This window comes from Geotrypetes seraphini, chromosome 9, assembly GCF_902459505.1.
Source record: "Geotrypetes seraphini chromosome 9, aGeoSer1.1, whole genome shotgun sequence".
Classification (NCBI taxonomy): domain Eukaryota; kingdom Metazoa; phylum Chordata; class Amphibia; order Gymnophiona; family Dermophiidae; genus Geotrypetes; species Geotrypetes seraphini.
Genome location: NC_047092.1, coordinates 65,544,294 through 65,688,472, shown reverse-complemented (window position 1 = coordinate 65,688,472; position 144,179 = coordinate 65,544,294). Strand labels below are relative to the sequence as shown.

The following is a 144,179-nucleotide window of genomic DNA, read 5'->3' as shown; positions in this document are numbered from 1 at the left end:
GTCAGAAAGAACAATTACAGACATATTCAAAACATTGTTAAACATAAGAAATCCAAAAACCTTGATTACATTAACTTTCATACACCTACTCCTGTGTCTTTATGATAGGAAATGACTTCTGTTCTACAATGATGAAGGAATATTCAAACATACTGAAATTCTCTTACACAGGTACACCCTTTCCTTAATCTATCTTTTAACAATATTTTACTTGACTCTTTAAAACAGAAGACCAGAACTCAGCATGAATAAGGCAGAATCCAGAACGAACAAAATATAACATGAGCAGAGCAAAAAATGGTGTGAATAGAGCATGGCTCAGTTTGAAGTGAGTAAGGTGTGACACCAGCAGACTCTCTTAATTGCTGAACGAAGGGGGTTTAACACTGTGTATCACAAGAAAGGCCTGGTTCAATGCTAGACATAACAAAGAAAAATGGGGAGACCCAATGATCCACAGTGAAAACAATCCACCGATGAAAACAAAAACAAAAACTGTGGATACAGATGTTCTGGAGATAATTTATCAAACACTGACATATAAAACCTTGAAATTCAATTAAAAAAGTACAATGATAAAAAATACTGTAATAAAAATTCAACCGGACCCTACACGGTCTGTGTTTCGGCGAACATGCCTTCCTCAGGGGTCCAATGGTTTGCAACCTCACAAATAAAGAATTGGACTGAAAGCAGTCTACACTTCTCCCTCCGGATTCACGGGGGATAGGGGCAGAGCCGGACCGCAAATGGCAAAAACCCACGAATATCCGGCTCTGACCCACCCCGCCTCCCTCCCGCCTTCCCGGCCTTACCTGGTGGTCTAGCGGGCTTTCGGGGCAGGAGCGATCTTCCTACACTCCTGCCCCGTGCAGATCACCATTAGGAAATGGCTGCTGTAAGTTCCTGTAGTCTCTTGAGACTACGACGGGAACTCCCTACAGCTATTTCCTAATGGCGATCTGCACGGGGCAGGAGCGTAGGAAGATTGCTCCTGCCCTGAAAGCCCGCTAGCCACCAGGTAAGGCCGGGATGCCGGGAGGGAAGACTAAACAATGGTTTGTTTTTCTTTTTTCCCCCTCCCCAAAAAATCACGAATATGTGAAATCGCGATTACCGAAACCGCGAATGGGGAGGGGGACGTGTATTGTCTTTAATCATGTGAGCAAAGAACACCGCAGACAAGCTGAAGTAGCAAAAAAAAAAAAAAAAATGCTTGTCTGCGGTGTTCTTTGCTCACATGTTTAAAGACAATAGACTGTTTTCAGTCCAATTCTTTACATGTGAGGTTGCAAACCATTGGACCCCTGAGGAAGGCGTGTTCGCCAAAACACGGACCGTGTAGGGTCCGGTTGGATTTTTATCACAGTATTTTTTATCATTGTACTTTTTTAATTGAATTTTCATGGTTTTATATGTCAGTGTTTAATAAATTATCTCCAGAACATCTGTATCCACAGTTTTTGTCAATGCTAGACACAGCATAAATTAACAAATAGCCAATTTTTTTGTGTTATGGTAAATTTTTCAAACATACCCCCCTTTTTACAAAGCTATGTTTGTTAAATCACTGTCCGCGGTGGTATTAACTTTGATGTTTATAGGAATTCTATGAGCTTTGGAGCTAATACCACCACAGCCGGCAATAAAAATGTCTAAGGTGAATTCAGTAAAAGGCGATTGTGTTTAAAGTTCAATAATTACATTTTTAAACATTGTGTCAATTTTATAGTTGATTTCTTTTTTATTGAAGACGCAAGTTGGCAAAAGGGCAACAATACACTTCAAAGATAACAAAATTAGCTACAAAAACAACAATTTTAAAGCAAATACCCTACCCCCTCACCACAATGCTAGTGGTGATCACATCCCTTCAATTTATCTGAACTGTAGGTCTGTAGGTCTAAATTCCTTTATAATAGACTCTAATCAGGCACATATTTCTAGAACTACTCCCATAATGACAAAGTAATGAGATCACACCAAATGGACACAATCTGAATGCCACACAATTTTTACTATGTAATAATCTGGTTAAAATTTGTGATGAGAAGTAGTAAATACATCAAACCCAAGAATTCACTGTAACTGAGCCAGTTAACAATATATAGCCAAGTAAAATTAGATTTAGTATGAAAGTTCTATTACCTAAATCCGTCCTCTTCTCTCTGAAAACATGACCAAAAACCTTGTCATGCTCTTATCACCTCATGCATAAACTACTGCAACATACTTCTCTCAGGCCTCCTGCGCACCCATCTCTCACTTCTTCAATCCTTCAAAATTCTGCTGCCACTATTCTCACGTTACCCCTCTCCTCAAGTCACTTCATTGGCTCCCCATCCATTTCCAAATACAGTTTAAACTCCTCTTGCTGACTTACAAGTACATTCACTCTGAAGCCCCCCCCATATCTCTCTTCACTTATCTCCTCCCTATGCTCATCCCTGTGATCTCCATTCATCGGGCAAGCCCCTCTTATCTGCACCTTTCTCTTCCACTCCAACTCCAGACTCTATCCCTTCTTTCTTGCAGCACTGTATGCCTGAAGCAGGCTGCCTGAATCAATGCATCATGCTCCATCCCTAGCGGTATTCAGAATCCAAGCTAAAAGTCCATTTTTTAAAAACTGTTTGTTTTCAACTCTTAACTCCCACTTACTACTGTCAGATACCTATATCCACTGTATCATTTCCTCTACCATAATCTCCCCAATCCTGAAATGTCCTGTCCAAAATAGATTGTAAGCTTTTCTGAGCAGGGACTGTTTATTGCATGTTAAAATGTGCAGCGCTGCATATGCCTTTCTGCGCTATAGAAATAATAAATAGTAGTAGTATTGACTTCCTCATGGTATATGGGTACACAAATGGGGAAATTTAGCCTGTCTGTTTTTCCTTTGATTTTTTTTTCCTGTAGCGGTCTGGATTGGTGACAGCAGTGGATAACTGTTCAGAAAGCCTGCTTATGCCAACCTGAGCCCTTTCTCTGATGTTTCCTGCCTATGCGGAAGTGGAAATTTACCTCAGAGAGAAGACTCAGGGTTTGGTGCTAGCAGGCTGTCTAAATTGCTGCCTGCTACCGCCGATGGCTACAGAAGAAATTTTATAATGCTGGATTGCTGGCTCTGGACAGGAAAAGTATGACATAAAACTCCTGTGGCACATCAATGTACGGCATCTCAACAGTTGAAAACACTGCATTAATCCATCACAAGTCTTCTTATCGTCCATCTCTTTTGCTCAGACTGTTCAACTTAAGAGCCATCTGACAGTGTAAAAATGTTCATCATACTTGACCTTTCCTTTCAGTCATATTAAACCTAACTCAGATATTAATCCTGAAATTATTTTGGCAGTTCTATATTTGGCATGTTTAGACCATTGCTTCAGATTCACTTCATACAATAGAAATAACTTAACATAGAAACAAGATGGCAGATAAAGGCCAAATGGTCCATCCAGTCTGCCCATCTGCAGCATCCACTATTCCCTCCTCTCCTTAAGAGATCCCATTTGTCTGTCCCACGCTTTCTTGAATTCAGACACAAGATAATTGATTCTTCATCCAGAAGTATCAGATCAGCTCAGTTACTGTAATTGGACATAGGTGAACCATAAAATTTATGGACCATGTTAAAGAAATTTTTGGACATAGAGCTAATTTGCATTTGACAAAGGTTGTGAAGACTATTTCTATAAATATTCTTTCCTGTGAAAGAGTAAGTTGTACAGATCAGTAAAGCAAATTGCTGCTTTAATACATTTTAAACTCTGAGGACTTTCTTAGAGATCAGACTCCAAGAGTGAACTTTGAGGTTAATTCCCTCCCACCCACCCCAAAAATGAACTTCCTTGACTTTTCAGCTAACCAGAAACAGGCCATTGCTTTGGTAGGATTTTTCTGTTCTTTCTTTTTCGTGTCATCAAAGTTGCTGCTCAGGTTACAGCTTCTGCCTCTGTGTAGACAGAAAATGTTACCCAGGCAGAGGGAGACTTCAGCATGAATCTCTCATGAAGGAAGTAAAGGAACTGAGAGAGGAGATGTCAAAACTGAGAAATATCTGTGAGAATGAAAGGTACATCGATGAAATGTTTCATGAGGTGTCAAAGATTTCTAGCAGTGGGGAAGAAGAGGCTGTATTGAGGGAAGACAACTAGACTCAGATTACAGAATCTTGCAAGATTGGTACTGTGACTTCTCCTGCCCTTGAACTGAAGAACCGGTATGCTGCCCTGGAAGTGGATCCATGACCACTAGTAGGCATAAGGTAGTGATAGTTAGCGAGTCCCTTCCGAGGGGTACAGAAGCGTCCATCTGCAGACTAGACATGATGTCCTGGGAGGTATGCTGTCTGCCTGGTGCCTAAATCCATGATGTTACAGTGAGCTTGCCGAGACTCATCAAGCCTGATGACTGTTATCTAATGCTGCTCATCCACATTGGCACTAATGATACTGCCAGACACCCCTGCAAATGTATCAAAAGTGACTTTTTGGCTCTGGGAGAGAAGGTGAAGCAGTCAGATGTGTAGATGGTAGTCTCATCCATCCTCCCTTTCAAGGGTAAGACCAGGTCAGAGAAGCACACATCCTAGAGATGAATGTGGCTATGTGGATGATGTCATCAAGAGCATTTTGGCTTCCTGGACCATGGGATGATTTTCCAAGGGCTGCTGAGCAGGGATGGTATACATCTATCAAAGAAGGCAAGAAGTGTCTTCAGCAGCAGGCTAGCTAATCTCCTGAAAAGGACTTTAAACTAGAAGTGATGGGGCAGGATGATCAAAGCCCCCCAGGTGAGTATAAGCCCTCAGGTAAGCAAATCACTGATGGAAAAAGGGGGCGATGCTTGGAAAGCAGAATATACTAATACTCAAAGTATGGAAAACAAGATTCTGGATCTAGAAGCTGTGATGGAAGAAGATGAGTTGGATATATTGGTGATCACAGAAATGTGGTTCATGGAGAACCTTGACTGGGATGTAGTTATACTGGGCTATAATCTGTTCAGGAAAGACAGGATAGGAAGAAAAGGAAGGGTAGTAGCGTTATATGTTAAAGATCATATTAAAGCCGCGACACTGCAGGATCTGCAGGGCAAGGAAGAGGCACTGTGGATCAATTTGGAAAGAGAGATTGATAAATATATTTACATTGGTATGATATACAGGCCTCCTTCACAGATGGAAGAAGTGGACATTCACAGACGGACGAAGTGGACATTCAGAATATATCTAAAAGAGAGGAAGTTTTACTAATAGGTGATTTTAACATGCCGGATGTTGATTGGGGAATCCCTATTGTGGGGTCTTCTAGAAGTAGGGAAATCTTGGATTCTCTAGAAGGAGAACTGTTCCAGCAGTTGGTAATGGAACCCATGTGGGATAGGGTCATGCTGGATTTAGTGTTTACAAACAGGGGAAAGTGTTTCTGATGTTACAGTGGGTGATAATCCAGTGATCACTGCATGGAACGTTTTAATATTAAGATGGGTATAGAGAGGGCTCATTCAAAAGTAAAAGTTCTAGACTTTAAAAAACTAACCTTGAACTAATGGGAGATTATGTAAAGGAATTGTCTGTTTTGGAACATCTGGAAGGAGTAGAAATACAGTGGGCAAAACTGAAAGGAGTTATTGTAAGGGTGACAACCTTTTTGTGAGGCAAGTAAGTAAAAGTAAGAGAAAAAGAAGGCTGCTTTGGTTCTCAAAAGTAGTAGCTGAGAAGGGAAGGAATAAGTTAATTTTCATAAACTACAAAAGATCACAGAAAGAGGAAGACAGGCAAAAATACCTGGAAAGAGAGGCTAGTCATGTAGTCAGAAAAGTAAAGATGCAAATGGAAGAAAAAATAGCTGACAGGGTAAAACAGGGAACAAGACATTTTTTAGACATATTAGTGATAGGAAGAAGTACAAAAGTGGCATTGTGAGACTCAAAAGTGAAGGGGAGGAATATATAGAAGCTGATAAAGAAAAGGCTGAATTGCTTAACAAATATTTATGTTCTGTGTTCACAGCTGAAGATCCAGGAGCGGGACCACAGAAGGCAAATGCAAATAGGGATGGTGGATCCTGATCAATTTTCAGAGGGTTGTGTTCGTGAGGAGCTAGCTAAATTAAAGATAGACAAAGTGATGGGTCTGGATGATGTACATCCAAGGGTGCTGAAGGAACTTAGGGAAGTTCTGGTGGCTCCATTGACTGAACTTTTCAAAGTTTCTCTAGAGTCGGGAGAGGTACAGGAGGACTGGAGAAGGGCAGATGTGGTCCCTCTATACGAAAGTGGAAGTAAGGAAGAAGTAGGGAATTACAGGCAAGTAAGTCTGACTTCATTGGTAAGCAAATTAATGGAAACACTTTTAAAACAGAAAATGGTGAAGTTTTTGAAATCTGGTGGATTACAGAATTAGAGGCAACATGAATTCACTAAAGGTAGGTCTTGTCAGACAAATCTGATCAGTTTCTTTGGATCAGAGAATTGGATAGAGAGAGTGTGCTAGATGTGGTGTATTTAGATTTTAGCAAAGCCTTTGACAATGTTCCACATAGACGTCTAATAAATAAATTGACTGTCCTCAGGATGGGCCCCAAAGTGACGGTCTGGGTCAAGAACTGGTTGAGTGGAAGATGACAGAGGATAGTAGTTAATGGAGATCTCTCTGAGGAAAGAAATGTTACCAGTGGTGTGCCTCAAGGTTCTGTTCTAGGGCCTGTTCTTTTTAACATTTTTATAAGCGATATTGCTGAAGGGCTGTCAGGTAAGATTTGCCTCTTTGTGGATGATACCAAAATCTGCAATAGTGTAGACACCCTGGATGGTGTGAATAACATGAAGAAAGACCTAGTGAAGCTTGAAGAATAGTCTGAAAACTGGTAGCTAAAATTTAATGCTAAGAAATGCAAGGTCATGCATTTGGGCTGCAAAAACTCAAAAAATGGTGCAATTTAGAGAGTGAAGAACTTATGTGCATGTGATTGTATGTGATGATCTTAAAGGGACGGTGAAAGTTAGAAGGATGCTAGGGTGCATAGGAAGAGGTATGGCCAGTAGGAAAAAGGAGGCATTGATGCTCCTGTATGAGACTCTGGTGAGACCTCATTTGGAATAATGTGTATAATTCTGGAGACTGCATCTTCAAAAAGATATGAAAAGGATGGAGTTGATCCAGAGGAAGGCTACTAAAATTGTTTATAGTTTTCATCATATGCCATATATGACAGACATAAAGATCTCAAAATGTATACTTTAGAGAAAAGACGGGAGAGGAGAGATTTGCTAGAGACAATTAAATACGTATGTGATGTAAATGCGCATGATTAAAGTCTCTCGTTTGAAGCGAAGCCTGGGAATGAGAGGGCATAGATGAAATTAAGAGGTGATAGGCTCAGGAGTAATCTAAGGAAATACTTTTTTACAGAAAGGGTGGTAGATGTGTGGAACAGTCTCCTGGAGGAGACAAAGACTATGTCTGAATTCAAGAAGGCATGGGATAGGCACTTGGGATCACTTGGAGAGAGGAAGAAATAATGGTTACTGCAGATGGGCAGACTAGATGGGCCATTTGGTCTTTATCTGCCATCATGTTTCTATATTTTGTATATAAAAGAAAAGCACTGCATATTTTTCAATTTTTGCTGACACATCTTAGCAGAAATAATACACTGACAAATGTTGAGCTTAACAGCAAGAGCAACAAGATGGGAAGATTTTTTTTATTTTCAAATAATTACATACAGAAATGTACAAGAAATATTGAATACATCTTTTTCAATTCATCATTAAACAAATGAATATGAAACAAAAAGAAAAAGAAGAAAATCTCTTAAATATAGTCCACCTATTGAGGAGAAAAAAGCTTTAAGAAACCTCGTGGGAATCAAGGATCAAAAACTAAATATATAATAAAAGGAAAATATAAGCTCAAACATACATCATTCTTATCATTTTATGACCACATTATACAGTTTCAGTCTGGGCCACGGTAGAAAGCCCTTTACCTTCCAGGAAAAGATGGGAAGATTTTTAAAAATTATTTTAGAAATCCCCTGGGAACAAAAGAAAGACTAAACCCAAATCTACTAATATGGCATTATCTGATTTATGAGGGTCAGTGCATTTCTATATTGTTTGCCAAATTGTTCTCATTAAACTTTTTCAGATCTACAGGATCAGTAAAAGTGTTTAGTACTTTATTCTGGGCAATCTGCATTTAAGTGGAGTAAAAGGCCAAATTTAGGTCCTAGGGATTCAGCTGAAGGCACATTTCTAGGAAATACTTGTTATGTGCCACTCTGATCTTTGCAAGGTCAGGGAGGATTATAAACTGACTAGTATTTTAGCCCGTTACATTAACGGATGCTAGAATATATGTCGGTCTGTCTTTCTTTCTGGGTCTCTCTCCCTCCCGCTGTCTTTCTTTCTGTCTGTCTCTCTCCCTGGCCCCCTTTGTCTGTCTGTCTTTCTGTGTCTCTCTCTGCCCCTGTGCCTTTATTCTTTTCTTTCTGTCTCCTTTCCTCTCGCTGTCTGGCTTTCTTTCTATCTATCTGTCTCTCCCCCCCCCACTTCCCTGTGCAGCAGCCACAGCAGCATTCCCTCCCCCTCCATGTCCCTGTGCAGCAGCATTCCCTCCCCCTCCACTACTTCACTGTACAGCAGCATTTAGATCCCCCCTTCCCTGTGCAGCAGCCACAGCAGTAGCAGCATTCCCTCCCACCCCACCCCACTTCCCTGTGCAGCAGCAGCGTTTCCCTTACCCCCCCCTTTCCCTTCCCTCGGTCTTGCCTGCTCCCTTAGTCCCTTGCCGCCCTCACCCTTCCCTTCCCGCGGTCTGACAAACCCGCTGATTCCAGCAGCTTGTGCAGCACTCTACACACGCTGCTTCGGGGCCTTTTACTGCCCTAATTTACTCTGGCACATCCCTGATGACATCATCAGAGATGCGGCAGAGCAAATCAGGGCAGTAAAAGGCCCCGAAGCAACGTGTGTAGAGTGCTGCACACGCTGCTGGAATCAGCTGGTTTGGAGTCGGCACCGTGGCATCCCTTTGCGGCTGGAGTGTTTTGGGCTTCCCTTCCCACCCCGTGAGGTGTCGCCGCGGCTCCTCTTGATCCCGCCAGCGTCGGAAGCCTTCTCCGACACTGGTGTGGCTGGTGAGAGGAGCCAACACGGAGAACAGGGAGTCCAGCACTGGTGTCCAGTCCTGCCGGCGAGTGGTAGGTGCTGGGAAGTAAGGCTGGGGACTCGCACATGCACACTCCTGCGGCCACAGACCTACGGATCATGGAAGCACGCTGATAGGAGTGCGCATGCGCGAGGTAGGCTTTTATTATATAGGATTACCTTTCCAAGTAATAGGTGGATTTAGCCTATGGCAGGTTTTCCAAAACCTGAGGGTAGTGGGTTCAATTTGCTTCCCACAGGATGGGAGAGGATGCATTTACTCTTGAAATATTTTGGAAGATGAAAGGAGAGAAGACGAGGAAGCTGATTTTCAAGAAAGGTAATTGATCAGAGTCTTCAGAACCCTAAGGCAAGCCCAGTATATGAATGTTATCTTTACTGGTGCAGGTGTCAAAAGTCTTTATAAGGTCAAAGATGATATTTGGTGTCTTTCCATTTGTGGTCTAGTTACCAGGGCCAGTGCTAGACATGATGGGAACCAAGGCAGAAGCTAGGATGGGAGCCCCAAAGCTTTCTTGCAGGCTGCTCCTCTTTCAATTTTAGGTAGGTTTGGGGCCCCTGTGACAGGGCTACTGGATCCGAAGCAACATGGCTTTACAAAAGGTAAATCATGCCAAATGAACCTGATTGAATTTTTTTGATTAGATGACTGGAGATCTGGATTGAGGACATATGCTAGATGTAATTTACTTAGATTTCAGCAAAGCTTTTGATACGGTTCCTCATAGGAGGCTGTTGAACAAACTTGAAGGGCTGAAGTTAGAACCCAAAGTGGTGAACTAGGTTAGAAACTGGATGTTGGACAGACGCCAGAGGGTGGTGGTTAATGGAAGTCGCTCGGAGGAAGGAATGGTGAGTAGTGGAGTCCCTCAGGGTTCTGTGCTGGGGCCAATCCTGTTCAATATGTTTGTGAGTGACATTGCTGAAGGGTTAGAAGGAAAAGTGTGCCTTTTTGCAGATGATACCAAGATTTGTAACAGAGTAGACACCGAAGAGGGAGTGGAAAATATGAAAAAGGATCTGCAAAACTTAGAGGAATGGTCTAATGCCTGGCAACTAAAATTCAATGCAAAAAAATGCAGAGTAATGCATTTGGGGATTAATAATCGGAAGGAACCGTATATGCTGGGAGGTGAGAAGCTGATACGCACAGACGGGAAGAAGGACCTTGGGGTGATAGTGTCTGAAGATCTAAAGGTGAAAAAAACAGTGTGACAAGGCGGTGGCTGCTGCCAGAAGGATGCTGGGCTGTATAAAGAGAGGAGTAGCCAGTAGAAGGAAGAAGGTGTTGATGCCCCTGTACAGGTCATTGATGAGGCCCCACTTGGAGTATTGTGTTCAGTTTTGGAGACCATATCTGGTGAAGGACGTAAGAAGACTTGAAGCGGTCCAGAGGAGGGCAACGAAAATGATAGGAGGCTTGCGCCAGAAGATGTATGAAGAGAAACTGGAAGCCCTGAATATGTATACCCTAGAGGAAAGGAGAGACAGGGGAGATATGATTCAGACATTCAAATATTTGAAGGGTATTAACGTAGAACTAAATCTGTTCCAAAGAAAGGAAAATGGTAAAACCAGAGGACATAATTTGAGGTTGAGGAGTGGTAGATTCAAGAGTAATGTTAGGAAATTCTACTTTACGGAGAGGGTGGTGGATGCCAGGAATACGCTCCCGAAAGAGGTGGTGGAGAGGAAAACGGTGACTGAGTTCAAAGAAGTGTGGGATGAACACAGAGGATCATATTGAACTAAGGCCAGTACTGGGCACAATTGCACGGTATGTGTCTGTATATGGCCATTTGGGAAAGGATGAGCTGGAGAGGCTTCAATGGCTGGGAGGGTGTAGATGGGCTGGAGTAGGTTTTGACAGAGATTTTGACAGTTGGAACCCAAGCACAGCACTGGGTAGAGCTTTGGATTCTTGCCCAGAAATAGCTAAGAAGAAAAAACTTAAAAAATTTAAATGGAATCAGGTTGGGCAGACTGGATGAACCATCTACTGCAGGGGTGTCCAACCTGCGGCCCAAGGGCCACATGCAGCCCCGTGAAGAATTTTGTGCGGCCCCGGTTGAGGGCGATGCAGTGGTTTCCTCTGCTGCCTCCGGGTGTTTACCGTTTTGCTGGCTCCCTCCTCTGTCTTGCTGCAGCGTTTGCGCATTTGTGCGGCCCCAGAAACATTTTTTTCAGACAATGCGGTCCAGGGAACCCAAAAGGTTGGACACTCCTGATCTATTATGTTACTCTGTTACTATGTATGCTTAGTTATACAATAAAATTATCTCTATATTATATTATCTTAAAATAAAATTATCTGATATTATCTTATTTCTATATTATATATTATACAGTGTTGAAGGCCCAATTAAAAGCCCACTTCTTTGAGAGTGCTTTCAACTCCTAACTCCTTTCACCTTGGGTTCTGCATCCCCAACCCTTTATGTCATGTCTATCTATCCAAGTTAGACAGTGCTGTGTATGCATTTCAATGCTATATAAGTGATAGGTAGCTGTAGTAGTAGTAGTATATTATCTATATTCTACCTCTGATTTGTTAATAATATCATTTCATGAAAGAATATTACCATCAATTTGACATAAGAACATAAGAATTGCCGCTGCTGGGTCAGACCAGCGGTCTATCCTGCCTAGCAGTCCACTCACGTGGCGGCCCTCAGGTCAAAGATCAGTGCTCTAAATTAGTCCAGCCTCACCTGCGTACATTCCAGTTTAGCAGGAACTTGTCCAACTATGTCTTGAAACCCTGGAGGGCGTTTTCCCCTATAACAGACTCCGGAAGAGCATTCCAGTTTTCCACCACTCTCTGAGTGAAGAAAAATTTCCTTATGTTTTTACAGAATCTATCCCCTTTCCACTTTAGAGAGTGCCCTCTTGTTCTCCCTACCTTGGAGAGGGTGAACAGTCTGTCTTTATCTACTAAGTATTTTGAACGTTTCGATCAAGTCCCCTCTCAGTCTCCTCTTTTCAATGGAGAAGAGGCCCAGTTTCTCCAATCTCGCACTGTAAGTCAACTCCTCCAGCCCCTTAACCATTTTAGTTGCTCTTCTCTGGACCCTTTCGAGTAGTACCGTGTCCTTCTTCATGTACGGCGACTAGTGCTGGACGCAGTACTTCAGGTGAGGGTGCACCATAGCCCGGTACAACGGCATGATAACCTTCTCCGATCTGTTCGTGATCCCCCCTTCTTAATCATTCCTAGCATTCTGTTTGCCCTTTTTGCTGCTGCAGTGCATTGTGCAGACGGCTTCATCGACTTGTCGATCAGAAGTCCCATCTCTTTCCTGGGAGGTCTATCCAAGTACATGTGCATGAGATTTTTGTTACTGCCATGCATCACTTTACACTTATCCATGTTGAACCTCATTTGCCATGTCGATGCCCATATCTCAAGCTTGACCTTTTTGTGTTCATGTTTATTTCCCCGAGAATATAAATAGGCTTTCTAAGTTGTAATATTTTTAAAAGCCTATGAAAAGATGTGTTGATAAGCTTTCAAAATCACAAAGAAGCATATTCGAAAAATATTCCTTTAAAAGATACACGAGAAAAGCCTTTTCTAGGGATGTGACCAGAAAAAAAGTTTTCAACTAATTTTTGATTTGTTTGGAGGTTTTGCCCCTGTTATCGACCATTTTTTTTTCCCCAGTTCATTTCATAGGTATATCCCTAGTTGTTATAAGGGCTAAAGATATATAATTCTGAGACAGCATTCTTGGTGTATTGCCTATGTCAGTTTATTTTTCGGATTTTATCCCATTGTCTGGATCTTTACAATGTTGTTGTAACATGACAGTCATAGATGTACTTCTTTCCTGTAAAACCTGTCCATTTGTAACAGCAACAAATTGATATGTTTCCACAAAAATGTTGCTTTTATAAGTGATGGGAAACTTCAAATTTGATTACAAGCCACCTTTGGCTTCTTATCTGTTTAACAATAGGCCATGTTGTTAAGGGCAATTTCCATGCACAGCATGTGGGTCCCACTTTTTCATCCTTAGACATGGTTGTTTACTGTTCAGTCCTGTTGATGCATTTTAATCAGTCTGATTCAGCAGTGCTTAATAAATCACTACTAAAGGAATGTTTCAAAATGAGAGTGATCGCAAAAGGCTTTTTTTGCCTTCAACTTTAAAGGTTTATAATCAGAAAAAAATAAATGATTAGAAAACATATTTTTAAACATTTTGCTAAATAAGTGTTCTTGGAATCAGACTCTAAATTCAGTCCAAGTCAAAAGAGTGTAACAGTTGGAACCTGCCTCCAACTTTTGTAGCTCTGAAAACCCTTTTCATGGGATGAAGCTGATTGCCCAGTTCCTGCCTAGTATACTCTTCAGCGGCATGATCCCAAACTAGCTGAAATCATTATTCACATTCCTAGGTATTCTGGTCTCCGGTGACACAAGAGAAGAATTATGTGGGTAGGACTTTCATTAGCAGGACTTGAATAAGGGACTGGGTTTATCTTATTCATATTAATAGCATCCCTTGCAACATCTTTCATGTTTTAGTGTGGCACATATACAGTATATGAGAAATAAGCTTTAACAATGACAATGGATCTCTGTGGCAACTAAATTTTAATTAAATACAAAAATGGCCCCAAAACATGTATTGCTCTTTAATTTTATATTAACTAAAATTTTTCTCATAGTAAATCTGTCATTAATATCTAAATTTTTGCTAAGTAAAAAAAAAAAAATCAAAGGCACGATTTTAGTACTATTTTATTAAACGTATAAATCCCATTGTAATATACTAAAGTCAAAAAGCCAAGAAAACCAACATTTGTCTAGTTTCCCCCATAGAAAGAATGTAAAGTAAATACACAGTTTTAAAATACAATGATTGCTGTGTCCAAGAATAAGGATATTTCTTCATTACCTTCCCCCTCCTTTTACAAAACCGTAGTGCGGTTTTTAGCATTGGCCTCGGTGGTAACAATTCCGATGCTCATAGAAATTCTATGAGCATTGGAGCTGTTTTCGCTCTGGCTGGTGCTAAAAACTGCGCTTTTTTTTTTTAAGGGGGGGGAGTAATTTGTACCCTAGTCATGCTTACTCTCTCTCTTTCCCTAATGGCATTCTTTCTGCTTACCCCAGCCTCCATTGGCTCTTGATTAGAGCTTCCCAAAATTGTCCCGGGAACTGCATATAGTCAAGTTTTTAGGCTCTTCGAAATGAATATACAGTACATGAAAGAAAATGTGAAAGTAATAGGTCTCCAGCACATATCTATTGTGTATAACCAGAAGACCTAAAAGGCTATGGGGTCATCATGTGGGAAGCCTTGCTCTGGATAACTCTTATCAAGCTGCGCTTGAGGTTTTTAGTGTGAGCCAGCATGGTAAATGCTCTGACACTTATAGAATTCCTTTGAGCGTCGAAGCACTTACCTTGCTGGCCTGTGCTAAAAATCTCTAGCACAGCTTGATAAAAGGGGGAGGGGGAGGAGGTAAATTTACAGAAAAAATTTTAGTCTGTATTTTTTTTGCTTATCCATGAGCACAGCTGATTAAAATAGCAACAATCAACATAGTATAAAATTAAAGTATTAATATAATTGCAGCTGTTATGGAAGCTCACTTCTTCCTCACTACCATCCATCTCTTTCCTGTACTGCAGAAGCCAGGGTTTCAGTAACTTACAGGACGGCATATAGTCAACCATACTTCTAAGCTCAAGTAGCATACTATTCCTCCAACTAGGGGCCTTTTTCTGAGGAAGACCTCTCTTGGGCCCTTTATTGTACGTAAAATAGTTTAGGACTGATACTTGAATTAATTGTAGATCTCAAATGCCACTGAATCATATATTAAAAAAAAATTAATTATGTAAACACACTGGACATAATTTGACGCCCAGGCCACAATTCTTTAAAAATAAATTTGAAATTGTAATGAGGACCCATAAAAAAGGAGAATGCTCTATCTCAAAGACATCCATGAGTTGCTACATTGGCAATTGCATTTTCCAAACACTACAATCTATCTACATGGGGGTGTTGAAAAGTTCTCAACCCAACCACGAAGAGAATGACATGGATATGGTTCAATGATCTGAAACAATATCAAAACATAGAATTTTATTTCTGCAAATTGGCACTTCATGAAATAAGATAACACTCTCTCCCGCTACAGTGGCAAAATAATGCTCAGAATTTAGGAAGTTGTTTGGTTGGGCTGAGAACTTTTCAGCATCTCCTCGTAATACATTTTTGGGGCAAACCTAAATAGATACAGTTGCAATCATTCTTAAGGCTTAAAATCACTATTACTTCCTTTAAAAAGATGGAATATACTCCTCCCTCAATATTCGTGGGGGTTTGGGACAGAGCCGGCCTGCGAATATTGAAAATTTGTGAATAACTTTTGGGCCAGCTCTGACCCACCCCGCCTCCCTCCCGCCTTCCCCCCGGCATCCCGGACCTTACCTCGTGGTCTAGCAGTCTTTCGGGGCAGGAGCGATCATCCTACGCTCCTGCCCCATGCAGATCACTCCTTCAAAATGACTGCCATGAGTTAAGCTAAACTAAACTACTTATCCACTCCCATCTGAAATTATTTTGCTGCAGTTTTAATTACGTTGATCCTATTTTATAAAGCTGCAGTACAGGCTTCTACCATGGGCTGGCGAGGTAAATGCACCAATGCTCTTAGGATTTCTGTGTTTTAATGTTGGTCTCTATGTATGTTAAGCGTCAGTGCATTTACCTTACCAGACCATGGTAGTTACCTCTACTGTGGCTTTGTAATGTTTCCTTACATTAGTTACCCTTATTTCTATGAAACCTCTGTTGCTTTATTTTACGTCTATATCTTCCACCTCCGTTTACATCCTGTACTATCCATTAAGATGTCTTTTTTTTATTTAGTAATTTTAATTATACATATCAAAAATAGATATACAAGAAAAGAATAACATTGGTGAAACAAATTTTACAAGAAATATTACAAATAGAAAAAAACCCTAGTTCTAAAGTCTACTTCAAGGAGATATTTGCGAGGATAAACTAAAAGTAAATAGTTCCTGATGGAAATCTAGTTAGCAACCTAAGTATAAACACTGAGGGCTCCTTTTACGAAGCTGCGTTAGCTGCTTTATCGCACGTGACTTTTTATCACGCGCTAACTCGCGCCCTAGCTGAAAAACTACTGCCTGCCCAAGAGGAGGCGGTAATGGCTAGTGCGGCCGGCAGTTTAGTATGCGCTATTACACGCGTTAAACCGCTAACGCGGCTTCGTAAAAGGAGCCCTGAGATCCATTTTCTGTTTTAATTACCCTTTTTTTTTCATGTTCCAATAAAAATATCTCCTAATGAGAATGATCCAAAAATATAAATTGTTTACCCCGATAATAATGTAAAATACATCTACAGGGAAAATGCAGGAAAAAAACGTTGCTCCAATAGCCAAAACCCTGGATTTCAGAGGCAAGAACTGTTTCCTATGTTCCTCAGTGACTCTCATTACATCTGGAAAAATCTGAATTGGCTGCCCACAAAAAAACAACTTTTTAATATTTAAAGTAATTCTGTACAGCTAGCAATTTATCTTTTTCTGACAAGAGAGTTACCAACAAAGTTGAACGAGTAGAAATTATATCTTGAGTGTCCTCTAAGAAGGCAGTGAGTTCCCCAGCTGCTAATGCTGGGGCTACATCCACCACTCCTCTAGTGGACATTTCTAGTGATGATGGCAGGCACATAACCTTCTGAAATACAATTGACTCAGATATTTACAGTTTTAAAATATCCTTAGACTATTTTCTAAGCAATATTTCAGCTGAAAGTAAAGGTGAACAACGGAAATTTTAAAACCGTAGATTATTAAAATGCAAACGATTTCCTAATTGTTCTAATTTACGATGCAAAATCAGACTACCTTTCACAGCTGAGGTGCTAACTGATTGAAGTACTTTCACTTGATTTTGTATGTCCTCATTAGCAGATTTAATTTTTGTAGCATCATTTTGTAATACAGAGATGGAAGACACAACTTGACTAGAAAAAGTACATAATTGTGCTACTTTCCCTTTAAGCAAATTCTCAGTCCGGGTGACAACTCGCCAAATATCTTTTAAGGAAATATTACTCTCAGGAACATCTTGAGTGGAAAACATCTCAACCATATCAAAACTGACCGGTTGCAATTTAGCTAAGTTATCAGTCCCATGAGATGCTAGAATGGGATTTTGCACTATTTCAGGTTTGTCCTGCAATCCATTAGGGATGGACTCCATCTAAATTTTTACATCTGCAGGCAGGGGTGGAGGGAATCTAGTGTTGGGACTCAGAGGTAACCCATTCAAAGTGAGAGAAAATGAAAAAGTACTTTCTGTTTGAGTAATTCCAATCAAATGTTTGTCCATTGGACCTTTAATCGCTAGTATAGATGCAGCAAGTTTTTCCTCACATATCCCCTTCATTTTCCCATAACTCACTCACTGTATAGCACAGCCGGCTAATATACCTCACTCTATAACAGAGCTGGGTGATATATGGGATGAGGGAAGTCAAATCTGTAAACACTGCAGACATAGGTGGAAGGCTCTCTTCTCAATTCCAACACTTTCCAGAACCTCCTGTCCTCAAACTCTCTCCAATTAAGATGTTGTAATGTATATTGTGATGACATTGTATGTGGTATTCTATGGTACTATGTGACTGTTATTTTAAATGTTTACAGCTGTAATTGTCTATTGCTTATGTTAAGCTTATTCTTGCTCTTCACTGCCTTCCATGGGTAAATTTCTTCAAAAAGGCAGAAAATATCCTATCAAGTAAGTAAATAAACAGGAAACTGAAGGAAGGGAGGGAAGCTGAAAAGGAATACATGAAAATACTTTTTCACTAAGCGGTTGATGGACACTTGGATCAAACTTGTTTCAGAGAAATGGCTTGTGAACCAGAGAAATGAAAGTTTAAATCCCACTACTGCCCCTTGTGATCTTGGGCAAATCACTGAACCCTCCATTGCTTTAGGGACAAACTTAGGGGGCAGTTTTATAACGTGGAGGGGCATAATCAAAAGAAACGTCTAAGGCCGTTTTGGCCTAACTCATAAGTCGTCCAAAGTCAGATACGGGAAAAGGTCCATTTTCAAAAAATACATCCAGCATTTTTTTTTTAATTTGAAAATCGTCCAACTGTATGTCCAGCCGTTGGATCTTCCAGACCGCTAAGTCATCCATCCTTATACCCCATTTTTGACCAAAAATTCATCCAATTAAAAAACGCTTAGAAAAAGACCTTTTGGGCATGGGAGGGGCCAGAAAAGTAAAAGACTGGACACCTAGACATGGCAACCGAGTAGTGGGGCACTTTACAGGGCACTGCTGTGAACTTCACAAAAAGGGTACCACATAAACATCTCACAACAGCTCCTTTATGGTGAGCCCCTCCAAAACACCCACAGAATCTACTAGACCCACATATCTACCACCCCAATGGCTCTTATGGCTGCAGATGATACAAAGTTATTCAGAGTAGTGAAGACACAGGGAGATTGCGAAGATCTGCAACGTGACATAACCACGCTCGAGAAATGGCAGCGACATGGCAAATGAGTTTCAACATGGATAAGGCTGATGCATGTCGGTAACAAAAATCTCATACATGAATACAGGATGTCTGGGGCGGTACTTGGAGAGACCCCCCAGGAAAGAGACTTGGGAGTACTAGTCGACAAGTCGATGAAGCCGTCCGCGCAATGTGTCGCGGCAGTGGCGAAAAGGGCGAACAGAATGCTAGGAATGATTAAGAAGGGGATCACGAACAGATCAGAGAAGGTTATCATACCGCTGTACCGGGCCATGGTGCGCCCTCACCTGGAGTACTGTGTCCAGAACTGGTCACCGTACATGAAGAAGGACATAGTACTACTCGAAAGGGTCCAGAGAAGAGTGACTAAAATGGTTAAGGGGCTGGAGGAGTTGCCGTACAGTGAGAGATTAGAGAAACTGGGTCTCTTCTTCCTTGAAAAGAGGAGACAGAGAGGGGACATGATTGAAACATTCAAGATACTGAAAGGAATAGACTTAGTAGATAAAGACAGGTTGTTCACCCTCTTTAAGGTAGGGAGAACGAGAGGGCACTCTCTAAAGTTAAAAGGGGATAGATTCCATACAAACGTAAGGAAGTTCTTCTTCACCCAGAGAGTGGTGGAAAACTGGAACGCTTTTCTGGAGTCTGTTGTGGGGGAAAACACCCTCCAGGGATTCAAGACAAAGTTAGACAAGTTCCTGCTGAATCGGAACATACGCAGGTGAGGCTGGACTCATTTAGAGCCCTGGTCTTTGACCTAGGGCCCATTGGTCTGACCCAGCAACGGTAATTCTTATGTTCTCATGTTCTTATATGGCAGTACAAAAGGATTTTGGAGTTTTTGGGGGGGTGCACATGTTTCTCCGTGAATGCAGTGATTAGAGTGGCTTTTGGCTCTTGGTTCTCCTCTCCATGGTTCACTAACCCACCCCCAAGACCACTTAAGCCTCCTCTGTGCAGCTCTATTAGGCTGTCCTATGCCAGGCTACCAGGTGCTGATATTCTGGAGGCAGATATGTAAAGTTGTTATTACGTTTTTTATGGGGATGGGGGTGGGGGTGGGGGGTCAGTGATCACTGGGCTGTGGTTGGGGGTCTGTACTTTGTTTCTGCAGTACTTATCAAGTCACTTTGAATACCTTTTGTGGACTTAGACTTGGTTTTAGATGGCCTAAGTCACAAAGTCCAAGTTCCGTCTAGGCAGTGTTGTAAAACCTTCATTATACATGCAGTACGACTAAGTCCCGCCCAAATCCCGGCCTCACCACTCCTCCTAAAACACCCCTTTTAGCTCTGATTGTTCAGCAGCACTGTGAAGGCCTAAGTCATTTTTAAATACATCTAAAACCCTGTTCAATTATTGGCAATTGGACGACTTTTGTTACTGATCGTCAAAGTGCCGATTTAGGCTAGTTTTTAGACGTTTTTCTGTTTCGATTATGAGCCCCATAGTGCCTCTGTTTATGTATCTATTGCTTTTATCTATGTGGTTTACACAATGCAATGAAGTAGTAAGTGATTTGCCCCAAATCACAAGGAGCTGCAATGGGAATTGAACTCGCAACCTCAGGGTGCTGAGGCAGCTGCTCTAATCACTAGGCCATTCTTCTGCTCCAGTTCTGACTGCGCACAAAGATTTGTTATAGAATGGTGGCGTACAGTTGAATTGGTGTGCATAAATTTAGGCATGACTATTTATGCAAGTCAATGGCACGTGCAAGTAGACATTACTAAGTGCAACATGTAAAGCATATAACTTATAGTATTCTATAAGTTAGCACATAAGTTGTAGACATGCCCATAACTTTACTTTGAACGCCGTGTATACAGTATTTGTCTCTTGCAATTTTATCAGAAGATTCGGTACAATTTCAGTGATTTGAAAAACTATTAGCATTTGTGGATAAATAGATTTACATTTTCTCTAAGACTCTTAAGACTCCTATCTTGGCCAAAACATGTACATGTTGAGTCATTGAGTGTTTGAATAAATAAAAAGAGACTTGTGAAATAAACTGAGTCCTCCAGTCTTGATCTGGACATCTCCACTCCTTGCTTTGTGATGTTGAACTTGTGGAGGTGTTTCTCTTGTTGTATACCTTTATGCCCATAGGTTGCCCATGCTCCGCCTACTTATACAACCCCTCAGACTTCCATATTACAGCACTTAGGTATGACTTATCAAATAGTACCCAGTGTAACCTATGCATATGCAACCGACAATTTTGCTGCCTCTGATATATATAAATAGTATGTATCTGTATGTGTCATTATGCTGAGCCTTCATGACTATAAGCCCTCCAGTCACAGTGAAATATTTACTGCATTTGAATGTAATTCAGCTTGAGCAGTTAATGAAAACTATGACCTAAGCCCAAATTCTCTTCCTCTAGAAAACAGAGACAGAATTCAAGCATAAGCCTGCCAGAGATAGACACAAAGGGACATTAATGACAGAGGGAGTGACTAGACCACAGATTACTGTAAGATCTATGACAACACAGCAAGCAGAATGGACACAATGTTCCCTTTCTATTCTGCATACTAGGGATGGGCAGCCATTCAGAAGAGCCTCAGAAGAGCCTAGGAAATGTCAGTGACTTCTCCTATGCCATTTTATAAATGATTTTAACCCCCCCCACAACAACCTTTTATGTTTTGTCATTTCTGTAATTTTATACATACTGGGGACAATTCTCTCTTCTTTCCATATCGGTGCAATTTATATCAATTACAAGGTGCTAATTGTTAATTATTAACACCGATAAAGTTAGTCACCTAGATTGGCTAGCTATGCCGATCTAGGTGTCTAACTTTAGGTATCATTTGCAGAATCAGGGCCATTAGGCCTTCCCTGTGCATCCCAGGGGAGGGTCCTTAGGCCTTGAGCCAATCAGGGCCTTAAGCCCCTCCCAGTGCATCCTAAGGTACTGGGAAGGGGAAGGCCCAACATTTTGAAGAGGTGGGTCTGCTGGCAGGAGGGAGTGGGCATCCCTCATGTCAATTTTAATCTAAAAAGTATGGTGGATATAGGGGAGGAGGGTGAGGGTCCTTGAGTGTGTGTGTGTGTGTGTATATGTGTGTGTGTGTGGGAGGGGGGGTGTCTGACCCTACCTACCCAGCTCATTAGACCACCAGGGCTTTGTCTTAGGGGCTTGGGGATGTTGGGGGTTGTTGAGGTAAGGAATCAAGGATCATTAGGGGAGAGGGAATCTGACCTGACCCACCCAGCCAGACCACCAGACAACCAGTATTTTGTTTTAGGGTTTCCCTGCCAGCCTAACTGATCAACTGGCAGGGAGAGAAGCAAAAAATTTGACAGGAGGGCTGTGGTCTTTTTTTTTTTTTTTTTTAAGTTGTTGTGCCTGTGTTATGTGCATGCACAACACATGCACAACAGTTACCAGCAGCTCCAGAACTTCCGGAAAATAACAATTACAAAAGGGAAGGTGTTCCCTTTTGTGCCTCGCAAGGAATGCTCATTAGAATACTAAAAGCTCCTTGCAATTCATTTGAATAGGGTTCTTGGTAGTTGCTATGAGAATCAGTTACAGCCATGGAGAACCCTTTTGAACATTGGTGAGAAGGGTTTCCATGCCAGTTAGATTGCTTTAACGAATCTTATTGGCACGGAAAACTTTTATGCATTAGAGTCATATCCCTCCTCTCTCCCCTTTTCTCCAAAATATACGTACATACAGAGAATCCAAGATGGCCACGAGTAGCTGAACATCGGAAAGCTTCTCTTGAGTGCTCAGCAGAATTTGGATATTTTACCTTTTTTAAAAATTATTTTATTTTCATTTCATTTGAAAATAATATCAAGCAGTTTATACTTGTTTAGGAAACACGAAGAAAATTATACAGTAATAATATCATTTCATAAAGAAGTGTTAAATAAAGAGACATCTTCTTCTTAGACCCCAAAATCAAATAAGCAGTGAGTGGTGGTCTAAAAATATAGGATTTCTATAATTAACTCATAAATCAAAATAACAAGAAATGGCTTTACGGAATAACTCCTCCCATACTACAATACCCACTATTCCCTGACGATCTTCTTCAAGTCTAGAAAGTTCCTGAGGTGTTCTGGAACAAAAAAGGTATATTTTGTCCCTAAATATTTTATGAGAATTTACAGGGATAAGCCAGTTGGAAAATGGCTCTGAGATCTTTCGCTTCTTGTCTTATTAAAAGAAACAGCTTTCTCCTTTCTTGTATCTCTTTATTAACATCAGGATAAATCCAAATACGCTGTCCCAAGAATGGAGCCTGGGTTTTCCAAAATAGAGCTTCAATACTGCATTGAGGTCTTGTTGGAATACAAATGAAATGAGTAAGGTAGCTCTTTCCTCAATTTTTGTTATAGAAGTTTCCAGAATTTCTGATATATTCCCCACATCAGGTAATTGGGGTAAAACTCCATGATTTGCTCCTTGTGTTTCACTCCCTGACTTCTTTATAGCTGCAGGCATATAGTAAATTTTGTTCAAAGGAGGAATGAGATCGGGGGTGAATCCCAGGATTTGTACCAAATAGGTCTTAAATAATTCAACAGATGAAATTTCTGGTGTTTTTGGAAAGTTCAATAATCTCAGGTTTAAGCATCTATTGTAGTTCTCCAATTGTTCTATCTTCCTATGCACCAATAATTTATCTTTTATTAACCCAGCATTTATAAGTTTTAAAGCAGTAATTTCTTCATTTACAAGTCAGATTTTAGATTCATTTTCATTTTTTAAGTCTTCTAATGTTTTAGTCAAAGAGTCTACCTTTTTCACCAAAGAAGCCATTTCGTCCGCTGTTCTCCGCACAGTTCCATCCATTCTCTGGATCGCTTTCCAGACGTCAAGCAGAGTCACCTCCGGAGGAGTCGAGAGAGCCAAAAGGCTAACTTCTTCCCTTGCTTGTTTTATATTCCCCACTGCTACTTCTCCTTCCGTCCTGCTCCCTTCAGAAGAGGTCATTTCCGCAGCCATTTCAGCATTGGAAGCTCCCTCTAGCATGAGCAGTTTAGCTGCCAGGCATGGAGGCACTACCAGGTCAGGAGGTGAGAGAGAGACTTCCGGCTCAGGAGAAGCACCCAAGTCCCGGGATGCCAACACCAGCGAGCCTCGCACTCCAACCTGAAGAGGAGTCCTTGGGGTGAAATCCAGCAAGGTCTGTCTTAGTGGTGTTGAGGTTCCAGCCGGTGGGGGAACGGACTGGACCTGTTCTTTTCTTTTAGTATGTGGCATTTTAGAAGAAAAAGAAAGAGACTCACCAGCAACACACCAGTTCATCTTGGACCCTGGATATTTTACCTTTTTGTGTCTCTCAGCTTGACTGAGACTTTCTTCATACCAAAAAGGAGAGGAGAAGTGCTGCAGGAGCCTCGTGGCACCCTGAAAATCTCCTTGCAATCACTATCAAGCAGCTCTTGAATTGCCTTCAAAGGGAGTCAACGACATCATGGAATCACCCACTGGACCCGTTGATGCAGAGTGACGCCACAAAAGGAATCCTAGGGCTAGAGGTCACACTGAGCCCTGAAGCATGAGACACTCCCCCCCAACTGCAGCGTACCAGCTCACCGCGGGAACCAGGCATGTCCAATGAGATAGTGTCTGCAGCCTGGGAGTCTTGTTCATCTGGGAGCCTGGAGACGGATATCCCAAAAGACTTTTTGAGTCTTGAGAGTGATACTGCGGCTGGAACATCAAAGGAGGAACAACAGAACCAACAAACTAAAAATTTGGGAGGTGAGACTAGTTCTTTCGTGGTTGAAAAACCCGCTGAAATTACAATGGAGTCTCTCTGGGACTTATTAATTTGTGAAACTCTTTGAATCCACAAATTAAAGAGGTGGAAAAGAAAATATACAAACAAGAACAAGATTTGAATGTAATACAATCGGAAATGACCTCGATTAAAACTAAGTTGGAAAAAAATGAAGTTGAAATAAAAGGGGTCAAACAGGTACAAGAAGTTGTGATTAAAGACTGTGTTAATATTAGTTGGAAACTGGAAATGATTGAAAATGGCCACCGAGCCAATAATTTGAGGTTCTTAAATTTCCCTAGGGTTTTTTCTATGTACCCTAGGGTAATGTTAAAGAAATATTTCCTAGAAATTTTGTCAGTATCCGAGGAGCTAAATCCACCATTTACACAAGCATATTATTTGCCAATTATAAATTTGGAGCAGCAATTGGTTAATCAGGACAACAGGGACCACAATTAGATGTTACCACTTTATTGGAAACCTCAATAAAAGATTTGGTTATACCAGCAACATTGTTGGTGACTGTTGCTTTGGCACCAGATAGGAACTGGATAATGAAGATGTTCTTTAAAAATAGAACTACAGAGTTTCTGGGTCAGAAAGTACAGATTTTTCCAGATGTCACCAAAGACAATTTTTATTAAAACCTTGTGTAATTTCAGTGGGTGGAAAGTTTTTTCTTAGGTTCCCTTGTAAGTGTATTGTTCATTATAGTTCAGATAAAATATGTTTTCTTTGACTCCGACACACCTAACAAATTTTGTAGCTTTGAAACGTCTTGAGAAAGGTGGAATAACTGAAATAATTGAGACTCATGACTAGAATACTTCCTGTGACTTCAGTCACTTTGATTTTCTCTTTAATCGATTTTCTTTAATTATTAATATCACTCTTTGAAAGTCTTGGATTATAGATATAATTGTGGACTAGTGATTGCTTAATATTGTTAGGGAATATGTTTATATTTCTCCTTCTTTATATATTTTTTTCTTTCCTCTTTTTTATTCCTAATTACAATCTTACTGTACAAGATGTTATGTTTGTTAATATTGTTTAAAATTGATAAATAAAAAAACCTCAAAACAAAGTATACGTACTTACTGAGATCTTAAGTCTGTCCCCATACACCTTATTAATAGACCACTAACCATTTTAGTTGCCTTCCTCTGGACCGATTCCATCCTATTTTATATTGTTTTGAAACTGTGGTCTCCAGACCTGTATACAATATTCAAAATGAGCTCTCATTAATACCTCCTTTTTCCTACTGGCCATTCCTAGTCATCCATGCATCTTCTAGTTTTCACCATCACCTTTTAAACCTGTTTGGCCACCTTAAGATTATCACATACTATCACAGCCATGCCCTGTTCCTCTTTCATGAACAAAAGTTCTTAGCATTAAATCTTATCTGCCAAATTTCAGAACATTCTTCAAGCTTCACTAGGTCCTTCCTCATGTTTTCCACACCATCAGAGATATCTACTCTATTGCACTCTGTTGTATTTCACTTGCAAAAACATGTAAAATCATGTATAACCCATAAGTCAAATACACAAAAAAACCATTAGTTAAGCAGGAGAAATCTTCAAAAAAGTATTTGAGGCCCTTTTATCAAACTACAGTAAAAGGTGGCATTAGCGTGTGCTTATGCAGGTCATTCCTTTGTGCTAAAGCCATTTTTCTGCATTGGTAAACTGGCCAATTTTTCCTATTTTTAATTAACGGTCATGAGCTAATTTTGCCATTAGCTCATGAGCCTCTACTGTCACCTATGTTGTAGGCAATAAGGTTCCATGTGCTAATCACAGGTTAATCAGTATGTGGCAATGCGGCTATGCTGATTAACACAGAACACACGTACTCTCTACCCCTGACCTCCCCCCAGTGTAAAAAAAAGAAATCTATTTTTTAGTGTGTTTGGAAGCATGCACTGATGCCAAAATTACCCTATGGTAAGGCATTTTAAACTGCAGTAAATAAGCAGCTTAGTAAAAGAACCCTGTGGTAAAAGTAACTGAGGGTGTGGCTTAGATCTGTCAGAAAACACAGCCATACAGGCAAGATTTTTCAAAGGAAAATATTTCTTGCTCTGAGTTAACATGAACCACCACTCTTAACACTCTTTTCCCAGGGCTAGCTCCCAGCCTAGCCCAATACAGTGACTAGTCTCACCTTCTTGAGTACCCTCTGGACATACAGTACACAAGTTTCTGCCTAGACCTTTTTCCCACATAAATATGCTGGAGCCACATTGCTTCCCTGATCACCTCTTCAGGAGCTACGACTCAGCTTCACCTGGAAACCTCTTGCCTTGGGACCTCTCTGAACTATTCAACTCCAGGATATTTAAACTCCTACCTGCCTGAGCCCTGCCCCTCTGATTCAGGATCTGTTCTGGCAGTTTAGTACAACCTGCTGTCAAGTCCGAAACAGCAGACTCAGTGAGGAAGTGGTAATAGTGGTTCCCTACTCAGAATCTCAGATACTTTTGAGGGGCTGGAGATCCAACATTGATTAAGTGCATTCCAGCTCCAATGCTCTTCAAGGCCTCACAAGCATCTAAGATAGGATGTAGCTCTAATGGAGCTGGCCCCGACACCTTCAATACCTTCAATTTGCTGAGCAAATAGGCTCCCCATTTCTTCCTGGAGCATGGCCCTGAGGTGCTCCTTGATAATTGTCATCAATGAAGGACTCATAACTATTCCACCCACTTCCTCACAGACCCCTTTGTTTATAGAAATTAAGGAGCCTTTTTAAAAGAGTGTTAAGTCCTAATGTGGACTTGGTGCAGGACACATAGGCTATTGCAAAACACGTTAAAATGTTTTGCAATATTTTGCCTATTTGTATGCACTAACCGGTGTGTTAGCTATTTAAAAAAAATATTTTTGGGTGGAGTGTGTGTGCCACAGGTGGTGGATAGGCACGGAAGCATTAACTAACTCATAGCTAATGCATTTGCATTAGTTTCTGTTAACTAGTTAACACGGAGTTGATGTGGGAGCAATTACTGCCTCCTAAAAAGGAGGTGGTAAGGGCTTCCCAATTCACTTTTCACAAGTACACACACCATTTGAAATTCAAAAATTGGAAAATGCCCAAAAAATTTGGTCTGGGCTTAGAACATGGGAAAGTACCACTTTATAACACATTAACAACCTAATTTTATAAAAGGTATTACAAATGGCATGCATAGTTTGGGCTGCATATCCAAATTGTGTGTGCAATTTAATCTTTTCCTTGTATGTTATTAGCAGGTGGCAGAGACAGTGAACTTGTTGTGATGGTCTCTATTATAACTGACTCCGTGATTTTTCACTAGAGTTTGGTTATGGGTCTGAGCGTTCACTTAGAAATCTAGAGTCACTGTGTGACCATAAAAGTATTTGGTTGTTTATTTATGTGGAAACAAGGTGATTTTAGCATTGCATTGCATTGATCTAAATGACTAGCCTGTATTTTGGCACTCATTACTACTTCCTGGGAAACCTCATGGCTGAAATATTGTGTGTTGGCTTAGCTGCATACGTCAGGGCTCAAGGAGCATACCAGCTTTCGCTCCTTGGCATATCATCTTTATGAACTTCTAACATCAGATCCTATTGTCTGACTGGAATTTACTTTATTTCATTTCATTTCATTTCATTTTTTTTTTTTATTTATTGTTTTCTCAGGTACTTTAGCTAGATTGTGAGCCTTCGGGACTGCTAGGGAAATCCAAAGTACCATTTTTATTTATTTTATTTTAATGTATCTTTAATCTATCTTCATTGTAAACCGCTTTGAACCTCATGGTATAGCGGTATATAAGAAATAAAATAAAATAAATAAATAAAATTATCTTTTGAATTGTTATATGGTTATCACCTTTGAAGAAACAAGGTCCCTTATAATTTATGTGCAATTTAATTGAATAACATGCTAATTACTGCCAATAATTGGCATTTTAACAAAAAACTATTGATGCTAATTAGAATCTATTACAAGTTACACATGTAAATTTAGGCACTCCTAAATTTTATGTGTGAGTCAAAAAAGGGGGTACTTTAAGGACTCCTTTTACTAAACTGCGGTAGCGTTTTTAGCGCATGTAGAATAGTAGCGCACTAACCCTGTACTATGTGGCTAGAACGAACGCCAGCTCAATGGTGGCATTATCATCTAGTGCGCAAGGCAATGTAGCACGCGCTAGAACTGCTAGCGCAGCTTAGTAAAAGGAGCCCTAAGTTAAGCGCAGTTTTTATTGCTGGCTGTGGCGGTAACAGCTCCAACGCTCATAGGAATTCTGTGGGTGGGTGGAGGTAGAGCATTGAGGGGGTTGGTTGGGTTTTTAGGTCAGAGGGGTTGCATTTTTATGTCAGAGGTCTGCTCTGGCACTGGGCTGTCAGAGCTGCCATGGGCGGTTCAGGATTGTTAGGGTGTTTACTGGGGAGAGGAGTTAAGGTTATATGCGAGGGGTCAGGTTGCATTGGGGGCAGGATCTGTTTTGGGGATAGGATAATGTTGGTTGAATCAGGGTGTTGATTGGAGGGAATAGAGATTATCATCAGAAGATGACAGAGTTTTACTCAGGAGGGTCGTAGTGACCTTCAAGAAGATGTGTGTGTAATCATTGAGTGGGGGTAGGGGGCTTGGGACTCTAACTGGGGGGGGGGGGGAAAGAATCATGGCCTGATCAAGAGGGGTCAGGATCTTGTTGAGGGGAAGTAATGGGTAGCTGTCATGCTGCATGTTACAGAGCAGTGGCAATGCATTAACTCTGTGCCCTGTGTGCTAAATTTATGGCAGATGGATGGACACACCCTCCATTCACTGCAAAGAGAGATTCTGATACAGATATGTACAATATTCATCAAAGCTTCAGTTGCTTTTCTCAGTCTTTGACTTTTTATGTGCTCTCAATTTGAGCCCTATCTAAGGGCTTGGAAATTGTAGAGCCAGTGTCAAAGTATGAATGCTATTTTAAATAAAGTTGTGTTTTGCTATTGAGAGGTGCTACTCTGATTTTGAGGCAGATTCAAGTATTTTTTTCTTTCTTCAATGTATTTAGTATGGCTCCTAAGGCCCCTATTATAATAATACTACTTTTGAGTTTTTCTTCCATAGTTTTTCAGTTTTTATTTGTAGATGCCCTGTCTATCTATTTATCTATCTATATCTATCAATATTACTAATTCTATGAAAATGACCTGGAAAAGACAGAAAATAAATGGACTTAATTCTTTTTTGAACATTTTTGTTTGTCACGGGATGATGGTCTGCTGTACTGGGGATCTCCTCAAATAGACCACTGCCATTACAAAGTTCATTTAAGTGACTGAGATAGTCTACGCCATCCTTTAAGTCTTGAGCAACAGTTTATTGTTGCCCATGTCTATCATTTTGTAGCCTGCCTGACATAATGAATGAGCTGGACACACCTTCTACCCCTTAATAAACACTTGCCTTATCTCAATAGAGAGAACTCATTGATTCCTTAGAGCAATCACTGCACACAGCAGAATCACTGAGCAAAAAAAAAAAAGTTTCTTTTGATTGTTCTTTTTCTTAAAAGCCTGAAGATTTCCAGTTAAGCAACTGGGAGAGACGATTGCTGTCCTGCATTGAACTGTACACAGCCCCAGGCTGTCAGAGAGCAAGGATGATTAGCTCTGGAAAAGCAGCATTTCATGTTGCCTGAAGCAACATCACTATGATTCAAGTGTTATTTCAGCCCATGCTGCTTTACTGGGATTTCGTAGGATCCTCTACTTTTCTGAATATCCCAACAGCGACGGGATTTGGAAATTTGGGCAAGAGTTTTTTTGATAGAGAACTTGTGAGGGCTGGTGATCTGCAGAGTCCTCGGGTCCGTCCAATCCAGCCAACCCTCTTCCACTTAAACTGTGTCCAACTGCAGAACAAATTAGCTCCTCAGGAGGTCCATATACTACAAGATGGGCTTTTCAGCTTGGTTAACCCCTCAGACAGGCTGCCAGCTCCATCGCCAGACTAGGGAAGGGATTTTCCACCCTCCAACAGGTGAGCCACTTTTACATTCTGTTACTTTCACCCTCATATCAGCCTTGAAGCCAGTCTGGGTTGTAGATTATTGCATCCTATTCTTAGGGTGTACAAGAAGTTCCCCCATCCTTTAAGGTCTCTTTAAAAGTGACAAGCCACAGGGCAGATCTGCAATTAAAATTACTAATAATATTCATATCGTCACATCGGAGAGATACTGTTGCAAGTGCTTTTTAGAAACTTTATACTTGAGTGATACTGAACAATTCTATAATTCTGTTTCTTAACTTTCATGTGCTAAAAGATGAACATGTTTAAATGTTACTTTTTTTTTTTTTTTTCTAAGTTGGGTATTTATTTTGGACCTCTCTATAGTGTCACAATGTTTTAACAAATGCATGCATTTTTGCTCCCAGCGCATACACTGGAGGCTAGTTATTTATTGAGTTGTGTCTTACTGAAAGTGATGCGTAATAAAATCTAATTTAAGAAATTTTAATTCTTTTATAGATATACAGCACTTGCCATAGTTTTAAGGAACTTGATAGTAAATGTAATATATTAATGCCATCAGATTTTGTTTGGAAAGTACTTTTTTAAACATTTTGAACTGCCAAATACAAAATTAATGCAACTTATAACACTGTATATGTGATAAATTATGACATAATATTATGTTTAAAAAACATGCTTGCTAACAATGCAGAGCATGTAGGTTGCCAGGTCATAGCTTCATTGTTTTCTATTGAAACTTTTTAATGGAAAATTAAATTTTATTGCTAACAGGAAAACCAATTTTTAAGTTCAATAAGTTTTTATTGAGTTTATATGTAACATAAAACAAAACTAAATAAAAGAAAACAGCAATCAAGAAGTATAAAGATCAATAACATTAAATAGTGCTTTATGGTTTTTAGCAAGTAAAAATTTCTAGTAAATTTTTTTTGGGTTTAATAAACCTTTAGGGACCCATTTTACTAAGCTATGATAGTGATTCATCCGCAGCAAATGCACCAAAGCCCATTCAATTCCTATGGGCTTTGGTGGATTTGCCGCAGGAGAATCACTTCCATGGCTTTGTAAAAAGGCCCCTTAATCCAAAATTGCTACCAGGTCATCCACAGGGATTGAAATAATACATTGGATGATCTATTTTATTTGGTTTTGTTAGTATTGAATTTAATTACATTTCTTCTACAGAATAGACTAATTATGGCTGCCGCGGGAAATGCTCCGATGCTCATTCAATTCCCATGAGTGTTGGAGCATTTACCATGCCGGCTTGTGCTAAAATGTTTGATAAAAGGGGCCTATTGTATGTTAAATATACCTTTTAAAACCACATAGAGCTGTTCTCTACTAACTGTACTCTCTCCACATTATAAGGGTTATTTATTAATGTTTAGAACATGCTAACACCGCTATCCTGCATTATCTGCTGCAGTGCATTTTTATGCAATGGGTTCTGTGACAGATAATGTTGGTTAACAGCATTAATGTGTCCCAAATGTTAGTAAATGACCCCCTGTGTGTAATATGAATTAAATTATGAATGCTTATGAAGCGCGTTCAAACATAAATTAAAGCCTCAGGAACAGTCCATTTGAACCTCAACAGAAACCTCCAACAGAAACACAAAACAGTGTTAAAACACCTATCTAGTTCCAAAAAAGAATAAATACAACCTAGCCATTCTAAAGCATTGTAATTAATTAAGGGCTCCTTTTATCAAATCGCGGTAGAGTTGTTTTTTTTTTACTGCATGCCAATGAGGTAAATGATCTGACGCTCATTCAATTCCTATGAGCGACAGAGCATTTACCTCGCTGTAAATAGCTCTTCTGCAGTTTGATAAAAGGGGTCCTAAAATATCATTAATTCAAAATATAGATTTACATACTTTAAAATAAATAGTCCCTTCTGTTGGGCAATAGAATTAATGGCTCCTCTATCTAATAAAAGCATATAAAAGATTTTATATAATTATACGAGGAACATATCCATGTGTAACATAGTTTGGGCAGTATTCTTGAGAACAAAACATTAAAAAATTGTCATTCCAAGGTAGCTCAAATAGTACATGTATATTTAATTTAAAATGCATTTTACCTTGAGGTAAAATATACTGTAAATATGAGTTTAAACTGAGGAGATTATAAAACCTGTTACAAAATGCAGGATATCTTTACAGTCAATTTTGAGTTTGGTAACTGGACATTTTTGCTGGGTTTTACTAAATGGCGGTAGAGGTTTTCTCCTGCAGGCCAGCGAGGTAAATGCTCCGACACTCATTCAGTTCCTAAGAGCATTGGAGCATTTACCTCACCGGCCTGTGGAAGCTGTTCTGCGGTTTAGTAAAAACCCAGCATTTATTGAAGTCTTTCAAAGACAATAAAATAAAAGCATAGAGCCCAGTATTCAAAGATGTAATTCTCCTAACTTTTTGGGTCCTTTTACAAAAGTGTGCTGCCAAGCAGTGCACTCTAAATGCCGAGCCACCCATGCAGCACACCTTTTTAAAAGTCTACTTTTGAAAGTAATGCTCCTCAATTGCCTTTTTCAAAATATACTAGGGTTAAATTTATACTCAAAAAGACCCTTTTACTAAAGCTTAGCATGCACTAATGGATATTAGTGTGCACTAGATGCCATGTGTCCTATAAGCATAAAATAGCATGAGCTAAATGCTGAATGTCCTAAGCTTTAATAAAAGGGCCACAAAATGTCACTAAACTAAGGCCCCCTTTTATCAAATCATAGTAGTTGGGCCGGCACTCAGCGAGTTCCTATGAGCATCAGAGAATTTACCTCGCCGGCCTGTGGTAAAAACCTCCACTGCAGTTTGATAAAAGGAGCCCTAAATTTAGGAGCATAAAAAGCATCTGAGAACAGAGGTGGATTTAAGACTAGAAAAACCAAATATAGGCCTCAGCTTAGCACTGATTTTCAGCACTGGACTCACAAATTAGGCTCATAAATCTAGACAAATGAAGGCATAAAATTATACACAGAACTTTAAATGGAGATGAACTTTTAGCCGAAAACTTAGAACTACAGTTTAGAAAGGATGTCCAACCGAGAACTGGGATGCCTAAGTCAGTAACTTGCATATTGATGACCGGTTTTCATGTATTTTAGAACAGGGTGTACATTGGCAGATCAAGTTTCAAGTTTTATTAAATTTGATATAAACGCTTATCGGTTTTTCTAAGCGATATACAATTTTAAAAATAGAGGGAATTAACAATCAAAGACAAATAAAATCAGATTTCACCAATGGGATAGAGGGGACAGGAACTATTAAAACACATGAGAAATAGATTTCTATGAACTGGTCATGTCTAGCATGACCATCCATTTTTATAAATTGAAATGTCCGAATTATAAACGTGGCACAAACAGAAATGGACATCATTGAAGCAGTTTAGGAACCCCCATATTATAAAAAAAATTTGTCATATAACTCTCTATGCAGAGGAGTAGCCTAATGGTTAAAGCAGAAGTTTAAGATCCAGCGTATCCTGGTTCAAATCCCAGTGTGGGTCTTTGTATGTGCTTTAAAAAAAAAAAAAAAAAATTGTAAGCCCTCCAAGGCCAGAAAAAATATCTACTGTGACTTCTCTTAACGCTTGCTGTGGACCACCTTTCTGTAACTTATACCTACTGGGTATCAAGTCTAAATGTCAATGTCCATCTTTTTGGATATAGAAGTACTTTTCCCTTCTGAAATTGGAGCTGGATGTCCATATTTTGGCCCATCACTAGTCCTGCCCATTCCCACATCATGCTTCTTTTCCATCAGAACCTAGAGCAGTTTTAGATGTCCATATCCTGGCTTTACAAAATTTGGGATTTGGATGTCCTTGCAACAGGGATTTTCAGATGTCCAAAACACAAATAGAGCTTTTAAAAGAAAAGCTTAAGCTTCTAAGTCTTGCTGAAAATAGGGCTCACAATTTTTGAATATTGGGCATAAAGAGTGGCATAATCAAAATATACGTCTAAGTCTGATTTGGATGTATGGTGCCAGATGCCCCAAAGTCGGCAATGATAAAATGGCCATTTTTGAAAGGCAAATCACCATATTACTAGTCCCAGAACAAGACCATTTAGATGTGGGAGGGGTCAGTCTTATAATAGACTAGCCACCCAGACATGACAACTGTGCAGTGGAGCACCTTACAGGGCATTGCTGTGAACTTCACATAAAGGGTGCCACACAAACATCTCACCAGAGCTCCCTTATAGGTTATGGTGAGCCTTCCAAAACACCCCTAAAACACACTATACCCACCTGTCTACAACCCCAATAGCCCTTATGGCTGCAGGTGGCGCCTATATGGCAGTAGAGATGGGTTTTTGGGGGTTCTGGTGGCCTCACATGCTCCACTATATGTGTAGCAGTTAGAGTAGCTTAGGGGACTTGCTACTCCTCTCTATGGTTCACTAGCCCCCCACTCCCACCCCCAGGCTATTTAAGATACCTGTGTGCAGCTCTACTAGACTTTCCTATATCAGGTGCTGATGTTCTGGAGACAGGTATGTACTTTTTGATTCTGATCTCTGTGGGGCGTGAGGGGGGTCAGTGAACACTGGGGAGAGTGTGTGGAGGGCTTTACTTTGTCTCTGCAGTGCTTATCTGGTCACTTTGGATACCTTTTTGGCACTTATACTTGTTTTCACATTGTTTAACTCACAGCATCTAAGTTTCGTCCAGGATGTCTAGTAAAACATTCGATTATCCCTACAGGACATCTAATTCTAAGTCAGCCCACATCCCGCCCAAATACTGCCCTAACCACTCTTCCAGATATACCCCTTTCAGCTCTGGGCACTGAACGGCATTCAGAGGCATAAGAAGTCCTGCTACACATCCAGAAAGTTGGTTTGATTATTGGCACTTAGATGTCCTGTCTATTGAAACATAGAAACATAGAAACATAGAAAATGACGGCAGAAAAGGGCTATAGCCCACCAAGTCTGCCCATTGCAATTTGCCTCCCCCCAGAGTTCATTCCCTTAGAGATCCCACATGAGTATCCCATTTCTTCTTAAAATCAGTCACGCTGCTGGCCTCAATCACCTGCAGTGGGAGTCCATTCCAACGCTCCACCACTCTCTCGGTGAAAAAGTACTTCCTGGAGTCGCCATGAAATTTCCCTCCTCTGATTTTCAGCGGATGCCCTCTGGTTGTTGAGGGTCCCATGAGACAGAAGATATTATCTTCTGACTCGATACGTCCCGTGATGTATTTGTACGTTTCAATCAATTTGTACGTTTCTCTTCTTTCTTCAAGTGAGTACAGCCGCAATTTTTTTAGTCTTTCTTCGTACGTGAGATCCTTGAGCCCCAGGACCATCCTGGTCGCCATTCGCTGAACTGACTCGATCCTCAGTATGTCTTTATGGTAGTGTGGTCTCCAGAACTGAACACAGTACTCCAAGTGAGGCCTCACCATGGATCTGTACAACGGCATCATGACTTCAGGTCTCCTGCTGACAAATCCTCTACGGATACAACCTATCATCTGTCTTGCCCTGGAGAAAGCCTTCTCCACTTGATTGGCAGCCTTCATGTCCTCACTAATAATCACCCCTAGATCGCGTTCTGTCTTGGTCTCAACTAAGGTTTCACCATTCAGTACATAATTTTTGTGCGGATTTTTCTTTCCCAGGTGCATCACCTTGCATTTTTTAGCATTGAAGCTTAGCTGCCAAGTAGTTGACCATCTTTCCAGCAGTCGTAGATCGTGTGTCATATTATCAGGTAATAAGCTTTTGCCTAATTATGTTGCAAAGTTTGGCGTCGTCAGCGAATAGTGCTACCCTTCCTTTAAGTCCTTGTGTCATATCTCTTATGAATAAATTGAATAGTATTGGGCCCAGAACCGAGCCCTGCGGCACCCCACTGGCCACTCTTGACGCCTTGGATGGGGTACCGTTCACCACCACCCTCTGAAGTCTACCGCTTAGCCAATCTCCAACCCATGCAGTTAGAGTGCTTCCTAATCCTATCGCTTTCAATTTGTTCAATAGCCTTCTGTGTGGGACGCTATCATCAAATGCTTTACTGAAGTCCAAATATACCACGTCCAGTGACTCTCCTGCATCCAGTTGTCTAGTAACCCAGTCGAAAAAGCTAATCAGATTAGATTGGCAGGATCTACCCTGGGTGAACCCGTGCTGGTGGGGGTCTCGTAAGTTTTCTTCGTCCAGGATTATGTCAAGGTTCCGTTTGATCGGTGTTTCCATGAGTTTACACACTATAGACGTGAGACTCACCGGTCTGTAGTTTGCCGTCTCTGTCCTGCAGCCCCTTTTTGTGGAGTGGGATTACGTTGGCGGTTTTCCAGTCCAAGGGGACTCTTCCTGTGCGTAGGGAGAGATTGAAAAGCTCAGATAATGGTTCGGCCAGTACTGACATAGGCGGGTTTTTAGACATTTTAAAGTTTCGATTATGAGCCTCATAGTTTATATTCACTAGTTGAAGGTAGCTATAGAAAAATTGGCAATGGAATGAAGTACATTTTACTAAAAATAAATTGCTACTGCCAGCTAATTTTCTGAAACTATTCTCCTTTTGATAACAAATTCACTTAGGTTATTAATCCCTTTGGAAAAAAAGTGACCGTAGTGGACCCTTAAATGAGTCATTCTCATGTAATACCATTTTTTCTGCTGAGGTAAAATGGCCAATTTTCCTATTTTTACTATTAATGGCCATGTGCTAATTTTGGGAACCTATGAGGGTAATTTTATAAGGAGCTGCCTAGTTTTAGGCATGAAAAATGCACATATATTGTGGTATTTAAATCAATTATACACATAGAGAGACATAAAAACTCATACATATACCCTCTCCCACATACTTCCCTTCCAACATACACATTCCTCTATCTGTGGTTCAACATACACATTCCTCTATCTTCCCCTACATGTATAAATGCAAATTTTAGAAAGGACATACAATTCAGAATTGTTGGGGTCAATATTCAAAGTGATTTGACCAGGGGGCTAACCAATAATTTTAAGGCACACTTAAGCAGTTAGGGCCAGATTCTATAAATGGCACTTAAATGTGCCTACATTGCACACTCAGCACAGTTGTCAAACAAACGCTAAGTGCTGCTTATAGAATAAGAAAAGTAGTGGAATGAGGAGCAGAAGATCAAGGTGCTTCACTGGTTGGGGGGCAGGGAGAGAGCAATGCAGGAGGATTCACAGAGGGAGTAGGGAAGGAAGAGGAGTGGGGAGGGTTAGAAGGAGAGGCACTGCACATTTGAGGAGAAGGGGAAGGAGATGTGTTAGAACTATGGGTGGGAGGAGGTAGGGAAGGAAGGAGAGACAATGGTGCTGCTGGAGCTGGCAAAGAGGCAGACATGCAAGACCTGCAGTGGGGAGGGAGACAGAGAGATGCTGGACCCTGCAGGTAGAGGAGAGGGATTGGAGAGACGCCAGAGGGGAAATATGCCAGACCATTGAGAAGAAGAGAGAGACTGGACTACAATAAATAGAAGGAGGAGAGGAGAGGGAAAAGAAGAGAGATAGAGAGAGATTTGGGTGTATCGGTAATGGAAGGATGAGTGATTAGAATATATTGAATTTTGGAATGTACATCTATCAGAGCTGGTGTTAGACATGGCTGGAATCCAAGGCAGAAGTTTTGGAATGGGAGGGGACCCCATAGACATGACTGAGATCCAGGGTAGAAATTTGGGAATGGAAGGGGACCTCAAAGCTCACTACCAAGCTGTGCATTCTTCAGGTTCAGGCAGACTTGGTGTTCTCATTGAACAGAGGGTCAAGGGCAGGTCCCTAGTTACAGTGCATCCCCTTCCCACCACCATTCCTTACATTAGCTATTTTTCTATTTTGTACAGCACAGATGGAAATACATCACTTTCTATTTCTCTGGTGCTGGGCTAGCTTCAGGTTTTAGTTTAATTTCTGTCTGCATATTTTTATTTGATTTGTGGTCAGTTATTCTGTATTTGATATCTGTACTCTGTTTATGTGATCAAGACCAGGCATTCTGTTAGCATGAATTTTCTATGTAGTGATCTGAAGTAATTTGGCTTGTTCCGTTTTCTCAATAGATGTATTGATGTTCTATGGTGTTGGAATTGTTTGGCATATTTACTGATTTCTCTGTTATAAATGACACTGAATGCTACTGGCTTTCTATTATCACCATACGCCAGCAATTGCAAACAATGCCAGTGATGAAATAGTCCTCCCTGAAAAAAATCTTTTGTTGGTCTGTCGACATTCTTTTTCTGGACATTATTATTTGTTCAGTTTTGTTGTATAGAAGAGGGGGGGGGGGTGTCACATATTGACTTGCCCAGGGTGTCAAATGTGCTAGGCATGCCACTGCCTTACATGTACCCTGATGCCACCTACTGGTAGTGGAGACACTGACATCCCCAAGCTTTCTTACTATCCTTGAACTTCATGGTACTTGGGATGTATCTCAAAAACTCAGTGCAATGCATCCAGGAAATATATGCATTGGGGCTTGTGGTCTCTCTTCTTTAGCATGTAATTTTTTCACAAAATCATTACAAAAATCTCCCCTTCACAGCTTTGGGGTTAGATCCTTAAGCTTACTCTTTAGCTCAAACATACCAGTCCAAACAGACTTGTTTCAGGTTGCTTTGCATGCATCCCCTTGCAGGATGTTACTATCCTGGCATAAGAACATAGGAATAGTCCTACTGGGTCAAACCAATGGTCAATTTAGCCCAGTATCCCATATTCACGATGGCCAATCCAGGTCACAAGTACCTGGCAAAACCCCAAATAGTAATAACATTTCATGCTACCGATCCAGGACAAGCAGTGGCTCCCCCCACTTTGCTGGGAGAGGAGGGGGCTGGAGTTATTCTGGTGAGAGAAGTGAGGCTGTTCTGGGGATCTAGGGGTGCCTTTGGGTAGGACAGGGAGCCTTGCTTGGAGTGTAGGGATAGGGACTTTCTGTCCTGGGGCAGGAGGTGAGAGGGTTCTTTGATGTCCTGGCATCTTTAAGAAGGCTTCTCCAAATATTGGGTGGTACATTGATGGCTCAGAGTTCACGAGACTGTAGCTTGTGATGTGGATCACAAGTTGTGTTACTCATTTACCTGTTGAATTACTGCAGGTTAGAAGCTTCTATGATGGGGTAAAATGCAATATTTTAATGCTTAGAAATTTTAATCTTAGCAAAAAGGCTGATGACCATAAACTACAGTTGTTTCTAAAGCTATCTTTTGATAGCCGGCGGCATGTAGCTCCCCAGCCTTGACAAAGAATGAGCGAAACGCATTGGTAAAGGGGATGCAAGATTCAGTAGCTGAAAAGCTAAGTTATTAAATTAAATAATTAAAATGCACTAGAATGGATAAAACTTGTAAATGATAAGCACAATAGAATTAATAGCAAAAGAAGATATCAAATGAAATATTTAAGATATAATAAGTAAAATAGGTATGCCGTATCGGGAAGCATGAGGAATTGAATCCCTGAGGAACTAGAGTGCTCCAGGGGCAGTCTGATATCCCTTGGCAATACCATTATAAATATTGACAACCTATTACGGGTCTGAATGCTAAGTTTTGCCAGAGCAAAGACATTTAAATCACACCAAACAAACTCTGATTTGTGCCTGAAGTGTACAAAGGAGCAGGTGACTTTGGATCAATAGGTTTGGAGTTGTGAGGTGATTTTAATCAAGTGGTACAGCAAATATATTTATATATTTCCACTGCAGTTCCTTGTGACTCTGGGCAAGTCATTTAACCTCCTTTGCCCCAGGTACAAAATAAGTATCTGTATATAATATATAAACAGCTTTGATTGTAACCACAGAAAGGTGGTACATCAAATCTCAACCCCTTTATATAACCATAAACCATTTAATGGTTTTGCCAAAATGCTTTTTGTTATTTTGCCTGTTTGATGGGACAAGATATCCAGAGATCCCCATTGGAATGTATTCTAGAAATTTCCAACAGAATCCCAGTGAAGGGATAATACGCAAAGTGGTGGTTTCAAAAGTCACGTTTGATGGCTAAGAAGGTAATGTTAGGAGTTTGGATCTCTGAGGAAGAACCACAGTATGTGAATGATTTAATTCACATCATAATTTGAAGTTAGTAGGGCAGCAATATGTGGACTGTAGACCAAAGAGGAAAAATACTTTTTTTGCTATCCCGTGTAGAGAGACTATATGCAATCTCTGTTAGCAAAAGCAGAATACATTTGCAGAGTGGCCTAAATTGTGGTGAGAAGGGGGATGGAGGGAGATGCAGTCCTGGGCAGAAGAGGAAGAGGGTGGGGCATAGTGGTAGAGGGAGTGGATTGATGGGCTGTAAAGAGATCTGATGGGCTGTAAAGTGTTAATACCCCTGATAGGCTTGCACAAGGGGTGAGAGGAAAGGGGTTGTGCAGAGGAGATGGAGATAGAAAGGGTTGGAAATTAGAAAGAACAAAATAAAGGGATGGGATTTAATATCTAGCTTTTTCTGTGTGGTTACAATCAAAGCAGTTTACATTTTTAGACAGGTACTTATTTTGTACCTGGGGCAATGAAGTGTTAAGTGAGTTGCCCAGAGTCAAAAGGAGCTGCAGTGGGAATCAAACTTATAACCTCAAGGTGCTGAGACAGCTGCTCTAACCATTAGGCCACTAAGTTATGAAGATGGACTATATAAACTTTTTTTTGGCACAGCTTTTTGTAATGTTAATTGTATGCAATGTATGTTTTATGTGGAAACCATCTAGATATACTGCATATACACAAATATAAGTCGAGACCCCCATTTTTCCCCCCCAAAAGAAGGAAAAATGGTTGACTCGAATATAAGATGGGGGCTTAATATTCAAGTGCCATGCCCTGCCAGGCTCTGCACCCAGCCCCCTCACTCCATGCCAGGCTTTGAACCCAGCCCTCTTCCCTCCCTGCCGTACCAGGCCCTGTACCCAGCCCCCCTCACTTCCTGCCCTACAAGGCTCTGCACCAAGCCCCCTCACTTCCTGGCCTACCAGGCTCCGTACCCAGCCCCCTCACTCCTTGTCAGACTCTGTACCCAGCCCCCCTCACTCCATGCCAGGCTTTCCACCCTGTCTCACCTTCCTACTCTGTATCCTCTCTGGTGGCCGGGATAAAAGGGATGCCTCCTGTCTCATGTCTCCTGTCCCGGCCGACTAACTTTTTTTTTTTTAAACCACTTTTTAAACTAACCCCCCCCCCCATGCTTACCTTTTGCACTGTTTTTAATCCCTGGTGGTCCAGCGGTGTACGGGGCAGGAGCGATCTTTCCGTGCCCTGCCTCATGCTGAGCCTCTCCGTTCCCGGTTCCCATTTCACAGCCAGTGGCGCTCCTGATAGGGCCGAGCTTTTTGTGCTTCCTGCTGAGCCCCGCGCTGCTCTCTGAATGGCCGCCACCAGTTCTCGTCCCGTGCTCAGTGAAAAACACTGTTTAAATAATGTTTTTAACTGAATTTCTAGGTGCCTACCAGTGCCTAAAAAATCAACAGCAGAATCACACCTCTGTAGGTGTTTTAGGCCACCTAACGCCACTGTAGATGTGGCTAATGCTGGAAATGGCATTAGGTGGCCTAAAGCACCTATGGAGGTGTGATTCACATCAAAGGCAGACACCATAAATGTAGACCTGGAGAACTCTGGCCTATATTGCTGGTGTCTAACTTTGCCGATGGTGTGATTCTGTAACCGGCACCATCACGTGATTGACACGCGATTGGTGCTTTTAAGGTGGCTGCCAACAATGGTACCAGTTAGAGGATCCAGGCCTTAACTTATATAAAACATATTTGCAAAGGGGTCTTACACAGGGAGGATAGGCTTGACATGCAAGGGGCTCCCACTAATGCAAGTAACTTACAGACTAACATGTGTTAGGTATGTCCCTGCAACACTGAGATGCTCTATGGATGGTATAGGTGTGGGCACATACATGAGCTATTTAATTATATACAGTTCTTTTTTTTTGCATATAAAACAAGGTTTACTCTTGGACAAAGCTTTATAAAATTGCCCCTTTAGGGGATAATTCTATAAGCAGGAGTCTCCTTTTTGGCACCCTGATGCTTCATGGTAAAAGCCTATTCTATAATGACACATGGGCACCTGAATTTGGTTGGACAATACTAATGTACTGCTATAGCCCTGGTGTAACTGACACTGCTTTATATGCAACAGGGATGCACATTCTGAGAGTATTCTATAACTGGCATGTGTAAGTGGTACCACTGCCTCTTATGTTCCACCTATGTTTTATGGTTTATTTAAAATTTCCTATACTGCCCATAGGAGAGTCAGGTCTGGATGGTGTACAAATCAAAAAGTAAATTGAAAATATTGGAAAAGAATGTCATGTTAAGACAGAAAAGGCAAACCACACTAGAATGATCATACAATAAAACAAATAATATATACTGTACAAATGTATAGCCAGGTATTGATAGTTGACCATAGGAGGAAAGTCTCATGCCATAGCGAAGAAATGGGTTTTCTCAGAACTTTTTATAAAATAGCTTAGAACAAAAAGTTAATGGAAGATGATTTCATATGGATAGACCAATAAAGAAAAAGACACTTTAAACGACTGGATTCATAGTATGCATTCTTTGGACCTGATATCATCCGGAGATGATCATTTCATGAACGTAAAAGACGGGTGGTGTGTATGGAATGATTAGGTTTGACAGATAAGATGGAATCCCATCATGTACAGCCTTATAAGTAAGGACTAAGATTTTGAAATGAATACGATATTCCACTGGTAACTAATGGAGTTGATAAAGTAATGGAATAATATGATCATGTTTTTCGGCATGACATAGGAAATGTACAGCTAAATTCTGTAGGGTTTCAAAGTTATTTTGGGTAATCTAGATTAAATGACCTATGTAAATTCCCTTTTCATTTATTTGCTCACATGTGCTATTATAATAGTATTAAACAGTTTTGCTGCCACTTTTATGTGTATGCTTACTTGCAAAAGTGATAGCATTCTGTACCCTTATGCATGCAAGAGATGCGTAAATCTGGGTGCATCTCTTACATGCATCTGAATAGAATATTCTTTTTATGATTATTTAACTAATTAAAACTTGCTAAATTATAAATGACATATAGAGATATTTCAAAACATTAAGATGTCCAAAAATGGCTAAATTGGCACTTGGATGTTTCTCTTGCCAAAACGTCCAAGTGCTGATTTTCAAAACCATCTTTCTGCACATCTTGTGAGGCTTCCTAGCCACTGTGCTAGGAAGCTGGCTTTGGGTGAGCTTAGACTTGGATGTCTTGTGGTAATAATCGAACCTTTCCCCATGACATCCTGGATGAAACTTAGACGTTGTGAGCTAGACCTGTTTTAAAAGCATCTAAATGCCAAAACGGTCCCAAACTGACCAGATGACTACTGGAGGAATTAAGTTATGACCCCCTCCCACCCCCACAAAATCTGAATGAAACAGTATATGCCTGTCTCTAGATCAGCAGCACCTGGTATGTGAAAGCCTAGTAGAGCAGCATATAGGTGTCTCAAGGAGCCTGGAGGATAGAGAGCCATACAGAGGAGGACCCAGGCCCATAAGCCACTCTAACCACTACATTTATGGTAGAAAGTGTGAGCCCACCAAAATCCTACTGTACTGCCATAAAATTGCCACCTTCAGCAATTTGTACTATTGAGAGTGGTGGACAGGTGGGTATAATAGGTTTTGGGAAGTTTTGGTTAAGTGAATGCCTAATGGGATGGGGGTAGAGTAGTATCTGGGGGAATGGTGAACTCACTGAATTGATGTGTTAAGTTGGTAAATCATATAGTAGTGATGTTATGCGAAATGGAACATTACAGTTACAGTAAATGAGTGACTGTAGATGTCACTGGGGAAAGGAGAATGGGGGGGGGGGGAGGGAGGAGGAATAAAAGTTTCTGTGAAGCACAGCATGAGATCTTTGGTTGCCCATATTCCCTGCTAAGACCCGTGGAGAAAAGGGAATATCCTGTGGGGCATACCCAATGAAGACTGCTGAGAAAAGAAAGTAGAGGTCACCTCTCTTGGAGTAACAGAGATGAAGAAGGAGCAAGCTCATGCAGTGGTGTTGCAGCATGGGGGGGCAGAACACCCTGGGTGGTGTCTTCACAGGGGTGCTGGCGCCTCTCTGCTTTCCCACATACCTTTTTAAATGTTCACCGGTGCAAGCAGCATCTTCCACTTGCTGCTCACACCACTCTCGGCTCTCTTCTGACATCACATCCTGGTCGCGGAACCAGGAAGTGACATCAGAAGGGAGCCAAGGTCGGCGCAAGCAGCAAGTTGAAGATGCTGCTCACATCAGCGAACATTTCAAGAGGTATGCGGGGGTAGGGCAGAGTGGGGGCAGCATGGCGCAGTGATACTGGGATCCATCACCTCAGGTACCAACCTCCCTTGCTACGCCACTGAGCTCATGAGCAAGCAAGTAAAGACCCCCCCAAGCAGAACAAGGGAAAGATTGCCTGCTGTGTTCAGGAGGCAGGTGAAAGGAACTGTGTCTCTTGGGAGTGAGGGCCGATAGGGAGGTCTGGCCCTCAGTGCAAGTCTGACAGCTGGGGTACAGCTCAGTGGGACCCTTCTGCTTGAAGAGTGTTCAAGCAGATTATAGCCTTCAGCTGAACCGCCAGATGAGATGGGCTGGAGGAGAGATGGTCTAATTGAACCATTATAAATAGTTATCCATAGAGGCTTTCAGGCCTATTCGTTATCTTAGGGAGTTATCATAAAGCAAATACCAAAGGCCAAGGAAGTTTTTGTTTTGTTACCACTGAAATTTTACAGTAAAAGTTTCAGTTAAAAAGCATTCCTGGAGTGTGAGTGTATTCTTTTGGACCATTCCATAGGGCTAGATAAGGTGGTACCTTTAACCTTCAGCCTACTGGGATTTAGCCCGGTCCTGACCTATGCCCAGCTCAACATTCCAACTCTGTTTTGTACATCCTGGTCCAGGGTACCAATCCCAAAGAGTTTAGCTGGTGCCCACAGACTCTGTCAGCGGGACCAGGGTTACACTATTAAAGCTGGGTATATAGATTATTACTGCAGAAAGACACAGTTTTCAGCTTAATATCTGGTCTTATGGGTGCACCTTGATTTTAACATTAAAATAAGCAGGCAAAAGTTGACATTTACCATAAAGACAAGTGCATTTGACTAGCCTTTGCATTCGAAATTTACTGCTGCTGAAAAGAAGGAAAAATAATTGCCCCCTTTTTCAAACTGTGGTAGAGCTTTTTACTATGGGATGGCGAGGTAAATGACACTTATAGGAATAGAATGCGCATCAGAGCATTTACCTTGCCGTTACATGCCATTGACTCGTGTTCACGTCTTAGCAACTTGATGAACTGTGGATCTAAAAAGAAATTAATTTTGTACTAGTCCGGAAAGGTCCACCAACATCAACCCCATGGTTGTTTTCAACATGTCCAGCCATGTGATTGCAGGTCACCCGCTTTGCCTGGTTCCTTCGATCTTCCCAGACATGATGTCCTTCTCTAGTGATCTCTCTTTTCTGATTGTGTGACCAAAATAAGACAGTCGTAACTTCATCATTTGGGCTTCAAGTGACTTAGCCGGTTTGATCTCTTCCAAAATTGATTTGTTAATTCTTCTGGTGGTCCAAGGCACACCTGACATCCTTCTCCAGCATTAAAGCTCAAATGAGTCAATCTTCTTTCTGTCTTGTTTCCGTGTAGTGTCCAGCTTTCGCATCCTTAACTGGCCACCGAGAAAATGAGTGCATGGATAAGTCTGATTTTCATTTGGAGTGTTACCTCCTTACCTTTGAATACTTTGACGAGAGCCTACTACAGTTTGATAAAAGGAGCCCAGTATTCTTTCATTAACATTTTTTTTTTCAAAGTTTAAAGTTTCCACTTAAAAAACTGGCCATTTTGTTATGAAAAGCCTCTATCAATTTCTAATTTATAAGGCAGTGGCAGATGCTATTATACATATTATTGAATCTCATTCAGTTCATTGTAATTTCTGCCTTAGTGGGGTAGTACATTATTAATTTTTGCTTCTATGAATCTGGTAGTAAAGTTTGTTTTTTGGGGACATATGAGAAACAGAAACACAAAGGCATTCCTCCTGTTATTATGCAAAGCATGAAAATTTAAGAGGTGTGTATTTCCCAAGGATGAGCAATAAAAGCTCTGTATAATCCTTGGGGGAGCAGAGAAGCCACAGCAGCAAAATATGTTGTCCTGCCACCAGGCAAAAAACTTGTGGAAGGTAATTTATGACAGAGCACATAGGCAAATAATTTGAATCTGTAGATATAGTAAAAAACAAAATAACAACCCCCCAATTTTTTTTTTAATGTAGATGCTTTTAATAGGGGTGGTCTGACAGAGATGTGAGCCTCTGGGCACCTATCAAAAATTATTATACTAGATGGAAACTCTAGGAGAGTGGGTTTCCTATTGGTGTGGCCCTCGGGCGTACTCTATTGTCCCAATGATGAGTCTGGTCCAGTTTTTAAGGATGTGCACATGGAAAACATTTTTATTTTCAGATTTTTGGCACTTTTTCACAATATTTGGCCATTTTTGTCAGTTTGATATATACATTTTTATTAATACATATTTTGTAATGCATGCTAGAACTTTTTAGAGCACAGAAACAGACATTGGTCTCCTATTACTAAACCATGGTAGAGCTTTTTACCGTGGGCCGGTGAGGTAAATGCTCCAATGCTCATTCAATTCCTATGAGCATCGGAGCATTTACCTCAATGGCCCACAGTAAGAAGCTCTACCATGGTTTAGTAAAAGTCAGCGTTTATGTGGATTAATTTAAAAGCTAATGCTTGTGGATAATAAAGTTTTTTTAAGGTGCACTAATGAGCAAATGCATGCTAACAAATAGGTGATATGTTTCCTGAATGCTGACTTTTTTATGCAGACACCCAAAAGCACATTTTATAAATCCAAACCTAAGCACGTAAAATGCTGTTCTCCATTCTCAAGTTACATAGGAGGTCTTTCACTAAAATGTGTTTAGTTTTTGGCTTAATATATTATAATGCTGAATATTAATGTTTAAAAAGATACAAAAAAGGAGGCAAAAAATGTCAATAAGGACTCTATGAGTGTGTCTATCAGCTAATCACTCCTAACAAACCAAACCACACAGATACCAAATATCAATTGAAGAATAGGGGCGCTCTCAGTGTGAGGTTGTTAGCGACGGGAGAACAAACTCCAGCGCTTCCACTTACAAAGACGGAGGTGAATAACCCCGCCTGCACACCATCATCGGGCGTCCCTAGTGTGCAAAATCAACTGTGCAGAAATACTAACAATAAATAAATCACAACAGTGAACAAGTGAGAGAGTGAATCAAACTGAAAACTCACTCATAGAGTCCTCCCCAGCCTAATCCCCAAGATACAAAATGAAACCACAGCCAACTTAGCTTTTAAAGCGAGCCAAATGAAGTCAATGAGCATTGCGGGAAACCAAGATAGTCATAGGATCAACCGGTTTCGGGTGAAACCCTTCATCAGGATCTTAAGGCTGGAGCAGAACCGGCCGGTTGATCCTATGACTATCTTGGTTTCCCGCAATGCTCATTGACTTCATTTGGCTCGCTTTAAAAGCTAAGTTGGCTGTGGTTTCATTTTGTATCTTGGGGATTAGGCTGGGGAGGACTCTATGAGTGAGTTTTCAGTTTGATTCACTCTCTCACTTGTTCACTGTTGTGATTTATTTATTGTTAGTATTTCTGCACAGTTGATTTTGCACACTAGGGACGCCCGATGATGGTGTGCAGGCGGGGTTATTTACCTCCGTCTTTGTAAGTGGAAGCGCTGGAGTTTGTTCTCCCGTCGCTAACAACCTCACACTGAGAGCGCCCCTATTCTTCAATTGATATTTGGTATCTGTGTGGTTTGGTTTGTTAGGAGTGATTAGCTGATAGACACACTCATAGAGTCCTTATTGACATTTTTTGCCTCCTTTTTTGTATCTTTTTAAGCACCTTTCGGCAAACTTAGAGGAGTTTATAGTTTAGAATATTAATGTTTGGCAAGCCCAAAACCAATGCTGCACAAAAAAGGAGCATTACCACTATTTTTTATTAAAGGTCATGCTATAACATTTGGATTATTGCGCAGTACCTTCTCTAAGTTACCAGAGCAGTACTCCTGCTTTAACAGTGCATTATCTAGTTAGCACATAGTAAATATTGGGCCCCTTTTACAAAACTGGTAGTGATTCTCCCTCAGCAAGTGCACCAAAGCCCATTCTATTCCTATGGGCTTTGATGCACTTGCCGTGGGGGAATCATTACTGTGGCTTTGTAAAAGGGGCTCTTAACTTGCTAACTGGCTAATGCTTCTACACTGTCTCTCTGTCCATGCCATGCCCTTAACTGAAAAATTTTGAGAAAACCTCCAATAAGGCATGGTTTAATGCGTGATAACAGGCAAACTAGTGCAAAGCCAATTGTGGTAGACTGTTTCTATGTATTAATACCACATTAAGGGCTTAATGCCCTTTAGTAGAAAGACCCCTTATAAAATTACCTGAATCAGAACATCCAACAGAGAAGAAACATCCAAGTCTAAAAAAGAAATTCATCCTAAGTTTGACCTGTTTCAGTCACGTCTAGGGTATGGAAAGGTGCTCTGACTAAGCAGCTGATCACTGTTCAATTCCCCAGTAGTTACTGTCTTTCTCCCTTACTCTTGAAAGTGAAACTGAAAGGGGATACCCACCTAGCTCTATGAGAATTTCCGGTATGATGGACGTTCTTAGCAAGCAGGAAGCAATTCTGAAGCGTTACCCTAGTAGTGCAGTAGACTTTAAAGCAAGGGTCTCAGGTTCAAATTCCACTTTAACTCTTTTTTCGTGGGCTCTCCAGAAACAGACAAATACCTACTGTACCTTAATATTTAAGCTACCTGCAAGCCTGAAGGCAATTGAAATGGTATACATTCAGGTATAGTAGGTATTTGTCTGTTCCTGGAAGACTCACAATTACAAAATAAAAGAGTTAGAGTGGGACCACTAGGCTGCACTGACCACTAGGCTGCTCCTCTGCTTTTTTGTGTCTGAATGCAAGAAAGCATGGGACAGGCACTTGGGATAAGTGGTGTAGTAAGGGTGAGGGGTACCTGGGGCGGTGGGGTCCCTCCCCCGCATGCGTGCATCCCCTTCCCTTTCCCCGTACCCCCTTTGACGTCACTTCCTAGGAGCGGGTCCCAGAAATGACGTCAAAGAGAGCGCCAAAAAGGTACGGGGGAAGGCAAGAAACACGTGTGGCGAGGAGTGGGGAGTGAGTGAGTGGGCAGGGAGTGAGCAAGCGAGCGGGCCTTTCTGTGCTGGCTCCAGTTTCAAAATAGTTGTTGCTGGAAGTCCCAGAAGCCATTTTGAGGCAGGAGTAGGTGTGGGCAGGAACAAACAGGGATTGCTCCAGTTTCTGCTAGCCACCAATGACACAGTTATGGGCTGCTGCTAGTGGGTGGACTGGGAGGAGTGCTCATTTTGTTGGGTGGGGCCTTTTCAGAGCAGAGCTATTTTTTTCTTTTCAGCTTCAGTTTCTGCTGAAACTGAGCAGTCAGTTTCGGTGTGTACCGTATATATTAATGTGCAACAATTGATACTCATATGTTTTTTAAATTATTGTTGTTATATCATTTATTATTTTTTATATGTTTTGTATAGATTTCTGATGCAGGCCTAGAAGTTGAAACATGGCCATGTCAACTCTGATTGCTATTCAGCAATAATAGTGTTTACATCATTTCTGGCTTTCTAGTCCATTTTTTGGCCATCTCCACTGTGTTTGGTATCTCTTATCAACTTTTCCTCCAGGAATTTGTCAAAACCTTTTTCAAATACAATTATATTAACTGGTTTTACCATTTGCTCTATTAACCTGTCTTTTGTTCAAATATTTATTTTCACTCTATAATATTTTCTCCAATTTATTTTTAAATGTACTACTATATACAGTAACTTCTTGAAGTGAAGTGTCCTTTAAGTTTAGTCTTTGTACTTTTTGTAAAAGTAAACACTTGATTTGTGTTTATCTGTTCCGTTTCATTCAGGATTTTATAGGCCTCTATCATATTTCCTTTCAGCCATTTCTTCTCTAAGAGTCATCCCCCTTAATCATTTTGATTGCCCTTCTCTGTATTCAGTGTAACTAAATATAAAAGACACCTGCAAGCCTGAAGGCTATTGAAGTAATGCACATTGAAGTATGTATTTTTCTGTTTCTGGATGGTTCAAACATAAAAAAAAATTTTACAAGCAGCTGAAGTTGGATTTGAATCTGGGTCCCCTAATGCAAACCTTCTGCTCTATTAGGCCCCTCTACATCCATGTTTCATCAATTCTTACTCCAAGGTCCCACTGTTCATTTTTATTGGTCTACCCATACTTTCTTGTCTTTAAAGAAATTATTACCAGCAGGTCAAGTTTTAACCAAATTTTGTTTGCCTAAATTTTTATCCACATATTTAAGAACATATGTTGGGCTAAAAATTCACTTATACCTAGATGTCCAAAATTAGGTCACTTAGAATTAAGATGTTCATGGATGCCTCAATCTTTATTTCTCCCTGCCCAAGTTGTGACACCTTTCATTTCTCTCACCCATCTTCCAGTATTTAAAATTCTCTCCCCAGTTAGCAAGCCCTGCCATTACTATTAGATAGAATAATTTGGCATAGTGACAGTAGTACTAGTAGGGGGAAGATTTCATCCTTCCTGTTGCCAAAGATCTAAGAGTTTCTGGAAAAGTGATGAGATGGGAGGTCTAGGACATTCATGAAGTAGGGGAAGTGAAAGGCCACTCAGTCTTCTCAATGACATTTGCAGTCCACAATAGATTAGTAAAAAAAAAAAAATCTCACAATTTTAAACAATTTTTTTTCCATCAGTCAGTGGTGGCAAGTCACCCTAAAACTCAAATAGGTGAACAAATGCACCAAATTTCATTATCAGTCCTGTGGAAATTGAAAATGTATACCAAAAATAGCTTATAGGCTAATATATATAACTTCTGCCTCAGGGCAGTAATTTGTCTAAAAATAAAAACCAACACACATACAAAGAAAAAATTGGTGAACCTCACTAAAATGTTTTAATACTAGTAAACTCCCATGCCTTCATCACATAGCATCTTCAAGATTCATTAACTGGCCGAAAAATGGTAGCCTTGTCTTTTTATAAACTACTTCTGGATTAGCTCAGAAAGCAGTATCAACCAGTAAAGAAACAAAATCCTATATGACAGATATCCATTCAGTCTCTAAATTTAATCCATTCAGCTCCACAGTATTTAAACAAAAAAATCCATCACTATTCTTTATAACGTAATAACAATTCAATATTACCATCCTCTCTCCCCATCTCTATTGCATCCAGTATTTGCCTTTGAATATCATGTATGGTATGATTCTTTTCCAAACAACAATGGACTAAAGGTGTAGATTGCAATCGGTTCAGAATTCTAGATTTATATTCTGTGAGACAAACCTTGGTGGGTTGAATAGTCTGCCCAATTTACAGTACTCAGTACGGACAGATGATGCCATAGATAACATATTTGGATTGCAGTCAGTATTTAAATGAGCTTATATGATATGCATTGTCTGAGGATCTGTCCACTCAATTCCTTCAATGGTATTATGACATCATTGACAGATGCTACGAGAGACATGTCAAATGTCCATGTCCTGTGAGTATTAATATACTCTACTTGTATTCGCTTGAAGGATAGGATCTCCTCCATATTTTTTTCTCATTAAAGAGCAAACTTTGGTTTCTCCAAACTGCATGGAAATAAATAAATAACTTACCAAAGAACCTTGTATTACCAAAATCCTTGTTATAAAAGGAAAGCTCACAGTCACTCTGTCCTCTTTCATGGTCTCTCGATATGTCAACAAAAGAACTCTCTGTGCGTATTTAGCATGCAAGTATGGTAAGTTTTTCAAACTACAGAGGAAGAATCAATTCAGTAATAACGAAGACTGTATCTTAAACTCTTGAGGTAAAGAACATAATCTTTTGATCCATAAAAAATGACTAATAGATATACTGGATTTCAGATTATATGGTTGTAAAATATCAAAACATAAAAACTTATTTCTCTCCTTTGGTGTCCAGTAAAGAGTTGTGCACAATTGGTCATTGATCATAATAATGGTAACATCCCAAAAATTAATCTGGGACTGTTGGTAAGAAGGGGTAAATTGCAGATGTGAATCCAAAGAATTCAAACAAAAAATTGTTCCAATTAATCTACTTTGTCCAAATGAAAAAAAAATATCAGCCAGAAAGGTTTTCCAAAGAAGAATACCGTATTTTCACGTAGATAACGTGCACCCGTGTAAAACGCGCACATGGGTATAGCGCGCGGAAAACACAAATTTATGTACAGAAATTTTTATATACCGCGCACACCCGTATACCGCGCATGCTGCCCGACACTCCCGTCGCCGCCCGACTCTCCTTTCGCCCGCCCTGACTCTCCTCTGGCCACCCCGACTCTCCTTTCGCCCGCCCCTCCTCTGGCCACCCTGACTCTCCTTTCGCCCGCCCCGATTCTCCTCTCCCCCTTGAAGTCCTGTCCCCACCCTGAAAACCTGATGCCCCCCCCGACGTCCGATTCACCCCAACGCAGGACCGCTCGCACCCCCACCCCGAAGGACCGCTCGCACGCACTCCCACCCGCACCCGCACCCCCACCCTGAAGGACCGCTCGCACCCCCACAGCCTCCCGACACCCCCCATCATGTAGAAGCTCATACCGGTGTCCTGCTGCTTTCTCTTGGCGGTCCTGGCCCTTCCGTGAGCCCTGCGCCTGTGATGCTTTCTCTTCCAGCGGTTCGCCCTTTCTCTAACGTCAAGCCCTCTTGCCCCAGCCAACCGCGGCACCCCCGACACGATCAGGGCAAGAGGGAGCTCAAGCCCTCTTGCCCCCCCGACACCATCGGGGCAAAAGGGAGCCCAAGCCCTCTTGCCCCGCCGACTCCCCAACTCCCTGACAATATCGGGCCAGGAGGGAGCCCAAACCCTCCTGGCCATGGCGACCCCCTACCCCCACCCGCACTACATTACGGGCAGGAGGGATTCCAGGACCTCCTGCCCTTGATGCAAACCCCCCTCCCCCTAACGACCGCCCCCCCCAAGAACCTCCGACCGCCCCCCCCCCAGCCAACCCGCGACCCCCCTGGCCGACCCCCACGACACCCCCACCCCCCTTCCCCGTACCTTTGTGTAGTTGGCCGGACAGACGGGAGCCAAACCTGACCATGTGCCCAAGGCCCCGCCCCCAGGAGGGACCTAAGGCTCCCGGGCCTATTCTGATTGGCCCAGGCGCCTTAGGCCCCACCAGTAGGCGGAGCTTTGGGACGGATGGGCCAATCCGGCCTCATTCCGTCGTTGGCTGCCTGCTGGACAGGCGGGTTTGGCTCCCGTCTGTCCGGCCAACTACACAAAGGTACGGGGAAGGGGGGTGGGGGTGTCGTGGAGGTCGGCCAGGGGGGTCGCGGGTCGGCTGGGGGGAGGCTGTCGGAGGTTCTTGGAGGGGCGGTCGTTGGGGGGAGGGGATTTGCGTCGAGGGCAGGAGGGCCTGGGATCCCTCCTGCCCGTAATGTAGTGCGGGGTGGGGGTAGGGGGTCGCCGTGGCCAGGAGGGTTTGGGCTCCCTCCTGGCCCGATATTGTCGGGGAGTTGGGGAGTCGGCGGGGCAAGAGGGCTTGGGCTCCCTTTTGCCCCGATCGTGTCGGGGGGGGGGGGGAGCAAGAGGGCTTGAGCTCCCTCTTGCCCCGATCGTGTCGGGGGTGCCGCGGTTGGCTGTGGCAAGAGGGCGGGAGTGCGTGCGAGCGGTCCTTCAGGGTGGGGATGCGGGTGTGGATGGGAGCGCGTGCGAGCGGTCCTTCGGGGTGGGGGTGCGGGTGCGTGCGAGCGGTCCTTCGGGGTGGGGGTGCGAGCGGTCCTGTGGCAGGGGGGGGTGAATCGGACGTCGGGGGGGGGGGAACTATGTAAAAAAATTTTTGTACAACGCGCTCACGCGTATACCGCGCAAGGTTATGCACGGTTTGTAAAAACACGTATAACGCGCGCGTTATATGCGTGAAAATACGGTAGTATTGAACTAAATGATGGATAAATAAACTTTTCTTTAAATTGGACTACATATAAAGTAGCCACTGAGGGGGCAATGAAGCACCCATAGCTACCTCCTGAATCTGTTCAATGCATTCTCCATTAAATAGAAAATAATTCCTGCTTAACACTAACTGGGCCAATTTCATCAAAAAGGTGGTAGAAATCTATTGCCCCTCTGGTCTTTCCTTCAATATTCATTCAATTAAGGATAAATCAGCAGATTGTGGAATCATGGTATAAAGGAACGTTATGTCCTTAGTTTCTTATATAGCATTACAGTAGATGGTAACTGAACTGAATCCAAAATATTTAACAAATGGATTGTATGTTGCATAAAATATGTAACTGAAGAAGATGTAGGTTTCAAAAAGTGATCCAAAAATTGGTCCAAAGGCTCCAAAATAGAATTTCTCATAGACATAATGGGTCTCTGTGGCAGCTGATTAATATATTTTGCTTTAAAGTTCTTTACGTTCTAACCCCTAAATACATAACTGACCTCTTCTCCTTCTCAGCCAACAGACACAAGAGAAACTCCCACTTGCACTTCGTTTCTCCCCCGGTTAGAGGTTGCAAACTAAAAAAACACTACAGACACCTTCTCTCACATCAAGCAGCTCTATGGGGTAAAGAACTAGAACAACTCCTCTCGCCCACCACTTACGAGGTTTTCAGGAAATGCCTCAAAACTCACCTGTTCCTGAAGTACCTAGACAGTTGACCCGTTCCTCTCTTTCCCCTCTATAACGGTTCTCTTGCTCTTTCTCCCTCTTGTTCCCCCTTCCCTTAAGTTCTCTCAACTTGTACTTCACTAATCTTTTGTAAACCGCATAGAACTTAACGGTACTGTGGTATATAAACTGTTATTATTATTATTATATTTAGGTACCTCAGGCAAAAAATAAATTCATGGTGTCTGTGGATATTTTGGAAACAAAAAAGTAACTTCTTTAACTGAACATTCCCATGCTCAGCACTTGAAATACCATAGATTTTAATAGCTGTTGCAATTCCAGTGTCAAATCCATATCCAATTTACAATATGCTACAAAATCTGACAATTGCCTATAGGATTCCACCAAAGATTGAGTAGTATTCTGCACCACAATGGCACCATCTTTGTCGACATGTGTGATAACAATCTTCCTATTGCATCATAATCCATTTACTAAAGGGCTTGCCACTGTTGATATGTTAAATATGATGTTTTATGGCAAGAGACAAAAGATTGTTTCCATGTGGTCAAATCTCTAAGAACCAAGCCACAAAAGATAATCAACATTGAATCTAAAGGACCTGGAGGACACCAACAAGAATGAGGCCACTTAATGGAAATGTGAGCTGTATGTGGATATTTCTAAAAAAATATATGCAGTTGAATCTTTCTAAATAATCAAAAAATGTAACACTGGTTTTAAATGGATCATACTTAAGAGAAAGTACAAAATTAAATGCCCTGTTTTCTTGTCCTAACTTTCCCCCTCTTTTGCTAAGGCGCACTAGCCGATTTAGCGTGCGCTAATGCTAATGCGTCCATAGAATATAATGGATGCATTAGCATTTAGCAAGTGCAAAATCGGCTAGCGTGCCTTAGTAAAAGGACTCCACAGTGCACTCACCCCTCTCTTTTACTAATCCATAGTAGAGGTTTCTACCATGGTCCGGGGCGCTTAATGCTCTGATGCTCGTAGAATTCTATGAGTGTCAGAGCATTTAGTGCTCTGAGCCGTGGTGGGGGAGGGGGAGGTTACTAAGACAGTTAGCAGACTGAATATCTCTACACTGAATATCCCCTAATATAGCACATTTTGCTGAAACTCGGCCATGTTGGGTCATTTATTTCAATAAATTGTTGTGATGTCACATTGTCCTTCCTGCTAGTTCCACTTTGTTGTATGGTTATTGTCTGCAGAATTTGTTCTTCCTGGTTTTGTCTCCTTGCTGCTTTGCTTAAAGTGCCAGGAACATCCCCAACAATTACTGAAGAGGTTTAATAATAATAATAATAATAACAACAACAGTTTATATACTGCAGGACCGTGAAGTTCTATGCGGTTTACAATGATTAAAAGATGCTACAAATTGAGTTGAATTAACAAAGTTAGAAGCTAGTGATTTACAGCTCTAGGGATCAGTTATTGTGGAATAAGATTGTACAGGTCAGTTGCCTAAATACTTCAGGAACAGATATGTTTTTAGGTGTTTCCTAAATTCCCCATAAGTAGTAAGTATAAGTTCCAGATCTTTACCCTATAATACTGCCTGATGTGAGAAAAGATGTTGATGATGTCTTTTAAATTTACATTCTCTAACCGGTGGGGAAACAAAATTCAAATGTGAGCTTCTCTTATGTCTGTTGGTTGAGAAAGAGAAAAGGTCAGTTATATATTTAGGGGCTAAACCAAATAGTACCTTAAAGCAAAAACATCCAAACTTAAACTTCACACGTGCCTCCATCGACAACAGGGTTGTAATTTGCTGATAACTGACATTAACTGCAAAAGCTTATTGTGGTTTAATAAATAGACCTCCATGTGTTTTCAACCTAGACAGTATCCCCCAAATTCTGTACAGGCCACCCAAAGGTGGGCATGCAATTTTGGGCATAGATGACAAATGCACATGTAAAGTAATTGACCTTAACAAGCCCTGAATGGCACTAATTACTGGATATACCTCTAACTGCTTTGTGCCCCTATTCTATGACTTGTGTGCTTAATTCATTTTGCATGCAACTCCAAAGGGCATTATGGCCAAGAGCATAAATGCATCTTACGAGGTGGTCCTAAAAAGCTTTCAGCCCAACCAACCAACTTCCTAAATTCTGAGCATTATTTTGCCACTATAGCTGAAAAAAGTGTTATCTTATTTCATTATTACTACTACTACTATTAATTATTTCTATAGTGCTACCAGACGCAAGCTGCGCTGCACAGAGTCACAAAGAATAAGAAAACAGTCCCTGCTCGAAAGAGCTTACAATCTAAACAGGCAAGATAGACAAACAGGATGTCATGGATACATTTAAGGAGAACGGTTAATCAGCAGGCTGGATTGGAGGGCAGAGGAATAGGGTTAAGGATTGAGAGCTATATCAAAAAGGTGGGTTTCCAGTCTGCTTTTAAACAAGAGGAGGGAAGGGGCTTGATGGACAAACTCAGGTAATTTATTCCAGGCATTTTGACATTGTTTCAGGGCATTGATTGAACCATATCCACATCATTCTCTTCTTGGTTGGGCTGAGAACTTTTCAGCACCCCCTCATAGGCATCCCCAGAACTTAGGCATGGAATTATAGAATATGAGGGTGGCTTGAAAAGTTTGGTAAAAAAGCAAGATAAACAACATAATCTCCATTGAGGGCTATATACTTTGTCCAATAAGTTTCCAGGTTTTTTGTACCATAGGAAAAATAGCTTATGAAAAATCTGGAAACTTACTGGACTAATATAGCCTTCAATGGAGACTACGTTGTTTAATTTGCTTTTTTAACCAGACTTTTCAAACCACCCTCATACTTCCATTTCTGCACCTAATTTAATCTAATACAAGATTTCTGAATCACTCTAATACCATTCAAGGTGATTTACATCAATAAGAATTCTAAAGGAAAATACAATTCCTTGGATAAAAAGATGTCCTTATTCTTTAAGTAAAAGTGCTAACTTTACAAACTATCATACAAAAATAGTTTCAACATTCTACAAAATTTCCAGTAACAAACTTCTGTCCTTATTTGTGTAGGTAAATCATTCCAAATAACAATAGCAGCATATGTAAAAGAAGAATTAAATTGCATTTAAAACATATACCTCTAAAAGGGGGAACTGCAATAAAAATGTATTACTCAGTCTATTAGATGAATAATGCAAGCATGAAACGAAGAAAGTGAGATGATCAGAGAGAGAAAAATGTCCCCAAAATGGCATGAAGTGGCATTTGGAAGTTTTGTTTGCTAAAACATCGAAATTGCTGTTTTTGAAACAAAAAGATAGTCATTTTCCTGTTTTGAAAATAGTCATGTTTGCTACTAGAGTTTTGAATGTTTTCCGTAAAACGTCTAAACTCAGATTTAGACGTCATATTAAAAATGCCCCTCTATGCATGGTACATGTTTTTGGAAGTCTTGCCCACACTCGACCCATGATAAGCAAAATAGATGATTATATAGTCATTGATGCTGAAGATACAAACATCATTTGTAACTAGGATGCTCAATATCATTTCTTGAGGTTTGCAAACCAGTCTGGTTTTCAGGATTTTCCCAATGAATATGCATGAGATATATTTGTATACAATGGAGGAAGTATATGCAAATAAATCTCATACATATACATTGGGGAAATCCTGACTGGGTTGAGCACCCTTGATTTATAACATACCCCCCCAATATTTAATTAAACATTTGCTAGTTAATATTCAGCCCTTGGTAGCCAGTGTTTTTAAAGCACTGTCTACCATGGGGTGAATTTGTTCCTGATATTCAGTACTAGACCTAATCCAGCTACTGGAATTGAATATCTGGGCTTCGAGGTTGCTGGAAGTTATGTGGCACTGGTCACTATTCAGTGCTGGTACCTGGAAAACCATCTGGGCAAATATGGGCTGCTATTTTTGTGGTCTTACTTGCCTAGATAGTTATCTGGGAACTGACACTGAATATAGATGATGCCTAGATAACTTCAAGATTCGTCCCTTGCTTTGGACCATGTAGGCACTAGCTGCAAAGTGCCATGGTTTAACTGCATAAAGTATTTTACTCCTGAATCATACAGTGCTGCCTGGTTAATTAGTGCTTAATATTGACTCTTTGAAGTCCACAGATTACATATTTAGGGGTCCTATTACAAAGCTGCAGTACAAAGTGGCTTTAGCACGCCCTTATGCAGGTTCTTCCCAAGTGCACAGGCAAGCAGCAGCAAAATAGCCGATATTCTATTTTCGGTATTAATGGCCAAGTGCTAATTCTGCTATTAGCACACAGCCATTAAGAACAATTACTGCACAGTCAGTTAGGGCCTGATTCTGTATAGGACGCTGGTATTGGTGGCTGCCTAAGAAACAGCTGCTGATCACTTGTCAATCACGCAGTGGCTACTCAGAATCGGGTCTGCACTAGAGAGTTGCGCGGGGACAGAAATCCCACCCGTCCCCACCCGTCCCCGCCAAAGTCCCACCCGTCCCCACCCGTCCCCGTGAGAATCCCACCCGTCCCCACCCGTCCCCGTGAGGAATCCCTCCGTCCCCACCTGTCCCCGCGAGGAATCCCCTCCATCCCCACCCGTCCCCGCGAGGAATCCCCTCCGTCCCCGCCCGTCCATATAAACTTCAGAAATTGTTATTTCATTTAATTATGCTACTGAATTAAAGGCTCTGGTAGAAACCCATTTACAAATAAGCAAAAAGACTTTATTAATTTGAAAATATTAATTGGGAAGAATACATACTTTGCAAATGGGTTTCTACCAGAGCCTCTAATGTTTATAAATTTTTATCAACACAACTAATATACTACTTTATCCTGAAGCAAAATAAAAAAATAAAATATAATTCTTTTCCTACCTTTGTTGCCTAGTTTCTGCTTTCCTCATGTTCTCATTCAATTCCTTCCATCCACTGTCTCTCTTCCTTCTGCATCTTCCATTTGCTCTGTTACTGTGCCTCTCCCTTTCTTCCCCCTTCCAAATTGGTCTGGCACCCATCTTCTTCTCTCCGCTCCCCCATAGTCTGGCATCTGTCTTCTTCCCTGCCAGTGTCTTCTCCCTACTCTCTCTTCCCCATTTCCTTTCAGCGTCCTTCTCCCCGCCATCTTCCCCATGTCCTGTCAGCGTCCTTCTCCCCCCTCTGTCTTCCACATGTGCTTTCAGTGTCCTTCTCCCCCCTCTGCTTCCCCATGTCCTTTCAGCGTCCTTCTCCCTCTCTGTCTTCCCCATGGCCTTTCAGCATCCTTCTCCACCCCACCCCCCCGTCTTCCCCATGTCCTTTCAGCGTCCTTCTCCACCCCTTTGTCTTCCCCATGTGCTTTCAGCATCCTTCTCCACCCCTTTGTCTTCCCCATGTGCTTTCAGCATCCTTCTCCCCCCTCTGTCTTCCACAAGTGCTTTCAGAGTCCTTCCCCCCCCCCCGCCCTTCCCATGGCCTTTCAGCGTCCTTCTCCACCCCTTTGTCTTCCCCATGTCCTTTCAGCGTCCTTCTCCACCCCTTTGTCTTCCCCATGTGCTTTCAGCATCCTTCTCCCCCCTCTGTCTTCCACAAGTGCTTTCAGAGTCCTTCCCACCCCCCCCCCGTCCTTCCCATGGCCTTTCAGCGTCCTTCTCCACCCCTTTGTATTCCCCATGTGCTTTCAGCGTCCTTCTCCCTCCTCTGTCTTCAAGTGCTTTCAGAGTCCTTCCCCCCCTCCTCCCGTCTTCCCCATGGCCTTTCAGCGTCCTTCTCCCCACTCCTTCTCTACCGTCCCGGTTGCAGCACAGCCGGCCAGGTCCCCTTACTTTTGTGGCACTTCCCCGACCGACTGACAACAGCCCCGGTCCGACAAACCTCCCTGCCCTTAACTGCGAATCTAAATTACCTTATTACAGCTGCTGTAAGAAGATAATTTAGATTCGCGGCTACAGGGCAGGGAGGATTGTCGGACCGGGGCTGTTGTCGGTCGGTCGGGGAAGTGCCACAAAAGTAAGGGGACCTGGCCGGCTGTGCTGCAACCGGGGCGGGGTGTGGCGGGGCGGACCGCCCCCTCCCTTGGTAGCCACTCGAACCGCGAGGCTACTTTCCTCCTTACCTGCACTGCCTGCAGCACAGAGCCAAACGGAAGTCTTCCCGACGTCAGCGCTGACGTCGGAGGGAGGGAGGGCTTTGTTTAAGCCCTCCCTCCCCTCCGACGTCAGCGCTGATGTCGGGAAGACTTCCGTTCGGCTCTGTGCTGCAAGCAGAGAAGGTAGGGAGAAGAGCCGCGCGACTGAGTACATCCAGCTTTGTTTAAGCCCTCCCTCCCCTCCGACGTCAGCGCTGATGTCGGGAAGACTTCTGTTCGGCTCTGTGCTGCAAGCAGAGAAGGTAGGGAGAAGAGCCGCGCGACTGAGTACATCCAGCCCCGCAGGTACCCCGCGACCCTCGGAGGCGTCCCCACGGGATCCCCGCGACCCTAGGGGGCGTCCCCATGGGATCCCCACGACCCTAGGGGGCGTCCCCACGGGATCCCCGTGACCCAAAGGGGGAACCCGCGGGATGCCCGCGGGTCCCGCGGGATTCCCGTCGTCCCCGTTCCCGTGCAGCTCTCTAGTCTGCACTCCCAGACAGACTCCTTAAATGTAGGCCAGCATTTTACTAGGTACACCTTATTTTGGAAGAAGCTGAAAACTCTTCTCTTCGACAATTAATTCCATATGCTCCTCCGATCCCCCCCTTCTCTCAAGCCTTTCCTTCAGTCCTCCCCTGCCTTTCCCCTCTCTTTCCTTTCACTGTATGTTGCCTAGAGCCTGCACAGGTTTGTGTGACACACAAATGGAAGATTAGATTAGATAGCATCTGTCTCCCATCTACAGAGACGTGTACCGATGCTTAAGCCCTCCCAAGGCCACTTCAGGGTAAAACTACTCCCATGTCCTACAATGGGTGTGCTTAAACATACCTACGCATCACCAGAGATGCACCACAGAAGCCTTCCTCATAGGTGTCTTTCCTCAACAGCATTTTTTCTAAAATTGTACATCCCGATTGGTTGCCTAAAATTGGAAATCGGGATGCACAGTTCAAGAATCAGCCCCTTAGTGTTCAGGAATATAGATGTGCTGATTAGCACAGACATACCTACTTCCTGCCCCCAGACATGCCAACTCAACCAAAACATAAAAAATATTTTAGTGTGCAGGTAGTGCACACACATCTGGGACTTACCACAGGATGCCTGAGCAGTTTTGTAAATATTTGAGTCTCCTTAATAACTCAATACCATAATTAACCTGGCTATATAAAAATAACAAGAATTTTCTTCATATGTACCAGACAAAATAATAAAACATTTAATTGAGCATATTATTCCTAGTTTAATTTAAATAATCATGATGTACAAAATAGCCCATGGGATACAAATCTAATTGTTAATAATTAGCTAATTAGTTGACTTTTGTGAGAATGTTTTCATCAAGATGAACTGAAAACACAAGGCTAACCAATAAAATCAATGTCTTATCCGCAGCTATTTCCAAGCATCTCTTTCTGAGAACCCCATCATTCTACTCAGTGTGCTGCGGTGGGTCCTGTCCGCACCCTGCCTCCCCCACTGCTTTTTCAAGTAAGTTTTTATGCTTCATCAGTAATGCTTGAGTTATTCTGTAAGCCAAGGCAGCAGGGTTTAATGTGTTCTGGAAAACTAATTGGTGATGCAATGGCAAGGAGCTAATTCCTAAGTAAAATCACTGCGGTCCCATTCAGCAGGCATTCAAAGATTCATCAAACTTAAGCACATCAAGAAACTGTGAAAGCTTTCCAATGTCACCTAGGTCCCTGCACCAGCTCGCGAAAGAAAGCTCCTTGTTTTTGCTTTTTGCAAAGCATCATTATGAAGGAGTACAACTGTTTTATTCTCCAGCTAAGACCTGTTTGTGGTGCACAAGGGCTGGAGTAGCATATTTCAAGGATACTAAAAGCAGAGATGAAAAAAATATTTAACTTTAGATTAGAAGATTTCATTAATTGCATGGTTTATTTTCAGATTAAAACACACTGCAAATAAATTTAATGAAATGTGATAGGTGTTGGATGCAATGTAGTTCCTATTGTGAGACTCAATACCTATAATATATTTTCTTGTATTGGTTAAAATAATTAAAATCTATGCATTGATCTAAAATTCAGAGCCCAGAGTTTAAAAAATATATGAGTAAAAAACAGGAGGTGAGACCATTAAGTAGAATTGGCAATTATGTATTTCGGTCTCTTTTTGTCTGGTTTAAAATTGCAAGCATTTCTCGTAACAAAGTTGAGCTCCCTGGATTTCATAGCGTATGTTTATATTAAAAATAAAAAGTGCTACGTGGCTTCGTGCTGACTTTGTGCATGTGTTTCAAGAATGTTTCAGAAGAGTAGTTGCTAAGCAGAATGATTCTTGACAAGTGAGGCAGCAAATGCTGGCAGCTTAATGAGTTGCAAGTTTCTGAGCGCCTCTTCAGGGGGCTGACACTTTCCCACAGAGCATTTTACATGGCCCAGGCTCCGTTACAATGGGTGACAGCACCATGACCAATCGCCACTTTCACTTTACTCATCCACACGCGACCCCATCACAATTTTTCACTGTGCAGATGAACTTTAGGAACCATTTTCAAATGAAAAGGCCCGGACAAGGGTCAGTTGCCCTTTTGTATGGCCATAAAGCAAAGCTCTGTGTGTCAGTCTTTTCTCCTGTCTCGCATCCCGAGTGGAATTCTGCACACCATTTAAAACACTTGACTGAAAACTAAAGCAGTGAATGAAATTGACTTTTATAGACTCATTCTAGCTCATCTTCCCATATAACTATGTCTACCTGAAAGGGGATTTAGTGGATGAGCTCAGTGTATACAGCAGCTTGCTGAATACATACAGCCTATTATCAACTGTGGGGATTGTTTATTAACCAGGACTGATATGTTACTATTTTGGAAGTGACCTATTAATTGTCCATTTAACTAGAATGTATTGAATTCAAATGGGTAAAATAGAAACCGTGACTAAACCCTTTACTCGCTCCTTCAAGGTGGTCTACCAGGAAAGCAAATGAAGATTGTTGCACAGATTAAGGAGACATTTATCACCATACACGAGGAAAGGCCACATATTCTTAAAAAAAGAAAGTCCATGCTCAAATTAATGCAATATTACATGGAACATGATATACATGTTCATCTGTTATTCACCTTTTAGTATAATTTCATACTTAGTTTCATTCTATCTTCTATTGTTTAAGGTAATAATAATATTACACATATGACAAACTCCTCAGGTGGGCTACTAGGTGTAAGGTCCCTGTAGTCTACTACTAATATACCCCATCCTTTACAAAGTTGCACTAGAGTTTCTAGCACCGGCCACCACGGTAACAGCTCCGACTCATAGAATTCCTAAGAGCGTCGGAGCTGTTACCGCTGTGGCCGATGCTAAAAATGCTAGCACGGCTTTGTAAAGGAGGAGGGATAATGAATTTATTTGTTTAAAAATGTTCTATCCCTTTATTAAAAAAACATGCCCCCCCCACACTTTTACAAAACAACGGTAGTGGCTGCCGCACAGCAAATGCTCTGATGCCCATCACATCTCTATGGGCGTCGGAGTGATTACCACAGCAGCAGCCGCTACTGCGGCTTTGTAAAAGGAGCCCATATATAATATGAACTTAAAATCAAATCACAATACTCTAAAATGACAATTGCCAAATAAAAATGCACAACACATAAAATCATCCTTTAATAAAATACAAATTGCATGAAAACACTGCAAAAATCAAAGGCTGTTATCCATAATTATAGTACCGATATTAGCCACTAAATATTACCGACTGCCCCGACATTAACTGGAATGTGCTGGGGTACTGCATGGGTGAAGCAAGGGCAGAACATGCAGATCTCTGGAGAACAGTGATAGTCGGAACACTAATAACATAACATAACACAATAATGTGCTTGTACACCGCAACAACCTCACAGTTCTGTGTGGTTTACAATAAAGTAAAAGAAAACTGCACCTAAATAAATGATTTCTTTTACTAAGCTGTGGTAAACTTTAGTATATGCTTACCACAGCTTGCAGGTACTTACCACAGGATGCACTGACAGTGGTGTAGCGAGGGTGAGAGGTGTCCGTGGTGCCCCTCCTCTTCCTCTACTCCGCCCCCTACCTCCACACACTCCTTCCCCGCCCCCTCCTGCCATGCGCGTGTTGCTTCCCTTCTTTTATACTTCTGTAACATTCCTGGCACGAGTAGCAATCCCCAAGCTGCTGCAGTGCCAGCGTCGGCTCTTCCTCTGATGTCACTTCCTAGGCAGCCCCCCCTTACTACACCACTGTGCACTGAGTTGTTCTAAGGTAATTTTGTACTCTGCACATGCACACCACACACTAAAAATATTATTTTCTTTTGTGGACGGGGCGTATCTGGGAATGGAGTTAGCGCTGATGTGCTTACTGATTAGCACGTGATAAATGTGTGAGCCATTAACAGCTACAAATAGGTGGCGGTAAGGACTCATTTATTAATCCAAAAAGTCAATCAGAGAGAATATATAGTATAGAACAAAATTCTCACAGACAATATAAACTATGATACTAGAGAATTTCATAAAAAATACAATAAATATAAATGTGCTCGGTGACGTGAACAAATCAAGTAGCCACAGGGAGGCTGAAGAAAGTTCAACTAATTGCCCTACCTGCCTCCATTATTCAAAATATCACTAATGTAATGTGTCTAAAAGGTCTAAAACATATAAGAAAAAATCACTTATCTCAGTTCTTGTAGACTCTCACAGTTCTCTAGGTAGGGAGTACGAACGTTTTAGCAAACAATGAAGTCCTCAACCAGCTGGCAAAAAAACATGTGTGTGTGATCAGTTCCCCAATAAATCCACAGTGAAAATCAAAATTGCAAGAATCAAAACCAAAAAAACCACCATTTAAAATCCAAGTCAATCATAAATGTGCAATAGATCCAAACTCTGTTTCCTCAACACAGATCATGTTTCAACCAGTTCTATCTCAAGAGGAAAAGGACGCGGGTGGAGAGCAAAGACTACACACTACCAAGTTCAGCGACTGAATTTTTTTTTAATGTTTAATATTTCTTTATTGGGCAAAATCAACAGCACACAAAACAGAAAAGAACAAAAATACATCCGCATATCCACACCATCCACCCCATTCGGGGCAAATTACAGACAGAAAGGAACAATGCAAGAGGGAGCAGATGTCAAGATGGTAGCATAAGCCCAATACATAAGTTTATAATAACCCCAAACCACCCTCCCCCACAGTAAACAGGGCAGCCCAAGAACAGAGTACAGATATGGAAAACCAACAACCAAACAACCCAACCCTCCCATCCCCCCCCCTCCCAGACCTGTGTGGGAATTGGTCAATACTGGAAAAAGAAAGAAAAATACAAAGCCAAACAAAAGCATATCCTAGAAAAGTAAAGGAGAATAAAAGGAGAAAAGAAAGCAAAACTCCCCGTCCAGAACAAGAAAGAAAAAGAAAGGAGAAAAGAGAAACCTCCAAGGACAAACCAATCACTGGTAGAGGCCACACCGAACCTCCCCATAGGAATGCACACCCCAATAGATTAACAATTTAACAGCATACTCCTCTCTCGATGCGGAAGAGACAACCAGTACCCCTCCCATACATCCTGAAATTTAGTCCAAAGGCTTTCCACATGCGTCCCCACTGCCCTCCGTTCCAAAAGAGCCAGGTCAAAGAGTGATAAATGCCACTGAGAGAAGGAAGGAGCATGCTGTGCCCTCCAGAATATCAAAATGGCCTTCTTAGCCATAAGAAGAGCTTTGAATACCAACAACCACTGCCCAACAGAGCATCGGGTAAGAGCAGCGCCATCATAAAATAGGGCAATGTTAGGGGTACATGCAGGCAACGAAGGAAACAAAGAGGACAGAAAAGCCCACACTTGCTTCCAAAAGGCCTGTACTAGGGGACAAGCCCAGAACATATGACCTAGAGTGGCAGGGTTCACAGGGACAACAGGCATGAGCAGCAAATCCCGCCCGATAAGCCCTCTGTGGTGAGATAAAGGTTCGGTGAAGAAATTTATATTCCTGTTCCCTATGGAGCATGTTAAAGGAGAAGGTTCGCAGAGAGACAAAACAGTGGGAAATCAAGGTGGATGGAATAGTGCTCCCCAAGTCAGCGCTCCATGCCCCGAAGCACGCAAGGAGGTCCCACCAAGACTGAGAATATAATAACCAAAAGCATCCACTTGGTCCAGTCCATATAAAGACGCCAGCTCGGCAGAAGAAAGAAGAGTCCCTTGGTCAGTAAGAGCATCCCCCACCCTACGAACCCCATGTGCATGCCAATACTGGAAAACTCGATTGTCGCTGCGCGGACTAGATTGTAGGTTTCCCACGATAGGCAACAGAGGAGATATACTATAATTAACACCCAATTGTTTACAAAGCATCCGCCAAACTAGTCTCATATAAGACCAAACCACATGCCCCCGTAAAGCTGGATCCAACTGAGCGGAGGGTGCATGTAACAAAAATAATCCAGAAACAGGACACAAAAAATCCCTCTCCACCGAAAAGGTCAGAAAGGAGGAACTCTCCAGGCACCAGTCTCGAACCTGTCGCAGGCCACACGCCAAATTATATGTTCGGAGATCTAAGAGACCGAATCCCCCTTGCGCCTCCGGCAGCATCAAAATGCGCAGGGGCAAGCGAGGCCTCCATCCCCTCCATAGAAAAACCCGCAGGGCACTATAGAGCTCCTCCAAATCCCTACAGCGGAGCCAAATTGGTAAAGTCTGTAACAAATAGAGCCACCGAGGAACGATCATCATATTGTATAAAAAGATGCGTCCCACAAGGGAGACCGGCAGAGCACCCCACAAGCATAGACTCTCGACAGAGCTCCGAAGCAAAGGCCGCACATTAAGCTCATAGAGGCGCGCCAAGGAGGAAGGTATCAAAACCCTCAGATATTTCACCTACAAGGAGGCCTCCTTCAGGGAGAAATCGGACCACATATGAGATATGTGTAAATGGAGAGGGAGTGCTTCCGATTTGGACACATTGAGTTTAAGACCCGAAATCTCCCCAAACTTCTGGAACAACTCCAACAAAACAGAAAGATTTGTGACCGGATCAGTTAAAATAACCATAATATCATCCGCAAAAGCCATACAACGTAAAGAGGAAGTTCCCACCTCCACTCCAGTGAGCATGGGATGAGTACGAATGCGGAGTAATAAAGGCTCCAAAAATAATATATAAAGCAAAGGAGACAGGGGGCACCCCTGCCGAGTGCCCCGCTGCAATGAGAAAACCGGAGAAGCAGCCCCATTGATCAGCACAGCAGCCGCAGGATTAGAATAGAGGGCACGGACAGCCCTCATATAGAACCCACCTACCCCGTATCGTTGTAGCAACGGAAAAAGAAAGGCCCACTCGACCCTATCAAAGGCCTTTTCGGAGTCAAAGCTAATAGCCAAGGCAGGCAACCTCCGAGAATCACAATGAGCCAAAGCGAGCAAGAGCTTCCGGACATTATGGCCCGCCTGACGACCTCTCACAAAGCCCACCTGATCTACCCCCACTAAAGAAGGAACAAGCAGAGCCAGACGATTAGCCAAGATCTGGGCTAAGATTTTAAGATCAACGTTGATGAGTGAAATAGGCTGATAAGACTCTACCAAAAGATGGTCCTTACCCAGTTTAGGCAGTACGGTAATTAATGCCTGGTTCGAACAAGGGGGGAAGGAACCCCCATCCACCGCCTGCTCATAATACTGTCTCAGTGGATCAGCCACATAGCCGTGCAGAAGACGATAGAATTCCCCACTGAATCTATCCGGACCCGGAGATTTACAAAGAGGTAAGTTTTTAATAACCCCTAAAACCTCCTCCCTAGTAATAGGAGAGGCCAGACTCACACGGTCGGTATCCGAGAGCCGAGGCAAGGGCAGAGAGTCTAGATAGGCCTGAATCAGAGAGTCCTGGTCCACCACCTCCGCTGTGTAAAGGGAGCTATAGAAGGTGACAAAAAGCTTTTCAAAATGAGACTGAGCTGTCACCAGCCGTTCCCTGGTGTCTCTAAGAGAGGTGATGGAGGAGGAACCCCTCCACGCCCTTGTCAGCTGGGCCAACGTTCTGCCTGGTCAATTACCAAAGCGGTGTAACCGATATTTGTAATAAAAGAGGGATTTTTGGGCTCGTTCATGTAAAAGGGCATGGAGCGCTGACTGTGCCACCTGAAAAGCATGCTTATGAGACACAGTGGGGGAATGAAGTACTAAAAGTCTACTCTCCCGTACTCTACGTTCAAGAGCCAAAATCTTAGCCGCCATCATTTTTTTCCGGCGGGCACAGTAAGCTAACACTGCCCCACGAATCACCACCTTGGCAGCCTCCCAAAAGAGAACACTATCACCTGCATGTACCCCATTGAACTCAACATAATCCCGTCACTGTTTCTCTAAATATGGTTTGAAATCAGGGTCAGAGTAAAGCCCCACCGGAAAACGCCAGGGCCCTCCACCACCAGGGGGTCCATCCACGAGACTGACATCCATCCATACCAGAGTGTGGTCAGAGAGAACCACCGCTCCAATCTCAGTCCTATGAACTGCAAAAAAGGAGGAACGCGAAAGAAAAATATAGTCGATTCTAGAAGATGAATCATGCACCCTAGAGGTATGAGTAAAATCCCGCTCTCCAGGATGGAGTGTTCTCCAAACATCTACCAGATCTAAGGCATTCAACCAGGTATTAAGCCCATTATCCGATCTCCGGGAGGACCCGGCGGACCCCCTGGTGGAATCCAGTACAGGATCCAAAATAGAGTTAAAGTCCCCCAGGAAAATTTTGTGGGCCACAGGAATCTGGGGCAGGGACAGTAAGACCCCCAAGAGCTTTTAATAAAAGGACCATTGAGCACTGTTAGGGGCATACACAGACATGAAAAGGACAGGTTGCTGATAAAGGGTGCCCTGAACCATTACATAGTGACCCTCCGGATCAGAAATTACCCCGGACATGACAAAAGGCAGCGATTTATGTATCAGCAAAGCCATCCCTGCCTTAGCCTTTGGAGAAGAGGCAAAATAACATTGACCCACCCAGGACTGTCGCAGCTTACCATGTTCTTTCTCAGTAAGCTTAGTCTCCTGCAGTCCCACAATGTCAGCCTGATGTCGAGCCAAGTGTTGTAAAATCTTGGTTCTCTTAATCGGGGAATTAATACCAGACACATTCCACGTCACACAGCGCACACCCCGCTTAGGTGTCATCCAACAAAAGAAACCAAAGATACCAGCGCAGCATAAAAACAGAAAATTCCTGCCGAGAGTCCCAGCCCTCCTCCCGGCAGCCAAACATCAGAACTCACACAAACTCAGCTTCCCAGCATCCACACAGATCCAAACCCCCCTCCCCACTCCCCCCCAACCCCAACTCCCCCCTCCCAGGCCCCCCCAAACCCCAAAGACCACCACTCCAGAGAAGGGACACTAAAAGGCCCAAGTCCCCCCCTCCCCAACCTCCCACACAACAGCCCCGCACCCATTATAGAGAAGAAAAGAAAAAAGAAAGAAGGGTTAGAATAACAACAGCAGCAACCCCTCTTTCAAAGTGTGCAGTAAGATAAACCAAGTATGCCATAGCACATTCGGGCAAAAGGCATACACAGTACCAAGCAAAGTCAAAGAGAACATGAGCTATAGAAAAACAAAGAAAACCCTCATACAAGGGCTGTATCCAACGCAGTCAGTAAATAAAATCCAAGATTTCCCCGCAGAGGGGAAAGCCACTCTCCACAGGGACCCCCACTCAAGCATGCAGAAAGCCACAAGGAAGAGTCACCACTCTTCAAGTGCTGGGCGCCAGATCAGGGAACCATAGAAGCACTTGAGCCCGTGCTGCAGCGCTGGTGTCGAACAAGAATGGCTGGCCATTGTAGAGCACCCGGAGCCTGGCAGGAAATTGCAGTGTGAAGCGCAACTTTTTTTTCCGTGAGGTGCGTACAAACAGACGAGAAGCTCCGGCGGAGAGATGCCACCTGTGCAGAATAATCCTGGAAGAGCAGGACACGCTGATTCTGGAACTGAAGATCCTGTTTATGCAGGTAGTTCTTTAACAGCAAGTCTGTAATGGCAAAGTTAAGGATGCGAATAATCACCACCCGAGGCCTGGTGGAGCCCTCCTGCCTCCTGCCCAACCGATGTGCTCACTCAATGCGCAGAGGGCCCAGGCCATGTGCAACCAGCAGCTCAGACGACAGCCATTTTTCCAGCGTGGCAAGTAGATCCGCATCCAGTACCGATTCGGGTATGCCAACTAGATGCAAGTTGTTCCTTCTGGAGCGATTCTCCAGATCCTCCATTTTCTCCTCACAGCGGTTCACTTTGCTCTGCAAACGCTGAAGCTCCTCCTGCACTGAGACCAGGGAGTCCTCCGCAGAGCTAACTCGTTGTTCCACTTCAGTGACTCGAGCGGTGAAATCAGCTACAGTGGTGGTAAGCGTCGCTAAAGTATCATGCACTTTATCCAGTCGGGTTCCTAGAGCAGCCACCACCGCCTCAGTTAAACGAGCGATCATATCATCGCTCACAGGATCAACTGCATCGGCCGCCCCCGCCATTTTCCCTTCACCACCAGGCCCCGGCTTCAAGCTGCCACGCTCCTTCTTACCCGATTTAGTTGCCATTTCCACACCACCTTTCTGCACAAACCTGTCCATAAGCCCTCCTAGACTGAGAAGGGGTGCTGAGGTGAGATAGTAGTCGCCGATTTTAGTGCAGGGAGGCTGAAGCAGAGGGAAGACAGCGGAGCTCAAAGAAAGTACGTCTTCCCTGCTCTCAGCACGGCCACGCCCCCCGGCGACTGAATTTATGTAGGACCCAGCTGCGTGAGCCACAAGCTAACAGCAACATTAACATGTGGCCAGAAATCAGCCATTTTCCAGCTGTGGGAAGAAATGGATTTAGTGTGCGAGAAAGACCCAAAGTTAGGCCAGACAGCTTGCTGTCCTAATTTTATTTGATAGCTCTGCTATCTGGACAATTGCAGCACTCAGCAAGCTTAAAGGGGGAATTCATCAAGGGCGCTAACTGCACTAGTGTGCGTTAGCAATTAATATGCACTAAGGAGCAAATTCTCATAATGGCACCATTAGTTAGGCTGTGGTAGGTGCCTTACTGCTGCCTAACTTAATAGTTTTAATTGGTTCAATTGGCACAGTAATTGTGCCAATTATAAACCAATTAAAATATCATTAAAAAATGGAGGCTCCTTTAGATGCTTCCAAAAAGAGTACCTTTGTCCCAACTAAAGAGGTGCCTTAGGGTGCCTATAGCTATTGCAGGCATGGCTAATGCCGGAAGTGGCCTCAGGCATCCTTATGTGCTTCTTTGGTTGAGATTCTCATGGAAGGTAGGTGCCAGAAATGTAGGCCTTTAAAACCCTGGGCTACATTTCTGGCGCCTGCCTTTCACATAGCTGTGATTCCGCCAATAACGTCGTCATTTGTAGAATATAGCTCTAAATGCTTAGACAGCAGGGTTGTCCAGAAAAACCTAAAGCTGGAAAAACTGTGTGAATTGAGGTATTTCACATGAATTTGACTGTGCTTGATCAGAAAATAGTTAAAATTTTTCAAAATAGTTAAATTTTTTTTTTAAAAAAAAAAGCCCATCCTGGGGTTGCTCAAAGCCACTGATTAAAATTTGCTATTATTTTTACTTAATGGAGCAAATTTCTTCGTATTATAGTTATAACGTTTGTTTTCACATTCAGTAATGATAAATTGATAAAAGACATTTTATGCAAAAAATCTAGCAGTATTTTATTAAATGAACCTTCAATATCTGTACTTTATTGAGGAAATTAACAGAAATTTAACATATGAAGGTGGTTTGAAAAGTTTGATAAAAAAATTCAAGTTAAACAACTTACCCCTCCCCCTTTTTATGAAGCTGCATTAGGGTTTTTTAATCTTTGGTTGCGGCAGTAAAAGCTCTAACACTCATAGAATTCCTATGAGCACTGGAGTTTGTACCATTGTGACCAGCGATAAAAAACCCTAATGTGGCATCATAAAAGGGGAGGCTAGTCTTCATTGAGGACTATGCACTTAGGGGTCCTTCTACAAAGGCGCAGTATTTACAAATACCTTGCATTAAACCACCTGCCGCGCTAGTACATAACGCCTCCATTGATGAGGTGTTAGGATTTTAGGCTGCCATGGGGGTTAGCGTGTGATGAAATGTCCGACACGTTAACCTCCGTAGCGCGCCTTGATAAAAGGAGCCCTTAGTCTAGCGAGTTTTGGGTTTTTTATATCATAGGAAAAATAGCTTATGAAAAAACTGGAAACTTGTTGGACTAACCGCCCCCCCACCTTTTACAAAACTGCAAAATCAGTTTTTAGTGCTGGCCAGCATGCTGAATGCTGTGTGCTGCTCCGATGCTCATAGCGTTCCCATGAGTGTCAGAGCAGCGCACAGCATTCAGCGTGCTGGCTGGTGCTAAAAATCGCTTTCACAGTTTTGTAAAAGGGGGCAAATGTATAGCTCTCAATGCTGTTTAACTTGCTTTTTTTTACCAAACTTTTAAAATCACCCTCATACTTCACTAATGGCTAAACATGTACATTTTGGTGTCGTCATCTACCAATTGCATTTCAAACACTCAAGCATTCAGGGGAAAAGTCTATGAGGCGCCTAAAATTAGGTGCTTAAATAAATAGGTGCCTAAAATGAGGTGCTTGACTTATTAGTAAATTGGCTGTAATACTGAGCTTTATCAAGCTCATAATTGAAAAAAAAATTAATTGGGAAACAGGTGCTATCTTCATAGGCACGATTCTACAAAAGATAGGCACCTATTGCTTAGTGCTTAGCAGTGTCTAACACCAAAGTAATAATAATAATAATAATAACTTTATTTTTCTATACCGCCACAGTCAGACGACTTCTAGGCGGTTTACATAGTAAGAAGGCTGGACATTCAGCGAATATTAAAGGTTTTAAAACAATACAAAACAAAACAATAGATCCACATACAATACGATACTATACAATACCATGAGTCTGAATAACAATACTATACATTAAGTCTAAATACAATACTATACATTAAGTCTAAATACAATATCGTACAAAGAGTCTAAATGCAATACAATAGTTTAGAGGCGAAAGTTACGTATTAATTGATTGGAGATCTAAGGGTAATGAGTGTCTGAGGGATTTAGAACAACCATGAGTTGGAGTTCTGGGTTCGAGGAGATCAAGGTATGAGGGGTTTGTAGAGAGAGAGAAAATGCGTTTAATGGGGAGAGGAGACCTGGTGGCGTTGGGGACCGTTTTAGTCAATGTATTTTGCGAATAGGGCAGTTTTGATTGTTTTGCGGAATGCATTATAAGTTACATTGGGTTCGATTATGTGGTTTTTCAGCCAGATTTGCTGTCTGTTCGCTTGGAACTTAAAGGTTCTATCCAGGAAGGCTTTGTATCTGCAGCCTGTAATCTTTGGGTATGCAAAGATGTTTTTGTTCCTGGTCGTTCTTGTGGGGTTGTGTAGGGTGAAGTGTGTTTGTAGATATGAAGGTGCTATTCCCCAGGCTTGTTTAAAACAGGTGCAAGCAAATTTGAATATAATTCGCGCTTCTATTGGAAGCCAATGCAGTTTTTTATAGTAGGGGCTGATGTGGTCGTTTTTTCTTAGTCCGAAAATTAGGCGGACGGCGGTGTTTTGTATGAGTCTTAGTTTTTTGATTGTTTTTTGTGGGATGCCCAGATATATGATGTTGCAATAATCAAGAAGGGATAGGGTCAGTGCTTGTACCAGCAACCTGAATGATGTAGGGTCAAAGTATTTTTTTATGGTTCTTAGTTTCCATAACATGTAAAAGCATTTTTTGACTAGTGAGTTTGTGTGGTCAGTCATAGTTAGATGAGTGTCTAGCGTGATACCTAGTATTTTTATGTTTTTGGAAATTGGGTATTCGTGGTTGTTTATTTTTATCGATGTATTCGTAATTTTGTCATTAGGACTAGCCAGAAAGACTTTTGTTTTCTCTGCGTTTAGTTTTAGTTTGAAGTTGTTGGTCCATTTATTGATTTCGGTCATTGTGTATGAGAGGTTATCTACAATTTCTTTTGTGATGTCGTTTAAGGGTATAAGGATGGATATGTCGTCGGCGTAAATGTAGTGTATTAAATTTAATTTTTGTAGTAGGTGGCCTAAGGAGGCGATATAGATATTGAAAAGTGTGGGTGATAGGGGGGAACCTTGAGGCACGCCTGATGGGTTTTTCCATGGTTTGGAGTAGTTTCCATTGCCAATTACTCTGTAGGATCTGTTTGTTAGGAATTCTTGGAACCATTTCTTTGCCTTTCCTGATATTCCCATTGCTTCAAGGCACAGTAGCATGATTTCATGGTCTACCAAATCGAACGCACTGCTGAGATCTAATTGTAGGATCAGTGCGCTTTTGCCTTTACTGAAGAGATCATAGAGGTGGTTCAGTAAGGAGGCTAGGACAGTTTCAGTGTTGTATCCTTTCCTGAATCCTGATTGGTGTTCGCTAAGGAGGTTAAATTTGTCCAGGTAGTTGACTAATTGAAGGTTGACCAGTCCTTCCTGTATCTTTGTGAAGAGGGGAATGCTTGCTATGGGTCTGAAATTGGTTATCAAGGTTGAGGAGGCTTTCTGGTCTTTGGGGATTGGGGTGATTAATATGTGACCCATTTTTTTGTTTAATGTTCCGCTTGTAAGGGTGGATGTTAGCCATGCAAAAAGTTCCTTTTTAAATTCTAGGGGGGCAACTGTCATGATTTTAGGGGGACATGCATCAAGTAGGCAGTTAGATTTGGTGTACTTGTTAAATAAATTCAGGAATTGCTGCCATTTTGGGTATTCAAGGTGGTCCCATATCATGTCTACCTTGGTGTCTTGGTCGTGGGGTTCCAGGAATTGAGGAGCATTTGTTGTGGTCGTGGGTAGTGTTGCTCTTAGCTCTGTGATTTTATTTTGAAAGAAATTGGCTAGGGTTTGTGCCGATGGAGTGGGCTCAGTGTCCTTTTTCAGTATTTGTGTTGTGTCGGTTATGGTTTTTACTAGTTTGAATAATTCTTTGCTGTTTATTTTTGAAGTACCAATTTTTTTCGCATAATGCTTAGTGCGTTTTTCTTTGATCATATTTTTGTATATTTTCATTTTTTGTTTCCATTTTGTCTTGTCTGACTCATTGTTTGTTTTTTGCCAGATTCTTTCCAATTTTCTTAGTTCCTGTTTGGTGGTTAGTAGTTCCCCGTCATACCATTCATTTGGTGGTCTATTTTTCTTTTTGTAGGTTTTATATGGTGCAATTTTGTTTAAGAGTTCTTTGCTGTAAGTTTCCCATTTTGTGGGGAAGTCCTGAGTTTCATTGATTGGGGGTTGTAACTCATAGTGGGTCCAGAATTCGGTTGGGTTAATGATGCCACGGCTGGTTACTGTGTTCATATTGGCGTTTTTGTGTTTTTGTTGAGTGTTTTGTTTTAGCCAATGTAGATTGAACTTGCCAATGTAGTGGTCTGACCAAATACATTTTTCCCAGGGCCCTGAGTGATATTGTATTTTGGGGGCTATTTCTTTGTGGGAGAAGGTGATTAGGTCTAGTTTGTGTCCTTTTTCGTGGGTTATTTCTGCGTCAGGGTTTGGAAAGTCCAGTGACATTAGGAGGTTGGCGATTTCAGTTATTTCTGGTTTTGTCGTTTGTTCTAGGTGAGTGTTTATGTCTCCCAGAAGCAAGTTGTATGAACCATTTAGGTTAGATAGGGTAAGGAATTCGGCGAATTCCTCTTTTGCGCTTGACCATTTTTTGGGTGGGATATAGAATAGGGTTGTGATTAGTGATTCTTCTAACTGCGCATTAGTGATTTTGCACGTTAGTATTTCAAGGTTATCAGAAGATTTGGAATCGGTTTTGATGTAATCGAAGTGGTCTTTTAGGATGATCGCTAGTCCTCCTCCTTTTTTCCAGTTTCTTGATAGAGGGATAATTTTGTATCCCTGAGGTAGGATTTCTTTCATGATGGTGTCGGTGTCAGAGATCATCCATGTTTCAGTCAGAAACAGGAGGTCAGGTTTTGTTTGTAGTATCCAATCATTTATTATGTGGGCTTTGTTTCTCACGGAACGGGTGTTTAGGTGGTATCCCTTAATGTTTTCGTAATTAGTTGCTGTGGGGATTTCAGAATATGTTATCTTTTTTATGTTTCTGTTGCAGGATTTGTTCTTGTGTGGTTTGCGGTATTTGCGGGTGGTGTTTAATATTGTGATTTGATGAGGATCTTGTTTTGGTTGGTTTAGTAGGGGTTGGAGGGGGTTGGGGGGATTGGGTAGTTCGACTGGTTTGATCCAGGGGATGGGGTAGGTGTGCATAGGGTGGGGGGGGGTTGTCTTCGTTGCCCCAGCATTTAGAGCATAATAGGTATAGAATCCCTAAGAGTAATTGTTGTTTATTGTAGATTGCCATATTGTGAGCTAAGGTGTGCGGATCTGGTTGTGAGGAGTAGGGCCTATTTTCTGGCCTATTGTCTATGAGGAAAGACAGTTGTGGTTGATTATACAAGTAGGTTATGCAGTAACATAAAGTAATTCTTCGTGCATTAGTTGGACAGTTCTTGCAATAACAGGTTGTACATGCAGTAGTTGGTTATACGCGCAGTTGTATATTATTATGTTTCTTAAGCAAGCGGTTATACATGCGGTTACATCCTATTATACCTATTGAACATGCAGAATCAATCTGTACCTGCTGGCTATATGTACTGGGCAGGCAATAAACATACAGTATATAAATGTGCATGCAGTCTGAATATGCAAATTCTAGTTTTAAGGAGTACTTATCATTGGTCTGGAGTTGTGCTGTTCGCTCAGGTGCTTCGCAAAGGTGCGTGCTAAGGTGCACGCGCCTTTGCCGTGCGCCTTAGCCGGCGCGCCGAACGGCTGCGCGCCGTTTCTCACAGGCAAGAAAAAGGTTTCGCCGACGGGGGGCGGAGTTGGCTCACACGCCCGGATTGGAGGGGGGCGGTTTCGCTAGAGGCTCCGTGGAGGAGCCTGCCCCGAGGTGAAAATGTGCTGCCGATGCAGCTATGGGTGTCCGCCGAGGGTCTGAGAAGGAGCGGCCCGAAAGCAACTGAGAATCCCCCTGCCGATTGCAGGCTCAGTTCTGGGCTTGCCTTTCTCACAGGCAAGGAAAAGGTTTCGCCGACGGGGGGCGGAGTTGGCTCACATGCCCGGATTGGAGGGGGGCGGTTTCGCTAGAGGCTCCGTGGAGGAGCCTGCCCCGAGGTGAAAATGTGCTGCCGATGCAGCTATGGGTGTCCGCCGAGGGTCTGAGAAGGAGCGGCATGTTTAGGGGTAGATAAAGACTTAGGTATCACTAGGCACGATTTTCTACAGCAGGGGTGACAAATATCGGTCCTTGAGGGCCACAATCCAGTCAGGTTTTCAGGATTTCTCCAATGAATAGGCATGAGATCTATTAGCATGGTGACCTGTCAAATACACGCAAGACAAACACAATGAAAGCAGTGCATGCAAATAGACCTCATGCATATTCATTGGGCAAATCCTAGAAACCTGATTGGATTGTGGCCCTCAAGGACTGACATTTGACCGATTTGAGCATGCGTAGACCATCTGTAGATGGTCTAAATTAAACTAAACTAAACTAAACCTTAGGTTTGTATACCGCACCATCTCCACAGTCATAGAGCTCGGCACGGTTTACAGGAATTGGGATGAGAAAGGAACTCCAAGGAAAGGATGGAGATCAGAGGATCGGTTTGCGACCCCTTTGTGACATGATTTCCCTCCAACCTGATTCACTAACCTGTGTCCCGATCATCCTCTGATCCACGCATGCAAATGAGGTGGAACGGCATTCAAATGATGGCAGGCAGCGATTCACTAACAAAAAACCTGCAACACCAACTGGGCTGGCCAATCACAAACAAGCAACTGTTGAGGACCAGTCGCTCAGTTCCTTTCCGACTGCCCTGCCTTCTGCCGCCCTTCTCTCTGCCCCGAACTCCTGCAGGCCCCGACTCTCCCACCCTTCCCTGCAGTGCAAGCCCATGGTTTTAACCCGTGAGCTTAAAGCAGGTTAAAACCACGGGCTTGGGAAGAAAAAAAAAGAAATTTCCTGCTCTGCCGAGAACAGAGGGCCAGCACATGCGCAGACCATCTGCCTAACTTTCAAGATCCTTCACGGCATCCTTCCTCCCTTTATTCCACTTTTTGGAACTCCTCAAATCTTAATACCACCAGACCTACCCAAAAATTTAAACTATCCTTCCCCTCATTAAAAGGCATTTCCCATCCAGGAAAGCTAGGGACTTCTCTCCCCTTCAGATTCACCGAGCTCTGGAATAACCTTACCTCCCCTCTTCGGAACCTGAGCTCTCTCCAACTATTCCGTAAACATCTGAAAACCTGGCTATTCTCAAAAATGTAACACTCCCTCCTTCTTTGATATCCTAGTCCTCTAACCATTCTTCTTTCCTCTGATCTTCTTTCATTCTTTCCTTGGAGTTCCTTTCTCATCCCAATTCCTGTAAACTGTGTCGAGCTCTACGACTGTGGAGATGGTGCGGTATACAAACCTAAGGTTTAGTTTAATTTAGTTTAGACCATCTACAGATGGTCTATGCATGCTCAAGGATCGCTGTTCAGTGATCCGATTCAGTCTGTTGGGGGCATGATTCTGATCGCCCTCATTTGCATGCGGGTGATTCGTGAACCAGTCCCCCAGACACGGATCAGATCATTTCTCTCATGAATCGGAACCGATCCATGCCCTTAGTGAATCTAGCCCTTAGGCACCTATAATGTAGGCCTTTAAAACCCTGACCTACATTACAAGTGCCTTATTTTTAAGTTAGGCGCTGCTAAGCGCGAATCTGTAATGGGCGCCTAAGTTTGATTGCCATGCAATAGCTGCTTATTTTTTTTAAGGCACCAATTACAGAATCTGGCCCTCAATGCCTTCTTGAGATAGTGAGGATAAAGCCTGCAATGCTATACAACTCCTTGCAATAAGGCCTCAAGAGAGTTCATCATTGGTGCAACTAAAAAAGTTAGTAATATAGTAAATGATGGCATATAAAGATCTGTGTGGTCTATCCAGTCTATATGGTTTCACTTACTCCCGTTTTACTAAGCTGCGGTAGAGGTTTTTACCACGGCTCTGCGCGCTAAATGCTCTGATACTGCTCCAACCATTTAATGTTCTGATCCGCGGTAGAAATCTCTACTGCATCTTAGTATAAGAGAGCTTTAGTTAGTTTGCCTTATGCCATTAAGTGCAATATTCAGCTATGTTCTTCAATGCAAAACTTGGGGGCTCTGAGGTGACTCACTATCAGGATAAAGAAGATGATGAAGTGAAATTAGCTGGAACCTTCCACAAATACAAATCACCCCACTTCAGAATATACTTACTGTTATAATTTCTCATTAAAAGTTGATTATATAATAAAACAGTAACAGTAAGGTTTAAGCAAAACATTAAGGAGGAGGTGGTGATAAGGATCAATTATTGAGACTCTAACACATTTAGTCTTGATAGTACACATTTATGTGTTGAATCAAATGGGTTTCTGAGACCCTTTATCCTCCTTTCTTATATTTGACACTCTGAAGTGGGATGATTTGTATTTGTGGAAGGCTCTGAGGTGGTCCCATTGTCTTTCTGGGTTTTTTTTTCTTTTTTCTATTACTCTGCATCTATACCCAGGCTCAGGACAGAAAGGGGAATGTGGATGAGGGGGAAAAACCACATGCTTGAAGGACAAGGCATTTTTCAATAGATAAAAGAGAATGCATTTGGAAACAATCATAACCTTGAGGATACCCCCCATGAAGCTTGAAGGTGGGCTGGTGGGAATGGATATTTTTCATTGTTTACCTGTTTTACTTAAACCTTATGTAAAACCGCTTTGAAATTTGATAAGGCGGGATAAGAAATTTTTAATAAACATGGAAACTTGGATACCAATGATAGACAAATACCTACTGTACCTGAATGTATACCATTTCAATAGCCTTCAGGCTTGCAGGTAGCTTAAATATTAAGGTACAGTAGGTATTTGTCTGTTCATGGAGGACTCACAATTGCAAAATAAAAGAGTTAAAGTGGGATTTGAATCTAGGTCCACTGCACTGACCACTAGGCTGCTCCTCTGCTCTTTTGTGTCTGAATGCAAGAAAGCGTGGGACAGGCACTCTCTTGCTATAGGTGCGGCACTCTTCCTCCTCTCCATCCCTCGCACATGCACGCCTTGCCTTCCCCCATACCTTTTTTACTTCCTTAACACGAGGTTGCTGACCGCAGTGGCATCGGCGCTCTCTCTAACATCACTTCTGGGACCCGCTGGAGAAGTTAAAAGGGTACAGGAAAAGAGAAAGGGTCGTGTGCGTGGTGGTGGTGATGGGGAAGGGGATGCGGGGAAGAGAGCGGGGAAGGAGTGCCACCGTCCTGGGCTCTGCTCATCCTTACTACACCACAGTATAAGGGGTACGTAAATTTGGGTGCCCAGTTATAGAACTGACCCTATTTTTAAAGGCATACTATAGAGCTGCCAAGGGAACCTGATATTTAAGACGGAGATTTGGAGCCACAAACCCAGCTCTTCCCACCCATGTCCTATCTCTGCCCCAGTCTGTCCAGTCACACCTCTGGCTCCACTCCCTAACAGACCTCAGCTGCAGCACCAACAAGCTACTTCTCTTCTGGCAGCAGGAGATATCTTAATAAAACATCATCTTCTGCTGCCATGATCAGGGCCGGTTTTAGTCATAAAGGGGCCCAGTGCAGAAATTATGGATGGGGGGGGGGGCTCTCTTCTATCTATCCGTCTCCCAATTTCCCCACCTATCTTTAAATGACTTCTTCAAACACAAAACACACACAGACCTTCACCAAATACAGCACAATGGATCACAAATTAGAGATAGAAATATGAATACCAAAACTGAACTGGAAACCCAAAAAATTAACTCTGCAAGTACTTCATTTTGTACTGAACACAATCAGTGGCATAACCATGAAAAGTGACTGGGCTTCCCACTTTGTGCTTAGGCTTCCTCAAAATGAACATCTCCCTTGATGTAGCTGGTGGTGATCCCCCAAGCCTCATCAGCTGATGACCACATCCTTCCCCTCCTCAGGTCCAGTGACCAAAACTTTCAAAGTTCTGTACCTGGCAGCAGTATTACAAAGCCACTGCCTTCCCCCTCTTCCGCTTGGCTCTTATATATGCATGAAAAAAACTGGCTTGAGAATACTGCCACTAGCTGCAAAGTTTGGAGACTTCTGGTTGCCAGACTGGAGGAAGAGCTCTACAGTTGCCAGGGCTTGGGGATCTCCACCAGCTCAAGTATCTATATTTTGCTTCAAGCAGGGAGAAAATTTGGTGCCCATCCACCTATTGTGGGCTCCAGCCCCTCCCCACAAATCAGCTGCATGCCACTGACTACAATAAAAAATATTTGTGATGCACATATCCCAAAGATAACATATTCCAATTAATATATTCATAATAAAACACTTTTTTCTACTTTGGTGTCTGGACATTTTATTTTTCCATCATCTTGGTCGCAGTTTCTCTTTCTGCTTTTTGTCTATCTTTTACTAATTCTCTTTCCAGTGTCTGTTCATTTTTTTCTCCTCTCTTGCTCCATTTCCCTCACTATGCCGGTCTCCAACATATAGATTTTTTCCCTTTCCCATGGGTTCAGCTCTCTTCCTTTTTCTCCATGGTCCAACATTTTTCTCCCTCTCTTTTCTATTGTTGTGTTCTTCCCTTCCCTCTTAATGCTGAACAATGGGTTGGATGGAAAGAGAGATGTTGCATCTCTCTCTCTCCCTTCCATCCCCAGGCCTAACATTTCTCCCTCTCTCCCTTCTTTCCATCCACAGGTCCACCATCTCTCCTTTTATCTTCCCAACAGTTCTCCCACTATCTTTCCCTCCCTCCCCAGGTTCACAATCTCTTCCTTTCTCTTCCCATCAGTCCTCTCTTCAAGTATCTTTCCCCTTCCTTCATTCCACGTCCCATCCAACTTCTCTCCTTTCAGATCCCTCCCTCCCTCCCTCCTTCCTTCCTTCCTTTCTCCCTCCCTCCTCCTCCTCTGTTTTCAGTCCCATAAGCTCTTCCCTTCACCTACTCCCACACTCAGTCTGGCACTTCTTTTTAACTCACTCCCCAAGTCCCCCTTTCTACTTAAAAAAACATTACAACTAGTAACGGGGATTTCCTCACCTGTATGTCTTTCTCCTTCTATCCATGCCGGTCTGATGTTGATCTTACCTTCCATCGCTGAAAAATCCATTTTTGCTGCAGGGGACTTTCAGCCGCGGCAACCAATCTGAAGCGTTGCTTACAGTTCCCCTCCCTGCTTTCTTTCTGCGGCGGTCTATCCCCAATGACGCAACTTCTGGTTTCTGCACGCAACTTTCAGTTTCCGCCTGGGAGGACCAGAGCAAGGAAAGCAGGGAAGGGAGCCGTAGGCAGCTGTTCAATTTAGCTGCCGCGGCCGGAGACCTCCTGCAGCAAAAATAGATTTGTCAGTGGCGGAAGGTAAGGACAGCATCAGACTGGTGCAGATAGAAGGGGAACCCTCCCGAGCTGCCCTGTTTGCTCCCCCTAACGCCGGCCCTGGCCATGTGATCAGTCCCTTAATAAGAGTTTTGAGATTCTTTTCACAAGACTAGTAGCATAATTTCAGAAAATGATGAAACTCCTGCTGCCGATGGAGGAGAAGGTTACTCAGTGGAAATTTTTTAGCACCCCAGTGGAAGAGCAAGCGATGACCCGCTGAATGTCTGTTATTATCCAATCAAATGTATATTAATTATACATCCCTGTTATATACACACAGGTTATGACACAATAACTGCATTTCTCTCATGATCTTTTTTTCTTTCTTATTATTTCACTTGTGAGATTCTTTAACGGACTTTCTCAGACTAATGAATTTAAGTCATTCAGAATTGCTGTAGGTTGCCAACAGTCTTGTAATGTTGGCATCTGGGGAATCTAGGGAATTGGGTTCAATTTCCACTGTGGCTCCTTATGATTCTAGCAAGTCACTAGGACAGAGAAAGTACCATGTGGCCAAAGGGAACTCCCATTAAATCACATGCAAAAATCTTCAAAATTCATTGGCTGTTAGCTTAGTCTAATTGTCCATAGATACAAATAGCCACAATTTGGCAAAATTGAGGGTTAGCCCACTTACCTGTAAGACAATCCAAATGTAAATCAGTTTGTTGTAGCACAGAAAATTGGAATATCAAATCCATGCCCCTTGACTATTTACAGGCTCTGCCCTCTTAATAGAGAATGATGGCTGTTATTGAATTTGTTGAAAACCTACAAATAGATGACCAGATGAAAAACACAATTAAGAAATGCTTGTATATGGAGTACCATCATATTGCAGTGCTTGTCTGTTTGTTAAGCTGACATGATTGGCCCTAGATTTTGTACTGAAAATCAAAGATGGTTTAAATTATTGTATTATTTATAGTATTACTACTACTATTAGTTAAGTGAAAATCTAGAATTTTTAGGGTCCTGTAATTAAAATGCAGTTAGCAAGTGAATTAGCTTGTGCTGTTACCATATGAACTAACCCAGAATCAAAACTGGGGTAAACAGCACCTTCCTATGCACCATGGGAAATTTAATGAATGGATGTAATCAAAAATTAACCCACAAGTGTGTGTAATAAACTGATAACAATGTAACAATTACTAAAAAGTGTGATCATATATAGAGAGGAGATCAACATGGTGATTCCATCAAGACCATGCCTCTGAAATGATATAATCTCAACACACCATAGTTACATTACATTAGTGATTTTTATTCCGCCATTACCTTGCGGTTCAAGGCAGATTACAGAAGAGGATTTCTGGACATGTCCAGAAGTGTTACAAAGTAGAGCGGGTTGCTTCAGAGGATTGAAATGTTTCATACGGTGTTAGTTAGTCTTCATGGATTTCTTGAATAGCAGGGTTTTTATTTCTTTTCTGAAAGTTTTGTAGTCTGGGGTCATGATTAGTAGATTGGAGAGTTGGTGGTCTAGTTTTGCTGCCTGTGTGGCTAGAAGGCCATCGTACAGTTTTTTCCATTTGATGTCTCTGATTGGAGGGTATGTGAATGATGTCTGGGTTCTCCTGTGTCTGGTTGTGGTAGTTTGGATTAGGCGGTTGTTCAAGTAGGCTGGGCTGTCACCATTTATGGATTTAAATAATAGACAGTAGAATTTAAATAGTATTCTTGCTTGAATTGGGAGCCAGTGTTAGTCGAGGTATGCCTTGGTGATGTGGTCTGACACTCATAGGAAATCTATGAGCAGCATCGGAGCATTATATTGCATAGTAACACTCTTATATAACCTATGCAATATCATTTTGTATAGCGCATAATATTCAAAATATACACAAAAAATTGTTAATGTAAAGCACTTATCTCTACAATGTTGATTGGCAAAGTACGATGTCAAAAACTGTCCAGAATTTAACATACACTAACTACTCATTTATAGTGATACAAAAATATGCATATAAAATATACAAAAACCCACCAAAATGACTAGTGGTGTCCCATTACGATGCAAAGCTTTCACCTCATTAGCCCCTCCCCCTTTTACTAAGCTGCGGTAAAGGATTGTCCCACAGCCCGGGGTACTAAATGCTCCAATGCTGCTCTGATGCTCATAGAATTCTTATGAGTGTCAGAGCAGCATTGGAGCATTTAGCACTTCAGGCTGTGGTAGAAACCTCTACCGTGGCTTAATAAAAAAAAAAAGGGGAGGGGGGGGCTATATGAGCACCTAACTATGATGTGCTGTGTTGTGATTAAAAATCTCTTCAGAGGCACGGTCTTGATGGAATCATGGGGATCAGAGGATCCATGATGGTCTGCTCTATATATGAGCACACTTTTTAGTTATCATCACATTATTATCAATTTATTAATAATAATAATAATAATAACTTTATTTTTGTATACACACACTCGTGGGTTAATTTTGGATTGCATCACATGAACTAATTGCATAACCTGTTATGGGGTGGGAAATGGGCACATATTTCATAGTGCTAACTGAGAATAGATTTATCATGTAGTAAAGTTCTTTTTTGTGTGGTAGCTATATGGGAGCATTCCGGAAACACCCTCAACAATTATAGCACAGTCTTTGAACTTACCATTCATTAAATTTTGCATCTATAGCAGGGGTGTCAAAATCCCTCCTCAAGGGCCGCAATCCAATCGGGTTTTCAGGATTTCCCCAATGAATATGCCTGAGATCTATTAGCATACAATGAAAGCAGTGCATGCAAATAGATCTCATGCATATTCATTGGGGAAATCCTGAAAACCCGACTGGATTGCGGCCCTTGAGGAGAGACTTTGACACCCCTGATCTACAGTAACATTCAGTAATGGTAAAATACCACACTGTAGTAAGAGGGCACTTTTGTAATTGACTATCCAAGAGAAAAGATTGGAATCCAGAGGTTGTCTATATAGTGCAGGGGTAGTTTAATTTAATGCACTGTCTTTAGATTCTGAAGTATCTTTTCATGCATTGTTATTAGGAGAAGAAAATGTGCTCTCACTGTTGAGCCAAGATTCCAGTTCCAAAGCCCGACGAGGTATCTTGAGAAGAGCCGTCTTTTCTGAAGAACAAAGGAAAGCACTGGAGAAAATGTTTCAGAAACAAAAGTACATTAGCAAAACAGACAGAAAAAAGCTCGCCATCAATCTGGGACTGAAGGAGTCACAGGTACAGTTCCGAAGGAGATCTTTAAGAAAATCTCATCTTTGAAACCGTAAGATGAAGAGACCCTTTTTCTAAAATACAAACACAAATGTGATGTAAGTGCAAAGCCTGTGTGTTAACTGCTAGGGGAAGGACATTCCCACCATGTTACCATACAGTTGCCGCACAGAAAGTATTTTGCAGAGAGGATGCATTTAGTTTGCATCTATTTAGCACCTATTTACGAACTTTCAGTATTATAGTAATGATTCCCTGCAGTAGCTAGAGTAACTAGTATAACTGTTTACCCACTCCGGAATTTTTTCAGTACTACCAATAAAAAGCCCCATTTTGCCAAAGCTTCATCGGGGAAATACTATAGCATTCAAAGAGATGTGCTCAATATTGGAAGTTAAGAGCTTTATTTTTTATTTATATATATTTATACAGAGTGAAGTATACTATTTTGCTGAATATTTTTATATATTTAAAGAAAAATAGTGGTGTTTAAAAAAAAAAAAAAAATCTATGATGATGATTGTTGCTAATGCTCAGTTTCCATTTTGACATTCACACACAAATCTCCACTTTGAATTATGAATAAAAAAATTGAAAAACATACGCTGGGCTTTTACAAAGTTGGAGGTGATTTTCAGTCCTCTTTTTTTCCCCCAAGAAACTTTATTGATTTTTAAATGTGACAAAGGTAGTAAAGAACCAATACATGTTACTGTTTTAAAAACATATAAGCTTAAACATGAGTGCTTAACAAGAAATTTAATATTATGAACAAGCTGTGAGCAACATATATTAGGATACTAGAATGTGAATAAAGATTATACCAATTATATTTTGCTACAAAATTTATCTAGAGGCACCCAGATTTTATAAAAGCTAAGAAGCGTGCAATTTTCAGTCCTCTAACAGGGCAACTTTGCAGATAAAGGGGTCCTTTTACTAAGGTGTTTTAAATGCTAACGTGTCCATAGAATATAATGGGTGTATTAACATTTACTGCACGCTAAATCGGTTAGCGCGCCTTAGTATAAGGACCCCAAAGTTAGGACAGTAGAAAAGCCGGAGAGTTATCTGGGTACCAATCTGAAAATTGCCAGTACCCAGATAACCCTGGCAGTTGCCGAATACGGGGATATTCAGTGCTATTATTCAAATATGGCTCAGTGCTGAAGATCTGGTCATAAAAAAGCCTTCAGTGACCAGAATGTAAAGAGAGAGAAAAAAATACTGAATTGTGATCCAGCGTTCCTTAGTAGTTATTTGGTAGCAGGATTTGTATACTTGAAGCAAAAGATAATGTCGTGTTCAAGCAATTATGTAGAAGAAAACCCAATATTTCTAATTTTGCCAACAGGTGAAAATTTGGTTCCAAAATAGAAGGATGAAGTGGAGGAACTCCAAAGAAAAAGAAGTGCTTTCACACAGGTGCATGCAGGAGGAAGGATTTCAGGAAAAAAAGCTCTCAAGATCATCTCCAGGCTTTTCATCACCATGTCTGGTGGTAAATGAAACATTGAAACAACAATCCAGGTCCAAGAGGAAGGATAATGCATCAGAGTTCCCAGAAAGACTGAACTACGGCAGTACAGTACAGTCACCTTTAAAAACAGATCTTCTTCTGAGTCATAATGCACTGTGTTTATATCCTGAATAAAATAAGTGGAATCCGAAGGATTCATTACTGCAGCATGAGTTAATAATAGAGTTTTATGAATTCTGAGATAATAAACTAAAACAGGGGATACTCAGAGTTTATGCATTCTTCAATATAAATCCGTATCTCTCAGTCATTACAATCTTACACATGTGGACCGTAATTTTAAAAGGGAGTATCTAGTTTAAGAGGTCAATAAGGCACCTACTTAGGCCCAGTTTTGTATAGACATGTAGACGCCTATGTGTCTTTATAAAATACTACCATAAGCATCAGAAATCACACCCAGATTGCAGACATGGACATCTATACCTGCTCTTAAGCAGGTGTACATGCCTATATCTAGATTATATAAGTACAGGCTAAGAGTAAATGCTATATGTGTTAGCTGCCATCAACTCATGTTTGAGTCCTAGCGACTTGATGAACATCACCAAGTTTTCATGGCAGAATGCAGAAGTAGATTGCTAGGCCTTTCTTCTGTACAGTATATATTTGATGTTGCTGAAAAGGATTCAGGTCCCAATTCCTGCCCCATACTTTCTCTGTCTCTGTCATTTGCAAGTCAGGTACCTGGGGACACATCTTAAAGACCAGAAACCATCTTTCAAATATGTCCGTCTTTTATTATGAGTTTCACATATTTATACGAATCAGGTTTGCCAGCATGTGATGGCATGTGACGTAAGGTCACATGAAACTTTAAACACATCAGCATTTTTCCTAGCTAGAGATTGAAGTCCAAAAGGTAAGAAAAAGCCTTGACCAGCAGAGCTTCTTAACTAAAGCTGTCTGTAAATACGGCTTAACAAAACAATTGAATTCACTTCACTACAACTCTGTTTAAACATTCATGTCAAAGAAAGAAAGACAAACATAGATGTCCTTATACCATCTTCAAAGAAGGGAAAGATAAACAGGGCCTACCTTTGCATCTTTAAACAACATATGCCTAAGGACACTTACTAAAGTTCTGATACGTGTCCCTTCAAATCCCCTCTTACGACATGTAAATGACGTCACAAATACACAGCATGAGCTGGAAGGGAGTGATACTCTAGGTATGTCTCTCAAGGAGGGGTTTTTTTAGGAGCTGTAATACGAATAACACAGTACATGAGCAGTCAAGATAAGAGTGCAAATAATAAGAGATTATGCATTCAACTAAAGTGCTGATCCCAAGAATTAGATAAATCAGAGTTACATTTGAACTCAGCAAAGAGGTCTGCTAATTTCTGAATGTCCATAGGAGGACCTATATTGTCAGAAAGAAAAGTACAACAGCATAAAGTACTGAGGAGAATTTTTCAGCTAGAATCCTAGCTAGGGCCATACGATTTTGAGAACCATCTGAGAAGTGGAGCCTAATTGATCAGTAATACTTTGCAAGGCGTCCCTAGAATAGTTCACAAAGCGTTGCTGATTATAATAATTTTAACTAATCCGATCAACATTCTTATTAATAGTAATAAAGGGAATAAGGAACTCAAACCCAGCCTTAACCTGAGCTCGGGCCTTAAATTCATCTGGGACCCCTCTTGGGACCCCTATAGCATCTATGTATACATCTGATCAGATTTATATCAAGACAAATAAAAGGAAAAACCATGTGAATAGGAAGGATGCCTTTCAGAAAAATATGCAGGAGCATGGTAACCTTAACTAAAGTGCACTGGCCTATCCACTGGCTGGGTAGCTTAACAGGGAGCCAAAAGTCTCCATAAAGCCAGTAAATATCAAATCTGATGCAGCAACAATAGGGCATACCTATGAGCCAAGACAGAACAATAACCTGGGGGTAAATTACCTACAAAACTACTCTGTGTCAAATTAGAAACATGACATGTGTAATTGCCCTTATAGATGATAACGGCAATATCAAGCTTTTGTTGTCCTGGCAACAAAGGGTATTTAGAACACTACAGTGCACAAAGGGGATAGGTAAATAACCCAAAAAGGCATGGTTGGATACCAGGAGGGAGGTCCAGATGTACGGTTCCTAGATGGGGTCTAGCTTGAGCACATATGTAACAATTACTCTTATTATGTTGATCAGCAGTGAATTTCATCCATTCTAACCAAAGGTTACGTTCTGAAAACCCTACCTCAACAGCCACAATATCTTCAAAAGTGGGATTGGCAATAGCCATCATGTCAGTAAGTTTATTGAATGTAGGGGCCAGTGGGTTAGCATTTTTTGGGGCCCCCACAAAATGGCGGGAGAAGATGAGTGGAGGTAGATAGATCCCATAAGAAAACTGATGATAGCTAGACCCACCCTTAAACCACATGTCCATAATGTACATACCTTCATCAGTAGGTCTAGGGTTGTCAATAGTAAGAGAAAGCTTAATAATTTGTGCAGGAACACTTTTCCTATAACAGTGTCCAACCTTATGAAGGGTCATACAAGTAAGCAGTGATTTACCATTTTGGTCCACTGTTTTTCAGGGTATTTTCTAGTTTATAAGCCCAGTCAGTATTAATATTCCACCCTACCACTCCCCAGAATGCACACTTATCCCCCCAACGTAAGTCAGTAACATACATATATGTCCTTAGTTTTAGGAATTTCTGAGGACCAATGGCACAGCCTTGGGATATCAATTGATGAACAGTCCACAATGTCACAATACTCAAAGGAGAAGGTGGCAACTTGCACACTGCTGGAATTATACCAAAGGGTAGCATACTATCGGTCTTTTCTGGATTCCAATTGAAGGACAGCCTTTGCGAGGGAGTAGTCCAGCTTGACGTCGTGTTCGCAAAGAGGTGTCGGGGGTGCTGTTTACAGCAGGAGTGTCATTTACAGATGGGTATGGGCAGAAAGTGTCGTGAACCCAGAACACATCATCCCTGTAGACCCAGTTAGAAATGATCCATACAGGGAGAAAAACTAGCAGCAGCGGTGCCAGTATGAGAATGATAAAGTTGGTAGAATGCTGCAATGAGATCATTATGTTGTTCCACTGGAGGAGGTGAAATCTGCGCAGGGAAGACTTGCTTCTGGGGTTTTAGGTTAACCCTCTTCAAGCGACTTGCGTGGATCCAAACAGGAAACTCCTCAGTGAGTGCAGCGGGCCTGGGCACAGCGATCACAGTAGTGGGAAGGCCAAAGGGGAAATCCGTCTGCTTCCGATCCTTGGAAAGCTGCTGGACAATCACCAGGCTGGAAAAAATGGGTAGGAATCTGTGGAGAGAAAGGAGAAGTGCAAGACACGTTTCTTTGAACAAGCCCTAATATTTCAATTAGCTTTTGGACGTATTCCTCCTGTATCAAGGGAAAATCTACCCATGGGGCGGGGAAAGGTCATCCCGTGAGAACCTCAAAGGGAGAGCAGCCAGATGTCTGTGCATACAGAAAGAGATACTTGAAAAGAAATGCTTGGAAAGCATTCCAAATATCATTCAGCAGCTGTACTCCAATGTGATCCAAATAAGAGATAGAAAACAAGAGAAACCATGTTGCCTGTACTGAATGTGGCAACATGCAACAATACCAATTCATTCACTTAGCATAGCCATGGCAAAAGAGAGACAATACTCACTTACTTAAGGTTCTTAATTGAACAATCCAAAAGGATATGTTTTTATCGTGCTGCATATAACTTATTATGCACCTCAGAGAGACCATACTGATGTACTGAATGTATTCAGAAATGTATACTGAATGGATCATATGTAAGGAACACCACGAAATAAACGCTGTATAAAGTAAAGCTTTTTTCTTAAACATATAACCCTTAACTAAACTTCATTCAGAATATAAAAGCTAAAAGTAAAAGAACATTGCGCAGTTAGGCTAGTAAGAAGTGGAAAAAGAGCTCTAGAAATGGCCAATATTATGTATCCTGGGGTACCCACTAAACTAAGACAAGTAGACATGACACAGACAAAACATAAAGTTTTTAAGCGTGGAGCTATTACTCCATCTGTCAAGTGTGCAGGGCTGAATTTAACTCTGCAAATAAACACATTGATATAAAAGAACCAAAACTACAAATAATGTATATCATAACCATCTCATATTTGGAAAAAGGGCATAAAGCTAATGTCTCTTTGGAGCGTCTCTATCTCTGCAGTGATAAAGAGGACCCGTGGAAAACATTAGAAATATCTGTGCCAAAATGGATCTGGGATGGCTATGTATAAATCCGGAAAAAACATTTTAAATTAGCAACATCCTAATTTCAGCTAAAACAATAGAAAGGAATTGTATTTTCCAATTTATTTTCAATTCACAACCGTGCCAGCTGTAATTATTGAGCTATATATCTCTGTATCAAGGAGCAAAAGGTCAAGAATGAAAATATCACTAGCAAGAAGTTAAAATGTCGAGCGAGCACTACGATAACCAATACCATGATATTGGGCAATGAATAAGGGAGAGCTAGCAGCTGGTATCCAGGGTTTCCCCTCTTTGCACCAAAGTCCGTCCAGAAGGGCGGCTTTGGGCACCTGCCAAATACCAGGCATCAAATTCAGAGGGAGCTGTGAAAAAAGAGAGGAAGAGAATCCTGTTCACCCGTGAGACCCAAAAGCCTATTTAAAAGAAGGGCTTGAACATCGTGAAAAGTATGAAGGGTAATGGGGTGACCTAGGATCAGAGAAGTAACCATCTCTACCACAATAGCACAAGCAGCCAGGGCTTTCTTGAACAGGAGTGACTATAAAAAAAGGCAACAGAGCGTAATTTACCGCCATGTTCTCCCTTCATGGTGTTACAATAGTCCCAAACAAAGAGATAAAACATGTGGGCATAAGCAGGAAAACCCAAACTTGAGCTAGAAACCAAAGCACATCTTAAATGTCCAACATTTCATAAGTCCATCTGATAAGAGCAGTCATTTCAGAAACCAGGGTCTGTCTCAAAATCTGGTCATAGAAGGAACAAGCAGAGATCCATTGGCGGCAGTGACCAATCATAGCAAGAAAAGTAAGCATGTCTTTCTTGTTAGCTGGGCGGGGCAGAACAGCAGCAATGCAGAAAGTGCAGATTTTCCTCTGACCATGAGACAGGACAAAACCCAGGTATTTCACTTCAGATGTACACCAGTGCAGTTTATTTCATGACACCTTGTGACCACACACAGACAATCATTATAAAAGGTACAAACTATCAGCCTGACAGGTCTCTAGAATTATGGAACACAAAAGTTGTACAAAATAAGAATAGGACCATGAGGGGCAGTGCATGACTTGTAGAATAGCCCGAAGGACATTCCACATTAGGTATACTGTTGCTTAAAGGTGAAGGCAGCCTCACCAAAGGGATTAAAAATAAAACATTCTTTAGGACAATGACAGAAAAAAATCATTGGCTGCCGATGGAATGGTGGAAGAAACATAAGTGCAATGAGAATTACCAAAACATTAACAGCCCTAAATCTAGGACGAAACGAGGAATGCCATGAGCTTTGACAACAAGAGCGATGGGCGTATTATAAGAAGAGATGGTGGTTTTGATAATGCCGGAGAAAAGTCAAGAGACAAGCAGTGGAATCTCACCTTACTGCTTTATAAAACCAAGAATGAGTAACTTCAAAGAAGCACTATAGGGGGTCAGTGGAAGCCCAAACAGAGAAGTCTGGGGGAAGGGACAAAAACATTCATGCACAGACCCTGATAATGAAAGCAAAGAACAGATTAGCTTTGCTCTGCACAAGAAAGAAAACCTTTAAAACGGAATTTTTCTTTTTCTTGTTTCTTTTTTTTTTTTTTTTTTTTTATGATCCAGCACAGAACACAAAGAAAGCAGCCGGTAGAAGAAACGCACAAAATTAGGCAGGATCAAAAGGAAGACAAGAAATAATGCTTGTGTACAAACTACAAGGGAAAGATCTTAGACTGATTCAAACAGCGCTTTCAATTCATTCCACATAACAGCATGTCCTACCTCAGTATTAAACATTGGTGACACAGAAAGATGGGAGCAAAAGGAAAAATGTCATACACACACACAGCCGTACAAGTCTCATTTGTCTAGGAGTAAGTGCCTTTATGACTCATTACAAAACCCATATAACAATGCAAAAATATTCGCTTATCTTACCTTATAAGCGAGGTACAGTAATAAGAGACAATAAAATCTTATACTCTATAAAAAACCTTACAAATGACAGAGTGGGCAGGGGGGTTCTATAAATAATTTCATTCTTTCCGAAAGAATGGCAGCTGCTTATATATATGAGGGGTGCTTACCGAAAGTACCCCGTGATTTTTCCCCAAAAAAACTCCATAATAGAACCCAAAGCTTGAACTTAAAATAAAGGGTTGGGTACAGGTCACCACTACCCAGTGAGTATTAAAGAACAGAAAAAATTCAGAAATACTCACAAAATACCGGTGATATCATCTGCCCATCGCGGACGTGCCCCCAACTGAAAAGGATTCAGGTCCCAATTCCTGCCCCATACTTTCTCTGTCTCTGTCATTTGCAAGTCAGGTACCTGGGGACACATCTTAAAGACCAGAAACCATCTTTCAAATATGTCCGTCTTTTATTATGAGTTTCACATATTTATACGAATCAGGTTTGCCAGCATGTGATGGCATGTGACGTAAGGTCACATGAAACTTTAAACACATCAGCATTTTTCCTAGCTAGAGATTGAAGTCCAAAAGGTAAGAAAAAGCCTTGACCAGCAGAGCTTCTTAACTAAAGCTGTCTGTAAATACGGCTTAACAAAACAATTGAATTCACTTCACTACAACTCTGTTTAAACATTCATGTCAAAGAAAGAAAGACAAACATAGATGTCCTTATACCATCTTCAAAGAAGGGAAAGATAAACAGGGCCTACCTTTGCATCTTTAAACAACATATGCCTAAGGACACTTACTAAAGTTCTGATACGTGTCCCTTCAGTTGCCACCATTGTCGCATCAAACGTGATCTTCCGCCTCCAACACTACCCATCTGCTTATTCCTAGGATAAGCAGCATAAAATCTGTTTTACTAGTTGGGATCTAGCTGTGTACGTGGGACCTGGACTGGCTACTGTTGGAAACAGGATTCTGGGCTTTGGTCTGTCCCAGTATGGTAATTCTTATGTGGTACTGTCCAGATGGGTGGTACATTGTTAGTTTGACATCTCTACTGAAACCTGTCTTCCATGGGAGGCCCTGCTAGTAGTGAAACTATTGATGGCATAGCATTCAGCTTCTCAGTTGCACTCAAGCCCCAGTGGTACGACAAGCCCATGTACCATGACTGGGGAATGCTATATATCTCACTTAAAAAATTGGCACTGTAAAGGTCAGCTCTTCGCGTGACTCTGTAGACTGCCTCAAGGTTAGGCACAGTTTATAGAATCACATTTAGCACCTGTCCATACGACTAACATTTAGGTGCATGCATATAGGCCAATGAACACCAGGTTTAAAAACCTGCAGTTAAGTTGAGCGCCTAACTTTTAGGAATGGCCACAACCTTTCCATGCCCCTTCGCTGGCCAGGCCCCCTTTTGAACTTACACGCAATGCTTTCTAGAATATGCTTAGAAAGTCGTGTGCATAATTTATTATTAATGCCAATAATTGCTTGTTAATTAGCAATTATTGCTGTGGATTGGCTTGTTAAATAATCGTTGCATGCACAAATTGGCAATGCACACAGATTTGTGAGTGCAATTTTGGCCACAGTATACAGAATCCGGGGGTATGTGTGTAAATTAGCATTTTATAATCTAGATATGAACTTGTGAACTATGACCACATTCATGCAAACTTTACCTCTGTGCTTGTCTAGTGGCAATGTAGGTGCCGTAGGTGCCATCATGTCAATGCATGTACTTTTATACAAGTCAGAATTTAACAAAGGCCATTTATCCCAGTATGTTGTGACATTTGAACAACAATGACTTTATAAAATGTCCCCTTAAAAAACAATTGTGTAAACCCTTGTCATGTGTAAAAGGCCCCTTATAAAATTAACGGGTCCTTTTACTAAGGTACGGTAGCCGATTTAGCGCACGCTAAATGCTAATGTGTCCATAGTCTATAATGGATGCGCTAAATCAATTAGCGCGCCTTTGTAATAGGGGGGGTAAGTCACAGCCAAAAGAATATGTGGTGAACCAATGTAGGTATGTATTTGCAGAGTAGATGTACTTGGGGGTGGAGTTTTAATGGACTGGGGGTGGAGTTGTGATTTATGCACTTACCTCCCTAATTATGTTTACAGTGCCATAAGTTACATGTGCAAATTGGTGTGCACAGCCAATTTGCATGCACAATTTAATTGTTTAACAATATGTGCTGATAACTGGTAATTAACACCTAATAATTGACACTAATTGTCATGAATTATAAGTTAGGTGCATGACTTGGTGGGAATATTATCAAAAATGTGTGTCATTTCTAATGCATGAATCTCAAAAGGGAGCGTGGACAGGGGAGGAGCATGGGTGGATTATAGTCATTTCTTTATGTTAGATGCACTGTTATAGAATATACCCAATTTGTGTAAAACTTAGGTGCAGGCATTTAGGCCTGGTTTTTCTGGGCCTAAGTGGGTGTGTCTAAATGTTATGCCTTGTACAGCTGCTAAGTGTACAATCGCGCTAAGCACCATGCTGATCGGCACTGATTTTTATGGTGCCATCTATAGAATTTGGGCCTTATTTTATACATTATGTGCAAACTTTACATACTAACATTTATGCCTGCTCCTGAGGCATGATTTCCTCATTTTATAAAGATTCAAAGGGGGCCCTGCTTTTGCAGTAAAAATTAAATTAGTGCACAATGTTTGTAATTTTTGTTTAGGAGGCTTTACTGGGGAGAGCATGGGTGAATAAAGGACTAAGGGCTAGATTCACTAAATCTTCTGATCCTGGTTTTGCGATCATATCCCGACTCAATTCACTAAACAGCTTCCCAATCAATCTCATAAGAACATAAGCAATGTCTCAGCTTGGTCAGACCTGAGTTCCATCGTGCCCAGCAGTCCACTCACGCGGCGGCCCAACAGGTCCAGGACCTGTGCAGTAATCCTCTATCTATACCCCTCTATCCCCTTTTCCAGCAAGAAATTGTCCAGTTTTTTCTTGAACCCCAGTACCGTACTCTGCCCTATTACTCCCTCTGGAAGCGCATTCCAGGTGTCCACCACACTTTGGGTAAAGAAGAACTTCCTGGCATTTGTTTTGAATCTGTCCCCTTTCAACTTTTCCGAATGCCCTCTTGTTCTTTTATTTTTTGAAAGTTTGAAGAATCTGTCCCTCTCTACTCTCTCTATGCCCTTCATGATCTTGTAAGTCTCTATCATATCCCCTCTAAGTCTCCTCTTCTCCAGGGAAAAGAGTCCCAGTTTCTCCAATCTCTCAGCGTATGAAAGGTTTTCCATACCTTTTATCAGACATGTCGCTCTCCTCTGAACCCTCTTGAGTAACGCCATGTCCTTCTTAAGGTATGGCGACCAATATTGGACACAGTACTCCAGATGCAGACGCACCATCGCCCGATACAATGGCAGGATAACTTCTTTTGTTCTGGTTGTAATGCCCTTCTTGATTATGCCTAGCATTCTGTTTGCCTTCTTAGCGGCCGCTGTGCACTGTGCCGTCGGCTTCATTGCCATGTCCACCATTACCCCCAAGTCCCTTTCCTGGGTATTCTCCTTCAATAACATCCCTCCCATCGTATAGCTGTACCTTGGGTTTCTGCTTCCCACATGTAGTACTTTACATTTCTCAACGTTGAACTTCATCTGCCATCTCATCGCCCATTCCCCTAGTTTGTTCAAGTCCCTTTGCAATTCTTCGCAGTCCTCTTTAGTCCGAGCTCCACTAAATAGTTTGGTGTAATCCACGAATTTTATTATCTCGCACTTCGTCCCTGTTTCTAGATAATTTATAAATATATTAAACAGCAGCTGTCTGAGCACCGAGCCCTGCAGAACACCACTTGTGATCTTCCTCCAGTTCAAGTAGTGGCTCTTCACTCCTACCCACCAACCAGTTTCTGATCCATCTATGTACGTCTCTTCAGTTTCCGAAGTAGGTGTTCATGGGGTACCTTGTCAAAGGCTTTTTGGAAATCTAGATATATGATGTTTATGGGGTCTCCTTTGTCCATCTGTTTGTTAATTCCTTCGAAGAAGTGCAATAAGTTCATTAGGCACGATCTCCCCTTGCAGAAACCATGTTGGCTGGTTATCAGAAGTTTGTTTCTTTCAAAATGATCATCGATGTCTTTTACCAGTGCTTCCGCCATTTTCCCCGGAACCGAGGTCAGACTCACCGGTCTGTAGTTTCCCGGGTCACCTGCTGAAACCTGGTATAAATCCTAGTGCCTAATTGCAATTGGGTGTGCAAATGAACCTATTCTATAAAACCAAACCAAATTTTGGCAATGCCTATGACACACACATGCCCCTCTTTTGACCACACCCCCTTCTGAGTTGCATGTGAGACAATTTAGACGCACAGTGCTATAGAATAGTGTATAGGCTGATCCACACACACATCTTAATTAGTGCTAATTAATGTCAATAATTGGTTAACAGCTCATTAATTAGTCTGCATATGCCCAAATTTAGTCGTCCTTTATAGAATCTAGGGGTTAGTGCATTTGTGTCAACAGCTCATTAGTCCCATGTATTAACAACAGCATTAACACTTAGCCTGACTAAGGGGTCCTTTTATCAAGCTGTGGTAGGGGTTTAACATGCGTAATACCACGGGGTAAATTAGGTGCCAATAGGCTAATTAATTTTTTTAATTCAGTTTTTAATGGTGTTTTCAATTCTCAGCACCAATTAGCTGAGTGAAACGAATTAAGCTAGATGCCTAACTAGGTAGGTGCCCCAATCTAGGTGCCTACCAGTAGGTGCCTTTTATAGAATCAAGCCCTATGCGCCTTCATATAATAGGTGCCTTCTCGCCTAATTAACATAGGAACCCTGTTATAATAAACAGATACATGCATTAATACATATTTTCTGTTTTGTTGCAATTTCTTCTCAAATAAATAAACACAAAAGATAACAGTTTCTAAGAGAAATAGCTATACTTTCTAGAATGTACACTGGGACTGCATTTGATCTGAGAACTAAATATTTTCTATGTTCATCCAGTGGTAAGGCCCTGTTTGCAATGTTATTCAGACCATTTTGTTGTATGTTTGATGTATTATATTTTGCAATACTGTGGACTCTTTAACAATTGGAAATAAATGTTCATTAATTATTCATATGACAAAACAAAAAAACAAGGAGGGACAAAAAACAAATATAAAATACCTTATAACCGAGAAGGTGCTCAGAACCAATAGGTGTTAAGAAAGTCACCAAACCGGGGACAAAAATCTGTAAATGCTTTCAAAAGTCTATCATTGCACCATCTGCAATCGGTAGAAAGGTGTTTGAATTATTTCTGAATAATTATATCATTAAGAGTGTCCATTCCTTAGTGAAACCTATTTGGTCAACCTATTTGGCTACCAGTACCCGCTGGAGTGAGACAACTTCCTAACCACTTAAAGTTAAGTTCTTTAAATAACGCTCACATTTTATTATACATTAAGGAATGGACACTTTGAATGGACATTCTTAATGATATAATTATTCAGAAATAATTCAAATACCTTTCTACCGATTGCAGATGGTGCAATGATAGACTTTTGAAAGCACTTACAGGGGTTCATCCCTAGTTTGGTGACTTTCTTACCACCTATTGGTTCTGAGCACCTTCTCAGTTATAAGGTATTTTATATTTATTTTTTGTCCCTCCTTTTTTTTGTTTTGTTGTATTTAAGGCCTTTTGGGGACATTTTTTGTTTGAATTCTACCCAGTAGTTGCATTGGGCATTAATTGTTCATGTCAGCACTTACAGTTAAACAAAGTAGTTACATTATTTTGAAATGAAATGAAATAATAAAAAAAGATATATAAAAATTATTATACTGATGCTTTCTTGATTTTCTAGTTATTGCATTGAAAAATATGACATTTAAAATTATTTTTCATTCTTATTTACTTTTTATCTTCCTGTCATGCTACATGTTGCATCTGATTTTCATCTGGATTGGCCACAGTTTGAAGATAAGAACCAGCACTGGCAGCACTATCCATTTAAGCAGTGTTCTGAATATACATGTAAGTGATGATTGTGCTGGCCATTAATTTGGCTCTGCTATTCGGCAAGCCTAAATTAAATGGATAGTTTATCCATTTAGGTGCTGAAAATCCCCTCCAAATGGATAATTGCTGGCTTCACCTTCTGTCATCACCAAAACTGGTCCTTAGTTACATAGATAGAATCTGACCATTTAGCAAGATAAATAGATTTTATCAATATAATATATTAGGATTTATTTATCACCTTTAGAAGAACTTCATCCAAGGTGGTATATATTAATAAACAATTACAACGTTATATTTTAGCATAGTGTGATACTTACATTAGACCTCTTAGTGAACAGCGAGGTGAAACATATAAAATAGAATAACTAGAGTTTAGATAGATGATAAGGATAAGTAATTCCAGGAAAATTGCACAAGCAGTCAAGAAAGATGCATGCAACTGATTTCTGATAGAGATGTGTTAAATCCTGCTGCAATATGAGCAGCCCATTAGTCCTTATTTTGTGACTTGCTAGTTAGAATGCCGATTTCATTTGGAGAAGGTATGGTTACAGATTCTCCTTGAGTGGACCTTAGAGACCATTGACATGCATAGAGGGAGATTCAGCTGTGCAAGTACTTAGAAACATAGGAACATGATGGCAGTTAAAGGTCAAGTGGCCCATCCAATCTGCCTATCTGCAGCATCCACTATCCCCTCCTCTCCCTACGAGATCCCACATGTCTATCCCACACTTCGTTGAATTCAGACACTGTCTTTGTCTCTACCACCTCTACTGGGAGACTGTTCCATACATCTACTACCCTTTCTTTTAAAAAGTAGATTACTCATGAGCCTATCACCTCTTAACTTCATTCTATGTCCTCTCACTCTGGAGTTTCCTTTCAATTGAAAGAGACTTGCCTCATGTATATTTATGCCACATAGGTATTTAAACATCTCTATCATATGTCCCCTCTCCCACCTTTCCCTCTAAAGTATACATATTGAGATCTTTAAATCTGTCCCTGCACGCCTTATAACATAGACCATCAACCATTTTACTTGCTTTCCTCTGCTCTTACTCCATCCTGTATATATATATCTTTTTTGAAAGTATGGTCTCAAAATTTGTACACAATATTCTAATGAGGTCTCACTAGGGGCATCACTACCTCCTTTTTCCTACTGGCCATTGTTCTCCCTATGCACCCTAGCAGCCTTCTAGCTTTTGCTGTCACCTTGTCAACCTATTTGGCTACCTTAAGATCATCACATACTGTCACACCCAAGTCTTGCTCCTCTTTCATGCACAAAAGTTTTTCATCCCCTAAACTGTACTGTTCCCTGGAGTTTCTGGGTCAGATTACAATCTTATTTCTGCTCCCCTCCTCCCCCCTTCCTCTCTGCCTTTCACATGCACCCTGTGGAATGCCCGCTTAGTCTCCAACAAGCTTACCTTCATCCATGATCTCTTTATGTCTTAAAATCTCCACCGGCTGGCACTGAGACCTGGGTCCACCCTGAAGACTCTGTTTCAGCTGCCACCCTGTATCATGGTGGCTACCTTTTCTCACATATGCATCATCCAGCTGATCATGGAGATGGTTTTGGGCTGTTACTCTCACCATTGTGTAAGTAACAACCCCTTCTCCTACCTCAATCTCATTGATTTCCCTCCTTTGAAGTTCACTCCTTTGCCTCTCTGGTTAGCAGTCATTAACTGACCCCCTGATAAGTCTCTCTTTTCCTTCTTCATTGAATTTGACTCCTGGCTGTCCTTTCTTGAACCCTCATCTCTTTCTCTCATTCTTGGTGACTTCAATATCCATGCTGATGACCCCTCTGACTCCTACACTTCTAGGTTTCTCACCCTAACATCCTAATACAGTCTCTAGCTGTTCTCTACCACCCCTACACATAAAAATGGCTGCTGCCTTGACCTTGTTTTCTCCTCCAACTGCTGTATCACCAATTTCTGCACCTCAACTCTTCCCCTCTCTGAACATCATCTGTTAACCTTCATAATTCATCACCTTTCCCCCCCAGACTCAGACAATCACTACCAATACGTTTAGAAACCTTCAGGCTATTGACCCTGGCACTCTCTCCACCACTGAAGAGGAAACTGCACTTTTAACTTTTCACAGTACCGTAAACTGATTATTGAGATCATTGTTTCCACAGTTCTGTTTTGCTTTTGGTTGCCTCCTTCTTACTGTGGAACCATTCGGTTAGCCCTTCTTGTTTCAGCTCTTCAGAGCCAACATTTTTTACGATTCTACACAAAATGAAGCACATTACATTCATAGTTATTCAACATTTATTGCCCTGGAACAACTCTATTATTTGTTCAATAGTATTTTTAGGATATACTTCATCCCACAACAATTATGACACCCAATAATCCAGCAACTCTCCACTGATACATTCATTATACTTATCCTTTTAATATTTCATTATCTTTCCAGCATCCCAATCAATGTAGGACACCTTGGTTCAGGGTACATTATAGATACCAAAATAATTAACATACATTTATACAATTTTGGTGCTTATATAAAACTTTTTAAATGATTGCTTTGATTTAGTTATGTCTTTCATTATAGGCAGTATAGCAGTGTGAGTGAGGGTGGGGCCTGGCATCTTGAAAATACAAAAATAGTATGAAATACCACTTATACAGAACATCAGTATTGTTAGCCCATTATGGTTTAAGGCTTACTATAAGGCCTCAGAAATGGAGCCTACGCACAGCAGTTAAATCACAAGCTGAGATGATCCGCGTAGTTGTGATACTCCTGCTCCAATCATTGGCCAATAATTACTTTTTTTTAAATGTTTATGTGAAGCTAATTTAAACCCTTCACCAAACACTTCTGAAGATAGAATAATTCTTCAAAAATACTCAAAAATCTTCAGCAAGTACTGTGCATATGTTTCCAAATTTGAAAAACTAGACCACAAGACTTATCTTGTTATTTAGTAGTCTTCACTATTGGAGTCTTTTTTAAACACTTCATGTTATTAATGTCTGTCTGCCGACGCGGCCAGCGTTTCGCGGGAATTACATACATCCGCTGTGTCAGGGCCACCAGGACATTAACAATCACAGGCTCACTGGAAATAAATCATCTCAGCTTGTGATTTAACTGCTGTGCATAGGCTCCGTTTCTAAGGCCTTATAGTAAGCCTTAAACCTTAATGGGCTAAAACAATACTGATGTGTATTGTTCTGTATAAGTGGCTGGGTTGTGTGGTTTTAGGTTTTATATCTTGAAAATACAGCCACACAGAAGTTTTAAAGGTGAAACAAAAATCAGTTTCTCTATGTGCATTGAACGAGGTGACCTGTGACCTGTTCCCTTCACAGCTCAGGAGAAAATAAACATATATAGTCCTTATATCTATAAAATTTTCTGCTGTGGCCTGCTCTGACAAAGTCACAGTGTGCACAGCCTGGTTCTCCAAAGGCAGCACAAACAGCTTGTCTATGGATTAAAGTCCCAGATCCAGAGTTAAAGTACAGTCTTCCAGTATTCAGCACAGTTGGCCCCAGACTTGGCCCTTAGTTCCATTGACACAGTTTAAGCAGGGTTCCAAGATAAACATGGCCTGAGAAGAGCTTCTCAACTTAGGGGCTGGAGGAGTTGCTGTACAGTGAGAGATTAGAGAAACTGGGCCTCTTTTCCCTTGAAAAGAGGAGACTGAGAGGGGACATGATCGAAACATTCAAGATAATGAAGGGAATAGACTTAGTAGATAAAGACAGGTTGTTCACCCTCTCCAAGGTGGGGAGAACGAGAGGGCACTCTCTAAAGTTAAAAGGGGATAGATTCCGTACAAACATAAGGAAGTTCTTCTTCACCCAGAGAGTGGTAGAAATCTGGATCGCTCTTCCGGAGGCTGTTATAGGGGAAAACACCCTCCAGAAATTCAAGACAAAGTTAGACAAGTTCCTGTTGAACCAGAATGTACGCAGGTAAGGCTAGACTCAGATAGGACACTGGTCTTTGATCTAAGGGCCGCCACGTGAGCGGATTGCTGGGCACGATGGACCACTGGTCTGACCCAGCAGCGGCAATTCTTATGCTCTTATGTCCACTTCTGTGGTGGACATAGGGTTAGGGTTAGGGTTACCAGACGTCCAGATTTCCCCGGACATGTCCTTTTGAGGACATGTCTGGGGGTCTGGACAGCTTTTCAAAACCTGGCACTTTGTCCGGGTTTTGAAAAGCTTTCCTTTGTGCAGTAGGGCATCCGAGCATGGGCGAATGTCCTGTCCGACGACAGCAGGCAGTAGGGGGTGGGGCTGGGGCAGGATTGGAGGTGGGGCTAGGGCGGGACTAGGGCAAGATTGGGGGTGGGACCAGGGTGTGATAGGGCGGGGATGGGTATAACTGGGCAGGCCTGGGGGCGGGTCTAGGGGGTCTATATTTTCCAGACAGAAAATCTGGTAACCCTACAGAGGGTGGAAGGCTTCTACTCTATTCTCTAGGCTTCCATGATCGATCTGTGCTGAGAGTTTTTATCTTGCCTTGAACACACCCTCCCTACTGCTCCTGCTGAGTCATTTTTTTCCTTCTCTGTGGCCTACCTTTTGAAGTGGCTCTGTGACTATGAGGGAGTGCATATGTGAGGGAATGGCAATTTACTATAGTCTCCCTCACAGGCAGCTTGGAGCAGGAGTACAAACCCTTTATATATTAGGATCGTAGTACCTCACTGTGGAGCCGATTGTCCTTGTTCCTACTATTGTCCAAACAATAAGATCAATATTTGCATTTGGCATCGTCCTCCAAGCCAGATCATTCATACTAGGACTAAGAAGTCAGAAACTGCAGAAGAAAAATAACAAGTGATCTGTTTTGGCAGAGCTATAGAGAAGGTAGGACAGATTCTGATATATTAGGTTTGACTCTGGGCTGTGCTATCAATCTTACTTTATTAGGCACTAAAACTCACCATTTTTTAATAAATGAAGAAAAAAAGGAGTTTAAATTTATGTTGCATCTCAAATAGCTGCTCGATTGCTTTACACTGAATGTTTATCTTTTTAAATGGGCCATCCACTCTAGAATTTAAAATGAGAGTCAAACCTGCATTTTGCATTACCTGGAAAGCTTGGCAACATATTTCTATGTTTTTACTAGCTTTTATTGCTGTCATCCCATATTAATGTAGTAATAAAAAAATTACATATTTGCAATCCTGATAGATTTGTTAATTAAAAATATAGAACCTAGATATAGCTACTACTGTATTATCTACTCCTATAAAGCTCCTCATTTTCCTTTATTACAACTCTTGATGTAATTCAACCCTTATTATGACATATATTCTCCCTTTGTGGCTGAATGGGATGGAGGGTAGATATTAATATAGGCAATTAAAATGTTATTTCTGTCCTGTGGTACATCATTGACTCCCTTTATATATTAGTATAGAAAGAGTACGACTGTGACATTTGGGCAGTAAGACCCTCTCTCATTACAGACAAAGTCCCAAGCGTGTTATTAATGCATCTGTAGGTGGCTCCTTAGTTTCAAGGCTGGTGCAAGGTTTCTGCACTCTGGGTAGCTTTAAAATGTAGCATTCCGCTGTCCTTTCTTTGCAGTTGAATGTTCTTTCTAGTTTTCGTTGCTGTTGATGCACCTCTTTCCCTTAGGGCTTTTGCCATTGCTCATATCTTCTCAGCTATCAAAGTGGAACCTGGGTGATAGTTGGGTGCCTGAATGCAGAGGTTATGAGCTACCTTGTGGCTCTGCTTCTTCCCCTTCCATTGGAAGTATGGGCCGGGAGGAGGAGGGGGGTTATAACACTGCAGACATTGTGAGCATGCCAGTGCCCAAAGCTGACTTCTGGCTGACTACCATGGAAATAAGGAAGGCAGTAGAGAGGAGCTTGGGAGATGCAGATGCTCAAAACCTAAACCTAAACCTATGGTAAAAAGGATTAGCACCGCATTTGCATGCTGTTATACATCACCAAATACTCAGAGGGCTTGGGCACTGGTGCTAACATGTGCACTAAAGATGTCCACAAATTAAAGTACAAGATGCTAATGAAGTCAGTAACAGCTCGGAAACACTGTTCCCTCTAAGCCAGTGGTCTCAAACTCACGGCCCATGGGCCGCATGCGGCTCACCAGGTACTATTTTGAGGCCCTCGGTATTATAAAGATTGATTCTTTATGGAAAACTTGTGTCTTTAGTGTCCAGGGGTTGCATCCGCAATCGCCTTCAGCACTCACCTTCTTCAGCAAGGGACACATGCACAAGCTGCTCTGCCTCCAATGGTTACCTTACGTTCTGGAACGTTGCCCGCCTCACTGCTGTAACCACAATCAAGCGCTTTCCAGCATCTGCACGCGATTGTGAGGTGGAGTGGAGAGGACAATCGCATACTGAGTGAGGCGGGCAACGTTCAATGAGTGAGGTGGGCAACATTCCAGGACGTAAGGTAACCATTGGAGGACATTGCAGCTTGTGCAGCTGGTCACTTAAGGCACCGGTTTTCCATAAAGAATCATTCTTTATAATACTGAGGGCCTCAAAATAGTTGGTCCAAAATCTTGTCTCTTGCAGTTGATACTTTGATAGTTTTTCACTTTCTGCAAGTTGCACAGCTTTCAGCTGTGTATAGCGGAAATTATCAGAAGCAATTTGTATAGCTGAAATTATCCGAAGCAATTTAGAAAAGATTTATAAGTTTATAAATCTTTCCTTAATTGCTTCGGATAATTTCAGATTTCAGATAATCCATATTTTGGATTTGTAGGTACTTGAAGGGCCGCAGAAAAAATATTTAATGACTTATTAAAGAAATGACAACTTTGCATGAGGTATAATGAGTTTTACCTCATGCAAAGTTGTCATTTCTTTAATAAGACATTAAATATTTTTTCTGCGGCCCTCCAAATACCTACAAATCCAAAATGTGGTCTTGCAAAGGATTTGAGTTTGAGACTGCTGCTCTAAGCTGAATGGGAGTCCTCCAAAATATATTGCTGCAGTAGGAGGTGGCGTTTCCATATTGTATTTTCAATCACTAGGGAAAGGCATGTTCCCTGGAGTTTTGCAGAGCTTGTCTGTCTCTCACTATTGAAAATATGATAGTGAAACAGTACTCCCCATTAGCAAGACTATAGGTGGAGGACTCCCACTCAGCTTAAAGGGAACAGTGCTCAGTAATAGACAGCAGCTCTGCAATGCCCAGAAGCACATGATTGTTTGTAACACTGAAAACATACCACCACCTCAGGGGCAATGTAGAGGGGGTTTGGGGAGAGGATTTCTTGCCAATTTCTCACATTAAACTGCCATTTACTGTATTTTTCACATTATAAGATGTACCTGACTATAAGATGCACCTAGGTTTAGAAAGCGGCATGGGACCAGGCTGGAGTGTGAAAAGCTCGCTCCTGCCTTGTGCACCACTGGTCGCAAAATATGAGGAGGCAGCCATCTGGAGTGGGAGGGGCAGGAGCTCGGAAAGCTTGCTCCTGCCAATACACTGCTGGACAACCAGAATTTAAAAAGGTACCGGGGGAAGGGGGGAGGTGTGTGGGTAAAAAAATTGTTAAATTTGCTCCATAAGGTGCACAGACATTTACCATGTCTAAGGCTACTTCTGGCATTAGCAAACCTACAGTGGCATTAGGCATCGTAAAGTGTCTCTGTAGGTGCAATTTTTTTTAGGCACCAGTAGGAGCCTTGAAATTTCTTTTAAAAGCAATTTTAAGTGGCATTTTCCTCTTAATTTAGGTGCAAGTAAGACACCTACTGGCACCTAAGTTAAGGCGCCATTTATAGAATATGGGCCTGAGTCTTTTTCAAATGAAGGAAAACTCTGGAAGGAGAGGGCATATGATGAAATTAAGAGGAGTAATCTATGGAAATACTACTTTACAGAAAGGGTGGTAGATGCATGGCATAATCTCTCAACAGAGAAACAAAGATTGTGTCTAAATTCAAGAAAGCGTGCATCAGGCACGAGGGATCTCTTAGGGAGGGGAGGAGATAGTGGATGCTGTGGATGGGAAGTCTTGAATGGGCCATTTGGCCTTTATCTGCTGTCATGTTTCTATGTTTCTATATGTAAATGTTACTGTCCATTTAATAGAATTACCTCCATGATGTATTGGGATGTGGATTATCAGAAATCTAGGAATAACCTAAAATTTCCCTCTTCCCTCCTGGACCTGGGTAATTTAGCAGCAGGGACAAAGTTCAGTTTGTAAACCACATGTGAGATTTTCATTTTTAAAAATGTTATTTGGTGAGGCCACACTTGGAAAATTGTGTTCAATTTTGGAGGCCGTATTTGGTGAAGGATATAAAAAGATTTGAAGTGGTCCAGAAGAAAGCGACAAAAAATGGTAAGGGGTTTGAACCAAAGGAAGTACAAGAAGAGATTGGAAAAAGATAAATATGTATACTCTGGAGAAGAGGAGGGACAGGGGAAATATGATACATTACATTACATTAGTGATTTCTATTCCGCTAATACCTTGCGGTTCAAGGCGAATTACATAAGATTTATCAGGAGTTACAAGAATTGTAACTTTACATAAGAATTGTCATAGGAGTTATATAAGAATTGTCGGGAACTTGAAGCGATACATGTTGGGTAATTAGAAACATTTTAGATTTGAAAGGGGTAGTGGGTGTGGTGGGTGGAGATTGGGAAGGAACTAGTTGTGTTAAATCGGTTTTATGTATTTTTTGAAGAGTAGTTTCTTTTTTGAAGGTTTTGTAGTCTGTGGTCGAGGAAAGCAGATTGGTTATTTGTCTGTCTAGTTTTGCTGCTTTGGAGGCCATTAGATTGTCATATAGTTTTCTTCGTTTGACATTTTTGGTTGGTGGGTGTGTGAATAGTGAGTGAGTTCTCCTGTGTCTGGGCTTTCTCCATTAATAGCTTTGAAAAGTAGGCAGTAGAATTTTAAGTGTATTCTTGCTTGTATTGGGAGCCAGTGTGTGGTATGCTTCTGTGATGTGGTCATATTTTTTCAATGAGTAGATGAGTCTTAAGGCTGTATTTTGTATTGTTTGTAATTGATTTATCATGGTCGCTGGGCAAGGGAGGTATAGTATGCTGCAGTAGTCAATTAGTCCAAGGATAAGAGATTATACCAAAAGTTGGAATTGTTTCTTGTCGAAGAATTTTTGGATTTGTCTTAAGTTTCTCATAGTCACGAATGATGCTTTTATTACTTTGTTGATTTGAGGTTGCATGGTATAGCCTCTGTCAATCAGTACTCCAAGAAGTTTTAGTGTGGGTTGAATGGGGTATGAGATCGAGTTTATTGCTATGTTTGTTAAGGTTGGAGTTTTGCTGTTCTCTAGGAGGATGAAATTTGTTTTGTCAGGGTTGAGTTTTAGTTTGTGTTCAGTCATCCATGTTGCTACTGTTTCGAGTGTTTTGTGTATTGTGTCTGTTATGGTGAGTTCTGGGTGGTCGAAGGGAAGGAGAATGGTGATGTCATCTGCATAGCTGTATGAGGTTATTCCATGCTTGTCTAGGCAGGAGCTGAGGGAGGCTATGTATAGGTTGAATAGTGTGGGAGATAGAGGTGATCCCTGGGGAACTCCGCAAGGGATGGACCATGGTTCTGATTTTTCTTTAATTGTTTTAACCCTGTAGGTTTTGGATTGTAGGAAGCCTTTAAACTATGAGAGAATCTTGCCTGAGATTCCTATGGAGTCTAGCGTTTGTAGGAGGATGTTATGGTCTACCAGATCGAAGGCTGCAGAGAGGTCTAGTTGTATGAGCATGATTTTCTTGCTTGTACTGAGATGTTGTCTAGCTGTATCCATTAGTGTTCCTAGTAGGGTCTCAGTGTTGTAGTTGGTTCTGAAGCCAGACTGTGTGGGGTGGAGTAAGTTGTGGTTTTCTAGGTATGAGGTTAAGGTTTTGGCTACTAGGCCTTCCATCAGCTTGACGTACAATGGGATTGAGGCTATGGGTCTGTAGTTGGATGGTTGGTCCGTTGTTCCTTTGGGGTCTTTTAGTATCGGAGTTATGATGATTTCGCCGAGATCTAGTGGGAATTGTCCATCTATGAGTAGAGATTGTATCCATTCTAGGAGCAGGGAGCGGAATAGTGTGCTTGAGGTTTTCAATAAGTATGGGGGGGGGGAAGTGGTTGAGGTCGCAGGCTGCATGGCTGTATTTATTATATAGTTTGTTGAAGTCTGACCATTGTATGGGTGAGAAGTGGGACCAGATTCTGTCTGCTGCAACTGATTCTTTTTCTATGGGGGAAGTGAGGTCTCTTCTACCTGAGTGGGAATTCCATTGAACGTGGTTCAGATGTTTGCAATCTTCTTTTTGAAGTATGTGGCTAAGGGAATGGCTGAGAGAGGTGGGGGGTGGGGGGGAGTTGCTGTTGGCTAGGTAGGGTGTGGTGTCTGTGAGAACTTTTAGTAGCTGGAATAGCTTTTTTGTATCTTGGGGTCCTTCTCTTATTTGCTTTGAGTAGTAGGTCTTTCTTTTTTCTTTTAGTTTTTGTTTGTATTTTTAGTTCGTTATTCTCCATGTTGTTTTTGTGGATTCTTGGCTGCTTTTTCTCCATTTTCTTTCTAGTTGTCTGCATTGCCTTTTGAATTGAAGTAGTTCGTTGTCGAACCACTTGTCTGATTTTCTGTGGATTTTGGTTTTGGGTTTTCCTGGGATTAATTCGTCCAGGGTTGCAGTACTTAGACAGATCCATTGTGAGATGAAGTCATTGGGTGTGTAGTGTTGGATTATGTTGTCTGCTTTTGTCCAGAATATGGTGGGATCAATGTATTTGCGTGAGTTGTACATTGTTTTTTGAGTAATTGGAGTGCTTTTGTTATTGATCCAATTGATTTTGAAGGAGTATGTGTAGTGATCAGACCAGAGGGAACGGTTCCATTTTCCGTTTGACGTTTGGATTTTTGGTTGTGTGGGTTGTTGGGACATGTAGGCTGCGATGTCGAGTTGGTGTCCTTTTTCGTGTGTGGTTTGAGGGTCTAGTATTTTATATGTTAAGGCCTCGAGGTATGATAGTAAGGTGCCTACATGTTTGCAGGATTGGTTTTCGAGGTGGAGGTTGAGGTCTCCTAGGATTAGGTTGTAGGTTGTCGTTAATGAGTTTCGATATATAAATTCTTCAAATATCGGTTTTTCTGTGATCCAATTACTTGGGGTTATGTAGCAGAGTATGCATGTTAGTGTTCCTTTGAGTGATGTGCTTGAAAGTTGACAGGCTAGTAAATCCATGTATGTATTTGTTGTTTTGTCTTGTATTTTTAGGTTTATTGTGCTTCTGGCTATGATGGCAATTCTTCCTCCTCTTTTATTTTCTCTGCAGACCATTGTTAACTTGTGGCTCTTTGGGCAAATTTCAGTTATTCTGCGGTCTGAGTCCGAGATAAGCCAGGTCTCTGTGAGGAAAAGGCAGTCTAGGTTATCTTCTTCTATCCAGTTTTTTATGCGTTCTGTTTTGGGGCCTATGGCTCTGATGTTCACATATGCACATTTGAGGGTGGTGTCAGTTGGTGTGTTGAGAGTTGTTTTTGGGTATATGAGTGATCTTTGGTGGGGTTGTTTTTTGGTCTTATGTGGGTTTGTCGGTTTTCTTGTTGATTGTGGGGTGGGTTGGTAAGTGTAAGTCTGATAGATTGAGTTTCTGTCTGTTGTAGGATGCCAGGTTGGTTGGGTGATTCCCTTGGAATTTGCTATAGTTGGTATTGGAGAGATGTAGTTTGCAGTTGCTTTCCAGTTGGTTAGGAGCAGGGTTATTAGTAGGATTGCTTGTGGGTATTTTGGTGGTGTGGTTCTCATTTTGGTGCTAAGTGTGGCGGCTATTGTAGTTGTGGATAGAGGCAGAGTTCTCTTCCACGTTTGAGACCCGTTTATAGATGTTTAAATACTTGAAAGATATTAATATAGAACCAAATCTTTTCCAGAGAAGGGAAAATGATAAAAATAGAGGGCATAAATTGAGGTTGCATGGAGGAAGACTTAGGAGTAATGTTAGGAAATTATTTTTCATGGAGAGGGTGGTGGCTGCCTGGAATGCCTTCCCGAGGGAAGTGATGGAGAGGAAAACAGTGAAGGAATTCAAAAAGGTGTGGGATAAACACAGAGGATTTCTTTTTTTTTTTTAATTTCAAATTTTTTATTGGAAATTTGGGGATGATAACAAAGGACAAGAATCACAAAACAGTGAATGTGCAGTCAACATGAAAAAAGCAGAAAGCAGTTAATACATTGTACTGCATAAAGAGCCCCAAATAGCTAAACAATCGTCAAACTAAGTCATAAAAAAGAAGGCTAAGTACATGAAGAGAGGAGGAAAGGAAAAGAAAGAAGAGAGTAGCAAAAGAAAGAGACAACAAGTAGAAGGAGTGGTCGACTAGCCAGAGTGTACAAAGTGATCTAGGAATTTCCATGGTGAAGGAGGGTGGGAAGTTTGTAATGACAGTCTAGAGATACAGCGTTTTTCAAAAGCATAGGATTCATATTTATGGTAAAGACATAGCGAGTTCCACCAAAAGGTGTAGTCCAGCAAGGACTACACCTTTTTTAAAATGTGCATAATGGCTGCTACTAATTTTTAAAATGTGCATAATGGCTATTACAATCATGGCATCAATCAGTTTTGAAGGGAAGTCAGAATGAGCAAAGCACGGGTGTTGAGATTGAATGATGATGACATCAAAGGAAAGTTCAGCGGTGCATGATGTGATGGCTTTGATGGTAGTCCAGATACGAGACCAGAAGGGATGAACATCTTTGCAGTGAAACAGCATGTGATCAAGAGTACTATCCACTTCCAGACAGTGCCAACATTTGGGATCCGATTCGAGTTTAGCCTTTCACATACAGAACGGAGTCCAGACAGCATGCCACATAACATAAAACATGGATTGTGAGATTCTGGAAAACATCAAAGGTTGATTCGTCACTGACCAAAGGAGCTCCCAGTTGATATCATTTATGGGTGTTGATAGCATCATCTTCCAGTGTTTCATAGATTGGGGAAAAAAGGTATAATGATGATCTCGTAGAATATGATAGAAGATAGAAATAGCTTTACCTCCTGAGAGAACTAACTTGCACCAATGCTGAACAGTGTTCATAGAGGCCTTGTCATCAAGATGGAGTGTAACATTTGAAATGTAAGGCATTAGAAGAAGCCATTGAGAGTAACATTGATGAAGAAGTGGATATTTGGTACATAATGAGGAGAAAAGTATGATCGAATCTGGGGTTATCAATTGATCTACCGACCAAAGTCCAGCCCTTTGCCACTTTTTCCCCCCAAAAGGTTTGCCATTACATTTAAGTTTGGAATTATTCCAGATAGACATACCAGGACTATCATAAAAAGAGATATCAGCTGCAGCATCCAGACTGCACAAAGCCTGTTGCGTTGTACTCAGTAAGATATATTTCCTTAATTGTTTAGGAATATACACAGTGGTAAGAACAAAAACAGGGGATGGAGTACAGATGAAGTGTTCCATCTCGAGCCATGAGGGAGAATCATGCAAGGGTATCTTTTGAAGCCAGTGAGTGCCATATTTAGCCAGAGAGGCAGTGTAATATAAATAAAAGTCAGGTAGGTTCATACCCCCATGAATCTTTGAGGCTTTCAATTTAGTAAGAGCTATTCTAGGTTTTTTATTATTCCAAATGAATCCAGAAAGTTTTTTGTTAATCCATAGGAATAGTGATCTTTTACATTGAGATGGAAGCATGGATAGAATATATGTGATCTGAGGAGCTAATGTCATCTTAATAGATGCAATTCTACCCCACCAGGACAGGAAGAGAGGGGACATAGAAACATAGAAATAGATGGCAGATAAGGGCCGTCTGCCCACCCCAATGACCCTCCCCTACCTTTCTCTGTGAATAGATCCCACGTGTCTATCCCATTTGGCCTTAAAATCAGGCACGCTGCTGGCCTCAATAACCTGAAGTGGAAGACTATTCCAGCGATCAACCACCCTTTCAGTGAAAAAGAATTTCCTAGTGTCCCCATGCAGTTTCCCGCCCCTGATTTTCCATGGATGCCCCCTTGTTGCCGCAGGACCCTTGAAAAAGAAGATATCTTCTTCCACCTCGATGCGGCCCGTGAGATACTTGAATGTCTCGATCATGTCACCCCTCTCTCTGCGTTCCTCGAGTGAGTACAGCTGCAACTTATCCAGCCGTTCCTCGTACGGGAAATCCTTGAGTCCCGAGACCATCCGGGTGGCCATTCTCTGGACCGACTCCAGTCTCAGCATATCCTTACGGTAATGCGGCCTCCAGAATTGCACACAGTATTCCAGGTGAGGCCTTACCATGGATCTATACAATGGCATAATGATTTCAGGCTTACAGCTGACGAAACTCCTGCGTATGCAACCTATGATTTGCCTTGCCTTGGATGAAGCTTGCTCCACTTGATTGGCAATATTCATGTTCTCACTGACGATCACCCCTAAGTCTCGTTCTGCTGGACCATTTAGAAGTTGTCTGGGTTATCAATCATTTAATTTTAGATACATTTAGTTCCATGACAAAGGAGGGGTCTTTGTGAATTAAGATGCCCAGGTATTTAATAGCATTGTTGGACCATTTGAATGGAAAATGGGACAGTTCAGAGAGGGTTATGAGATCATTTAAAGGGAAGATTTCCGATTGTTCTCAGTTAACTAGATAACTCGAGAGCAGGGAGTATTCTGAGACTATGTCAATGAGAGCAGGTAGAGAGTTGATAGGATCACGAATAAAAAGAAGGATGTCATCTGCATATGCAGCAAGTTTGATTTGTCTAGAAGTGGAGGTAATGCCCTTAACAGAAGTACATTGCCTGATTGCGGCTAGGAGAGGCTCAAGAGCTAAGTTGAATAGTAAACGTGAAAGAGGTCACCCTTGCCGAGTACCTCTATGCAGGGAAAATTTGTGTGAGAAGGAGTTATTGATCAGGATACGGGAGGAGGGTTGCCAATAGAGAGTTTTGATCCAGTTAGTGAAATAGGAACCAAAATTGTACCATCTAACTCGAAGCAGGAAAGGCCACTCAACACGGTGAAATGCTTTCTCAGCGTCAATGGCCAAACCAACCGCAGGATCTTGAACAGATTTGACATGTACATTAACGTGATGGAACACAGAGGATTTCTAATTAGAAAATAAGTGGTATAAATTAAAGAACTAAGGACGGTACTGGGCAGCCTTGTATGGTCTGTGTCCCCTATATGGTGATTTGGTGTAAGATGGGCTGGGGAGGGCATTAATGGGAACTCCAGTAACTTGGAACATGAGGATGTTATTGGCCAGACTTTACGGTAGGTATCCTGCAAACAATAGGATGGTTGGATAGGCTGGAGTGAGATTGGAAGGCAACTCCAGCAGTTGGAACCTAGGACAGGTGGACTTTATTTCTATGGCCCAGAAATATCAAAGAAAAGAGACAAGATAATTTAATCATGAATTTATAATGTGTATAACTAATGGGCAGACTGGATGGACTGTTCAGGTCTTTATCTGCCATCATTTACTATGTTACTAACTCCCCTTTTACAAAAGAGCGGAAGAGATTTATAGCTCCAGCTGGTGTGCTCAATGCTTCTTTGAGCATTATAGCAGTGCAGAGCATTCAGCGTGCTGGCTGCTGCTAAAAACCTCTTCTGCGGGGTATGTTAAGCAATTTTTAACAACATTTCAAGAACTCTCTTGATATAAGAAAGATAGGTAATCACTATATGATAAAGAAGAAGCAAAAGGATACAATACAATAATATAAGAGGGCTGATTGAAAAGTAATGAGACGTAGACCATAGAAATATGCCTGGCACTGGCCTTACTTCCCAACTTTTGGAGTAACCAACTAAACACCACTCCTACCCATCATAACATATCAACAGCCATGAAATCCAACAGCCATGAAATCATTTAAGTTTTGTTTTGATTTCATCCTCTCTCTATATAGTGAACGTCTGAATTTATCCTGTACATTTTTGAATGTTTATGACTCAACTCCCTGTACCTTTCTAGTTATCTCTCCCCTCCACTTTTCCAGATTTCCCATGGACCATGAATATAAAGTGGTAACAGTGAACTGCGCATTTACTTTCTAACTCCGCAGCTACATACTTGGATAATTGCTGTATTTTCAATAACTTGAAAACAAGATTGTTACAATGCTTCAGTTGAGCAACGCTCTAGAGCAGGGGTGCCCACACTTTTTGGGCTTGCGAGCTACTTTTAAAATGATCAAGTCAAAATGATCTACCAACAATAAAATTAAAAAAAAAACCCCACAAAGCACACTGAAAGGCAGAGAAAATGTTAATTATCATTCACATTCCGGGGTTTTTTTCCAAAGAGGTCAAGACAGATGACTCTATGCAATGTCACCTCAGTAACAATCATACAAAAATAGACAAATATACCCCCTCCCTTTTTACTAAATCGTGATAGCAGTTTTTAGTGCAGGGAGCTGCGCTGAATGCCCGGCGCTGCTCTCGATGCTCATAGGCTTCCTGCGCTACAAAACGCTATTGCGGTTTAGTAAAAGGGAGCCATAGTGCAAAATATAGATATAAATTCTCAAAACAGACACATTTTGATCACTAAATTGAAAATAAAATCATTTTTCCCACCTTTGTTGTCTGGTGATTTCATGAGTCTCTGGTTGCACTTCCTTCTTCTGACTGTGCATCCAATATTTCTTCCCTTCTTTCAGTCTCCTGTATGCTTCCTCTCCTCCAGACCTCATTCTCTCCCCCAACTTTTTCTTTCTTTCTCCCTGCCCCCTTCTTTCTTTCTGTCTCCCTGCCTCCCTTTCTTTCTCTCTCTCTCTCCATGCCCCCTTTCTTTCTGTCTCCTTGTTCACCCTTTCTTTTTGTTTCCCTTCTTTCTTTGTCTTGCTGTCCCCCCTTCTTTCTGTCTCCCTGCCTGCCCCCTTTCTTTCTTTCTTTCTCCCTGCCCTCCCCCAAGCCACTAGGTTTGCCGCCGCTGCTGCCATTGGGGAACAGGCCCCAAAGCCACTAGGTTTGCCAATGCCGCCGCCATCGGGGAACAGGCACTCAAGCCACCGGCGTCCCAATCTCTTCCTGCAGAAATGTTGTGCTGACCAGAATTCCGCTCCCCAATGTCAATTCTGACGTCAGAGAGGAGGTTCCGGGCCAGCCAGCCGGCGATTGGCTGGCTCAGAACTTCCTCTCCGACGTCAGAATTGACATCGGGGAGAGGAATGCTGGCCGGTCCGACACTTCTGCAGGGAGAGCTTGGGGCAGCAGTGGGAGACATCGGGGAGAGGAAGGCTGATTGGCCTGGTAGATCGGGACAGCAACACGAGTCTATCACGGAGCCCGGGATGGGCTCTGCAATCAACTTGTGTTGCCTTCCCGATCTACCTGTTGATCGCGATCGACGTATTGGGTACCCCTGCTTTAGAGACTGTTACAATGCTTCAGTTGAGCAGCACGAATGGAATCACAAGGAATATTGGCAGCAGAACAGGAGTCAACAATATTCTTCAGAAAAATATGAAAATGGGAGAAGATATCCCTTGCAAAGAATCCAAGGGATAGTAAACCGGATGTTTGTTACTATTGTGGTCAACCAGGACACCTCTTCCGGTGGAAACTTGGAAACTTCTGCAGAACTAGGTTAGAAGACTTAGAACATCATAACATTCAAAAGTCTGCAAGATTTGAAAGTCCGGATAGGGAGTTATATGTAAGCCCTGAGAGTCTGCAGGAACTGAGCCTGTCTGGAAAGGTGTGAACAAAGCCCAAGTTCTGAAAGGTGGTACCATGTTTATGAGAATGGTGTTTTCATTAGAGCTGAGAAAATGCCTCACAGTCAAGATAGAGGCATGGTAGAACTTGACTACCAGTTGGAAAGAAAGCGACGAGTGGAAGAATGGTACCAGGAAATGCAGAGGCAAGCTGCAATAAGTGAGAGGCTCCTCCACCTCCCTTTTGGAAGTGACAAAAAGGTACTCAAACTGACCAGATGATCACTGGAGGGATTAAGGGATGACCACTCACTCTGCCCCAGTGGTCACTGATCCCCCTCCTACTCCCCCCTAAAACTGAATAAAACAGTGCATACCTGTCTCTAGAAGATCAGCATCTGGCATAAGAAATCCTAGTAGAGCATCACACAGTTGTCTTAAGTAGCCAGATGTGTGGGCTAGTGACCCATAGAAAGGAGGAGCCAGACCCATAAGGCCCTTTAACCACATCTATGATGTCAAGTATGAGCCCATCAAAACCCACCAAAACCCTACTATACTGCCATATAGGTGGCATTGACTGGCATTAATACATTTTTAGAATTCTGTTGTAAAACCACAGGGATGTGTCATGGTGTATTTAATTTAAAATAACAGAAATATTTATCTATCTTCTAAGATTATAGTCTCCCTTTTACTAAGCCACTGGAATGAGTGCTGCTTGGCAAATGCTCCGATGCCCATTCAATCCCTATGAGTGTCAGAGCATTTAAAGTGTCAGCCTACTTTATCGGGCTTAGTAAAAGAGGGAATAGTGTATGTTTTAGCCAAAATAATGTGGTGGTTCCATACACCAATATCTGTACATTATGGATAAAAATGAAATAAATATGTTCCACAAGATGGCGCTCTTGCCTTTTACATAACAAAATGAAAACCATGAATGCCTAATTTGCAACTAAAGGACTTCAGGACATATACTTGTATATTACATATAGTCTTTTCTGATACAATGGACAGGTATTCTTCATAATCAAATTGTCTAGTAGGTTTCTGGTAGACAATTTGATTAGAAAAATATGTAATGATATCTTTGGTTGATTAGAAGAATATAAATCATTGACTGTGTTGGAACTGAGGCATTTAAAATGAGTTTATTCTTAAATGCTATATATTCTGATACATTAGGGCTCTGTCCAGTAGACATTGAATATGTCCAAAGAATATGTATCATTTTATAGTACAAAGACACTAAATTCAGCAAGAAATTGAAGCCTGAGACCATTAGTAAAAGGTAAAAACACCAGGCTGTGAATATGGCTCATATAAATTACTATCCTTGTTTCTAGGTCATTATCCCTTAAACAATCAGATGAGTAATTTCTACTCCAAAAGACTTCATGAGATTAAAGAAATATAAACAAAGATGAAATAACTACCCCATGGATCAGATGTAGTTTGTGAACCATATTTTCATTTAAAAATTCATAGCTATGTTCAAATAGTAGCTGTTAAACACGTGGAGGGGCATAATCGAAAGGGACGTCTAAGTTTGTTTATGTCCATCTCGCAAGTCGTCCAAAGTTAAAAAGAGCTTAAGACACATTTTCGAAAGATATGTCCAACTTTTTTTTCGTTTTGAAAATCGTCTAATTATACGTCCTACTGATCTGATCATCCAAACCACTAAATTGTCCATCTTTATACCACATTTCCATCCAACTTTCCGTCCAAGTCCAAAACGCCTAGAACAAGCCCTGTTAGATGTGGGAGAAGTCTGCAAAGTGATGGACTGCACACCCAGATATGCCACCTAAATAGTGGGGTACCTTACAGGGCACTGCTGTGAACTTCACAAAAAGGGTGCCATGGCTTCTCCTCACTATAGCTCCCTTATAGGTCATGGTGAGCCCCCCAAACCACCTCCAGCATCCCCTAGACCCACTTATCTACCACCCCAATAGCCCTTATGGCTGCAGGAGCCACTTATATACCAGTAAAAAAGGGTTTTGGGGGTGTATAGGACAGTGCACATGTTTCAGTATCAATGCAGTGATTACAGGGGCTTATGGGCATGGGTCCTTTTCTCAATGGGTCCCTAACCCACCCCCAAGACAACTTAAGCTGCCTCTGGGCTGTACGACTAGGCTTTCCTATGCCAGGTGGCCAGGTGATGATGGTCTGGAGGCTGAAATTTAAAGTTGTGAATAAAATTTTTATGGGGGTGGTGATCACTGGGGTAGTGTATGAGGGTCTGTGTTATGTGTTTTCAGTGCTTATCTGGTGAGTTTAGGTGGTTTTTTGTGACTTAGGCCATGTTTTACATGGTCTAAGTCACAACATCCAAGTTCCGTCTAGGCTCTGTTGTTAAACTTTCGGTTATACATGCTGTACGACTAAGTCTAAGCCGGCCCACGTCCCGCCCAACTCCCACCCTCGACACGCCTCCAGAAACGCCCCGTTTAGCTTTGAACATTGAGTGGCACTATGAAGGCCTAGGTCGTTTAAAAATACGTGCAAAACCCCGTTTTATTATTGGCTCTTGGATGTTTTTGAGAAATGTTCGTCCAAGTGCCGACTTAGGCCGGTTTTTGGAACATAAGAACATAAGAAGTTGCCTCCACTGGGTCAGACCGAGGTCCATCTCGCCCAGTGGTCCGCTCCCGCGGCGGCCCATCAGGTCTGCGACCTGTGAAGTGGTTTCTGACCACTTTTATAACCTACCTCAAGTTCTATCTGTACCCCTCTATCCCTTTATCCTACAGGAACCTATCCAAACCCTTCTTGAACCCCTGTACAGAGTTCTGGCCTATCACTTCCTCCGGAAGCGCATTCCATGTGTCCACCACCCTCTGCGTAAAAAAGAACTTTCTAGCATTTGTTCTAAACCTGTCCCCTTTCAATTTCTCTGAGTGACCCCTAGTGCTTGTGGCTCCCCTCAGTTTGAAGAATCTGTCCTTATTTACTCTCTCTGGATGTTTTTCTCTTTTGATTATGAGCCCCTTAGTGTAACTACATTGCTGTGTGCAAACCAATTAGCATGTATTTTCTGCAGGAACCCTTGCCGTCTAGAAAATAGGTAGCAGTAGATAATGGCCATGCACTGATTTGGTCAATAATTCAGAAAATGTGGCCATTTAGGTTTAGGATGGGCTGAGGAGGGCTTCGATGGGAACTCCACTAATTTGGAGCATGAGGACAGTGCTGGGCAGATTTTATGGGCTGTATCCTGCAAATGACAAGATGGTTTGGATAGACTGGGGAATGAGCTTCAACGGCAACTTTAGTTGCTGGAACCTAAGGACAGTGTGGGGCGAAACTTCTACAGTCCATGTCCCAGAAATATCAAAGAAGAAAAAGACAATTTAATCATGAATTTATAATATGTATGACTATTGGGCAGACTAGATGGACCATTCAAATCTTTATCTGTTGTCAATTACTATGTTACTATGATTCGAGCCTCAACTACATTATTTGCATTTGACCAAATAGTGGTTTAAATTCTAATATGAATAATCCGAGGGTCTACTATGCTAAATCCTACTGAAATAAAAACTTCACCTCTGATGTCGTGTCGCAACTTTTAGTATTTGTTATGTTAAAGCTCAATGCCCATTGTTTGTATTCTGCAAAATAATTATGTGTATTTGGCCGAATAGTACAATATGCTTTCAATACAGCTCTCATAAGCTCATTCTTCGAAATGCCTCAATTCCAACATAGGGCTAGATTCACTAAGCAAATCGATCATGTACCGATCGGTTTGCGACCCCTTTGCGACCTGATTTTACTCTGGCCCTATTCACTTACCTCTCTGCCAATACGATTCCGATCCGCACATACAAATGAGGGGAACGGCATGCAAAGTAGGCAGGGATGCGATTCATAAAACAAATTTCGCAATCCAACTGGGATGGCCGATCAACCCAAGAAGCGACTGCTGGGGACCAGTCGCAAACATCCTTTCCGACTCTCCAGCTCCATTGTCGCCCTGCTCTCTGCACGCCCTGCTCTCTGCTGTCCTGAATCTCTCCTGCCTGCTGCCCCGATGCTCTGCCCCGAATCTGTCCTGCCTGTTGCTCCGATGCTCTGCCCCAAATCTGCCCTGCTTGCCACTCCGATGCTCTGCCCCGAATCTGTCCTGCCTGCTCTGCCCCAAATATCTCCTGCCTGCCGCCATGAATTGCCACCCTGCTCTCTTCTGAATCACTGCCCTGCTCTTCCCCCGAACCTCTCCTGCCCTTCCCCGCACTGCTAGCCCATGGTTTTAACCCATGGGTTTAAAGCGGGTTAAAACTACGGACTCGCTGGGCTACTAAAAGTAAAAAGTTAAAGTTAAAAAGTAGTGCCTCAGAGGAGTCTTAGATGCATACACAGACCATCTACAGATGGTCTGCGCATGCATCGGGATCGCACACTAGCGATCCGTGTCAGCAGATGGGGGCGTTCCTCCGATCACCCCCATTAAAATATTACTGGTTTGTGAATCCATTGGACCTGCCCAGATCGGTCACGATTGGGCAGGTTAGTGAATCTAGCCCATAGTTGGCGATTTATATTCTTCTAATCAACTAGTGGACAAGCGCTAATGATTAGAGTATGATAAATGATAACATGCTTATTGTATTCCTATGGACTTCTTAGCAGATAATGAGTGCTAATCATTTGCATGTGCTAAATTCATTAGTGCACCTTGGTGCACTAATGAATGCCTACATATCTTTATATAATAGACTGTGAAGAGGCATCTTTTCACTCTTTACACAAAGGCAACATTTAATAAAATTGCCCTCATGGTGTCCTGCAAAAAAGGAATGCACAATGCCAGTTTTAGGTTCATAACAGCCATGAGGTGCATGCAAAGTGTCATGTATTTTATGGACTGTACAGCCTGAAGTGTGCTGTTCTTATACCAAGATTAATTTATATTCACCATTCCTAATCCTGCCATTCTAAAGTGCTGATTTCTCTGAAATCAATTACATAAATGAGGTTTGGACCTAGCCACTCCAATGGAACTAATTTGCAAGAGAGAGAAATGGTTTTATAACTAAGGCAAGTAAAAACTGGCTTGGTGTAGTTAAGAACTTATCCCCAAAGGCAATTTAATGTAGAAGGGTCCTAAAGACTTCCACAACATCTCCAGTGTTTCCAAATTGATGTTAATAATAAAAATACTAATCAGTCAATATTCAGCCAATGGCAGTCAGTGTTTAAAAAAACACCTGACTGCCATAAGTAGTATTAGCCCTGGATATTCAGTGCTGAATCATGTCCAGGCACCATGGCCTGGCACTGAATATTCAGGATTAATTTCTTATGTATTTGCCACTGGACCATATGTGGGTCCAATGAAGATTGCCGTCTGGACCCCTGATTCTGATTCCCCCTACCTACCACTCCCCAGAATATCCCAAAGCCCCCCTCATATCCTCCCTTCCGTCCTCCAGAAGCACATCTTTCTCTTCCAATTCTGATCTCCTTCCTCTCCCCCAATGCGGCAAGATCCCCCAAGTGCATACCCATTTCTCTCACTCAACTCATGATAGGCCCACCAGGCCTACAGAAAGTCTTACATGTTTCAATGGGGGTGATGGGAGCAGGAGCCCAGAATCTAAGTGAATGCTTTGTCTGCTAAATGCTTCTTTTTCATGTGTACAAAAATAATCCATCTGGAAAAATTGCCCCTGAAAGAGTTAATGGAAGCTGTGTGACCTTGGCCAAGCTTCTCCTTATGTTCAGGTCTGAAGGATCTTGGCAGTGAATAAAATGTGTGCATTTATATGGGTGAAGGGTTTGTGAGTATACTTGTGGATGGGATGTCTATGTGTGCTCCTTCTCCTTTATGCTCCAAATATTATTTTTCAGGTTGAGACAAATATTTTCATTTTTGGCTAAATATCCTATGAATATCTCCTTCAGACTTCCTTATTGAGTAAAACAATTCCTGCAGTTTTCTCCCAGAAATTATTTGGTTGCTTCAAGGTCTAGGAGAACACTTTCAGACTATGAAAACAAGGGATTCAGTACTGCAGCGAGGGAAAGAAAAGTGGCATACACAAGAATTGCCTGGTTTTACATGAAAGAGCAGCAATGCTCAAATTGCTTAGGCCTGCACAAAAGTCAGGCACCAGTGATAGCATAATTATGTCTGCTGGGAATAAAGCTCTGATGGATTATATAAAAGGGATGGAGCCCTAGTTAATTCAGTGTACTGAATCCCCAGATTTCTCTCAATAGCCCTAGTTACCAATGTTCAAAACCAAGCTCTTCAGTTTCATGTATGTCTATACCACAACTGCTGTTCAGCTGAGTTCTTAAAGTTATGTGAGCTTTATTTCCTTCTTTATTTTCTAGATTCTTGGAATCTAGTAAGGTTTGTGTAAAGGTTGAAAAGCATCTTAAACAGCTCACTATGATAATGTAAATTATTTTCTGTTTACACTATGCAGTGTATCTTGGGTCAGATGAATATGCATGAGGGCAATTATATTTTTAGGCACTAAGGATGCGACTATTTGACTCTTATTCTACCATGTTTCCCAGAGAATAAGACACTGTTATATTAATTTTGGGTCCCAAAAATGCACTAGAGCTTATTTTTGGGGATGTCATTTTTTTTGGTGTACAACGATCATCTCTTACCCATCCCCTTGTGCAGCATCTTTCTATACCTCCCTCCCATCCCCTCAGTGCAGCAGAACCCCGAAGACATCACCAACTCATCCCCCTGTGCAGCATCTTTCCATCTCTCCCTACCATCCCCTCGTACAGCAGACCTTCCCACCGTGAGGCCGAAATACCTCCGTTCCAAACAGCAGCAGTGGCAGCACTGAATAGGCTGCTTTGCGGCCTTCCCCGCCGGGGGCCTTCCCTGTGCTGCGGGGAAGGCCTCGAAGCAGCCTGATCAGTGCTGCCGCCGCCGCTGTTTGGAATGGAGGTAAGTTGGCCTCACGGTGGGAGGGTCTGCAGGGTTCTACTGCACGGGATGGGAAGGAGGGATGGAAAGATGCATGGCAAGTGGATGGGTGAGAGGGGAGGAAAGATGCTGCACATTTGGGGGAGGGGGGCGGAAAGCATTGCCGTCGGTGAATTGGGAAGTATTGAGGATATTTGGGAGGGGCTTCGGGGATTGATCCAACTAGGGCTTATACATTTCTTCCCCCAAATTAAACATTTACTAAGAAATAATTTTTCAGAAGAAGTATACATGGAGAGCAAGGAAAAGTGAGCAAATAACATAGGAAGCACTGATACAGGCACAGGAACCTGTAAAAGGTCCTGTAAGAAGGAAGCCAGCATCTTCCAAAAGGCTGAATCATGGCAGTCCCTCACAACTCCAGATACCATGGATATAAGAGTTAACATCTACAGAACAACACACACAGAGCTGAGTGCCAATACAGCCCATATAATAAGCCTGACTTTGGGAAACATAAGCCCGCAAGACTGTGCGATAGTGACATTCTCGTAATTCAGCATTATAGACCAGGCCAGCTGTACGTTTCAATACCTTTAACAAAAAATTTCCCCCCAGGCCCCTGCCCAAGTCACGCTGCCAAGCTTCAGGACAGACTTAAAGATCACAATATGTATACTTTAGAGGAAAGGTGGGAGAGGGGAGATATGATAGAGACGTTTAAATGCCTACATGGCATAAATGCGCATATGTTGGGTCTCTTTCATTTGAAAGGAAGCTCTGGAATGAGAGGGCATAGGATGAAGTTAAGAGGTAATAGGCTCCAGAGTAATTTAAAGAAATACTTTTTTACAGAAAGGGTGGTAGATGCGTGGATCAATCTTCCGGAAGAGGAGGTGGAGACAGAGACTGTGTCTGAATTCAAGAAGGTGTGGGATAGGCACATAGGATATCTTAGAGAGAGGAATTAATAATGGTTACTGTGGATGGGCAGACTGGATGGGCCATTTGGCCTTTATCTGCCATCATGTTTCTATATTTCTTTGTTTTAGGCGCCATTTATAGAATCAGTACCTAAGTTTATATAATAGCGCCCAAGTGCAGTTGTGCATGTAATTACAAATTAGTGCCAATTAACACCACTTAAAGTTTCTACTACGAACTGACGAATTAAATGCTCCGATGCTCATAGAATTCCTATGTGCGTCAGATCATGTACCTCGCCAGCCCGTGGTAGTAACCTCTACTACCATTTAGTAAAAAGAAGCCCTTAGTAAACATTACAACATAATTGTACCTAAGACGTACTGGGTTCATGACCTCAAAGAACTGTGGAGAATGAAGAGTTTGTGATCACCTCGACATTCTCATTTTGACCAATACAGAGCTGGATTCAAGGGCATAGCAGTAAAAGAGAAAAATACCAGAATGACATTGATCGTAGAGGTACTCTGTGTACATACAAACCAACCAAAACAGTGAACCAGAACTCTTCCAATCCTGTAATATGAAATGACGAAAATTGGGGAAAAGACCTCATACATCTGGTTTTTGGCCAGTGATTGATGTCAACCCACTTGAGCTGAAACCTGAGTAACTACACTACAAAGTTGACATTTAATTGCTGAGAGAGCCCTGGGTGTCTGAGGTCTTTTCCTCCATTTTCATTATTTCATTATTACTAGAGTGGGAGAATTCTGATCCACTGTTTTATCCGGTTTGTACGAGGGCTGATTGAAAAGTAACAAGACTGTTTAAAAAATAATATAAAAAAAAATTCAGAATTATAAGACTCCACAGGATCTGAATAACATTCTTTTTCAAAGTAGTGTCCTTCACATTCAATACATTTTTTGAATCATTTCAAAAACGATTCACAGTCGTGCAGTAGACTGTTTTACACCATCACTGCTTTGCAATGGATGGCCTCCCAGAATGCACTTCATCAGTCACTCATGTGTTACTCTCTTTGACGTGCTTTCTCCACCATATGCTTGTCATAACGTTTCATTACCACTCTTTCTAAGTTTAGCACAAAATTCAGTCACACACCTTTGGCGTTCTCTCACAGACATGTCTTCCTCATCTGCCATGACAAAATGTACAAGTTCTTCCTCTTGCTGTGATCCAACAATGAAGAATATGGCAGTTCAACTACAGATTCAGAAACATCGATGTATGAGCTTCACAAGAAGTAACACAGTGTTGCCACGTCTACTTCTTGGAAAGAAAATCAGCCCTTTGATGTATCTGGAGTTCTTGTGGCTTTTTCCCCTAATTTGGGTTGTTAATTTATCATAGAGGTGTCAGACCTAAGTGATTACTGTATAAAACATGTGGAGACAGAACATATCTTGAAGTACCAAGAAATGCAGTCCAAGACCAAGGAAATGTAGCAGAAAGATACAGAAATATTTCCCATCAGTTTGGATGCCACAGACTTGACTAAAAATAATTTCCAAGCATACCTGCATACATTGCCTATACATGATACTTCATAAGAAGAGGGAAGCAATTAGTACTACTATGAGTGTTAATAATAAATATGAGAGACTGAAATCATACTCCACATGCCCTGGTTTAGGAAAGAGGGCCTTTTGGAGACATTGTCCCTGAGAGAAACAGTGTTTTCCACCAATTCCTGCACTGGAGAATGTGAAAGGCACTGGAGGCAGTCAGCCCATAACTCAGCTCTTGCAAAACATGAAAACATGGAGGACCATTTTCAATAGGATATCTTAATCTGAGTTTAGACATTTTGGGAAAGACATCCAAAAATCCAGTAGTGAAAATGTTCATTTTCAAAACTACAATATGTTTATCTTTTTTTGTTCGAACATAACCTGCTAGACCTCTTGAGCTAGCAAGAAGTCTATAATTTTTTTCTAAAAATGTCCTCCTAGACTTCTTGGCCTAGTAAGTCATCTATCTTTTTTGGCCATTTTCAAAAAAATAGGACATCTAGATGAAATGTGTTTAAAAAAAAGCCATTTACATATAGGAGGGGGGTGGGGCAGCATTTTTAATGGACTGGGGCACCTTAGAGGGCACTGCTTTGAACTTCACATAAAGGATGTTAGGTATACATCTCACTATAATTCCCTTATAATGTATGGTGAGCCCTCCAAAACTATCTCAAAACCTACTATGCCTACCTGTCCACCATCCCAGTAGTCCCTATGGCTGCAGGTGTCACCTATATGACAATACAGTAGGATTTTGGTGGATTCACACTTTCCACCATAAATGTAGTGGTTAGAGTGGGATATGGGCCTGGGTGCTCCTCTCTGTAGTTCATTACTCTGCCCACCAGGCTACTCCAGACACCTGCTTACTGCTCTGCTAGGATTTCCCTTACCAAGTGGGATTTATTAACTGCCTTTTCATGAAGAGTTTCACCCAAAGCAGTTTACAATACATTGAAGAGTAATCAGATATTTTTAAGCATTTTTCCCTATCTGCCACAGTAGGCTTACAATCTAATTGTGGTAGTTGGGCAATGGAGGGTTAAGTTATTTGCCCAGAATCACAGGAAGTAGGCTAGGATTGAACTCACAACCTTAGGGTGCTGAGATAGCAACTCTAACCACTAGGCTGCTCCTCCCCTCATACCAGCATATTAGCACATGGGTGCACATAGGTGTGTAGATGCCAATATTCCAATGCACTGTTCGACAGCATGGTGCCCAAATGTGACGGTGTGTTTGGATTGACAGTGGGCACCAACTTTGGCGGAATCTGGGTGGAGCATGTGCGGGGCATAGAGTTACACATGTAAATGACAGAATGTTGGGTTTTTGGGGGGGTTTTTTTTAGCAACCTATACTCCTGGCGGAATTCTGCACAAAAAAATTCAAAATTCTGTGCAAAAAAAAAAAAAATCCAAATTCTGCACACAAAATTTACAAATTCTGTAAAATTCTACAAGTTTGTTTGACAACATTTAAACAATATTTGGCTAATTATCATCCAGAATTTCAGTACAATTCAGTATTTTCATTAAATTATACTAGGGAAAGCAAAGAGCCAGCATTTCTCTCACCCCTGCCCCCCAGCCAGAATCTCTCATACCCCTGTGCCCCCCAGCCAGAATCTCTCTCACTTCTGTTCCCCCAGCCACATCTTTCACCCCGTCCCCATCCATCTCTCTCACCTCTGCCCCCCCAGCCAGAATTTCTCATTCTTACCCCTGTCCCTCCCCAGCCAGCATCCTTCACTCTCTCCCCATTGTCCCTGATTCAGCATTTCTGTCCACTACCTTTGCAACGCTGATGCCAGTTAATGGCAATCTGCTGCCAGCTCAGCAAGCTTCCATCTACCATAGTCCTGCCAAAAAAGAGGAAGTGAAAATACAGAGAGCTCTAGAATCTTGTGGGATAGATAAGTGCAGTTCCACAAGTCATTAGTGTACTTTGTTCTCCTTTTTGCTGAAAAAACAGGAAGTGACATCATTGAGTATAGGACCGCAGTAGAGGGAAGCCTGCAGAGCCCACACAGGCTGCCTGAAGATGTTGCCAGCAGCGATTCGGGCCGCAGCGAGTGACTGCTGATCCAACACCAAAATCTGTGCAGACCTCAGGTATTTCTCTCAGCCAGCATATTTCACACTCTCCCCATTGTTCCCAATCCAGCATTCCTGTCCACTACCTCTGTGACGGCAATTCCAGTTAATGGCAACCTGCTGCTGGCTCTGCAGGCTTCCCTCTACCGTGGATCCGCTAAAGAGAAAGGAAGTGACATCATTGAGGTTGGGATCGCAGTAAAGGGAAGCCGACAGTGAGTGATGTCCCGACACCAAAATCTGCAAAGACCATGGGTAATTCTGCATATCCAATTTAAAATTTACTTTCTTTTCAATCTTCAACCATTGTAATTCATCTAGAAGAGGAGTAATCCGGTCATATTTTTTTTTTTGCTCTAAAAATCAAACGCACAGCTGATTGCAGCAATATTTAAATTACAGCTTGTTTTTTAAATTCAGTATAACACCAATAAGCCCACTTGGATTACCAAAACAAATTTAATTTTTTTGTTTATTCAGCTGTAAGAAATTACTGGCTGCCCAATTATCCACTAACATAATTAACTTTTGAATAAATCTTAAAGCTTCCTCCAGATTATCCAATGCTGGATTTAAGATAGTAATATCATCAGCATAAGATAAAATAAAAATGCCTAAATTAGTCAATCATCCACCCAGAGCTCATATACAAATTTAAAAAAAAACCCAAAACAAAGGAGACACAGGTGACCCTTGAGGAACACCACAATTTATACTCCAATACTCTGAATTTACATTAATTCCTTTAACATAATACCTTCTTGTCCTTAAAAACCTGAAAACCAATTCAACACCTTTCCACCTAATCCAATAGCACTGAAACAATAATGTCTGTTTTCCAAAACTCATACCCCTCTTTTACGAAACTGCATGGGGAGTAGCACAAACAATTCAGTGCGGCTCCCCGCGCTAGAACCTGCTATCGCAGTTTCGTAAAAGGAGGCCATAGTCTTTCTTATCTCAGAAACTAAAATTAATAAAAGAGTTTCTGTACTATGGAGCAGTTGAAAACAATGTTGTATAGGGTGCAGGACCCTTAGAAGATATATAATCAACAAACTGTTGATACAACATAAATCACCAGCAATTCCTAATTCTTCATTACATATACCATAATCTAGCAGTTCCTTTGGAACTTAGTTCAAAAAAGACATCCTAATCCTCTCTACTTTAGATTGAAAAAATCTTGCCATCTTATGCTATGGAAATAACAGATTTAGGGCTCATTTTACTAAAGTGCGCTAACGTTTTTAGCGCACGTAGGATATTACTGTGCGCTACGTGGCTAGAACTAACGCCAGCTCAATGTTGACATTAAGGTCTAGTGCGTGCGGCAATTCAGCGCATGCTATTCCGCGCGTTAATGCCCTAACGCAGCTTAGTAAAAGGAGCCCTTAAACTTAGTTCTGTAAAAATTTGAAAAATGGTCTCATTTTTGTTTTCTGACTGTTTAATTCTTTTTTCATAATACTCCTTTTTCATTTCATTCAATTTAATTTTATACTCTTTAAATTTCCCTTTCCATTCTAAAAACTCTCTTCTTCCTTCATTTTCCACCATTTCCTCTCCAACCTTCCTCATGTTCTTTGAAGTTCTTCCCAGAACCTTATCAAACCAAGGAGAGATCTTTTTCCTCTCAATTTTCCTCTCTTTAATTGGCACAATTCTATCTAAAGCAGTTACAACCGAGTTATTCCAGTACTCTATCATAGTTCTAACACTAATACTTCCTTTCTTCTCTTTTAACTCTCCATTACATTGAGCTAAAATTGATCTCTACCAATTTTCCCATGTCCCAACATTTTATTTTAAAACTGATTTTTATTTTTCAACAATTTAGGAGCTTTTAGAAAGAAGTCTAATAAATAATGGTCTGACCATGCCACTTGCTCCCAACAAACCTGGTCTACCAATGGACTCCCCCTTTCATTAGACATATATCCCACAAAATCTAAAGTATGGGTAACAGAAATAGGTCCCATTCTAAAATTTAAATTCTAAAAACTATATAAAATGTAATGAGCTAATCTCATCAGTTTTCTCTAAATGCAAATTTCATTCTTCCAATAAAATCTTGCCCCCTTGATATAATAACAGCAGACAATCTCTTAAGTGTGTTATTCAGGTGTCTCATTTGTGGAATTTGCTACTGACAGTCCAAAATAAAGTGAGGTTTTAAAATATATCCTTGATGTGATGTAGAATCAATATTAGTATTCATTTTTAATGTTTAATACCCAGTCTGAACAAGCAGGTCAAGGCGGTTTACAAAATTAGTATGTGTAAGCATGAAATCTTTTGGTGGTCCTCAGAGTTTTCTTGTATTCACACTGAAGCCCTTTACTTGAAAAAGGTTGGAGCCCACTTCTCTAAAGAAAAGTAAGCACCTACTTTCCTTTATAAAATAGGCCCCATATAGGCATCTTCTTGGCACCTAAATATAGTTGTCCCTTGATAAAATAGCACCCCCCCATCTATGTGACTTCTTTATACTTTCTGTTCCTACATATAGGGCTCCTTTTACTAAGCGCTTATCACGTGCTGAATTGCCGCACACGCTAGACCTTAACGCCAGCATTGATCTGGTGTTAGTTCTAGCCGTGTAGCATGGGTTTAGCGCGTACTAAAATCCTGCGTGCGCTAAAAACGCTATCACAGCTTAGTAAAAGGAGCCGTTAAATTCTGGTCTCTTTCAGTAGGAAAACTGCCACGGTGTGAATTACCTTAAGTAATCATGTTGCTACAGAAACAAATATTTTATTAGGTTTGGTCGTATGCATGTCTTCTCTCTCTTCTCGTTTCCCATCTCCTATTCCACAATCAAGTCACTTTAGATGACAGTTCTTTCTGCACTGCTGCAACCCTTTGTTTGAAATGACCACTGAATGTCTTTACAGATCGTTGATTATTTCTAATCATGATCCGATCATGTGTGCTTGCCAGTTTTCTGAAATACATGCCTTCCTTCCCTCAGGGCAGGAGAGCTTTTGGAGATGAGAAAAATTGCATACATGTGTACATGCAGGGATCCTACATATACTCCTCTTCAAATGTGGCATAAGTCATTCAATGCAAAAAGTATGAAGAAGTGTGTTATACTGGAGAGACAATCCAGATTCTAAAGAAAAGAATCAGTTTACACAGACATCATATTAATCATCACCATGTCAAACAGGAAGTGACCTTTGTGGGACAGCGCTTTACAAAACCAGAACACTGTGTTAATGATGTTATGATGAGAATATTAAAAGGACATTTTAAGACAATCTAGGAACATAAGACCTTTGAAGTCAAAATGATAAAATATTTTGACACCCACCTGACAGGATGTAACGAAGATCTGGGCTTTCTATCACATTGCTTTGTCTCACTCTTATATCACCCATCCATCTCTCCCTGTCTTTCACCTACCCATCTCTCTCTGTTTCCATCTTACTCACCTCTATTCTCTTCCTGTGAGACTGTCATTGGAATGCTTTATGTTTTAATTATATATTCACAAAAACTGCAAATAGAAACACATATAATGGAGTCTCAATTATATTTCAACGGTGGAAGTCAAGTGCACTAAAAGTCTGTGAATAGAATTACTGTCACAAAGTCTTTATACTTTATAAAGTCAGGATTTTATTGAGATGACTCTTTATTGATGTGTCCTGACACGGACTGTGTTTCGGCTATGTAGAGCCTTCCTCAGGGGCCATGTGGTCAACAAACAAAAGTTTAAATCATTCGATGAGCTTACAAACGAAAGTAAATGATATATAGCTCAATTCATAAGTGTTAAAACATAGTGAATGAAAGCAGCTGAACACCGTCGTTATATGTTGACCACAAGTCCCCTGCATAGCTGAAACATGGCTTGTGTCAGGTCACATCAATAAAGAGTCATCTCAATAAAGCCTCCTAAAAGGTAAAATACTACTGTATACTGTTTAATATGTTTGATTGTAATCTACCTTGAAGTTAAAACAGGAAAATCAAATAATAACAATAATAAAAATATATATATAGTAAAACCTTGGTTTGTGAGCATAATTGTTCCAGAAGTATGCTTTAATCCAAAGCACTTGTATATCAAGCAAATTTCCCCATAGGAAATAATGGAAACTCATGACGATTCGTTCCACAACCCCAAAACTTTAATACAAAATACTATACGTACTTGTATTGCAAGACCTCACTCATTTAGATCAGTCACTAAACTCCCGCATCGTCAGAGAGAAAGAACCATCGGCTCAGTTGGGATGTGTGTACTGTATACTATATGTGCTTGTATTGCAAGACATTGCTTGTATATCAAGTTAAAATTTAATAAAATGTTTTGCTTGTCTTGCAAAACACTTGCCAACCAAGTTACTTGCAATCCCAAGTTTTACTGTACATTTAACTGTACAGTAGTAAAATGAGCCTGCCAGTCCACAGATGGCACAGTTACTCTACCTAATAACTACTGAATATCATTAAAACATTGGAATTATAAACAGAAGTAATGGATACATTAACCACAGAACAATATTTGACAAAATAGTTTATTAAATTGTCATTGTTTATATATGTATATATATAATTTAGTCCTGGTACCACTTGCGTTAAGTCTATGGGCTCTGGCCAGCTCTTGAGCTTGCTGTAGGTCGGGGTCAGACTTGCTCCAGAAGGCCGAAGGACTACAATCCTGTGGCTCAATCACACTCCTCAGTCCTCACTCTGTTCTCTGGTGTAAAGGAATCAAACTGAGACCAAGGTGCAATAGATAAATGGAACCTTTACTTAAACTTGATTTGAAGAGTCAATGCACAAATTATTTACAACTTCTTTAAGTGTGGAAATATTGAACTGGTTTTACAAACAGTTTAGAATAAAGTCATTTCAGAAACACCTTTGTTGTGCTCCCCAGTCTCTTCACACAAATCCTTCATACTTGTGGTAAGCCTCTCCTGGGTCCCACCCTGTTTCTTCAGGCCCCCTCTTTCCTCAGCCCAGGAACACTGTAATCTTTCCCGCCAAGCTGAAGCACTCCACACATGCACAACTTTACACAGTGTCTGTTTACTCACTGTTTTCCTTTCGAGATAGGTCTCCACACACTCGTTCTGCCCTCTCCTGATGACCCCTTGGAAAAGTAAAAGCCCTGTATGTTCTCTTGTAGTGGAATTCTACTAGTTCCCCTTTCTCTCCTCTCTGGGGTCTGCTCTGCTGCAAACCCTCTCAGGCTTTCCTCTCCACAAGCAGTCAGTACTTCAGGAGTCTCCCTCGGTACTAGGGCTCTGGAGGGAGATCAGGATAACCAAAAGCCTAGAACTTAATTCTGAGTCCCCTTTTATACTGTCCCTCCTCCCCTCAGGCAAAAGAGGACGCCAACTCCTCCCAATGATATCTACTAGTGCGCACGACCGAGCAACAGAAGGCGTTTCTTGGCAGCAAGGAGAGTGGTTCTTTTTTTAATGCGTTTTTTCTGCCCGTGTCCATCACTATCACCAGCGATGGGCACATGCAAATTTAGCAAATCTTCGCTGCTGTCCGCCGACCTCATCTGCATGTGTGATTTTTTGAGAATGTTTTGCTTTTTTCAATTCGCTTTGAAACGACTGTGTTAGCAGACCTTCACTTTTCAACGCGGTTTTTTGAGAATCTTGGCCTCAGTGACTCCCTGAAAAATCTAATGTCTCCTGCTCCACAGCAGAGGCATTTTTCAAGAAGGTCGCATATATACTATTAATTTTGCACTGTTGTCGTTATGAAATATATTTTAATTTTATTAAAGCTGCAATCCTATTATTTTCTATTTTTGCAGTTGAGTTAATTTAGTCGCTAATGAGAGTTTTGGAGCACAACATGATGTGAATGCTGATTTTAAGCTTTTTCTTGAGAAGAACTATATTAAACTGATTCAAAGAAGCCGTACATTTGTTTTGCAGGTACATCAACTTGGTTTTCAAATGACTTTTTAAAAATAATTCTGGGCATCGCTTGCTATGGCATAAATTCTCTTCGGTGCCCTATTTTGTTTCTTTATTTATTCACGATACAGATAGAATGGGACATACACCATGGGGCTCATAAATGAAAGAGAAAAATGTCCAAAAACCGGCCTAAGTCGGCACTTGGACGAACATTTCCCAATATGTCCAAGTGCCGATAATAAAAACAGGTTTTGGACGTATTTCTAAACGACCTAGGCCTTCATAGTGCCGCTGAACGACCAAAGCTAAAGGGGGCATTTCGGGAGGAGTGTCGAGGGCGGGAGTTGGGTGGGCCGTGGGCCGGCTTAGACTTAGTCGAACAGCATATATAACCGAAAGTTATACAGGCTGGGATCGATGGAATTTGGACGTTGTGACTTAGACCATGTAAAACATGGTCTAAGTCATAAAAACCCACCTAAAGTCACCAGATAAGCACTACAAACACATAAAACAGACCCCAATAAACTATCCCAGTGATCACCGCCCCCCCATAAAAATATTAATCACACCTTTAAAATTTATCCTCCAGACCATCATCACCTGGCAGCCTGGCATAGGAAAGCCTAGTTATGCTGCACAGAGGCATCTTAAGCCATCTTGGGGATGGGTTAGGACCCATAGAGAGGAGGCCCCATGCCCATAAGCTCCTGTAATCACTGCATTGATATTGAAACATGTGCACTGCCTATACAGCCCCACAACCATTTTTTACTGGCATATAAGTGGCTCCTGCAGCCATAAAGGCTATTGGGGTGGTAGATAAGTGGGTCTAGGGGATTCTGCAGGTGGTTTGGGGGGCTCACCATGACCTATAAGGGAGCTGTAGTTGTAGTTCATGGCACCCTTTTTGTGAAGTGCACAGCAGTGCCCTGTAAGGTACCCCACTATTTAGGTGGCATATCTGGGTGTTCAGTCCATCACTTTGCAGACCCCTCCCATGTCCAACAGGGCTTGTTCGAGGCATTTTTGACTTGAACGAAAAGTTGGATGGAAATGTGGTATAAAGATGGATGATTTAGCAACTTGGACGATCAGATCGGCATGATGTATAATTAGACGATTTTCAAAACAAAAATAATTTTGGAAGTATTTTTCGAAAATGTGTCCTAGGCTGTTTTTTACTTTGGACGACTTACGAGTTGGACGCAAACGGACTTAGACGTCCCTTTTGATTATGCACCTCTATGCACTTGCATGATTTGTAGTTGATGTTAAACTAGCTGACAGACTTGATTGAGACTTTCTTGTAATTTCAAGGTCCTGTGCCCCCATAAGTGTGCAAATGCACAAGCAAGTATGCAGACAAATTAATATACATATTCAGCATTGAGTTTAAAATTCTTCTTCTTTAGCACTCTCCAGACCAGTAGAGGTTAACTTTACGAATGGGTATATATCTAATCATGACCAGCAGGTGGAGACTGAAAACAAAACTTTGGGACAGTATATACTATCCTCCCTTCTCTATTTCCCTCAGTCTTCTTTCAATCTCCAGCAGGTGTTGAGTGATCTGTACCCATCTCCCTTGGTAGGGCTGTTGGAATTTGTTTAGGGGGTTTATTGTCCCTGTTTTTAGCCGGACGGAGCTTGGGCGGACTCTGTTTGGGGGTTCGTCCGACCTCGGGGGTGTCAAACCCGGCGGGTCACGAGCGGGGTCCCTCTCCCCACTTCCTCCACCTCCCCACATTTTTTTAGAGGAGCCTCAGCAGTAAGCCTTGCCCCCTAAATCAAGCAAGGCATATTGCTTTGAGAGCCTGTGGAGTCTGTTCTGTGAAAAAAAAAAAAAAATAAAAAAAATCCTGAGGTAGTGCTGGTCTGGAGGGTTGTATCCCTTTAAGTAAACTGTATTTTACTGTATTTTTTCAACTAACCGGCACTTTTTTGCAGCTAGGTCGCGTATGGAGCAATGAGCACTTCTAAAGGGAAAAAGTGCTCATTGTGCTCCAGACGCGAGGCACTCGCGGCCGGCCTGTGCAAGCGGTGTTCAGGCCGGTGCGGTGGAGGAGCTCCGTCGGCAGCGGCTGCAGGCGCCCAGAGCTCCCCGCCGATGGTGCCTCGCGAGTCGGCAGGGAACGGTGGGGAAGCCCGGTCTTCTCCGTCCGCCCACGGAGGGATTCCCCGAACCGCCGACGGTCGGGTTTTAGAGGATTCCCTCTCAGCTGATTTTTTGACAGCTGATGCCGGCTTGCCTGCTTTAGCGGCTGAGACTATTCAGGTTTCTCAGCCGCTTCAGGCTATGGAGGGAGCTTTTTTGGCGGGAAAACCGCCATCTTCTCTGTCTGGCCCCTCCATTTTGTCTTCCACCTCAGGTGACCTTCCCCCTGTTTTGACTATGCAGGGGCAAGGTTCTGCTGGGTCCCCTGCTGTGGCAGGGAGTCCCTTGGGACCCTCGGGGGGTTTTTCTCCTGACTTTTTCTTTTCTTTATGCAGAGCCTATTTTCAGGCGGCTGGGGGTCCCGGTTGCGCCCAGGGGGCTTCGGGGGGTGGGGTTTCCTCCGCGCTCCCTGTGGCTTTGCCTCTCTCGTCTGACGTGACGTCCCCTCCGCCGCCTCCCTTGTCCAAGCGTCCGCGGGTGTCGTGGGACGAGACTTTGTGGTCGGAGGAACGTGTCGGTCTGGAGGAGGACCTGGACCCTTCTGAGGAATTCCAGGACTCTCTGGAGGGGACGGAAGCTGGCGGCGGGTTGTCGGATTTCCCGTTCTCCAGTGACGAGGCGTCCGTGGTGCGCCTTTTTCAGAAAGATGAGCTGCCTGACCTTATTCAGCAGGTTTCTGCGGTCTTGTGTTTTGAGGACGCGCCGCCGGAGACTCCGCGTGTGGGGGACCCCCTGTTACGGGGGATCCGTTCCGTTTCCCGCTCTTTTCCTATGCATCAGGATATTCGGGATATTATTCTGGAGCAGTGGAAAACGCCGGAGACGCCGTTTCGGCTGGCGCGCAGCATGGCTCGCCTGTATCCCATTCCTGAAGGGGATCGGGCTACGTTAGCTTCGCCAGTCGTGGATGCGGTGGTCTCGGCAATTTCCAAGCGGCATACCGTGCCTGTTGAGGGCGGTTCTGCCTTGCGGGACTCTGAGGAGCGCAAATTGGAGAACATTCTTAAGCAAAATTTTCAGGTTTCTGCTTTTGGGGTCCAGGCGGCTATTTGTGGGGGACTGGTCGCTCGCGCCGTGTTTCGGTGGGCTGAGCGTGTCTTGGATCGAGAGTCTGACGACTGGTCTCTGGTGGATCAGGAGGTAGCGAAGATTGAGATGGCGGCCTCATTCCTCTCAGATGCTCTATATGACTTGGTGCGGATCTCGGCTAAGTCTATGGCTTTTGGCGTGGCCGCAAGGCGTGTGTTGTGGCTGCGCGCTTGGGCGGCGGATGCTGCGTCCAAAGCTAAGCTTACTAAATTTCCCTTTCGGGGGTCGTTTTTATTTGGAGAGGACTTGGATAAGTTGATTCAGACTCTGTCGGACTCGAAAGTGCCCCGTCTGCCGGAGGACCGTGCCCGCCCTGCGTCTCGGGGTGGTGCGGCCCGGGGGCGTTTGCGGGAATTTCGCAAGTATCGCCCTGGGCGTGGGGCTGCTTCTTTCCAGTCTCCGGGATTTTCCCGGGGTCGGTTCTTCCAGCGCATGCAGCCCTTTCGGGGGGCCCGTCGGGGGGCAGGGAATCCCTCCGCCGGTTCCCCCGCTTCCCGTCCTGCACAATGACGCCTTGCCGGCGCCCCCTTTGGTTCCGGTGGGGGCCCGGCTGCGCGATTTTTTCCCCAAATGGGCCGAGATCACGTCCGATCAGTGGGTCCTGGAGGTGGTGCGGGACGGTTATGCCCTGGAGTTCGCCCGCTCTCTGCCGGATTTTTTCCTCGCTTCTCCATGTCAGACTCCGGGGAAGACGCAGGCTTTTCGCCAGACCCTTCAGCGCTTGCTAGATCTCAGGGCAGTTGTTCCGGTGCCCCCTCCAGAGTGGGGCACGGGCAGGTACTCCATTTACTTTGTGGTGCCCAAGAAGGAGGGGACCTTTCGGCCCATCCTCGATTTGAAAGGGGTCAACAGGGCTCTCAAGATTCCCTCTTTCCGTATGGAAACTCTGCGGTCGGTCTTTCTGGCGGTTCAGCCAGGGGAGTTTCTCACTTCTCTCGATCTGACGGAGGCCTACTTGCATGTTCCCATTCGGGCATCTCATCAGCGTTTCCTGCGCTTTGCGATCTTGGGTCGGCACTATCAGTTCTGTGCGCTTCCCTTTGGGCTGGCCACGGCTCCTCGGACGTTCACCAAGGTGATGGTGGTCGTCGCGGCAGCCTTGCGGTCGGAGGGCATCCTGGTACACCCCTACCTGGACGACTGGTTAATTCAGGCAAAGTCGTTGCAGGAAAGCTCCCGGGTTACTGCTCGGGTGGTGGAGTTTCTCCGGTCGCTGGGCTGGGTGGTCAACCTTTCCAAGAGTCGGTTGGTCCCGGCTCAGCGTCTGGAGTACCTAGGGGTGCTGTTCGACACCTCCTTGGGGAAGGTCTTCCTCCCAGAGGGCCGGGTGAGCAAATTGCAATCTCAGATTCGCCTGCTTTTGGCGTCCCGGTGTCCTCGGGCGCGAGATTTCCTCCAGGTCTTGGAGTCGATGGCGGCGTCCCTGGACGTGGTGAGGTGGGCGCGGGCCCACATGCGTCCTCTCCAGTATGCTCTGCTCCGGAGGTGGTCTCCCCAGAGGCACGGGATGGATGTTCCGGTTCCCCTGCGAGGCTTGGCGCGCTGCAGTCTGCGTTGGTGGCTCCAGACCCCTCACCTAGTTCAGGGGGTGGGTCTGGATCTCCCGCAGTGGACGGTGCTCCTGACGGATGCGAGTCTCCTGGGTTGGGGGGCTCAGTGTTTGGGTCACTCAGCTCAGGGCACCTGGTCCGCGGAGGAGGCCGCCTGGTCGATCAACGTGTTGGAGACCAGAGCGGTCCGTCTGGCGCTGTTGGCTTTCCACTCCCTGTTGCTGGGCAAGTCGGTCAGAGTGCTGTCGGACAATGCCACGGCGGTGGCTTATGTCAATCGTCAGGGGGGCACCAAGAGCACTCAGGTGGCGCAGGAGGCGGCTCTGCTCATGGTTTGGGCGGAGTCCCATCTGCTGGACCTCTCGGCCTCTCATATAGCCGGAGTAGAAAATGTTCAGGCAGACTTCCTCAGTCGTCACTTCCTAGATCCAGGAGAGTGGTGTCTCGGGGCCGAGGCGTTTCAGTTGATAGTGCAGGCTTGGGGGCTGCCCCTGATGGACCTGATGGCCACGGGTGGCAACGCCAAAGTGCCCCGCTTCTTCAGTCGTCGCAGGGACGGTCTGGCCGAGGGTCTGGATGCTCTGGTCCAGCAGTGGCCAACGGAGGGGCTGTTGTATGTGTTCCCTCCTTGGCCGCTGGTGGGCAGAGTGCTTCTTCGCATTGTTCACCATCCGGGTTTGGTGGTGCTGGTGGCGCCGGATTGGCCTCGCCGTCCGTGGTATGCGGATCTGGTGAGGCACCTGGTGGCGGATCCTCTTCCTCTGCCTCTCTCGGACGACCTTCTGATGCAGGGTCCCATTCCCATGTTCGACCCGTCTCCCTTCTGTCTTACGGCGTGGCTCTTGAAAGGGGTCGCCTTAGCAAGAAGGGATATTCAGACAAGGTGATCTCTACACTGTTGGGGTCCCGGAGGCTTTCTACCTCTCGGGCTTATGTGCGGGTTTGGCGTCTCTTTGAGGAATGGTGTCGGGCGCGGGGAGTGACCTCTTTTCGCGCTTCTCTGCCTAACATTCTAGAGTTCTTGCAGGATGGCCTGGATAGAGGCCTGGCTTGGTCTTCTCTCCGAGTTCATCTTGCGGCCCTGTCGGCCTTTCGAGGGTTGGTGTCAGGTCAGCGTTTATCGGCTCTTCCTGATGTGATTCGGTTTTTGCGGGCGGCCAAGTTGCTTAGGCCTCCCCTACGGCCCTCGGTTCCCTCTTGGGATCTTAATCTGGTTCTCTCTGTTTTGGTGCGTCCGCCTTTCGAGCCCTTGGACGCCTGTTCTTTGAAGGACCTTACTTTGAAGGCGGTCTTTTTGGTGGCCATTACTTCTGCTAGGCGTGTTTCTGAGCTGCAGGCTTTCTCTTGTAGGGCTCCCTTCTTGGAGTTTTCTAGGGAGCGGGTCGTCTTGCGGCCTGTTCCTTCTTTTCTGCCGAAGGTTGTTTCTCCTTTTCATGTCAATCAATCGGTGGTTCTCCCGGTCTTGGGTGGTCGGGAGGGCTCTTATGAGCAACGGCAGCTGCGCAAGTTGGATGTCGGTCGGGTCCTTCGCTCTTATGTGCAGCGGACCCAGGAATTCCGGAAGTCCGATCATCTCTTTGTCCTCCTGGCGGGTCCTCGTCGGGGAGCTGGCGCTTCTAAGGCTACTATTGCGCGCTGGATCAAGGAGACGATTGCTTCCGCTTATCTTCTGAAACAGCAGCCTGTTCCAGAGTTTCTCAAGGCTCATTCCACTCGGGGTCAGGCGGCTTCTTGGGCTGAGTCGTCGCTCGTGCCTCCAGTGGATATTTGTAAGGCTGCGGTTTGGTCCTCCTTGCATTCCTTTGTTCGTCATTATCGGGTTGATGTGCAGGCGCGTCGGGACGCGGTGTTCGGTGAGCGTGTACTGGTATCGGCCCTTCGGGGGTCCCGCCCGTGAGAGGGACTGCTTTGGTACGTCCCATTCATAAAGTTAACCTCTACTGGTCTGGAGAGTGCTAAAGAAGGAGAAATTAGGTTCTTACCTGCTAATTTACTTTCTTTTAGCTTCTCCAGACCAGTAGAGGTCCCCACCCTGTCTGTTGTTGTTGTTGTTGGGGCTGTTTCGCGGGCAGTTTTTGTTTTTTGCTGCGGGTTCTAGTATTTTTCTAGGGCCGGGGAGAATTAAAGAACAGCGGCTGTGGCTCGGCTGGCTTAGCTGGCGAGCTGTGGGGACATTGTCCTTCGGGTATTTCTCCTCTGCATTTTCCAACAGCATTTGGGTATGTTATTTGTTACTCCTGTTCGGAGTTTTGTTTTCTTCCTGTTTTCCAGTTCTTGGTTCTGCTTGGCTATTCGGCAGACTGAGGGAAATAGAGAAGGGAGGCTTTAAACTAGGTAAGTTGGGGGAGGGTTCATACATACATACCAGAGCAACAAGGATCCGCCCTTGGGAAGCAAGTAAAACCCACACTTCTGAGCCTAAGGTAAGTGCCCATAATATACACAAAAAAACAGGAGTCACACTAGCGGGGATAGGTATCTCATCACAAATTTGGAGAGCAATGTATGTTAATGCACACAGCTTGGGCAACAAAATCCTGGAACTAGAAACAGAGATAAGGAATGCTGACCTTGACATAGTAGCGATATCCGAGACCTGGTTCACAGACTCGCATGGGTGGGATATGGTTATACCAGGCTACAATCTACTTCGTCGAGACAGAGAAGGCAAATTAGGAGGGGGAGTAGCACTATACACTAAGGATAATATCAAAACTACCAGGATCACAGAGGTTAGATACACAGGGGAATCACTTTGGGTAAACCTGAACAGAGGGAATGAAAAATGCCTTTACCTCGGTGTGATATACAGGCCTCCGAGACAACAGGAAGACAAAGACAATGAATTGATTGAGGACATAGAGAACATCACCTTGCGCGGTGACACAGTACTGTTAGGAGACTTCAATATGCCAGATGCAGACTGGAACACCCTCTCTGCGACTACGAGTGGTAGCAAAAGAATATTGACCACCATAAAGGGTGCACAACTCAATCAAATGGTATTAGAGCCCACCAGGGAAAAGGCAATACTGGACCTGGTACTCACAAATGGAGACAGTGTCTCGGAAGTATCAGTGGGAGACACGCTGGCCTCTAGTGACCACAACATGGTTTGGCTCAACCTCAGGAAAGGCTTCTCTAAATCAAACTCAGCAACGAGGGTCCTCAACTTTAGGGGCGCAAACTTTGACCATATGAGAGACTTTGTCCATCAGGAGCTGCAAAATCATGCAGAAACTGACAATCCGGAAACTATGTGGTCATATATAAAATCCATTCTGAACGAAGCATCTAACCGCTACATAA

At 42.3% G+C, this 144,179-nt stretch overlaps 2 protein-coding genes across 2 annotated transcripts in view; both read left to right on the top strand.

Moving 5' to 3' along the window:
• The first annotated feature begins 30,404 nt into the window (after window positions 1-30,404).
• DBX2 (developing brain homeobox 2) lies at window positions 30,405-88,933 on the top strand. Its single transcript, XM_033959378.1, has 4 exons — window positions 30,405-30,535; window positions 62,898-62,993; window positions 87,071-87,258; window positions 88,607-88,933. Exons 1-4 carry the CDS (start codon window positions 30,451-30,453, stop codon window positions 88,904-88,906), a joined length of 669 nt encoding a protein of 222 aa, XP_033815269.1. The 5' UTR covers window positions 30,405-30,450; the 3' UTR covers window positions 88,907-88,933.
• Window positions 88,934-130,096: 41,163 nt separating this feature from the next.
• The window catches only part of NELL2 (neural EGFL like 2), a 648,388-nt gene continuing 634,305 nt past the window's right edge, over window positions 130,097-144,179 (top strand). The window contains exon 1 of the mRNA XM_033959423.1: window positions 130,097-130,425. The gene's annotated coding sequence lies outside the window, so the exon portion shown is untranslated. The remainder of the gene's footprint in view (window positions 130,426-144,179) is intronic.

Bases quoted from the DNA above. Each gene is read 5' to 3' on its own strand.
- DBX2 (XM_033959378.1), top strand. From the start codon at position 30,451: ATGGGCTTTTCAGCTTGGTTAACCCCTCAGACAGGCTGCCAGCTCCAT. The intron at 62,994-87,070 runs GTAAGTTTTTAT...CATTGTTATTAG, and splicing joins CTCCCCCACTGCTTTTTCAA to GAGAAGAAAATGTGCTCTCA. The intron at 87,259-88,606 runs GTACAGTTCCGA...TTTTGCCAACAG, and splicing joins TGGGACTGAAGGAGTCACAG to GTGAAAATTTGGTTCCAAAA.